Genomic DNA, 144179 nt, shown 5'->3' with positions numbered 1-144179 from the left:
AGAATTGCCCAGGAAATTTGGACCTCCGATGAACAATTCCTCTACTCCCAGGGATACTCTTTGAATATCTCCAACTTGTGAGTTAGAGTCTTGACTGCCAGAAGAGATACATGTGCAGGGGAAAGTAGTGGCAGCCAACTTCATGGCACCATGATTGGATCTGCTGCACAAGAGGGGAGAAGAAGGAATGTCAGGGCTATAGTGGCAGGAGATTCAATTGTAGGGGGAACAGACAGGCGTTTCTGTTACCTCAAAAGAGACTCCGGGTGGTATATTGCCTTCCTGGTGCCAGGGTCAGGGACATCACTGAATGGCTGCAGGGCATACTGAAGGGGAGGGTAAACAGACAAATATAGTGGTAACATATTAGTTGCAATGATATAGCAGAAAAAGGGATGAGGTTCTGAAAGCATAATTTAGGGAGCTAGGAAGTAGGTTAAAAAACAGGATCTAGAAAGTAGCCACTTCTGGATTACTCTGGTGCCACATGCTAGTGAATATAAAAATAGATGGTTAGTCCAGATAAATGTGTGGCTGGAGAAGTGATGCAGAAGAGAGTGCATTGGGACCGTTTTGGAAGATGGGGTGACCTGAACAAGGCGGACAGTTTGCACCTGAACCGAAATGGGATGAGTGTTCTTGCAGGGAGGTTTGTTAGTGCTGTTGTAGAGGGTATAAACTAACTTGGCACGGTCTGTGATCCTGTGAGAAGGTTCAGCAGGGATAGATGCACAGCCAAAATTAGAGAAGACATCAAGTGAGTCACGAAGACAAAGAGTGTCTCGACCAGTTAAGTCACAAGGGAGTTTGGCAAGATTGGATGGTATTTATTTTAATGCGAGGAGTCTGACGATTAAGGTAGATGAATTGAGGGCACAAATTAAAACATGGGGAGTTTGATGTCATTGCTGTCACTGAGACATGGTTGAGAGAGGGGCAAGATTGGCAGCTCAATATTCCAGGATACCGAATCTTCAGGCAAGATAGGGAAGGAGATAAAAGAGGAGTGGATATCATCATTTTGATCAGGGAATCAATTGCAGCAGTAAGGAGGGCCAACATATGGAAGGCTCGTCAATTGAGGACATATGGGTAAAAATTAAAAAACAAAAAGGAGCAATCACATTGCTAGGAGTGTTCATAGAACATAGAACAGTACAGCACAGTACTGGCCCTTCGGCCCACAATGTTGTACCGACCATTTATCCCAATCTAAGATCAGCCTAACCTACACCCCTTCAATTTACTGCTATTCATGTGCCTGTCCAAGAGTCGCTTAAATGTCTCTAATGACTCTGACTCCACCACCTCTGCTGGCAGTGCATTCCACGCACCCACATTCCACGCATCCACCACTCTCTGTGTAAAGAACCGATCTCTGACATCTCCCCGATACCTTCCTCCAATCACATTAAAATGATGTCCCCTTGTGACAGCCATTTCTGCCCTGGGGAAAAGTCTCTGGCTATCCAATTCAATAGGCCCCCTAACAGTCCGAGAGACTAACAGTCATTTGAATCTCCTGACACAACAGCAGAAGTGTTGCCTGCCTCCCGTTCTGCCATAGGGAAAGCAGAACAAAATGAGCTGGACAAACTCAGCAGGTCTGGCAGCATCTGTGGTGAGAAAAACAGAGTTAACATGTCGAAGCCATGTGACCCTGCTACAGTTCTGCAGGAAAGTCATATTGGACTTGAAACGTTAACTCTTGTTCTCTCTCCACAGATGTCGCCAGATCTTCTGCGTTTACCCAGCATTTTGAGTCTTTATTTCAGATTTCCGCCATTAGAATGCCAATAGGAGTCGAGCATCGAAGACAAAATACTGCACTACATCTTTTTAAATTTGCCTTCATATGATTAGTCATTGTGGTATCAAATAGTGGTACAAGATTCCAAATTAGAATTAAGATTCAGCTTTCCTTATTTCTCTTTTGTTTGCATTCAGAATCTCAAGGACAATTCTAACCAACTTGAACATTCACTGTGAAAAAAATACAGCATAAAACAAATTCCACACACCACTTATGTAACCTTTAATCCAATTAAATAATTCTATTCAATATTTAATTACAAAAATAAAATTTTAATAGCTCTCCTTCCAAAATTTTATTTAACAAAGAATTGACCTATTGTGACATTGCCCAAGGACAAAAAAATGTTACAAATCACGTTCTTCCCATAATGGTTATTCTACTTGTTTTCTATTCTTTAATTTTTATTGGAGTTTAGTTCTTGCTCTCATTTTTTAAAAATCTGTCTCCTTTTTTTGTTCTAATACCTCTCATGTCATTGTCCATTTCTCTCTGGCTGCTTTGCTCACTCTCCTACTTTCTATATGGTTCTACTTCATGTGCCCATTGTGTATTTCTCCTGCTTCCTCTCTCTCAAAATGCCACTCATCTTAATTTCTATTCAATTCTCTTTCTATGCCTCTACTCTCCGTCCTCAGAGACTTGAAGCCGGCCCCGAGTCTCTGACCTACGCTGGCCACATAAATGATGCTGTGTCACCTTAGGTTGGAAGGGACGGAGTGATTGGGACTGAGAGAGAGTGAGGCAAAGGAACCAGGGCACTCAAAAATTGGCATCGACAGTTATTCGGGAACCGACAAACTCACTTCATTACAGAATTATGCAATCTTTGGTTGTTTGTGCTAGTTAGAATCATAAAATATAATCATTGAATTCCTGCAGTGCCGAAGGAGGCCATTCAGCCCATCGATTCTGCACCGACCCTCTGAAAGAGCACTCCATCCTGGCCCAATCCCCCACTCTGTCCCTGTACCCCACCTAGAGGCAATTTAGCGCCGCCGATTCATCTAACCGGCACATCTTTGGACTGTGGGAGAAAACCCGGGCACCCGGGGGAAACCCACGCAGACACGGGGAGAATGTGCAAACTCCACACAGAGTCACCCGAGGTTGGCATTGAACCCGGGCCTCTGGCGCTCTGAGGCAGCAGTGCTACCCACTGTGCCACCGTGCCACCCCCTTAAATTCCACCAGCTGGCGTGGTGGGATCTGAACAGTGTCCCCAGAGAATTCGCCTTGGCCTCCGAATTGATGGTCCAGTGACATCACCACTCTGCTGTTGTTTCCATTGTTAAGCTCTTCCCTTCAATTGGTTAACCGTTGCTTCTTTCTCCTCTTCCCTAAATCTTGAGTAGAAACTTCCATGCCAGTTATTGTCACATTCCTCAGAATTGGAAATATAGAAACAGGCAAGTTAAAAATTAACATAGAAAAAATGGTTATATTCTCATCGGGATTTGTTTGATTAATGGTGTTAGGTTGTGAGCATGGACTAATCAACAAAAGTGTGATCACAAAACTGTTCATAAATTGTCACAAATTGATGCTAAATTAGCAAGCACACTGAGAGATGACTTAACATTATTAGCCAGTGTTGGGACTCAGGTAATGCACAGCAGTGCAGTAAGTAGTTCTATTTTGAGGTAAATGTCATGGGATCATTGTTGGAACTGTGTAGAGAGAACTTCATTTTGCATTTAACCTGTACATTACCTGTACAGCTAGTTGATGCTATGAAAGGGAAAAAAAAAGCAAGAAGGTGTTTCATTCTCTCTTTATTGAAAGACGCAAAGAATTTACAAAGTGGAAAAGGAAGTATAAAACAAGTGCTTGAGAGGAGGTCATGTTGATGTTCATAGGAAAAAGGAAACTGCAACAACCATTAAAGAATGGTTTTCATCCTCCACCTATAGAATTGTTCCTTGGCATCAGCCCTGACAAACTAATGGGATTTCTCCATTAAAACTGTTAGGATCCTAGTTGATGCTGTAATTGGACGGGAAGATCCGAGAATCGAATCCTGGCTCAAAAGGCATTGGGCTTGATTCTCCGTTTCAGAGACTAAATGCTGACGTTGGGGCTGAATCGGTAGTGTTCTACAACCACCGAATCGGCGCCGGTCCTGTGCAATTCAGAATCTGTTAATGGGCTGGCCCCAGCGCCACATGGAAATAGAGCAATCCCAATGAAAAACAGTGTCCGATTCTCCGGGGTCAGGACTGGTACTCAAGAGGCTGACAAGCTGCAGGCACATATAGGCATTCCACTCCCCACACACACTCATTCCACCCAACAAGATAGCACCTGAGGACGGCGCGGTGGCGCAGCGGTTGGCACTGCTGCCTACAGTTCTGAGGACCGGGTTCGATCCCGGCCCTGGGTCACTGTCCGTGCGGAGTTTGCACATTCTTCCCGGGTCTGCGTGGGTCTCACCTCCACAACCCAAAGATGTGCAGGTGAGGTGGATTGGCCACGCTAAATTAACCCTTAATTGGAAAAAATGATAATTGGGTACTCTAAATTTATTTTTAAAATGATGGCACCATGAAGTGGGTCCCCGCGGTTCACAGATGCGGAGCTCGGGACCCTGCTGGACGCCATAGAGGAGAAGCAGGGCACCATATTCTCTGAGGTGGGAAGGATGCTGCAACCTGTCACCATACACCTGCCCTGGGCGCAGGTGGCAGAGGCCGTGAGCATGTGGGCCCCACCGCCAAGACCGGCCAGCAGTGTCACAAGAAGCTGCACTACCCCCTCAGGACGACCAGGGTGAATAGCTGGCACCATGCCCCTGGTATCGAACCCCGTCTCACACACCCGTAAATGCTCCCCCCCACCTGACAATCCAGAAGGCGACCGACACAGTCTGCTGTTGCCCCATCCTCTGCCACATGCCAGCACCTATAGTGCCAGCCATGGCCGGATGCCCTGTTCACAAACGGCACCAACTGCCCATCCCCGTGCTTCCCACGTCCGACTGCCTAACACTGTACATTTTCTGCTTCTGTCAGCTCCATCGCCACTTGTGCCTTGCAGGATCACCTGGCATTGAGGCGGGCCTTTCTGGTATACCCTGCTCCCGATCACAACCCCAGGACATATCCAGCGAGGCAGCGGCAATGAATAGCGATGCTTGCCCCCAAACGCCAACCCACGACACCTTGGAGAACCAGCCCGGGGATGACACCGACCTCCCGGCACAGCTGTCTCCAACACCCTCCACCATCCCAGAGACGCTCACTTTGGTTGGACATGCTAGCGAAGAGGCTCTGGGGGCACTCTCTGGTGTGCCAACACACGTGCAGCGATACATCAGGTGTAGGTAGGAACCCCTGAGGGGCGGACGGTCGGAGGGCGGCCCGACCCCAGAAACTAGTGTAGCCATCTAAGATGGCCACCTGCAAAGGACCATGGGAATTATGGCCAACCCAGGACTCAGACAGATACAATGCCTATCTGTATTTGATACACAGGTAACTAGACCTGATCGAAACTCCCGACTCGTTTGCATTTCAATGGTCCATTTTCCCAGGACAACAGAACTCCAATCAAGCAACCGGTACAGCGACAGACTGATCGGTGCCACTCCCTTTACTCAGAAAGCCCAACTGCCAAGGTCAATGACCTCTAAGGACCCGCCCAGCTACTAAGGCACCCGCCCCTTTATTGGCCGAAATCGAAGACTGTGATCAGAGCCCTGTCGAACTATTGGGTCCAAGGTTAAGGAATCCCAGAGGGATAAAAGAGGACACAGCCATGTGTTCTGTCTCTTTTGGATCCAGCCTGTGCCAGCCCAACTGTACAGGAACAGCCAGGTAAGTTCAAGACCAACGATCGCTACCTGACGGATAAGCCCAGCGGAGACAGAACCCCTTTCTTCGAACCAGCCAAGTGAAATCCAGATAAAGGCCTTATCCATTTACACAGTGCCGGTCGCCCTGAAGTGAAGTATAGGTTATTGTAGCTGATAGGTATAGTTTAACTCGTAGTAGATATTGTGTTTGCATGTCGAGGTCACTCTTGTGTATGTAAATAAACCATCTTTTGAACTAACTAACTGGTTGTGTGGTCATTTGATCGATATAAGGGAAGGCTTGTGGTTCACCAACATTATCATTAATATTAGCAACAGTATTGGCGACGCTGTTGGGATCGAAAACGAGCAACACTAGCTATCGTCCAGATGGGTCTTGAGCTCCTGGAAACGGTGCTCTCATCAATGCTGGAGATGCAGACACAGAGCCAGGGACGACATGAGGGGTTCACAGCACCATCCAGTGCCTGCATGTGCAGTTTGAGGAGTCCAACTGCCTGCAGGGGCAGGCGGTGGTGCGAACCATGCATGCCACCAATGCCAACACCGCACGGGTGACATCCGATGTCCAAAGCCTGGGGCTCTCTGTGGAGGTGCTGGCTGAGGCATAGGAAAGGGCTGCTCTGTCACAGGCAGCTATGTACCAGGGCCACCTGGACATTTCAGCGGTGCTCCTCAGCTTGGCCCAGTCACAATGGGTCATGGCTGCGGGCGTTGACAGCAATGTCCGGCCATTGGCTGACCTGAGCGAGTCACAGAGGGATATCGCACATTCCCAGAGGGAATGGTTGCACCCCTGTCCCAAGGAGCAACCCTGCGGCCATCGGGCTCCCCAAGGGAGGAGGAGGTGATAGGGCCGATACCAGTGGCCCCCGCAGCGGAGGTGCTGGAATAACGCAGTGCCTTGGATTCCCCCCCCCCTCCTGTCCCTGGTGCATTCAATGGGCAATGGGCAGAACAGGGTGGCACCACACTTCGTGGGATGCTCAAGTGACAGCCGGGCCCATCCAGGCCCGATTGCTCCAGCAGACGACTGCCAAAGGAGACCCAGATCACAGGGCGGGAATCGCAGCAGGCCGCCACCACCTCTGATGTACTGCCTGGGGATCCACCTAGACGTAGCATGAGGGCCCGTAAGGCCAGATAGTTAGACGTGTTAAGTTGGCATGGATGCAGCACACAGGAGAGTGTTGGGGGCTAGGGCACAAATCTGTTCATACATGTTCACCTGTTCGTAAACGTTTCATAGTGCCTCGGGGATCCGTCACAAGGATGTGAGGGAAGGGCTGGGCTGTGCGGCCGTTGGAGGGGGCAGGGGCCAGGGCCCAAGGTCAGCCACCACTCAGCACCCGGGTGTCGGGCCCCACCCCACCCCTCTCCACAGCATCTTACCTGCCACCCCAGCCACCCTGGTACCCCGTCCCCATCTCCATCACCCCAAGGGTTCGATGGCTCGTATGATGGAATGGGCAACTCACGTTCAGGGATCACCCAGGTGGATGGTGGAAGGTGCTACCATGGGCAGGAGTCAGACTTGTCAATCGATGCGGAGCACTAGAGCTCTTCCCAAAGTGGGTCGTCATCCTCCATCCCATGGCCCATCACTGTTACTGCAACCCCAGGGCCCACATCCTGTAGTGAGGCAGGTAGGAGTCACAGAGGGGGTATCAGTTGCGGGGGAGGGGGTTGTGGCAGTGGGATGGGATGTTCATGCTGTCATAAGCCAGGCCCTCTAGTCAGTGAAACTGGAGGCGATTAGAACGTCCCGTGCGCACCGGCTCTGGCACCCGTGTTGTTCCTGCCCAGGCCCCATGCCCTGCCCATCCTGGCCCTTCCCCGCATCCTCCTCATCAGACGAGACCTGGCGCTTATCCCCAGCTCCAGCATGTCAGAAAGTGCGAAACTCTCTTAGCACTATACTAGAAGGCCCCTCCTGAGCAGTGCAGGCACCTGAACCGCATCTTCAGGACGCCGATGCACCGCTCAATCACAGCCGTGATTTCTGCATGGGCATCATTGTAGTGGGTCTCTGTATCGGTCTGTGGTCTCCGGATAGGCATCATCAGCCACAACCACAGTGGATAATTCCTGTCGCCCAGGAGCCAACCCTTCACCTGGGGGAGTGCCTCAAAGGTGTTGGGAACCGTCGAGTGTTCCAAGCTGAAGGCATTGTGCACACTGCACGGGTATCGGCCGCAGGCATGCATGATGTGCATTTCGTGGTTACACACCTCCTGCACATTCATGGAGTGGAACCCGTTTTGGTTTGTGAAGACCAACCCCTCATGCGACGGTGCTCGTAGGAGGACATGCGTCTCATTGATCATCCCCTGGTACCTGGGCCATCTCGGCCATGCTGGTGACCTCGTTGTACAGGGATCCTGGTGGGCTCGGTCCAATTGAAGCTGATATATTATTGTGCCAACCGGGCATAAACGGTCACTATTACCGCATGGATACACCTGTGCACCAAAGTCTGCAAAATCCCGGACAGATCCCAACTCAATGCCTGGGCAATGCTGGGCAGCACAGTAGCACAGTAGGTAGCACTGTAGCTTCACAGCGCCAGGGTCCCAGGTTCGTTTCCTGGCTTGCTTCACTGTCTGTGTGGAGTCTGCACGTTCTCCTTGTGTCTGTCTGGGTTTCCTCCGGGTGCTCTGGTTTCATCCCACAAGTCCTGAAAGATGTGCTGTTAGGTGAATTGGACATTCTGAATTCTCCCTCTGTGTACCTGAACAGGCGCCAGAATGTGGAGACTAGGGGCTTTTCACAGTAACTTCATTGCAGTGTTAATGGAAGCCTACTTGTGACAATAAAGATTATTATTTTTAAAAAACCCATGGTGAATAAGTTCAGCATGACTGTTACCTTGATGGCCACCGGGAGGGAGGGTCCTCTTCCATACTCCCATGGTTGCAGATGCGCCATAGTACGGCAGGCGGTCCCCCTGCTCAGCCGGAGTCGTTGGCGGCATGCCTGGTCCGGCACATCCTCTAATGACAGGCGCTGCCGGTAGACATGAGGATTAATACGGTGCCTCCTTCCCATCTCCTCCTCAGCCTATTGGGCAATTGGCTCTCCATTCTCACCGGCTGGCTCCTGTTCCTCTGGGGCAAGCCCCACTGCTGCAGGACCCTCCCCGACAGCTCCTGCTGGTACAGCCTCAGTACAACCCCCAGTGCTGCGGCAGCTAGGAAGATGTCAACCTTTCCTAGCTGCATTCCAAAACCAATTGCCTGCAGGAAATGAAAGGCAGACATGGTAGCATGGTGCGTAGCTCGTGCCCAACCTGGTCCAAAGGGCTACATGGTGGCCCCGACCTGCACTGAAGTCCCTCCCTCTCAGTCCCATCACCCCTCCCTCTTCTCCCCTATCCCCACTCCCAGCCATCCCCCTGATACTCTGCCCTCCGCACCACACCCCTGGTCCCATCGGTGGCCGGCACCATGGGGGCATCTGGCCCCGGCACCCTTCCCTGCTGCAGGGCTACTGGTGGCCGGTGCCATCCATGCCAGAGGTACGTTCTACTGCCACCATCCGGCACCCTCCAGTCGAGGCCACCAACGGCGTCGTTCTTGGATGGGCCGCGCGATACCCCACAGGCGGGTGGCGCCCGGTTGTGGCTGGGGGCAGGGATCGGTGGGGTGGAGGTGGGGTGCAAAGGGTGGTTGCTGGTGGGGTGGAGGGACGGGTAAGGGTGGGGGTGGTTGGGTAAGTGCACTCAGTGTCGCGCAGCAAGGTGGGCTGCCTTGCAGGCCGCAACAATAGTATTCCGTGCCTGGACACCCCGGTCCCAAGGATCACCCCAATGCATGTTAGCAGCAGGACTGACAGCTCATGGTTGCACCTCTGGGAACATGTCCTACCTGCTCTCTCTGCCTCAGCAGCCACTGCACCTGTTTCCCAATTTTTAAAACCACAAGTGAACCTCGCCACCAGTAATTCCTCCTGGTGCAGGCGGAGCACTGCGGGAGCCCCGTAAAACACCAGGACAAGCCTGTTAATGATATGCCAACGGCGCTTACCGTACTTGCAGCATAGAATGCATTGATGCCGTTGTCGAGACTCGGGAGCATGGCATTCCATTGGGTGCCAATCTCGATTTTCGGCTGACGTCAAATTTTCCACGCAATCGTGTATCCCGATTCACGCATCGGCCGACGGAGAATCTCGCCCCGTAACTTTTACTTTTTTGAGAAATAGTGGACAAATAGAGTAACAAGATTGCTAATTAGTTTCAACAACAAAAAAAAATTATTAAACATGAAGCATTGGATTATGATACAACACTCTCTTACTCCCCCTTAGCTTCAGAATTATACACAGATTTTAAGGTTAACACAGATTACAAAGCACATCCTAAACTACAATGGTCTCACTAACACTTTGACTGGGGTTAAATACAGATGGCGCTCTGAACCCAAGTTAGTGTCTGCGGATTTCTGCTCAGAAGTCCCCAGATGATTGTCACATGAGTTTCCAAACTCCACTCCAAGCTCCACGTTCCACCAGTGGTTTGTTGTCTCAAATCCAGTCCAGGTTTTCCCAATGACTCTTTAAAACAAAGCTTCCACTCCACTTTTAACAGTGGATCTGGTATCCAGGATTTACATCACCCCCTTTAGGATTTCTTTGTTTTGACTGCTACACAAATTATTCACAATTGCTTTAACTCTCGATTCCCAGACACTATTAAAATGGCATCAAGCTTTTGATTTATCTCTGAACTCGTCTTTCGCGCTTTAAATCTGGTTACTGCAAGTATCTCTTTAACTCAGAATACCTTGCCTACTCTTCCTTGAGTTCTTCTGAATAATACCTTGGTTTCCGTTCTCTTAACTTCAATCATCTTAAAACATTCTTTCTGTCCCAATACCCTGGTTATCTGAACAGTAACTGGTTCTTTAGGAAGCCTGCCTTTTTGCAGCTGGACTCCTGTCCAGTTTTTCTCTTAGAAGAGTTAAGAGATGTTTATTCCCTGGTGTCTTTCGTCACCTACCAACACATTCATCTAAATAAAGAACAAAAAACATTCCACTTTAAAAGGGCCTCCAGTTGCTGGGCAACACCCGCATACTTCTGATTGCCTAGTTGCTCTACAAGGCAGTCCTCTCTCAGTACAATAGAATCACAGTTGAAACTTAACCAACCCCACACATACAAACACCTTTGTCCAGCATCGCGGACAGGTACATTAAATTCTCCGAGGACCGAGCACAGCAGGAAGCACGGGCACGTGGATTCGCCAAGGTGGCCAGGACACCGATGGTCCAGGGTGTCATCGATGGTGTGCACGTCCCCATGCGCCCACCTGCAGACAACAGGGAAGTGTTCATGAACAGGAAGGGTGCATACTCCATGAACATTCAGATGGTGTGCGACCCCCACATGAAGATCATGCACGTGTGTGCAAGGTACCCCGGGAGTGTGCATGACGCCTACATTCTGGCGCAGTCGTCCATCCCCGCAATGTTCGATGGATGCCCCCCCCCGGCTGAGGGGCTGGTTGCTGGGCGACAGGGGCTATCCGTTGAGGTCATGGCTGATGACGCCAATACGGAGGCCTCAGACCAACGCGGAGAGCCTATACAACGAGGCCCATGCAGCAACCAGGGGTGTGGTGGGGCAATGCTTCGGCCTGCTGAAAATGCGATTCAGGTGCCTGGACCGCTCCGGAGGGGCCTTGCAGTACTGGCCCGACAGTGTCGGTCGCATATTTGTGGTCTGCTGTGCGCTGCACAACATTGCCATGTAGAGGGGAGATGCCCTGGTGGAGAAGTCGGAGGGAGGACCCGACGGCACCGGAGCTAATGCAAGTGAAGGGGAGGAGGAAGGGGAGGAGGAGGAGGATGGCATGCATCAGGGTGGCGGGAGGGGCGCAGCACACAGACACTGCCCGGGTGCTGGTTACGTCCAGGAGGCTGCACAACGGCACCGTCGGGGACAGCGGTTCACGCACCGTGGGGGAGGGATTCGCTCAACACTGCCACTTGCATTGCCAGTCCTGCACACGGGCACCACACTGGTGCAGTGGCATGAGTGTGAGGGAGGAGGGGATCGAGGGTGCAGTGGCCAGTGTGAGGGGGGAGGGGATTGAGGGTGCAGTGGCCAATGTGAGGGGGGAGGGGATCGAGGGTGCAGTGGCATGAGTGTGAGGGGGGAGGTGTTCGAGGGTGCAGTGGCCAGAGTGTGAGGGGGCCGATGATGGGTTGAGGGTGAGGGGGGGAGGACATGCAGGGTTGTCTCACTTGCTTCTGTGCCTCCGACCTGGTATGTCGCGACCTCCCGGGTGGCGGATCCCCCAGCGAGGTCCAGGGCCCTCTGCTCGTGAACATTTAGGGGGTGCAGCACAGGAGAACCCCCTCTGGTTCTCATACGCTCACGTTGGTTGTGAGCAGTTTTGTCCTGGGGGGTGGGTTTGGATAAAGCATCACAATTAGGCGGGTATCATCAGGGCGTGCAGATATAAGCTATATTAATGCTGGGTGAGGAGACAGTTGGAGCCGCGCCATGGCATCTCTCCGGGGGGGGGGGGGGGGGTCCCGGTGCTCATGTGGGTCGAGTACAACATTGTCATAGCTCTGGAGCTTCAACATTAGGTGTTGTATTCTCAGGGACATTTGACACAGATTCTTCCACACAATGGAAACAAGTGGCCTGTGGTCAGTCTCTAACAGAAACGTCAGCAGCCCAACACGTTATCATGGAACTTTTCTAGCCTGTGACAAGCTGAAGGCATTCTTTTTCAATCTGCGCGTATTGTTTTGGACATAGAGCCATCATGCTGTGTAACTCGGCCTTCAATTTGTCCCTCAGCGGAGCAGGTACACGTCTGGGTGCGTGCACTACTGGCTTTGCATTCTCCTTCAGCTGGATGCAAAATATGTAAAAGGCAGAGTGTCAAATCCTTCAAACACCTCCTGATAGAATCATAGAATTTACAGTGCAGAAGAAGGCCATTCGACCCATCGAGGATGCACCAGCCTTTACAAAGAGCACCCTACTCAAATCCTATCCTCCAAACCCAGTCACCCCCACTTAACCTTTTTGGACACTCTGGCCAATCCACCTAACCTGCACATCTTTGGACTGTGGGAGGAAACCGGAGCACCCGGAGGAAACCCACGCAGACACGGGGAAAACGTGTAGACTCCACACAGACAGTGACCCAAGCCGGGAATCGAACCTGGGACCCTAGACCTGTGAAGCAACTGTGCTAGCCACTATGCTACCGTGCTGCCCCATGATTGAGTCAACGGATATATACCAGCGGGGTTCCATTCTTTCTGCAGTGTACACCCGCTTCACAAGCCCAAGCTCTTCACACACCTCCACTCCAATGAGCGATTCGCACTCTGTCTCCACGATGGAGAATATTATCCTGCATGTTCTGCCCTTGACAGTGACGTCGAGCTCGCATGCTCCTAAGGTCGTGACCTGATGACCGTTGTAATCCTTCAGGAGCACTGCTCTTGGGAGCATTTTTAGCTTGGTTTTTAGACGTCCCACCGCTGACATTGGGATAAGATTGGCCATCGCTCCCGTGTCGAGCTTACAGTTGATTGGCATGCCATTAACCATTAGCAGGATTGTCCATCTGCCCTCTATGGTCCCCCGGAATCAAGTCAAGTCAGCAAATCCACAATTATAAAAGAAACGTGTGTGGGGCGGGGGGGAAAAGTGATGCCCACCCACTCACATAACTTATTGGCAGTTAAGTGTCAGTCACCTTAAGCTACTTTGATCTAAAAGCAGGTGGGGGGGGGGGGGTCAACTCAGGCCAATTTAAAAAGAGCAACTTTAACTCACTCCCAGTTCTCCCAGTGAGCCAGAGAAGACACAGCCAGAGTGAGGCACAGTGAAGAGTGAGTTTGGGAATTTGAAGCTAAGTGGGAATTCAAAGGTAGGTGGGAATTCAAAGCTTGGGGGGGAGGAGGTGCTTTTTATCCTTGGTAAGTGACTGGTGAGTAGTTTTTCTTTTCATTTGTCTATTCATTTATTTATTTATTTTTCCTTTTGTTTTTTGGAATTGTAGTGGTATAGGTTAACCTAAGGTTTAAGACATGGCAGGAGATCCCAGACCCGTGTCATGCTCCTCGTGTGCGATGTGGGAGCTCAGGGACACGTCCACTGTCCCTGGCTCCTTCAGTGCAAGAAGTGTGTCCAGTTGCAGCTCCTGTTAGACCGCTTGACGGCTCTGGGGCTGCAGATGGACTCACTTTGGAGCATCCGCAATGCTGAGGACGTCGTGGATAGCACATTTAGAAAGTTGGTCACACCGCAGGTGAAAGTTACTGAGAGAGATAGAAAATGCGTGACCAAAAGACAGAGCAAGAGTAGGAAGGCAGTGCAGGTGTCCCCTGCAGTCATCTCCCTACAAATCAGATATACCGCTTTGGATACTGTTGAGGGAGATGGCTCACCAGGGGAAAGCAGCAGCAGCCAGGTTCATGGCACAGTGGCTGGCTCTGCTGCGCAGGAGGGCAGGAAGAAGAATGGCAGGGCTATAGTGATAGGGGACTCAATCGTAAGGGGAATAGACAGGCGGTTCTGCGGACGCAATCGAGACTCCAGGATGGTATGTTGCCATCAAGGGTCAAGGATGTCTCGGAGAGGCTGCAGGACATTCTGGGGGGGGAGGGTGAACAGCCAGCTGTCGTGGTGCACATAGGCACCAACGATATCGGTAAAAAAAACAGGACGAGGTCCTACAAGCTGAATTCAGCGAGTTAAGAGTTAAACTAAAAAGTAGGACCTCAAAGGTAGTAATCTCAGGATTGCTACCAGTGCCACGAGCTAGTCAGAGTAGGAATGTCAGGATAGATAGGATGAATGCGTGGCTCGAGAGACGGTGCAAGAGGAAGGGATTCAAATTCCTGGGGCATTGGAACCGGTTCTGGGGGAGGTGGGACCAGTACAAACTGGACGGTCTGCACCTGGGCAGGTCTGGAACCGATGTCCTAGGGGGAGTGTTTGCTAGAACTGTTGGGGAGGGTTTAAACTAATGTGGCAGGGGGATGGGATCCAATGTATGAAGTCGGTAGAAGTAAAACGGGGCCAGAAACAAAAAGCAGTAAGGGGTAAAGTGTAAGCCAGAGAAGCCATAGTCAAAAATCAAAAAGAGCCACAGAACAGGGTACAGTGACTCACGAGAGTGTGAAAAGGGAGGTGGCCAATGCAGGATTGAGGGTGTTGTACCTAAATGCGCGCAGTATATGGAACAAGGTAAATGAGCTTGTTGCGCACATTGGAATTGACCAGTACAATGTTGTGGGCATCACAGAGACACGGCTGCAAGGGGATCAGGGCTGGGATCTAAATATCCAAGGATATGTGTCCTATCAAAAGGACAGGCAGGTGGGCAAAGGTGGCAGGGTTGCATTGTTAGTAAGGAAATAAGTTAAATCGATAGCAAGGAGCGAAATAGGATCAGAAGGCACAGAATCTCTGTGGGTAGAGTTGAGGAATCGCAAAGATATAAAGACCCTGATGGGAAATATGTACAGGCGCCCTAGCAGTAGTCAGGATATGGGGCAGAAAATAAATCAGGAGATAGAAAAGGCATGTAAAAAAGGCAATATTACAATAATCATGGGAGATTTCAATATGCAGGTGGACTGGGAAAATCAGATTGGTAGTGGATCCCAAGAAATGGAATTTGTGGAATGTCTAAGAGATGTTTTTTTGGCAGAGCTTGTGACAGAGCATACTAGGGAAGAGGCAATTCTGGATTTGATGATGTGTAATGAGGCAGACTTGATTAGGGAACTTAAGGTGAAGGAACCCTTAGGGAGCAGTGACCGCAATATGATAGAATTTACCCTGCAGTTTGAGAGGGAGAAGCTGCAATCAGATGTAACGGTATTACAATTAAATCAGGGTAACTACAAAGACATGAGGGAGGAGCTGGCCAGAGTTGATTGGAGAAGGAGCCTATGAGGAAAGACAGTGGAACAGCAATGACAGGAGTTTTTGGGGGTTATTAGGGAGGCACAACAGAAATTCATCCCAAGGAGGAGGAAACATGCTAAGGGGAGGACACGGCATCCATGGCTGACGAGGGGTGTCAAGGACAGCAGAAAGGCTAAAGAGAAAGCGTACAAAGTGGCGAGGATTAGTGGGAAACCAGAGGATCGGGAAGCCTTTAAAAGCGAGCAGAGGACAACTAAAAAAGCAATGAGGGGGGAGAAGATGAAGTACGAGTGCAAGCTAGCTAGTAATATAAAAGAAGATAGGAAGAGATTTTTTCAATATATAAAGGTAAGAGAGAGGCAAAAATAGACATTGGACCACTGGAAAATGTGGCTGGAGAAGTAATAATAGGAAACAAAGAAATGGCAGACGAACTGAATAGTTACTTTGCATCAGTCTTCACGGTGGAAGACACCAGTGGGATGCCAGAGCTCCAGGACAACCAGGGGGCAGAGGTGAGTGCAGTGACCATTACTAAAGTTCTGAGGAAACTGAAAGGTCTGAAGGTGGATAAGTCACCTGGACCAGATGGACTACAGCCCAGGGTCCTAAAAGAGATGGCTGAGGAAGTTGTGGAGGCATTAGTGATGATCTTTCAGGAATCACTGGAGGCAGGAAGGGTCCCAGAGGACTGGAAGGTGGCGAATGTAACACCACTGTTTAAGAAGGGAGGGAAGCAGAAGACGGGAAATTATAGGCCGGTTAGCCTGACTTCGGTCATTGGTAAGATTTTAGAGTCTGTTATTAAATTTGAGATCGCGAAGCTTTTGGAAGTGCATGGTAAAATAGGACTGAGTCAGCACGGCTTTGTCAAAGGGAGGTCGTGTCTGACAAATCTGTTAGAGTTCTTTGAGGAGGTAACAAGCAAGTTAGACAAAGGAGAACCAGTGGACGTGATTTATTTAGATTTCCAGAAGGCCTTTCACAAGGTGCTGCATAGGAGACTGTTAAGGAAGTTAAGAGCTCATGGTGTTCAGGGTAAGATCCTGGCATGGATAGAGGATTGGCTGACTGGCAGAAGGCAAAGAGTGGGGTTAAAGGGGTCTTTTTCAGGTTGGCAGCCGGTGACTAGTGGTGTGCCTCAGGGGTCTGTGCTGGGACCACAACTTTTTACAGTATACATTAATGATCTGGAAGAAGGTACTGAAGTCACTGTTGCTAAGTCTGCAGATGATACAAAGATCTGTAGAGGGACAGGGAGTATTGAGAAAGCAAGGGGGCTGCAGAAGGACTGAGAACAAAGAACATTACAGCGCAGTACAGGCCCTTCGGCACTCGATGTTGCGCTGGCCTGTGAAATCAATCTAAAGCCCATCTACATTATTCTCTTATCATCCATTTAAATGCCCTTAATGTTGGTGAGTCCACTAGTGTTGCAAGCAGGGCATTCCACGCCCTTACTACTCTGTGAGTAAAGAACCTACCTGACATCTGTCCTATATCTATCTCCCTTCAATTTAAAGCTACGTCCCCTCGTGCTAGCCATCATCATCCGAGGAAAAAGGCTCTCACTGTTCATCCTATCTAATCCTCTGATCATCTTGTATGCCTCAATTAAGTCACCTCTTAACCTTCTTCTCTCTAAGGAAAACAGCCTTAAGGCCCTCAGCCTTTCCTCATAAGATCTTCCCTCCGTAAAAGGCAACATCCTTGTCAATCTCCTCTGCACCCTTTCCAATGCTTCCACATCCTTCCTATAATGTGGTGACCAGAACTGCACATAATACTCCAAATGCGGCCGCACCAGAGTTTTGTACATCTGCAACATGACCTCATGGCTCCGAAACTCAATCCCTCTACCAATAAAAGCTAACACAGGCAGCACAGTAGCAATGTGGATAGCAAAATTACTTCACAGCTCCAGGGTCCCAGGTTCGATTCCGGCTTGGGTCACTGTCTGTGCGGAGTCTGCACATCCTCCCCGTGTGTGCGTGGGTTTCCTCCAGGTGCTCCGGTATCCTCCCACAGTCCAAAGATGTGCAGGTTAGGTGGATTGGCCATGCTAAATTGCCCTTAGTGTCCAAAATTGCCCATAGTGTTGGGTGGGGTTGATGGGATGTGGGGATAGGGTGGAGTTGTGGACCTTGGGTAGGTTGCTCTTTGCAAGAGCCGGTGCAGACCCGATGGGCCGAATGGCCTCCTTCTGCACTGTAAATTCTATGAAATCCATGTAAATTCTATGAAACACACCGTACTCCTTCATAACAACCCTATCAATCTGGGTGACAATTTTCAGGGATCTATGTACATGGACAATGAGATCTCTCTGCTCATCCACACTACCAAGAATCTTACCATTAGCCCAGTACTCTGTATTCCTGTTACTCCTTCCAAAATGAATCACCTCACACTTTTCTGCATTAAACTCCATTTGCCACCTCTCAGCCCAGCTTTGCAGCTTATCTATAGAACATAGAACATAGGACATTACAGCGCAGAACAGGCCCTTCGTCCCTCAATATTGCGCCGACCTGTGAAACCACTCTAAAGCCAATCTACACTATTCCCTTATCGTAGAGCTATGTCTCCTCGTGCTAGACATCACCATCCGAGGAAAAAGGCTCTCACTGTCCACCCTATCCAATCCTCTGATCATCTTGTATGCTTCAATTAAGTCACCTCTTAACCTTCTTCTCTCTAACGAAAACAGCCTCAAGTCCCTCAGCCTTTCCTCATAAGATCTTCCCTCCATACCAGGCAACATTCTGGTAAATCTCCTCTGCACCCGCTCCAAAGCCTCCACGTCCTTCCTATAATGCGGTGACCAGAACTGTACGCAATACTCCAAATGCGGCCGTACCAGAGTTTTGTACAGCTGCAACATGACCTCCTGACTCCGGAACTCAATCCCTCTACCAATAAAGGCCAACACTCCATAGGCCTTCTTCACAACCCTATCAACCTGGGTGGCAACTTTCAGGGATCTATGTACATGGACACCTAGATCCCTCTGCTCATCCACACTTTCAAGAACTTTACCATTAGCCAAATATTCCACATTCCTGTTATTCCTTCCAAAGTGAATCACCTCACACTTCTCTACATTAAACTCCATTTGCCACCTCTCAGCCCAGCTCTGCAGCTTATCTATGTCCCTCTGTAACCTGCTACATCCTTCCACACTGTTGACAACACCACCGACTTTAGTGTCGTCTGCAAATTTACTCACCCACCCTTCTGCGCCTTCCTCTAGGTCATTGATAAAAATGACAAACAGCAACGGCCCCAGAACAGATCCTTGTGGTACGCCACTTGTAACTGAACTCCATTCTGAACATTTCCCATCAACCACCACCCGCTGTCTTCTTTCAGCTAGCCAATTTCTGATCCACATCTCTAAATCACCCTCAATCCCCAGCCTCCGTATTTTCTGCAATAGCCTACCGTGGGGAACCTTATCAAACGCTTTACTGAAATCCATATACACTACATCAACTGCTCTACCCTCGTCTACCTGTTCAGTCACCTTCTCAAAGAACTCGATAAGGTTTGTGAGGCATGACCTACCCTTTACAAAGCCATGCTGAGTATCCCTGATCATATTATTCCTATCTAGATGATTATAAATCTTGTCTCTTATAATCCCCTCCAAGACTTTACCCACTACAGACGTGAGGCTCACCGGCCTATAGTTGCCGGGGTTGTCTCTGCTCCCCTTTTTGAACAAAGGGACCACATTTGCTATCCTCCAGTCCTCTGGCACTATTCCTGTAGCCAATGATGACATAAAAATCAAAGTCAAAGGTCCAGCAATCTCTTCCCTGGCCTCCCAGAGAATCCTAGGATAAATCCCATCAGGCCCCGTGGACTTATCTATTTTCAGCCTGTCCAGAATTGCCAACACCACTTCCCTACGTACCTCAATGCCATCTATTCTAATAGCCTGGGTCTCAGCATTATCCTCCAAAACATTCTCTTTTTCCTGAGTGAATACTGACGAAAAATATTCATTTAGTATCTCGCCTATCTCTTCAGACTCCACACACAACTTCCCATCCCTGTCCTTGACTGGTCCTACTCTTACCCTAGTCATTCGCTTATTCCTGACATACCTATAGAAAACTTTTGGGTTTTCCTTGATCCTACCTGCCAAATACTTCTCATGTCCCCATCTTGCTTGTCTTAGCTCTCTCTTTAGATCCTTCCTCGCTACCTTGTAACTATCCATCGCCCCAACTGAAACTTCACACCTCATCTTCACATAGGCCTCCTTCTTCCTCTTAACAAGAGATTCCACTTCTTTGGTAAACCACGGTTCCCTCGCTCTACGCCTTCCTCCCTGCCTGACCGGTACGTACTTATCAAGAACACGCAGTAGCTGATCCTTGAACAAGCTCCACTTATCCAGTGTGCCCAACACTTGCAGCCTACTTCTCCAACCTATCCCCCCCAAGTCACGTCTAATGGCATCATAATTGCCCTTCCCCCAGCTATAACTCTTGCCCTGCGGTGTATACTTATCCCTTTCCATCACTAACGTAAACGTCACCGAATTGTGGTCACTGTCCCCAAAGTGCTCTCCTACCTCCAAATCCAACACCTGGCCTGGTTCATTACCCAAAACCAAATCCAACGTGGCCTCGCCTCTTGTTGGCCTGTCAACATATTGCACACACTGTACAAAAAACGACCCATCTAATGTACTCAAACTATCTCTTTTCCAGTCAATATTTGGAAAGTTAAAGTCTCCCATAATAACTACCCTGTTACTTTCGCTTTTATCCAGGATCATCCTCGCCATCCTTTCCTCTACATCCCTAGAACTATTTGGAGGCCTATAGAAAACTCCCAACAGGGTGACCTCTCCTTTCCTGTTTCTAACCTCAGCCCATACTACCTCGGAAGATGAGTCCCCATCTAGCATCCTCTCCGCCACCGTAATACTGCTCTTGACTAGCAGCGCCACACCTCCCCCTCTTTTGCCTCCTTCTCTGAGCTTACTAAAACACCTAAACCCCGGAACCTGCAACATCCATTCCTGTCCCTGCTCTATCAATGTCTCCGAAATGGCCACAACATCGAAGTCCCAGGTACCAACCCATGCTGCCAGTTCCCCTACCTTATTTCGTATCCTCCTGGCATTGAAGTAGACACACTTCAAACCACCTACCTGAACACTGGCCCCCTCCTGTGACATCAAATCTGTGCTCCTGACCTCTCTACTCTCATTCCCCCGTACCCTAAAACTACAATCCAGGTTCCCATGCCCCTGCTGCATTAGTTTAAACCCCCCCAAAGAGCACTAACAAATCTCCCCCCCAGGATATTTGTGCCCCTCAGGTTCAGATGTAGATCATCCTGTCTGTAGAGGTCCCACCTTCCCCAGAAAGAGCCCCAGTTATCCAGAAATCTGAATCCCTCCCGCCTGCACCATCCCTGTAGCCACGTGTTTAATTGCTCTCTCTTATTCCTTATTCCGGACGTTCCTGGCGTTGAAGTAGACACACTTTAAACCACCTTCCTGCCTGCCGGTACACTCCTGCAACCTTGAAACCTTACTCATGACCTCACTGCTCTCATCCTCCTGTGTACTGGAGCTACAATTCAGGTTCCCAGCCCCCTGCTGAATTAGTTTAAACCCTCCCGAAGAGCATTAGCAAATTTCCCCCCCAGGATATTGGTACCCCTCTGGTCCAGGTGTAGACCATCCCGTTTGTAGAGGTCCCACCTACCCCAGAATGAGCCCTAATTATCCAGGTATTTGAAACCCTCCCTCCTGCACCATCCCTGTAGCCACATGTTCAACTGCTCTCTCTCCCTATTCCTCGTCTCGCTAGCACGTGGCACAGGTAACAACCCAGAGATAATAACTCTGTTTGTTCTAGCTCTAAGATTCCACCCTCGCTCCCTGAATTCCTGCCTTTCATCCCTATCCCTTTTCCTACCTGTGTCGTTGGTGCCTATGTGGACCACGACTTGGGGCTGCTCCTCCTCCCCCTTAAGGATCCCGAAAACACGATCCGAGACATCACGCACCCTGGCACTGGGAGGCAACACACCAACTGCGAGCCTCTCTCGTTCCCACAGAATCTCCTATCTATCCCCCTAACTATGGAGTCTCCAATGACTAATGCTCTACTCCTCTCCCCCCTTCCCTTCTGAGCAACAGGGACAGACTCTGCGCCGGAGACCTGTACCCACCCCCCCCCCCCAACCCCCCAAACGGTATCCAAAGCAGCATACTTGTTACTGAGGGGGATGACCGCATGGGATCCTTGTACTGACGGCTTCCTCCCAGCCCCTCTCACCGTCACCCATCTATCTTCATTTTTCGGAGTAACTACATCCCTGATGCTTCTATCTATGACCACCTCTGCCTCCCGAATGATCCGAAGTTCATCCAACACCAGCTCCAGTTCCCTAACGCGGTTTCTGAGTAGCTGGAGATGGGTGCACTTCCTACAGATGAAATCAGCAGGGACACTGACGGCGTCCCTCACCTCAAACATTCTGCAGGAGGAACATTGCACTGCCTTCCCTGCCATCCCCCCTTGATAACTTGCGGATAAAACAAGAAAAAGGAAGGAAGAGCTTACCTGATATTCAGTCTACCCCTTAGGTTAGTGGAGGTGGGAGGGTGGGGGACACGACAAGTGTAGTCTCTCGGGTTTAGCAACCGCCCAACTTATATACTGCTCTGAAACAAAAACAACTCCGAAAAAAAAGTTAGTTAAAAACAAAAATTCAGCTTACCCTCTGCTCTCTTTACCAAAAACTCACTCCCCTCTCTGCCTGCTCCGCTGGAAGAATGAGGTGGACAATGAAGTGGAAAATGAAATACAATGTGGAAAAGTGTGAGGTTATGCACTTTGGAAGGAGGAATCTAGGCATAGACTATTTTCTAAATGGGGAAATGCTTCAGAAAGCAGAAGCACAAAGGGACTTGGGAGTCCTTGTTCACGATTCTCTTAAAGTTAATGTGGAGGTTCAGACGGCAGTTAAGAAGGCAAATGCAATGTTAGCATTCATGTCAAGAGGGCCAGAATACAGGACCAGGGATGTACTTGGATAGTCAGAGGCTTTTCCCCAGGGTAGAGGGGTCAATTACTAGGGGGCATAGGTTTAAGGTGCGAGGGGCAAGGTTTAGAGTAGATGTACGAGACAATTTTTTTACACAGAGGGTAGTGGGTGCCTAGAACTTGCTGCCGGATGAGGTGGTGGAAGCAAGGACAATAGTGACATTTAAGGGGCATCTTGACAAATACATGAATAGGATGGGAATAGAGGGATACGGACCCAGAAAGTGTAGAAGATTGTAGTTTAGTCGGGCAGCATGGTCGGCACGGGCCTGGAGGGCCGAAGGGCCTGTTCCTGTGCTGTACTTTTCTTTGTTCTTTGTTCTTTGTACTTCTGAGGCTGTATAAGGCTCTGGTCAGACCCCATTTGGAGTGTTGTGAACAGTTTTGGACCCCATATCTAAGGAAGGATGTGCTGGCCTTGGAAAGGGTCCAGTGGAGGTTCACAAGAATGATCCCTGGAATGAGGAACTTGCCGTATGAGGAACGTTTGAGGACTCGGGGTCTGTACTCATTGGAGTTTAGAAGGATGAGAGGGGATCTTATTGAAACGTACAAGATACTGCGAGGCCTGGATAGAGTGGACGTGGAGAGGATGTTTCCACTTGTAGGATAAACTAGAACCAGAGGACACCATCTCAGATTAAAGGGACGATCCTTTAAAACAGAAATGAGGAGGAATTTCTTCAGCCAGAGGGTGGTGAATCTGTGGAACTCTTTGCCGCAGAAGGCTGTGGAGGCCAATTCACTGAGTGTCTTTAAGACAGAGATAGATAGGTTCTTGATTAATAAGGGGATCAGGGGTTATGGGGAGAAGGCAGGAGAATGGGGATGAGAAAACATCAGCCATGATTGAATGGCGGAGCAGACTCGATGGGCCGAGTGGCCTAATTCTGCTCCTATGTCTTATGGTCTTATTTAATTCGGAAGAGTTCAGCCAGTTCAGCATTACTCAAACAACTTGCAGCCCACGCATGATTAGCTGATTTCTGCACACCTGTCTCGCTTTTTGTTCAATTTTTTAGTCACAATGAGCTGCAGTCAGATACAAACTAGAGCGTATTATACCGGTGGCTGAAATTTTCAGTTTACTGGGAATCCTGGCAGGTTTATGGCTGAACAAACTTTTCTGCCCCCGACCCAGTGAACATTGACAGTGCATCTTTCAGCTTGAAGCAAATGTTCCTGACAGTGGTTGTGGCACCTCCCACTTCTCTAGGATGGTCAGTGGCACCAGCTGAAGATACCTTTGAATCCTTGATCTTTTGCCTTGCCCAATTAAAGTAATAACTTGGTTGTAATAGGCAAGTTAGGTCTTTAGATTTAAATTCCCTCCATCATGACCTTTGGAATGCTAAATACCAGAAGACTGTTGTTGAAATGATGATAGAAAATCTTTTATTCCTGCCATCAATGTCTGATTTGAATATACCCAATCATCGCTGGATGCCTGCTATTGAGTGGTAATCTGAGAAACTCTACCTCTAAAAGATCAGGGGCGGGATTCTCCGACCCCCCGCTGGGTCGGAGAATCGCCGGGGGGCGGCGTGAATCCCGCCCCAGCCGGCCGCCAAATTCTCCGGCACTGAAAATTCGGCGAGGGCGGGAATCGCGGCGCGCTCGTCGGCGGGCCCCCCCGGAGATTCTACGGCCCGCGATGGGCCGAAGTCCCGCTGCTGTCATGCCAGTCCCGCCGGCGTGAATCAAACCACCTACCTTACCAGCGGGACTGGTGGCACGGGTGGGCTCCGGGGTCCTGGGGGGGGCGCGGGACGATCTGGCCCCGGGGGGTGCCCCCATGGTGGCCTGGCCTGCGATCGGGGCCCACCGATCCACGGGCGGGCCGGTGCCGTGGGGGCATTCTTTTCCTCCTGCCTCGGCCATAGCCTCCGCGATGGCCGATGCGGAAGTGACCCCACGCCTGCAAATGCGCGGGGATGACGTCAGCAGCCGCTGACGCTCCCACGCATGCGCGGACTTCTGCCGACCGGCGGAGTCCCTTCGGCTCTGGCTGGCGTGGCGCCAAAGCCCTTTCCCGCCGGCTGGCAGCGCGCCAACCACTCCGGCGCGGGCCTAGCCCCTCAAGGTAAGGGCTTGGCCCCTAAAGGTGCAGAGAAATCCGCACCTTTGGGGTGGCCCGACGCCGGAGTGGTTCACGCCACTCCATCCCACCGGGACTCCCCACCCCGCCGGGCAGGGGAGAATCCCGGCCCAGGTGTCACTCATAGAATACACCAGTATACTACTCAGCAATACTAGGTGGGGTTCTTTACTCAGAAAAAGAGAAATTCCCACCTGAGGTTAAATGTTTCGTCAAATATTCTGCCCACCCATGACAGGGGACAGGATCGGAAACTTTGGCCCACTGAATTACTTTTTTCAAGGATGTGGGCATCACTTGCAAGGCCGGCATTTGTTGCCCATCCCGAGTTATCCTTGCTCGGCTTACCAGTTCAGAGTCAACTGTGGGTCTGGAGTCACATGTAGGCCAGACCAGGTAAGGATGGCAGATTTCATTCCCTAATGTGCATTAGTGAACCAGATGGGTTTTTACATCAATTGGTGATAGTTTCATGGTCATCGTTATCGAGATTAGCTTTCAGGTCCAGATGAATGAATTGAATATAACCAGCTGCAACAGTGGTATTTGGACCCATCTCCTCACAGCATTAGACCAGGTCTCTAGATTACTAGTCCAGTGACATTATCACCATTCTGTCACCTCCCCTTGCATGGGGTGGAATCGGGACTGCACCATTAAAATATCCGTGGCCTGGATTGATGCATTAATGCTGATCTTCCCTATTCAAATTGTTCACAGTAACTTTTAGCCGGGGGGGGGGGGGGGGGGTAAGAAAAGGATACGCACCTTTCCAGACTGAGGGAGGAAATTGGAGATATGCATCCATGTGGCCAGTGTGAGCAGCATTTGTGAGGGGCAGGCAGCAGGTAGTTCAAATGCTCGCCTGATCGCTGATGGTGTGTGGTCTGGAGAGACGAAGGAAAGGGAAGAGAAAGCACATCAGCAAAAAGATTAAAATAAATGCTCATGTCTCGAAGCCCAGTTTCGATGGCAACAGGCAATGAGCCCAGTTTCTCTCAGTTGGGAGAATATGAAGGGTCAGGAAGCAAGTCGAAGACAGATGCCAGGGTAAGTCACCTGCACGTTCATCATAGAATCATAGAATCATAGAATCATAGAATCATAGAATCATAGAATCATAGAATCATAGAATTTACATTGAAGAAGGAGACCATTTGGCCCATCGAGTCTTCACTGGCCCTTGGAAAGAGCACCCTACCGATGCCCACACCTCCACCCTATCCCCGTAACCCAATAACCCCACCGAACCTATTGACACTAAGGGGAATTTAGCATGGCCAATCCACCTAAGCTGCCCATCTTTGGACTGTGGGAGGAAACCGGAGCACCCGGAGAAAACCCACGCAGACACAGGGAGAACGTACAGACTGCGCACAGACAGTGACACAAGCCGGGAATCGCACCTGGGAACCTGGAGCTGTGAAGCAACTGTGCTAGCCATGGTGCTACAATGCTGCAGCTAAGCAGTGGTTATCTCGCCTCCAAGGAGGCTTTCTGGTAGCTATTTTCCAACAACATGCAGAAGCCAGTGTAAGTTCCTGAGATGCATGCAACTGTGCTTTTCCTCCCATCTCATTTCTGTGGCAGGTGATGGGTCTGCTTCTCGGTGCGACTAGGTTCAGCAAATGTGGGCGTACATCGTTTGGACACATGCAGCTCACCTCATGCATCCTGAACTCTTCCAGACACATGGACACATGGGGCTGGATACTCCGCCTGCAGGATGCTCCATTTTGCCGGCAGCCCAGGGGTTCCCCGACGGCGTGGGGCTGCCCCACAATGGGAAACCCCATTGACTGGCCGGCATAACAGAGCATCCCACCAGCGTGTTGAAACAGAAATGTGGCGCAGCGGGGCGGAGAATCCAGCCCATGGTCCTGGGAAAAAACATCCCTTTCTTCAGTCTTCGAGGTTTTCACACAAGCTCAGCAGAGCGAATATTGCTTGTGCTAAAATGTTTGCAAACTGAGCATTACGCCAAGTGCACTAATAGAACATACAGTGCAGCAGGAGGCCATTCGGCCCATCGACCCACTTAAGCCCTCACTTCCACCCTATCCCTGTAATACATTAACCCCAACTCACGTTTTTTGGTCACTAAGGGCAATTTGTCATGGCCAATCCACCTAACCTGCACATCTTTGGACTGTGGGAGGAAACCGGAGCACCCGGAGGAAACCCACGCACACACGGGGAGAACGTGCAGACTCCACACAGACAGTTACCCAGCGGGGAATCGAACCTGGGACCCTGGCGCTGTGAAGCCACAATGCTATCCACTTGTGCTACCGTGCTGCCCAAATCTCCAGCATGGAGCTATTTCGGGTCACTGATTAACTCCAAAACACGAGATGTAATTTTATCAATGATTTAGACCACAGCATGAAGGCATGGTAGCTAAATTTACAGGCGGCACAAAGATAGGTAGGACAGTATGTTATGATTAAGGTGGTTTCAGGCAGATATAGATAGGTTGGGTGGAGGGGGGTTGCAAATATCTGGCAGGTGGAGCATAATGTGGGAAAATACGAAGTTGTTCACTTTGGCAGGAGGAATGAAAAAAGCAGAGTATTGCTTAAATGGAGGATGACGGCAGAATTCTGAGCTTCAGAGAGATTTAGTGTATGAGTCACAAAAGATTAGTGTGCAGGTACAACAAGTAATTAAGAAGGCTCATGAAATACTATCCGTTATTACGAGAGGAATTGAACATAAAAGTAAGGAAGTTATGCTTCAGTTATACAGGTCATTGGTCAGACCGCATCTTGAACACTGTGTACAGGTTTGGTCTCCTTATTTAAGGAAGGATGTAAATGTGTTGGAGGAGGTTCAGAGGAGGTTTACTCCATTGATTCCTGGAATGAGCGGGTTGTCTTATGAGGATATGTTAGACAGGCTGAGCTTGTTTCCACTGGAGTTTAGAAGAATGAGGGGTGACTTGATTGAAGTGTATAAAATCTCAAATGGTCTTGACAAAGTGGATGCGGAAAGGATTGTGAGTCAGTCCAGATCTAGGGCACACTATTTTAAAATAAGGAATCGCCCTAAAAGGACAGATAAGGAGAATTTTTTCCTCCCATAGGGTTTTGTGATTTTGGAACTCTCTACCTCAGAAGGTATTTTTACGGTGGAAGGGTTTAGATTTTTGATAGGCAAGGGAATCCAAGGTTTTGCGGGGTAGATGTGAGTATGGAATTCAAAACACAAACAGATAGGGCAGCACAGTGGTATAGTGGTTAGCACTGCTGCCTCACGCGCCAAGGTCCCAGGTGCGATCCCGGCCCTGGGTCACTGTCCGTGTGGAGTTTACACGTTCTCCCCATGTTTGCGTGGGTTTCACCCCCACAACCCAAAGATGTGCAGGGTAGGTGGATTGGCCTCGCTAAATTGACCCTTTTTTGGAAAAATTGAATTGGGTACTCTAAATTTATGAAATAAAACACAAAACAGATCAACCATAATCTTAATGAATGGCAGAACAGGCTCGAGGGGTCGAATGGCCTACTGCTGCTCCTATTGTGTACGTTCGTATGTGCGTTTAAAAAAAAAGCAAACGTGGAAAAATCATTTACCATTTGTGCCTCAACCCAAAGTGTTGAACCATCTTTTCTGAAGTTGATGAATGTATTGCAACCTGTGATCTGCTGTTTTGAATTCAAAAACGTTAAGGGGCAGCCACTGTATTACACAAGAGGTGAGGTTGATTTGGTTTTCTTTGCATTCATTATATTGTGCAGATGCAAAAGACTATCGGTTAGCACAATATTCAGGCAAATCAGCCCGCTCCCTCACCGTCCCACCAAAATGAATTTAGTTTATATCTTCTCATATTAATGTTCAAAGAGTTAAAGGAGCTGTTAGAATCCAACTGTGACAGATAAATATTATAGATGGTACATATATATCTGCTAAATCACACAAAGAACAAGGCAGCTTGAGTCACTTCAACATAGTGTCAATTTACTTCTACCTTTGCAAACAGAACATCCAATTAGTTTCTCCGTGTCCAAGAATCCTGCTACCAGTGGATGCCTCTATGTGAGAAATGATGATTACAAGCTTTGCGGGAGGTGGCTTACAATGCTGGTTGGAAGGGTAATATAACAGGCTGGCAGCCCACTTTCCAAGGTTCCGAGTCAAGGCTAATAAGCTGACAAGAAATTATCTGCGCGTCAGCAAGACATTATCACATATAAGTCATTCTGCAGAGCATCAGGGATTTTTACAGCAGTATTCATTAAAGAACTGCACAAATCCTTCAAAGAGGCAGCCCACTGTCAGGCTGCCTAGTTTTTGCACAGTTAACCAACCTATGTCGAATTAGTTTGCACTTGTCAAAACTGGAGAAGATTCAGGTCTGCTCCGCTCAAAATTATGGGTAAGGCTTTGGTTTGTAGCCAGAGGATAAAGTAGTGGCAAGTCTCTCTGTCTCACAGGCCATGCTGCAATTTGTGATGCACCAAAATGGGCAGCACAGGATACAATGCTTTTAACAAAGGCAAGTACAAAAAGGAAGGAGCAACAAATTATTTATGATGACACTTGGTTATGTTTTGCATGGAAGAGACCTGTCACCACCAAAACAGCAGGGATTAACAGAGCATATCCATGACCACCTTCTCAGAGCAAAGGTAATTCAGCCTTGCCAGCAACAAAAAATGTCTCATCCAAAAATCAGGGCTATTATTAATGCAGTAGTCCCTAAACATAGCACTGATGTGTCAGCTAACTTATTAGCCTTGTTTCAGTTCATCAATTCCTGAAACCCTCATGTTATCTCTAAACTTGTCTGTTCCAATGCTCTTCTGGTCAGTGTAGTGCTGTAGTGTGTTTGAAATTGGATTGGAAGGTGTTACATGTAATTCTCATGTAAACCCTAATGTGCGTGTAAGCTGCAATGTATCCAGTACATCAGTGGAATACCATTTCATGTCATGGAGCAGCCATATTATTTAAATGAAGGGAGATTGCAAAACTCTGGGATACAGAGGGATCTGAGTGTCCTCATGCATGAACCACAAAAGGAATCCTAGGATTCTCTGGGAGGCCAGGGAAGAGATTGCTGGACCTTTGGCTTTGATTTTTATGTCATCATTGGCTACAGGAATAGTGCCAGAGGACTGGAGGACAGCAAATGTGGTCCCTTTGTTCAAAAAGGGGAGCAGAGACAACCCTGGCAACTATAGACCGGTGAGCCTCACGTCTGTAGTGGGTAAAGTCTTGGAGGGGATTATAAGAGACAAGATTTATAATCATCTAGATAGGAATAATATGATCAGGGATAGTCAGAATGGCTTTGTGAAGGATAGGTCATGCCTCACAAACCTTATTGAGTTCTTTGAGAAGGTGACTGAACAGGTAGACGAGGGTAGAGCAGTTGATGTAGTGTATATGGATTTCAGCAAAGCGTTTGATAAGGTTCCCCACGGTAGGCTATTGCAAAAAATACGGAGGCTGGGGATTGAGGGTGATTTAGAGATGTGGATCAGAAATTGGCTAGCTGAAAGAAGACAGAGGGTGGTGGTTGATGGGAAATGTTCAGAATGGAGTACAGTGACAAGTGGAGTACCACAAGGAGCTGTTTGTCATTTTTATCAATGACCTAGAGGAAGGCGCAGAAGGGTGGGTGAGTAAATTTGCAGACGATAATAAAGTCGGTGGTGTTGTCGATAGTGTGGAAGGATGTAGCAGGTTACAGAGGGATATAGATAAGCTGCAGAGCTGGGCTGAGAGGTGGCAAATGGAGTTTAATGTAGAGAAGTGTGAGGTGATTCACTTTGGAAGGAATAACAGGAATGCGGAATATTTGGCTAATGGTAAAGTTCTTGAAAGTATGGATGAGCAGAGGGATCTAGGTGTCCATGTACATAGATCCCTGAAAGTTGCCACCCAGGTTGATAGGGTTGTGAAGAAGGCCTATGGAGTGTTGGCCTTTATTGGTAGAGGGATTGAGTTCCGGAGTCGGGAGGTCATGTTGCAGCTGTACAGAACTCTGGTACGGCCGCATTTGGAGTATTGTGTACAGTTCTGGTCACCGCATTATAGGAAGGACGGGGAGGCTTTGGAGCGGGTGCAGAGGAGATTTACCAGGATGTTGCCTTGTATGGAGGGAAAATCTTATGAGGAAAGGCTGATGGACTTGAGGTTGTTTTCATTGGAGAGAAGAAGGTTAAGAGGAGACTTAATAGAGGCATACAAAATGATCAGGGGGTTGGATAGGGTGGACAGTGAGAGCCTTCTCCCGCGGATGGATATGGCTGGCACGAGGGGACATAACTTTAAACTGAGGGGTAATAGATATAGGACAGAGGTCAGAGGTAGGTACTTTACGCAAAGAGTAGTGAGGCCGTGGAATGCCCTACCTGCTACAGTAGTGAACTCGCCAACATTGAGGGCATTTAAAAGTTTATTGGATAAACATATGGATGATAATGGCATAGTGTAGGTTAGATGGCTTTTGTTTCGGTGCAACATCGTGGGCCGAAGGGCCTGTACTGCACTGTATTGTTCTATGTTCTATGTTCTATGTTAGTATACAGGGACAGCAAGTGATTAGGGAGACAAATGGTATGTTGTTTATTGCTAGAGGAATGGAATATACAAGTCGGAAAGTTTTACTGCAGCTGTACAAAGTCTTTCCACCATATCTGGAGTATTGTGTACAATTTTGGTCTCCTTATTCAAGAAAGGATATAAACACAGCAGCTCAAAGAGGATTCAGGAAAGCTTGGAAAGGCTAGGCCTGTATCCATTGAAGTTTAGAAGAATGAGAGGTGATCTTATTGAAACATGTAAGATCCTGAAGGGACTTGACAGCGTGGATACTAAAAGGATGTTTCCCCTTGTGGGAGAGACTAAAACTAGGAGACACAATTTAAAAATAAGGGGTCTCCCATTTTAGGTGGAGATTGAGAAAGTTTCCCGCTGAGGGTCATGAATCTTTGGATTCCCTTTCCCAGCAGATCGGTGGAACCAAGATCATTGAGCCTTTTTAAGGCAGAGGTAGATAGATTTTTGACTAACAAGGCAGTTAAAGGTTGTCAGGGGGTAGGCAGGAAAGTGGAGATCAGGCACAATCAGATCAGCCAAGATCTTATTGAATGCCGCAGCATGTTCGCGGGCTCAATGGCCTACTCCTTCCTGCTGCTAATCCTTATGTTTGGAAGCAGACTGAAAAGAAACATCAGTGTCTAGTTGTCCTTGATATTACTGAGAAATTTGAGGATGAGCCTACCCCTTGGGTCTCACCCATACAAGTCCCCAAAGAAATCAAGAGCGAGAACCATATTAGAATTTGCGGTGATATGCGGTCACCAAATCAAGTCATCCAACGAGAAAGGTCAACAATCAATTAAATCATAGAGATAGTGCATGGTGCTAAACATTTCACTAAACTTGACCTCAATGCAAGCTACCATCAATTCAAACTTGAGGAAGAATCGAGTTATCATACATTATTTTCCACTCAAATTGGACTTCTTGGGCGTCATTCTCCGAACCCCCGCCGAGTCGGAGACTGGCCGTTGGCCGCAGAGAATCCCGCCCCCGCCGAAGTCTCCGGTACCGGAGATTGGGCGGGGGCGGGAATCGGGCTGCGCCGGTTGGCGGGACCCCCCGCTCAATTCTCCGGCCCGGATGGGCCGAAGTTCCGCCCAGAAATTGCCTGTCCCGCCGGCGTAAATCAAAACTGGTATTTACCGGCGGGACCAGGCGGCGTGGGCGGGCTCCGGGGTCCTAGGGGGGAGCGCGGGGCGATCTGACCCCGGGGGGTGTCCCCACGGTGGCCTGGCCCGCGATCGGGGCCCACCGATCCGCGGGCGGGTCTGTGCCGTGGGTGCACTCTTTCCCTTCCGCCTCCGCCACGGCCTCCACCATGGCGGAGGCGGAAGAGACGCTCCCCACTGCGCATGCGCGGGAAACTGTCGGCGGCCGCTGATGCTCCCGTGCATGCGCCGCATTTCCGCGCCAGCTGGTGGGGCAACAAACGCCATTTCCGCCAGCTGGCGGGGCAACAAACGCCATTTCCGCCAGCTGGCGGGGCGGAAATCCCTCCGGCGCCGGCCTAGCCCCTCAATGTTGGGGCTCGGCCCCCAAAGATGCGGAGCATTCCGCACCTTTGGGTCGGCGCGATGCCCGTCTGATTGGCGCCGTTTTTGGCGCCAGTCGGCAGACATCGCGCCGTTGGGGGAGAATTTCGCCCCTTAATTGCAGCACGGCGGCGCAGTGGTTAGCACTGCTGCCTCACGGCGCCGAGGTCCCAGGTTCAATCCCGGCTCTGGGTTACTGCCCGTGTGGAGTTTGGACATTCTCCCCGTGTTTGCTTGGGTTTCGCCCCCACAACCCAAAGATGTACAGGTTAGGTGGATTGGCCACGCTAAATTGCCCCTTAATTGGAAAAAAAGGAATTGGGCACTCTAAATTTAAAAAAAATATTGGACTTCTTCGAGACAAGAGGCTCAGCTTTGGTACCAATTCAGCAGCTGAGGTATTTCAACACAGGATTCAATCTGCACTTGTAGAACTTGAAGTCACATTGACAACTGTGATGATTATCTCATCTACAATCTTACCAAAAGTGAACTTGTGTCATGCCGACAGACAATCCTCCATCATCTTAGAGAATGTCACCTTACCTTGAACAAAGGCAATGAAAGCATAATCACATTTGTCGGCCTTGTGTTCAGGGGTGAAGGGCTCACTGAATCCACAGGAAGCTTAAGTCACTGCAAAGGCTGCGGACCTGACAAACGTGTAGGAAATCCATAGTCTGCCAAGACTCATCACATATCGTGAGGAAGAATCGAGTTATCGTACATTATTTTCCACTCATATTGGACTTCTTTATTGCAGCACGGCGGTGCAGTGGTTCGCACTGCTGCCTCACAGCGCCGAGGTCCCAGGTTCGATCCTGGCTCTGGGTCACTCCCATGTGGAGTTTGCACATTCTCCCCGTGTTTGCGTGGGTTTCGCCCCATTCGCCTCGCTTCATTCCTGACCTTACTATGCTATCTGCCCCTCGAGTGATATGACAGAAGAGACCACAATGTGGGAGTAGACTAGGTCACACAAGCAGGCTGTACACCAGATCAAATAGCGTTTGTCAGTAAGTTGTACAAATGACTGTCTCAACCATGAGAAAACAACCTAGCCATTGAAGGATGCAGGGCTCTCAAGGTGCGGCTCTCATGCAAAAAGACAAGGAAGGGAACCATCAGTTTTTGTAATGGCAGGCAGGTTGCTAACCATGAGATCATAGAATTGCTACAGTGCAGAAGGAGGCCATTTGGCCCATCAAGTCTGCACTGACCCTCTGAAAGAGCACTGTACCTCGGCACACTCCCCTGCCCTATTCCTGTAACCCTAACTAACCGGCACATGTTTGGACACTAAGGGGCAATTTTAGCATGGCCAATCCACTTAACTGCACATCTTTGGACTGTGGGAGGAAACTGGAGCACCCGGAGGAAACCCACGCAGACACGGGGAGAACTGCAAACTCAAGACAGTCACCCAAAGCTGGAATTGTACACGTGTCCCTGGTGTTGTGAGGCAGCAGTGCTAACCACTGTGCCAGTGTGCCACCCCTATGGACTAACACTCATAGAGCAACATTATTCACAAACAGAGAGAAACATTCACATCTTCCATTTTTATGTCCATTTGTGTGCAAGTGAGTTTTAAGTTATAACTAATTGTAGACCACTTGTAAATTTGTTTCAACAATTTACATAGCAAATTATGCACTCTAATAAAGCGCTGGATAATCAAACTACAAAAGTATGAGCTCCATGTTGAGTAACATGAAGGCAAGCTCAACCCAGCGAATTACTTTTCGTGAGATCCATTACTGGCAGTCAGTCTTAGCAGTTATGAGGAAAAGATCTGAACAACATCGTAACTACGTAAGCCAAAATATGGGACCAAAGTCGAGAAAACTAGCTGACATCAAATTAGCAACAGAACAAGTTGAGGTGTTACGACTATGTAGGACAGCTTTGTAATCAAAAACTGGAAAGACATGTTCAAGAGAGTCTCTGCAAATTAAATCCCGCACACATTACAAAGTCTTCACAATGTTCAAAATGACCTTACGATTATAATCACATCTAATCTTATGTTACACAGCAGCTGTATTATCAATTCCAATGCTCTTCTGGCCAGCTTCCCATCTTCCATTACATAAACTTGAGCTCATCCATAACTCTGCTTCCTTAATATAACTCGGACCAAATCCCATTCATCCCTGTACTCATTGAACAACATTGCTCCCAGCCTGGATTAACTCACTTCGAAACTCTCCATTTCCAAATGCTTAACTATTCCCTACCTCTGTAACCACCACCAGCCCTACGATCCTTAGCCTCTCTATAGGGCTTTGGCATAGCAATAACGTTACTGGACTAGTGACCCACATACCAAGGCTAATGCACTGGAGGCATGAGTTCAATTTCCACCTCAGTAGCTGGTGGAATTAAAATTTGATTAATTTATGTATCTGGAGTTAAAAGCTAATATCAGTAACGGTGACCATGAAACCATTGAGTTGAAGTGAAAAATCTATCTGTTTCACTAAAGCCATTTTCAAAATGAAATCCACTATCATAGAATCATAGAATTTACAGTGCAGAAGGAGGCCATTCAGCCCATCGAGTATGCACCGGCTCTTGAAAAGAGCATCCTACTTGAGCCCATGCCTTCACCCTATCCCTGTAACCCAGTAACCCCACCTCACCTTTATTTTTTGGGCACTAAGGGCAATTTCTCATGGCCAATCGACCTAACCTGCATATCTTTGGACTGTGGGAGGAAACTGGAGCACCCGGAGGAAACCCACTCAGACACGGGGAGAATGTGCAGACTCCGCACGGACAGTGACCTAAGCTGTGAATCGAACCTGGGACGCTGGAGCTGTGAAGCATCTGTGCTAACCACTATGCTACCGTGCTGCTATGTTGGGTGGTAAGACTCCTATCTTTTTTTATTCTTCATTCATTGCATGTGGGTGACACTGGCAAGGCCAACATTTATCGTTGATTCCTTAATGCCCTTGATCAGGTGTGGGGAGCTTCTTTCTTGAACCACTGCAGTCCATATGGTGTGGATACATCCAGAGTGCTGTTAGAAAAGCAATTCCAGGATTCTGGCCCAGTGACAGTGAAGGAACAGCGATATAATTCCAAGTCAGAATGGTGTGTGGCTTGGACGGGAGCCTCTAGGCGGTTGTGTTCCATCGTGCCTGCTGCACTTGTCCAAGATTGAGCCATTATGGGTTTGGAAGGTGCGCCCCAAGGAGCCTTGGTGAGTTCCTGCAACGATTCTTGTGGATGGTGCACACTACTACCATTGAGAGACAGTGGTGGAGGGAGTGGATGTTTGCAGATGGGTTGCCAATCAAGCGAGGTGCTTTGGCCTGTATGGTGTTGAGCTTCTTGAGTGTTGTTGAAGCTGTACTCATCCAGGCAAGTGGAGAGTAGTCTACAGACTCCCGACTTGCACCTTGTATATCGTGGACAGGCTTGAGTGAGTAATTTGAGCACCTTGCCACCGGGCTCCTAGCCTCTGACCTGCTCATGGAGCCATACTATTTATATGGCTAGTCCATTTCAGTTTCTGGTCAATGATAACCCCCAGGATGTTAATAGTGGGAGATTTGGCGATGGTAATGTCATTGAATGTCAAGGGGTGAAGGTTAGATTCTCTATTGTTGGAGATGGCCATTGCCTAGCACTTGAGTCATGAATTTACCTGTAACAGCAGTTAATGCGACCTTCCCAGCAAAAGGTAGAAATCTGCCTGGAGACAGAAGTAGCCAGCATTAAAAAGGTCGGATGAGATGCATCTCTCCTAGTAATGTGATCAGAAGGCATTTTAGATAAGAATCAGGTGCAAATCGATCATGAGTAAAAAAAGTTTACCTGGATGATTGGGAAGATCAACGAGGTGATGTCTAGAGGTAAAGAAATGTGATAGGGGCATTTATACAGAAGGCAGAATCAAAGTGAAACACAGGTATAATTGCTATGAGCCTTAGAAGCAAGAGATCCCAGTTAACACCTAGCAGGCTCAGAAGCAGACAAGTCAGTTTCCAGCCACCAAGCCTGAAGGCCAAGATTTACATCTAACAGCCTCAAAGTCTGAGAGCCAAAGCAGTGCAGAGCACCTTCATAAAGACAGTTTAAATATCTTCTCCTGGACCAAGACAAGGGGCTGGATTTCATCGTAAAAAGGGATTCTCCTCCCGATCGGCAATTACAAAATGTGTTTCCGAGACTTGAATTTCATCCCTGTATTGTGTGGTACCGATAATCATGTTTCAATTCATGGATTTATTTCACTTGGATGTTGTTTAGCTAAATGGCAATTTTTTAAGGAGTTCAGGGATTGTAGATAAATTTTAGAACAAGGGTTACGTTCTACATAAACTATATGTGTGTTTAGTAACTCATATATCTTAATTGTCATGGAGTAGTCCTGTTTGTGTGTCTTTTCTTTTCTTTCATAAATAGTCATTAATGATTGTTACACGATGATTGGGCATATCTATTCTGACTGGGGGTTCACCATGACATGAAAATAAAACTAATATAACACCAGCCATCAGATTAAATGGATCATCCTCTGCCATTTTCACCCACTCCACCCTGAACACATCTTCCCCTCACTCACCTTGTCAACATTCTGCAGGGACCACTTCCTCCATGACATCTTGTTCCGTTCTTCCATTGCCCCAAACCCTGAACCCTCTTCCCACGGCAATCGCAGAAGGTGTAACTTTTACCTCCTCACTGTCCAAGGGCTCAAACAATCCTTTCACATTAAGCAGCGTTACAATTACACCTCCTTCAACTTGGCCTATTGTATTCATTGCTCCCAACACGGTCTCCTTCACATAGTGGAGACTAAAGACAGACTGGGTGACCGCTTTGCAGGACACCTTCGTTCCATCCACAAGTATGACCTCAGCCTTCCTGTCACTTGCCATTTCAACTCAGCACCTTGCTCTCATAAGAACATAAGAACTAGAAGCAGAAGTAGGCCATCTGGCCCCTCGAGCCTGCTCCACCATTCAATGAGATCACGGCTGATCTTTTGTGTACTCAGCTCCACTTTCCGGCCCGAACACCATAACCCTTAATCCCTTTATTCTTCAAAAAACTATCTATCTTTATCTTAAAAACATTGAATGAAGGAGCCTCTACTGCTTCACTGGGCAAGGAATTCCATAGATTCACAACCCTCTGGGTGAAGACGTTCCTCCTAAACTCAGTCCTAAATCTACTTCCTCTTATTTTGAGGCTATGCCCCCTAGTTCTGCTTTCACCCGCCAGTGGAAACAACCTGCCCGCATCTATCCTGTCTATTCCTTTCATAATCTTATATGTTTCTATAAGATCCCCCCTCATCCTTCTAAATTCCAACGAGTACAGTCCCAGTCTACTCAACCTCTCCTCGTAATCCAACCCCTTCAGCTCTGGGATTAACCTAGTGAATCTCCTCTGCACACCCTCCAGTGCCAGTACGTCCTTTCTCAAGTAAGGAGACCAAAACTGAACACAATACTCCAGGTGTGGCCTCACTAACACCTTATTCAATTGCAGCAGAACCTCCCTAGTCTTAAACTCCATCCCTCTAGCAATGAAGGACAAAATTCCATTTGCCTTCTTAATCACCTGTTGCACCTGTAAACCAACCTTTTGCGACTCATGCACGAGCACACCCAGGTCTCTCTGCACAGCAGCATGTTTTAATATTTTATCATTTAAATAATAATCCCTTTTGCTGTTATTCCTACCAAAATGGATAACCTCACATTTGTCAACATTGTATTCCATCTGCCAGACCCTAGCCCATTCACTTAGCCTATCCAAATCCCTCTGCAGACTTCCAGTATCCTCTGCACTTTTTGCTTTACCACTTATCTTAGTGTCGTCTGCAAACTTGGACACATTGCCCTTGGTCCCCAACTCCAAATCATCTATGTAAATTGTGAACAGTTGTGGGCCCAACACTGAACCCCAGAGGGACACCACTAGCTACTTATTGCCAACCAGAGAAACACCCTTTGCTTTCTATTAATTAATCAATCCTCTATCCATGCTACTACTTCCCCCTTAATGCCATGCATCTTTATCTTATGCAGCAACCTTTTGTGTGGCACCTTGTCAAAGGCTTTCTGAAAATCCAGATATACCACATCCATTGGCTCCCCGTTATCTACCGCACTGGTAATGTCCTCAAAAAATTCCACTAAATTAGTTAGGCACGACCTGCCCTTTATGAACCCATGCTGCGTCTGCCCAATGGGACAATTTCTATCCAGATGCCTCGCTATTTCTTCCTTGATGTGATAGATTCCAGCATCTTCCATACTACCGAAGTTAAGCTCACTGGCCTATAATTACCTGCTTTCTGCCTACCTCCTTTTTTAAACAGTGGTGTCACGTTTGCTAATTTCCAATCCGCCAGGACCACCCCAGAGTCTAGTGAATTTTGGTAAATTATCACCAGTGCATTTGCAATTTCCCTAGCCATCTCTTTTAGAACTCTAGGATGCATTCCATCAGGGCCAGGAGACTTGTCTACCTTTAGCCCCATTAGCTTACCCATCATTACCTCCTTGGTGATAACAATCCTCTCAAGATCCTCACCTGTCATAGCCTCATTTCCATCAGTCACTGGCATGTTATTTGTGTCTTCCACTGTGAAGACCGACCCAAAACACCTGTTCAGTTCCTCAGCCATTTCCTCATCTCCCATTATTAAATCTCCCTTCTCAGCCTCTAAGGGACCAATATTTACCTTAGCCACTCTTTTTTGTTTTATATATTTGTAGAAACTTTTACTATCTGTTTTTATATTCTGAGCAAGTTTACTCTCATAATCTATCTTACTCTTCTTTATAGCTTTTTTAGTAGCTTTCTGTTGCCCCCTAAAAATTTCCCAGTCCTCTAGTCTCCCACTAATCTTTGCTACTTTGTATGCATTGTATGCTCTCATGTCCACGTGTCCACTTTAGTCCTGCTGCAACACTCCAGTGATGCCCAACGCAAACTGGAAGAACACCTCATCTTCTGATTCAGCATGTGATAGCCTTCTGGACTCAACACTGAGTTCAACAACTTTAGACTGTCACCTTTCTCCTTCACCTTTTGTAGTTTGTTGTTCTTCAGTTCCCTTGGCCTGCTACAACATACTCACCCTTCCCTCACACGGCCACTTGTGTCTTGCTTTTTAGTTTTGCTCCCATTATCACATTCTGCTATCTCACCTTTTGCCACTATTAGCACTCTTCATCCCTTAATTGCCCCATTAACACTCCCCTTTGTCTTATGTCCATGGCACCTTTGTCAATCTCTCCTTTGCCTTGACCTATCCCTGATCTGCGGCTGGTTTAGCACACTGGGTTAAATCACTGGCTTTTAAAGCAAACCCAGGCAGGCCAGCAGCACGGTTCAATTCCTGTATCAGCCTCCCCGAACAGGCACTGGAATGTGGCGACTAGGGGCTTTTCACAATAACTTCATTTGAAGCCGACTTGTGACAATAAGCAAATTTCATTTTCATCTTCTATTCTGCCCCACTTCTCCTATGACATAATTAATTATATTTCTACTTTTCCTCAGTTCTGAAGAAGGGTGATTTGGACTCGAAACGTTACCTCTCTGTTTCTCGCTCCACAGATGCTGGCACACCTGCTGGGGTTATCCAGCATTTTCTGTTTTCAGTTAAGGTAAGAATGTTGTTTTTTCTTCCCTGAAGGACATTAGCGAACCGACTGAGAGAATTTTCAGGGTCACTCGTCATGATTTATTGAATTCTACCGTGCAACTTGCTATGGTGGGATTTGAACTGGCAGCGTTGGGTTGTTACTCCTGCGCCGTAACCATTACAGTACCATACCTCTGCAATGTTACAGTAATTACAATTTATCATACATCAAGGTAATGTGGTGCACCTCGGAGGGGAAAGCCTCATTTTAATCACTGCAAAATCGTCCTGCAAAATATGAACTCCTTTTTCCGAAGGCTTGCATTTCATACATTCAATATGAGCTACTGCAGCATCTTTAGCAAATGTAGTCATTTCCCATGAATCTTACTACATTGCACTTCTAAAGGTCAGAACAGTCCCTGTGATATATGATAATATAACACCGTATAGCACTGCACCTGCATAATTTTATAAGAGCAATGATTGAATCAGCACAAGAATTTGCTTACATTTATTATTCAGATGGATTCATTTTTCATGTTTCTGTCTCCACTCATGGTTCCAGGTTCTCTTTGCAAAGGCTGCAAGCCTCAATGTTTCTTTCGTCGCTCTAACGTTCTGACCCAGAACAAGCGTGAAGCGTGCATTTCGTGCCTTTTTTTTATGGCTGCATATTGAAGGGCAGCTAAGACAGAATTTTAAAGATTGGGTGGTCAGAGAGGTCACTTCTCATTGTGGTCATTTCCTGTTGCCAATGATGTTGTCTCACAAGAAACAAGGCTGATACTCCAGTGCATTCCTGAGGGAGTGCTGCACTGTGGGAGGCGCCATCTTTCCATTGAGACGTCCTGTTTAGGTGAATGTAAAAGATCGCCCCATGGCACTATTTTGAAGAAGAGTAGGGGAGTTGTCCCCAGTGTCCACAGGAAGTAGTAGATGCTAAAGCACTGAATATATTCGAGAGGTGGCTAGATATAGCACTTGGGGAGAATGGGATCAAAGGCTATGGGGGAGAAAGCAGGATTAGGCTATTGAGTTGGATGATCAGCCATGATCGTGATAAATGGCGGAGCAGGCTTGAAGGGCCAAAAGGCCTCCTCCTTCTCCTATCTTCCATGTATCGATGTATCTATGTCCTCATAGAACCATAGCATCCCTACAGTGCCGAAGGAGGCCATTCGGCCCATCGAGCCTACACTGGCAGTCTGAAAGAGCACCATACCAGGCCCCCTGGAACCCTGAGTCCCCACCTAACCTTTGGACACTAAAGGGCAATTTAACGTGACCAATCCACTTAACCTGCACACCTTTAGACTGTGGGAGGAAACCGGAGTACCCTGAGGAAACCCACGCTGACACGAGGAGAATGTGCAGACTCCACACAGGGTAATATTTATTCCTCCAGTCAACATCACATGGAGTTCATTGTGCACCAAACAGAAGTACATTGGTTGCAAAATACTTTGAGGCATGGAAAGCACCATGGAAATGTGAGTCGTTCATTTACACCTGTGTGGTGGTTCAATTGAGGTGGAAGCTTCCAGTAGCTAACAAAGAGGTATAAAGACGAAAGGCAAAGGTAGTTAAGTAACAGGTACAGGACACTATACAATATGTCTCAACATTTTGTCTCCCTGGTCCACACTTCCAGGGTCCCGTGCAAACTCACTATTTATCAGGTTGCACACACTCCTGCACAACTGGACCCGAGCTGGACATGTGGTCCCTGGAGCGCACCCCCTTAAAAGGGCCATGCTATCACACCCTTCCCCTCTTAAGTCCCTTATTTTAACTACCCTAAAAACAATATACAGAAGTTACAAGAGACAACAGGGGAAAGAACATCAGAAAATCACTTGATCCATAAATCTCCAGGTCCATCTGCCACAGGTTAGGCACCCTTTTGGAGGAACGAGTGGTCAACAGTCAGTGCCACCTCAGGAGGCACCACCTCAGCAACAGGCAAACTGCTCTCACTGGCCTTTACAAGTGCAGCTGCTTGAGCAGAATCAGGAACCCCTGGCTCCCCTTGGCTGGACAGAGTTACAGGAGTATTCATGATGTGAGCTGTACTTGTCAACTCCAGGTTGGGAGTCGCCACTCCTCAAATGATGCCAATGTTGTGGCTCTGCTCAAAATGAATCTTCCACAGTAATTGACAATACCGAGGAAGGATTTAAGCTCCCTGACATTTTTGGGTGCAGGGAAGTTTCTTATGTCCTTGGCCTTTTCTTCCACTGGGTGCACCCCTGTCCCATCAAACTAACTTTGCTAATGGTAAAGTTCTTGAAAGTGTGGATGAGCAGAGGGATCTAGGTGTCCATGTACATAGATCCCTGAAAGTTGCCACCCAGGTTGATAGGGTTGTGAAGAAGGCCTATGGAGTGTTGGCCTTTATTGGTAGAGGGATTGAGTTCCGGAGTCGGGAGGTCATGTTGCAGCTGTACAGAACTCTGGTACGGCCGCATTTGGAGTATTGCGTACAGTTCTGGTCACCGCATTATAGGAAGGACGTGGAGGCTTTGGAGCGGGTGCAGAGGAGATTTACCAGGATGTTGCCTGGTATGGAGGGAAAATCTTATGAGGAAAGGCTGATGGACTTGAGGTTGTTTTCGTTGGAGAGAAGAAGGTTAAGAGGAGACTTAATAGAGGCATACAAAATGATCAGGGGGTTGGATAGGGTGGACAGTGAGAGCCTTCTCCCGCAGATGGATATGGCTGGCACGAGGGGACATAACTTTAAACTGAGGGGTAATAGATATAGGACAAAGGTCAGAGGTAGGTTCTTTACGCAAAGAGTAGTGAGGCCGTGGAATGCCCTACCTGCTACAGTAGTGAACTCGCCAACATTGAGGGCATTTAAAAGTTTATTGGATAAACATATGGATGATAATGGCATAGTGTAGGTTAGATGGCTTTTGTTTTGGTGCAACATCGTGGGCCGAAGGGCCTGTACTGCGCTGTATTGTTCTATGTTCTAAAGTGAAACCCTTTGTACGTCACTTCTGAGGCCAGAAAAGTACATTTTCCACATTTTCAGCAGACCTCTGCATCATGAAACATCTTTGATACCTCCTCTAGGCTGGTCATGTGTTCTTCTGGTGTTGTGCCAATGTCTGGCATATAATCAAGGTAAACCATCATCTTGGGATTTCCCTGGAGGAGAGTTTCCATCATGCGCTGGACGATAGCGCAGATTGAAACAATACCAAACAGCTGTTTGGTGTACTGGAAGAGGCCTTTATGAGTGTTGATTTTAGAAAACCTCTGGGATTCTTCATCCAACTCTAGTTGCAGGTAGCTGTGACTGAGGTCCAATTTTGAATAGGTATGGCCCCACACCAGCTTAGCATAGAGGTCCTCAATTTAGGGAATTGGATACCAATCAATCTGGGCAGCCTGATTTATGGTTAATGTACCATCAATTCACTACAAGACGATGAGAGCGAGTGAACATAGGCTTTATTATCCAAGAACTTGCCTGCCTGTGACTGCTGTACAAATGAGCGCCGCCCCCAGGCGGCTGGTCTATATACCGTCTGAGGGGGCGGAGCCCACCAGGGTTCCAGTACAATACCTGGAAGGCGATCATATTATCATTGGGCCACAGTGCTATACAGACAGCTTATATTATGGTGAATACATTCACCACATTCACCCCCTGTTAAAAAATGAAGTCCAGCGGGAGTGAAGTGGGATCGTTATATGTTCAGTCTGTCTGGAGGCCAGATTGTTCTTTTGGACCTCCTCAGCTCTGGCGGTGCGGTGGGTACGGGCGTTGTAGTTGTTGACTCTGAGAGCGTGTTGTCTGGAGTTTCGGTCCGGTGTGTCGGCGACGGTTGAGGAGTGGGGGTAGGAAGGTGGATGGCGGCAGGGGGGCAGGTGTAGGCTCGGGACAGTACAGGAGCCCTGGGGGGGCCTAAGGGAATTCGGGGGGTGTCGATAGGTGTTGTGGGGGGGGGGGCGCGTTGACATGGAAACCAGCGGGCGCCAGGTCCCGGAGGGAGACCGTATCTTGCCGTCCGTCTTGGTGCGTGACGAAGGCATATTGGGGGTTGGCATGCAGCAGCTGGACCCTCTCAACCAGGGGATCGGTCTTATGGCTCCTTGTATGCTTCCGGAGAAGGACAGGTCCCGGAGTCGTCAGCCAGGATGGAAGCGAAACCCCGGGGATGGACTTCCTAGGGAAGACAAACAAATGGTCGTGAGGGGTCTCGTTTGTGGCTGTGCAGAGAAGCGATCTAATGGAGTGGAACGCGTGGGGGAGGACCTCCTGCCAGCGGGGAATCTGGAGACTTCTCGACCGAAGGGCAAGAAGGACAGCCTTCCATACCGTCACGTTCTCCCTCTCCACTTGCCCGTTTCCCTGCGGGTTGTAGTCCTGCTCGAGGCGATGCCCTTATTGAGCAGGTACTGACACAGCTCATCGCTCATGAAAGAGGTGCCCCGGTCACTGTGGACATATGCAGGGAAACCAAACAGGGTGAAGATGCTGTGCAGTGCCTTTATAACGGAGGCCAAGGTCATGTCGGGCAGACATGGTATTTAGACCAGTCGCCTGGGGGTGGCGCTCATTTGTACAGCAGTCACAGGCAGAGGGTAGCACGGTAGCATGGTGGTTAGCACAATTGCTTCACATCTCCAGGGTCCCAGGTTCGATTCCCGGCGTGGGTCACTGTCTGTGCGGAGTCTGCACGTTCTCCCCGTGTGTGCGTGGGTTTCCTCCGGGTGCTCCAGTTTCCTCCCACAGTCCAAAGATGTGCAGGTTAGGTGGGTTGGCCATGCTAAATTGCCCTTAGTGTCTAAAATTGCCCTTAGTGTTGGGTGGGGTTACTGGGTTATGGGGATGGGGTGGAAGTGTGGGCTTGGGTACAGTGCTCTTTCAAAGAGCCGGTGCAGACTCGATGGGCCAAGTGGCCTCCTGCTGAACTGTAAATTCTATGAAAAAAATATATATCGGGACATGAGATAGCGAAGGGGAAGCGGGAGTACTCGTCAATGATGGTCAGGAAGTATACATTACGGTTGGTGGAAGGGAGGGGTCCTTTGAAGTTGCTAAAGGGCCGGGAGACCTTTACCAGGTGGGCCTTGTCTGGCCGGTAGAAGTGCGGTTTGCACTCTGCGCAGACTTGGCAATCCCTGGTCATAGCCCTGACCTCTTCGGTGGAGTAGGGCAGGTTGCGGGCCTCAATAAAGTGGATGAGCCGGGTGATCCCCGGGTGACAGAGGTCATTGTGGATGGCCCGAAGTCTGTCATCTTGCGCGCTGGCGTACGTGCCGTGGGACAGGGCATCTGGGGGCTCACTGAGCTTCCCAGGACGATACTTGATATCGTAAGTATAGGTGGAGAGATTGATTCCCCACCTCAAGATTTTGTTGTTTTTATTTTGCCCCGTTGTGCGTTGTCGAGCATAAAGGCTACTGACCGTTGGTGGGTGATGAGGGTGAACCTCCTACGGGCTAGGTAGTGCCTCCTGTGCCGCACAGCTTCCACAATGGCTTGTGCTTCCTTCTCGACAGTGGAGTGTTGAATCTCGGAGGCGTGGAGGGTTCTAGAAAAGAAGGCTACTGGCCTGCCCGCCTGATTGAGGGTGACGGCCAGGGCGACGTCTAACGCATCGCTCTCTACCTGAAAAGGGATGGACTCGTCCACCGCGTGCATTGCGGCTTTGGCAATATCTGCCTTGATGCGGCTGAAGGCCGAGCGGGCCTCAGCCGGCAGGGGGAACATCATGGTTTTAATAGGTGGGCGGGCTTTGTCCGCATAGTTGGGAACCCACTGGTCGTAATAGGAGAATAGCCCTAAGCAGCGTTTGTGGGCCATGGGGCTGTGGGGAAGTGGAAGTTCGATGAGGGGGCGCATGCAGTCGGGGTCGGGCCCTAGAACACCGTTTTCGACGACATAGCTGAGGATGGCGAGCCGGGTAGTGCGGAAAACGTACTTCTCTTTGGTATATGTGAGGTTGAGGGATTGGGCGGCTTGGAGGAACCTCTGAAGGTTGGCGTCATGGTCCTGCTGATCATGGCTGCAGATGGTAACATTGCCCAAATACGGGTACATAGCCTGCAACCTGTACTGGTCCACCATTCGGTCCATCGTTCTCTGAAAAACCGAGACCCCATTAGTGACGTCGAAAGTGACCCAGAGGAAGTGGAAGAGTCGGCCGGCTGCTTCAAAAGCAGTGTAGTGGCAATCTTCCAGGCGGATCTGGAGCTGGTGGTAGGCAGACTTCAGATCGATTGTGGAGAACACCCGGTACTGTGCGATCTGGTTGACCATCTCCGCTATGCGGGGGAGGGGGTACGCATCCAGTTGCCTGAGCCGGTTAATGGTCTGGCTGCAGTCCACAACCATCCGATTCTTTTCCCCGGTCCGGACAACCACCATTTGTGCTCTCCAGGGGCTGTTGCTGGCCTATATGACCCCCTCCCTCAAGAGTCGCTGGACCTCCGACTTGATAAAAGCCATGTCTTGTGAACTGTACCGCCTGCTCCTGGTGGCGACGGGCTTACAGTCGGGGGTGAGGTTCGCAAAGAGCGAAGGGGGGGGGGTGACCTTAAGGGTTGCGAGGCTACATACAGTGAGGGGGGTAGGGGTCCTCGAACTTTAGGGTCAGGCTTCGGTGACTGCATTGGAAGTTGAGTCCAAGCAGTAGGGGTGCGCAGAGATGAGGGAGGAAGTACAGTTTAAAATGGGCGTACTCAGCACCCTGTATCACGAGGTTCGCGACACAGTACCCCTGGATCTGTACCGAATGGGATCCAGAGGCATGGCAGATTGTCTGGGACGCAGAGTAGATGTGGAGGGAGCAGCGCCTTACCATGGCGGGGTGGACGAAGCTCTCTGTGCTCCCGGAGTCGAAAAGACAGGGGGTCTCGTGCCCATTGACCCGGACGGCCATCATCAAATTCCTCAGATGTTTTGGCCGCGACTGGTCGAGGGTTACTGCGCCGAGCTGCGGGTAGCCTGCATGGTCTGAGGTATCAAGGTCACAAGATGGCGGCCCCCACGGGTCGCACGTGTCGGGCTGAGTTGAAGATGGCACGAGCTGCACGAGGCGGGTGGCGCGTCTGAAGGGGGCGGTACCGGCAGGCACACAGCCACCTTGTGGGGTCTGTGGGCCTGTGAGTCCATGGATCGGGCCTGGTGAGCTTTCGACTTCGGGGCTTTGGGTCGGGCCAGACAGACTCTGGCAAAATGTCCCTTTTTGCCGCAGTCGCTGCATGTCGCAGTGCGGGCTGGGCAACATTGCCGGGGGTGTTGGCCCTTCCCGCAGAAGTAGCACGACGGTCCCCCGGGCTGCACGGGCTGCTGTGTGGCACAGGCCTGAGGCGTAGTCGGGCCTGGTGAAGGCCGTGTCTGTGGTACCCACGAGGGGTTCGCTGGGTCTGCCGTGAATGGGCTGAGGCACTTGTAGGCCACCTCTAATGAGGTGGCTAGTTTTACTGTGTCCTGTAGGTCAGTGGCCCCGTTTTCCAGCAGTCACTGACGGATGCAGTTAGACCGCACCCTAGCCACGTAGGTGTCCCGGATCATCAGTTTCATCGGCCGTCACGTCCTTGCAGTTGCAGTTACGGGCGAGTAGCGGCAGGTTCTCTAGGTACTCATCCAGCGATTCCCCGGCGCGTTGACAGCGGGTAGTGAGGAGGTGCCGTGCGAACACTTCGTCCACGGGCTCCACGAACTGCCTCTTTAGAATTGCGACCGCCGCTTCGTACGTGGCTGTGTCCTGGATCATACCCGAGATTCGGTGGCTCACCCGGCCATGGAGGATGCGCAGCTTGAGGGCATCGGAGAGAGGTGCTTCGAAGGAGTCGAGGTAGGCCTCAAAACAGCGGAGCCAGTGGGAGAAGATTTCCTTAGCTTCTGCTGCTGGTGCGTCGCATTCCAGTTTATCAGGCTTTAGAGCAGCTTCCATGGTGATGTCTTTGGATAATAAATTGATGTACCATCAATTCACTACAAGACGATGAGAGCGAGTGAACATGCACGGTAGCATTGTGGTTAACACAATTGCTTCACAGCTCCAGGGTCCAGCTTCGATTCCCCGATGGGTCACTGGCTGTGCGGAGTCTGCATGTTCTCCCCGTGTGTGCGTGGGTTTCCTCCGGGTGCTCCGGTTTCCTCCCACAATCCAAAGATGTGCAGGTTAGGTGGATTGACCATGCTAAATTGCCCTTAGTGTTCAAAATTGCCCTTCTTGTTGGGTGGGGTTACTGGGTTATGGGAATAGGGTGGAGGTGTGGGTTTAGGTAGGGTGCTCTTTCCAAGAGCCAGTGCAGACTCGATCGGCCGAATGGCCTCCTTCTGCACTGTAAATTCTATGAAATTCTATGAAATTCTATTATCCAAGAACTTGCCTGCCTGTGACTGCTGTACAAATGAATGCCGCCCCCAGGCGGCCGGTCTATATACCGTCTGAGGGGGGCAGAGCCAGGGGCGGAGCCCACCAGGGTTCCAGTACAATACCTGGAAGGAGATCATATTACCATTGGGCCACAGTGCTATACAGACAGCTTATATTATGGTGAATACATTCACCACAATGGCCAACTTCCATTTGAAGGGGTTTACAATTTACCCTTAAGACAAATTCAATCAGAGCCATTTAATTCAATTGGACGGTATTCAACCAATACATTGCATGCTCTCCTTCAGAGCTCTCCGCCACTATTTTCAGTGGCGCTGTGGACTGCTGTTGCAGCAGTTGTTTAGTTTTGCATTGACGCGCTTTACCTCATGCAGCAATGTGCTGGAATGTGCCCCTTCGGTACCACCGGACGCACGCAAACCTCCAAACATGACAGGTCTCCTGGGAATTGTCTCCCCCACAATGATAGCAGTCCACCTGAGAGTCAGGCTGACGTCCCGGCTTCTTTCCACTCCAAGGTTCCAGTTTGGTCTGCTTCAGAGCTGTGTCTGATGATCCTGGCGCAGACCTTGTGGCCATACCGCCCCATAATTAGTTAACCCCCCCTTCAGCCATGCTCTGTTTTCAACATACTCCATCACCTGATCAATCTTGATTGTTCTTTGCAACATAAGTGTGGTCTCCTTCAAAAGCTTCTTCTAGATATTAAGGTTATGAATCCCTCAAACCAGCCAATCACACTAAGTGTGGGCCTGAACTCACAGTTCTCAGCAAGCTGACAAAACCTGGCTATGAAGGCTGAGACATACTCCCATCCTGCAGAGATAAACTTATAACTTTGGAGGATAATCAAGAGCCTTTGGTTGAACTTTGACCAATTTCACTATCTGGTCAAAGGTCTTCAAGTCGTGGCAGCCCGGTGGCGCAGTGGTTAGAACATAGAACATAGAACATTACTGCGCAGTACAGGCCCTTTGGCCCTTGATGTTGCGCTGACCTGTGAAACCACTCTAAAGCTCATCTACACTATTCCCTTATCATCCATATGTCTATCCAATGCCCTTAGTGTTGGCGAGTCCACTACTGTTGCAGGCAGGGCATTCCACGCCCTTACTACTCTCTGAGTAAAGACCCTACCTCTGACATCTGTCCTATATCTACCTCCCCTCAATTTAAAGCTATGTCCCCTCGTGCTAGATCCGAGGAAAAAGGCTCTCACTGTCCATCCTATCCAATCCTCTGATCTTCTTGTATGCCCCAATTAAGTCACCTCTTAACGTTCTTCTCTCTAACGAAAACAGCCTCAAGTCCCTCAGCCTTCCCTCATAAGATCTTCCCTACATACCAGGCAACATTCTGGTAAGTCTCCTCTGCATCCTTTCCAATGCTTCCACATCCTTCCTATAATGCAGCGACCAGAATTGCACGCAATACTCCAAATGCGCCTGCACCAGAGTTTTGTACAGCTGCAACATGACCTCATGGCTCTGACACTCAATCCCTCTACCAATAAAAGCTAAGTTGTGGAGATGCCGGCGTTGGACTGGTTTTTCCCAACTTGGCGGGGAAGGTGGTGTCTAAACAGAAGAGTCAAAAGCTAAATTATGATACCATGAGGCCCAAGAGAGCGTTTAAGACAGAGGACACTGTATACACATGCAAATCTTTGGGGACAACTCCAGTTGGGTCTCTGAACCTTCGGAAAGACGGGACCAATCTCCTCCAAAGTTAAGGTCCTTAAAAAGTCCTTAAAAAGCACATGGACCACCTTAGGAGTCGGGAGCCTGCTCCAGTTGAATCCAAGTCTCCGACCCCAATCGCAGCTGTCTCTGGCACCGGGTGACAGTCCATGGGAGATCGTAGAGCCGTCTCCCCTGACAGTGAAGACTCAGGGTCTGATTTGGAGGCTGAAGAAACTGGTCTACCCCCGGTGGCCGGTGCTGATGACAAACCTGCATCGGTGACCCTCAGGCATTCCTTGAGAAAGCAAAGGTCACCTGTTCGCTTCACACCCCCACGATTCAGCTCCATCTGCCCCGGACTCGAGGCCAAGCGGTAAAAGGCAAAAGAGGTCTCATCATCCCGGTAGCGACGGAGATGAAATGAACTTAAGTGGGGGAGGGCTGTTATAACCCCCATAAGACAACAGTGGATCATCGATTGATCTCCCCATGGGTATCGTGGAGTACAAGTTCCCAAATTGAGCAGACAGTGGCCTGCCCACTCGGGGCTCACCAGCGGGACCTTAATACTGTGACCAAACCCAAACTGGAATTTCTGATGGTCCCCGGCTGGGGTAATAGTGTTGAACATCACAGCTGGGCCTTCTGTTCAGTTCAGGAATAAATCTTTTATTTGCCTTGCTTGGCCTCCACTGGAGTTATTGCGGCCGGAGTTTTTGCATTCCTGCGTGATTGGCCTGAGGCGGTCACATGGTCCGTGGAGCAAGCTGCCTTAAAGAGCCTGCGCTGCCTCAATCTAAATAATCCTGTGGTCACCAGAAACGATCAGAATTGTACTGGCCAACATTCATCCCTGAACCAGCATCACTGAAATAGATTATGTAGTCATTTACTCAGTTATACTTTCTGGGATCATGCTGTGTGCAAATTGGCTGCCACGTTTCCTACATTACAACAGTGACCCCATTTTAAAAGTTCTTAATTGCCTAAAAATCACTTTGCAACCTCGTGAGGTTGTGAAAGGCAATTTTTCCTTCCTTTGAACAAGACCATCATTTTGTCCTCAAATAATGATAAAAACCTTCTTGATGGAGTTACGCATCTCAGCCTAAAGTTCTTCCACTCAGTCCAAAAGGGGTGAAAGTGGTCCCGGGAAATTGGAGGCACTTGAGGTTGAGTCTCCAGCAAAGCACCTGGTTGACCAGGTATCATGCCTACCTCTCGGGTGAGAAGACAAGTTTCCCGTAGCTGTGATCCAAACCTTCCAAAAACCCGTGCCTGCTGGTTCGTCCAACAATCTCACAAGCTTCAGCAAGGTAAGCGGTGAAGTTCTGTTATGAGGATAATCTGCGGTGTAGCATCTCGGCTCACATCCCCACAGGTGCTCAAGGTCATTAACCAGCCATTACTGTTTGTTGGACCTATTTTATGCTCTTGTCGTAGCATAAGCAGCTTCCTTGATGTGCACTCTGACAAAGGAAGGTTCAGACTTGGAGATAGCTTTAACACGTTTATTAAACGATTAACAATTATCCTACTTGGATTCGATGCTACGTTTAATCCTGCTATAGCTACTCAGACTGACGAACCAGTCTGCTACAATCCATGTGGTGGGAGTGATGTTCAATCAACCCTGTGTCTGTACTCACTGAGAGTTGTTGCTAACTTTTGGTTGGTTCAATTGGCTCTGTTTTATAACCTTTGCTCTAGAGTCACCAGGTATCTTTATGATACCGCCACGAGGTTCAAGTTCAAATAATGATCAATAACTCAACACACCAATTAGTAAGATTCAAATCAAAACACATTTATTATACACAGTAAATCACCACTCATGCATAAACTCTACTTTCTAGGCTATTCCTATCACTAAAAGGCCTATACTTAGCTTCGGACTGGCCCACCAGGTCAGGGGAAAAAATGGCCTTTCGTTCAGGTCCTGAGTCTGCAGGATTCAAAAGCTGGTATGGACTTTTAGCTAGGAGCGCCTATCTCGTAGCGAGCGTTGACTTCAGACTTACTTGCTTGGCGGCAGCCGAGACAGGTCACTCTCACGGGTTGATTCAAGTTGCTGAGTGACCCTGCCAAAGAAGGACGATTTGAACTTGGGGGCTTTACTTTATAGTCCCCAGGGGCTTCCCACCCTTCGGGGCAGACCCCGTACCCGGTTCCAAGTGATTGGACTACTTTCCGATCACTTGGATCGATTTCTCCAATGCTGGAGCGGTTCCCTGATCGCTAGGCGGTCCCTAAATGTTCGTTGGCCTTCCTTTGTCTTGGCTCCTGCTGGCGCCGAGGAGTCTGGCTTGGCTTTATTTACCTTAACTGTTGCCATTGTGCCTGGGAATCACACATTACTATGTAGATGGCTGTTGCATTAATATGCAAATGGCTGCTGGTTTCAGTGCTGTCTGGTTCCTTACAGGTTTCAATACACATGATTTCTGTATTTGCTAGTCTTTGCCTGTGTTGGCTGAATTTCCCTTCAGCCTTTGCGGTTCTCCATTTTAAGTCGGGAAGTGGCCAACTCAGGTGGCTACAGAGTCTCCACTGGAAAGAGACTGAGCATGTGTGATGTGTCCTTTTATATGGGTTGGTGTAATGCCCTCCTGTGGTAGTGTCACCTCTGTGTGTATTGTGACTGCCCATTGGTCGTGTCCTATCTTACTGACCTATTGGTTGACTGCCTGTGAGTCATGTCTCTCGTGTTCCCTCTAGTGTCTAGCTAGGTGTAGTGTATGTACATTAACCCTTTGTGTACTTACAGTGATGTATATCACCACAGGACCTCGCTGTACACAAGCTTCCTTCTGTATTTGCCTACATAAAAACTTTGACAGAATTTCAAAGCGATTTATTGGCTCAGTGCTTTCGGACATCCTGAGGACAAGAAGGGTGGTATAAATGTGAGCTCTTCCATTACTACTGAACACATTCATATAAAATTCATATTCTAACAATAGTGCTAACACATTTATTTTTAAACGTATCTGTGCTTCTTTTAAAATGCCTCTTTGAAAAGGAATTTCATTCTGATTCAATAATTTATGGCACACAAAGCAATCGTACCACAAGTGTGATATTTAATGGGCTGGAAAAAGGAAAGGTCAGGAGAGAGAAAAAGTTCACATTTTAAGTCCAATATGGCTCTATTCAGAAGAGACATAAATGACTAAAATCGGTCGCTTTTTTGGCCGAATTCAGTTACAAAACCTTTGAAGTTAATAAGGAAGCTGAGATTTTAAAAGTAAATTAGCAAGGCATGATAAAAGTTAGAATACAAAGTAATGCAATAAAAGTTTTTTTTTCATAAATTAAGTGCACCCAATTCATTTGTTTCCAATTCAGGGCCAATTTAGCCGTGTTCAATTCACCTATCCTGCACATCTTTGGGTTGTGAGGGCGAAACCCACGCAAACACGGGGAGAATGTGCAAACTTCACACAGACAGTGACCCAGAGCCGGGATCGAACCTGGGACCTCAGCGCTGTGAGGCAACAGGGCTATTAATGCAATAAAGTTAATGCATTAGAATTTATGGATAGAATTTATATTTACATAACACCTTGTCATATCTCAGAAATATCTTGTTCTACACATATGATACATTGCATTGAAATGACTTCTGTCCTTTCAGCCATGGCTCAGTTAGTCTCACTCTCGCCCCTGATTTGGAAGGTTGAGCCCAACAATCTAGGTTGATACTTCAGCAATCAAACGTGTGTCCTTTGGATAAAATGTGAAAGCAAGGCCCTGTCTATTGTCATTGGCAGCGGAAATGATCTCATGGCAGTAATTGGAGAGCAGGGGAATTAACCCTGCTGCCCTAGCCAATGTTTATCACTAAATTAACATTAAAATAACAGATTATCTGACCATGACTGCTGGCTAGATTTTACAGTCACCCTCTGATGCACAATCAATTACACTCAAGACGAAGTGATTTCATAACTGAAGGCTTTAATCGACTAGAACTTGTTCCCCAGCAGCTTCGGTACAGAAAGTGAAGGTTGCTGGGATGGCACCATCTCTTATACTCCGCCTGTCAGGGCGGAGCTACGTAACAACAGCCAATGGTAGACTCCTGGGTCTAACCAATGGTCATCAGCCTCTTAGGTACCGCAATACCTGGTACTACCACACCCTCCCCACTGGCCTGTTTGAAGGAGGAATAATAGCATGTAAAATAATGCAAATGGCTTTCCCATTGCTTTTCTACCCACCCTGACTTGTCTCCCTCATTATGGTGATTAGAGAAGGCATCAGGCAGCCCACCCGCCCTTAGGCCTATTCTCAACCTTAAGTGGACAATTAATGGTCATTTCTAAGCCTCACGCTGTCTCTGCTGCTATTTTAAGTGCAGTAGGGGAAGGCTGAGGCAGGTCGGAGAGCTTGACATCTTTCACTGCGCAGGCTGCTGTCAGGCTGGAAGAGGGGCATTACTTCCTTTGGGGGATTCCCATGCCCATCAGAGGCATCCCCTCCTAAAGGTTGTACACCCCCACTTCAACCTCCTCCCACCCTCGGCCTCTCAAACCCGGTCCCTAATCCTCCTCATTGGGGCCTGCCATGCAGGTCCACCCATGTCTTACCTATGAGTCTTTGTTCCACCACCTCTTCATCATCAAGACCCCCTTTAGTCCCAACAGTGTCCTCTGTATGAGCCTGGTGCTGCTGGAACTGCAGGTCTGCCAGCCAACTAGATTATAGAATCATAGAATCATAGAATTTACAATGCAGAACAGAGTCTACACCAGCCCTTGAATGAGCACCCTACTTAAACCCACACCTCCACCCTATCCCCATGACCAGTAACCCACCTAACGTTTGGACACTAAGGGCAATTTAGCATGGCCATTCCACCTAACCCGCACGTCTTTGGACTGTGGGACGAAATCGGAGCACCTAGAGGAAACCCACGCAGACACGGGGAGAACATACAGACTCCGCACAGACAGTGACCCAAGACGGGAATCGAACCCACGTCCCTGGTGCTCTGAAGCAACAATGCTAACCACTGTGCTACCATGCCACCCATATTGTCACAATTAGGCTTACATTAACACTGCAATGAAGGTATTGGCGCCACACTCTGGCACCTGTTCGGGTACACAGAAGGAGAATACAGAATGTCCAATTCACCTAACAGCACGTCTTTTTGGGACATCTGTGGGAGGAAACCGGAGCACCCGGAGGAAACCCACGCAGACACAGGGAGAACGTGCAGACTCCACATAGACAGTGACCCAAGCTGGGAGTCGAAGCCGGGTCACTGGCTCTCCAGCACATTCAGGTTGCATCCTATTACCACCACATTGTGCCATTAACATAGTCCCTTCCAATACTTTGGCAACTGCGGCAAGCAGCTCGTTGGTAACTTTTATTAGATAAGAATATAAGGTGTTAAAATTACATGTGCCTGATCTTCAGTAATACAGTACAAACTCTGAGTGAATTTACAGGAATAAAAGCTCAATCACAAAAATGCCTCTTTGATCTCTGGTACAGTTCGCAGGAATCTGCAGTAAGTAGAAATTAAAATCAGGCTGGAAGTCACCATCTCCGGTAACCTAAAATAACTTGGTCCAGTCTCTGGTTTAAAAAAAACTCCTTGCTTATCACTTGTGGTTGAATAAAATAAGTTGGTGTCAGTTGAGAGCTGGAAGGTAATTGTATATTCAGAATTAACTTGTCTGGCTCTGAGAGATAGAGCATTGTAACTTGACCAACTGTATTTAATGAATATCTTGGCTACTTGAGTTTCAGCAAGATGCCAATTGCTTTTGCTGGTATTTTTCAACAAGAAGCTAAAATGTAATTTGCTTGAAAGGTACAAGCGATAACATTTTGTTTTTAAACTGGCACCGTGTTGAAGCATTGTAAATATTTATCCATTCAAATACGGTAAAACCCTTCATATTTAAATTTGCTGTATCGTATTGTACCAGGCAGCATTAATAAAAACTCCAATGTGAACGGAAGATTTAAAAGTTATTTAAAATTCAAAAGGCTTTGAAATTCCTTGACAATCATAATTTTGTTGGTTTATATCTGGCTGCTTACCACATTTTATTGCGGATTGCGTAATATACTACAACTAAACTTCCTCTAGTTCATGAAAAAATGCAATATTACTGTTTGCAAAGCGAAGAGAAGGAGATTATGCAGACCATTGACTCCGAGATGGCCGTTAAAGATGAAAAAGAATGTTATGCTCTTGATTTATCATCAGGGAAAAAAGGAAAATGATCTAAGTGTTAATCAAAAACGAGATGGAGCAATTAACACAAAAGACTTGATGGTCTGTTGGAAAGATCAGGAGCTGGAATTTCATCAACCTTCAAGGTGATGGTCTGAAGGAGCCGACAATACTGTACTGCATTGTCAGAAATGGCCAGTATTTGGCAACAATGAGGCACTTTTTTGCCTGTTCCAGTTCTTCGGCTGAACTTTTAAGCACGCTTCATGGCATAATTACTAATTTCAAAAATGAGCAGCCAGGAGAATGAAGTGGTAACCATGTGTTCAAGCACAAATTATAAGAGTTGTCTTGGCTTTGTATCTCAATGTTGTTTAAACATGGATCAATCTGCAGCAGAATAACAAGGGATTGCTAATGTTAATCCTGTGGAAGCCAGTCACAGAATGGTAATTCCAGTCTATGATACATAGCTCACAAGTATCCATTTGCTCATTATTTTTTTAAAAATATAAATTTAGAGTATCCAATTCTTTCGTTTCCAGTAAAGGGGCAATTTAGCGTGGCCAATCCACCTAGCCTGCACATCTTTGAGTTGTGGGGGTGAGACCCACGCAAACACGGGGAGAATGTGCACACTCCACACAGGCAGTGACCGGGGGCTGGGATCGAACCCGGGTCCTCAGCGCTGTGAGGCAGCAGTGCTAACCACTGTGCCACCGTGCCACCCCTTGCTCATTATTTGTGACACAGTGTAAAGAGTCATATACTTTATGTTTTAAATGAGTTCCATCAGCATAACATTTGGCATTTTCAATTATATTAAATTTCTTCTTTAACATTTAATTCACAGTTATCAAAATGTCAAAAGTACATCACTTTTGATAAAGCTATATACATTTTGAGGCATTCAGTAATTACTGTTCAGGTAATCTATTGCTGGTTATTTTTTATGGGCACATTCTTTTTTAAGTTAAGCTTGTAATTCATTTAATTAAACTTACTCTATGCTGCCATGTTTGACAGTGACAATGTTGCTGTCGTATGTAAAGCAGCACTTCCTCTATTCGACAACAAAAGGGGTGCCTTGACTAGGACATAAGTTTAATCATGGAAGTAGTATTTAAAAGGCCCATCGCGATTGTACTTTAGTCATCAAAAATGGCAATACATTTAGTATTTTCAATTAATTCTTAGTACGGAACACCTGTTGCAGCTCTCCTGACAGTGCTGCCATTATGAATGTAAAAAGCCTGTGCAGCATGAAGTAACACCAATGATGAGATTTGTCACCTCTCTTAATGTTTTTTGTTATTCATTTTTACAGGGTGTCCTTAATTTCCCTTGAAAAGGTTTTTTTAATATTCATTTACGTGATGTGGGCGTCATTGGTTAGGCCAGTATTTACTGCCCATCCCTAGTTGCCCTTCAGAAGGTGGTGGTGAGCTGCCTTCGTGAACCACTGTTGTCCATGTGGTGTAGGTACATCCACAGGGCAGTTAGGGAGGGAGTTCCAGGATTTTGACCCAGCGCCAATGAAGAAACGGAAATATATTTCCAGCTCAGCATGTTGGGTGGCTTGGTGGTGGTGTTTCTATGTGTTTGCTGCCCTTGTCCTTCGAGATGGTAGAGGTCATGGGTTTGGAAGGTATTGTTGAAGGGGCATTGGTGAGTTCTTGCAGTGTATTTTATAAATGGTACACAAGGCTGCTACTGTGCATTAGTGGTGGAGGGAGTCAATGTTTTTGTTTGGCGTGCCAATCAAGTGGGCTGCTTTGTCCTGTATGTTTTTTTATTCAACGTCGCTGGCAAGGACAGCATTTGTTGCCCATCCCTAAGTATCCTTGACCTGAGCGACTTGCTGGGCCATTTCAGAGTCATCCACATTGCTGGGGAGTCACATGTAGGCCATATCAGGTAAGGATGGCGAATTTCCTTCCATCAAGGACATTAGTGAACCAGCTGGGATATTATGACAATCAACAATGGTTTTGTGATCATCATTAGGCTTTTAATTCCATATTTTAATTGAATTCAATTTCCACCATCTACTATCAAGGGATTCGAACTCAGGTCACCCAGAGCATTACCCTGGTGTCAATCTTTGTGAGTGTTGTTGGGATTGCACTCTTCCAGGCAAGGGGAGAGTATTCCATCACAATCCTGACTTGTACCTTGTAGATGGTGGACAGGCTTTGGGAAGTCCCTAGAATCCTTAGAGTGCAGAAGGAAACCATTCATCCCATTGAATCTGCACCAAACCTGCGAAAGAGCAATTTACCTCGACCCACTCCCATGCCATTTCCCTGTAACTCTGCACATTGAGCATGACACTAAGGGGCAATTTAGCATGGGCCAATCCACCTAACTCGCTCAACTTTGGACTATGGGAAGGAACTGGTGCACCTGGAGGAAGCACACCTAGAATCAGGGAGAATGTACAAACTCCACACAGGCAGTCATCCAAAGTTAAAGACACCAGATTTATAAGTAAAACATTACAAACTGTTTATTTATAGCAAGAGTAAAAGATGAACGTTAATAGAAAATAATTGGTGCTATGGTCTACTAGTCTACCTATCCCCAATTCCCTGTCCCACCATCAACCCAGACACACACAAAAGACACACGAGGAAGAGATTGAAAAAGGGTTAGAATAACGGGAATGGAAAAAAAAGGTTTGAGCTGAACCTCCACTGCTGCAGTTTTGACCTGTGTAGGCCCCGGTCTTCTCCAAATGCGACCTTCTGGGGAATTGGTTTATATAAGAGATTCAGGTCGGTGCAATTATGTTCTTCACCCACCAGATGGAGCTTTAAACAGGAGCTTCAGATCGGTGTAATTCTGATCTCTGACCACTGGATGGAGCCTCCATCTCCCTGAGATATTACTGGAGTTTTATATCTGAAAATTACAATTTTTTCCGTTTGCCTGATCTCTGTACCGAGACTCCAGCTGTATTATGAAGAGAGTTCTCAGTTTGGGTTTTCCCCAACCATTCTGACAGAGGATTAAAGAATCACAGACCTAGTGAGAAACTGCTTGCAGCCTTCCACTCCAGAAGACCCCTTCACAGATTTGACAATTGTCTGTCTTTTAAACAGGTGCACTTTCACAGGTCTGAATAGCAGTCTTTTAAATCTCCTGGCAGAGAGAGTGTCTTCCAACTGCTTCCTGGCTGAATGTCTTCTCAAATAACTCAGGACAAAATGGTGCTCGTCACATGACCTACCTTTCTTCAGGAAGATTCTAAATGGCTCCAGCAATCGCAGGCAACAGCAGTAGATGGATCATAATTTCAGATTGACAAATTGGCTGCTTGCCAAGTCTATCAAAGTGACATAATGGGCTCTGCCGCAGAACCTAAAGGGGAAGCCTTGGCTAGCCAATTAGACCAGGGGTGTTTTCAGTTTGCGGCATCTAGCAAGAAGATTGTAGATTAAAGGCAGTGGAATCAAAAAGGAAACACAGAACAGACAAAGGTTTTGTCACAGTATCCTACCACTGGCAGAAACTAAACTGAGCGACCGTGAGCAGGTTATTGTGAAGCAAGTGCTGCTTGATAGCACTGTTGATGACTCCTTCCATGACTTAGCTGATGATTGAGAGTAAACTGATGGGTCAGTAATTAGCCAGGTTCGGTGTGTCCTGTTTTCTGTGTACAAAACATACCTGGGCAATTTTCCTTGACCGATACTAATTTTGGAGCAGCTTGGCTAGGGGTGCAACAAAGTCTGAAGCACAAGTTTTAGTACTATTGCCAGAATATTGTCAGGACCCATAGCCTTTGCAGTATACAATACCTTCAGCCGTTTCTTGATATGATGTGGAGGTAATATAATTAGCTGATGACTGACATGTGTGATGCTGGAGTCCTCCGGAGGGAGCAGAGATGACTCAACCGCTCTGCATTTCCAGCTGAAGATTGCTGCAAATTCTTCAGCCTTATCCTTTGCACTGATGTGCTGGGCTCTTTTGTCATTGAGGATGGGGATATTTGTGGAGCCTCCTCCTCCAGTGAGTTACTGAATTAACCACCATCATTCATGTTAGCGGGAATGAATCCAGAAGAATCACTCGACACTCGGCTCTGCTCCAAACATCAAACAGTTTAGTGTATCACACCGGTGGGGAACAGGCTGCTGGGAAATCCAGATACCTCTCCACTGAACAAAGAAAATTACCATCAATTATACAATTACAAATAGTTAGTTTGCCCTCCTCGGCCGAGCACACTCCAATCATAACTGACTTTTTTAGAACCATGAAATTGATTGCCGGGCAGCTGGGAACGACATGATCATCTCGTGGACAACTGGAGGGTTTCACATGGTCTCCAGTCGCTATTATTGACTGCCCTTTGACCTCATGAGTACGTGGCTCTCCTTATCTTAATTTCGTTACAGGTTAGTATTGTTGTCAGCATTCCACTAGAGCATGTGTCCAGAGGCTGCTGATTAGGATATAACTTTTCTCTGTGTGTCGGATGACTGCCCTTTCGTGGAATGTGGCCAAGTTAGTTACCTAAGTCCTATGATGATTCACAAACATTTCACTGCTAATTATGGTTATATTTTTTGATATACAGTATATTGTGCTTTTAAAAACAATGTTGTTTATAGAATGTTTATTGCAGGTGCCTCTGCACAAGGGCTGTGTGGTGGTCAGGAATTTCATGGACAGATGCATCTGCGGCAGGCAGTTTGGTTCCCTCACCATCTACCGCAGATCCAGTATGACTCTGTGAGTCGGGCTGTTGTTCGACTAGTCTGTGAGACAGCTCTCCAAATGCTGGCACAAACCCCCATATGTTAGTAAGGGGGACTTTGCAGAGTAGGCAGGCTGGGTTTGCTGTTGTAGTTTCTGGTGCTTGGGGGGTGCCCTGTCAAATGTTGTTTCATTTCACTCCTGTGATGTTTGCACATTCTCCCCTGTCTGCTGGATTTCACCCCCACAACCCAAAGACGTGCAGAGTAGGTGAATTGGCCACACAAAATTGCCCTTAATTCGGGAAAAAAAAGAATTGGGTATTCTAAATTTATTTTTAAAATTTCACTCCTGTGATACACCTTGACATATTCGACCCATATTGAAGACATTTCACAAAAGTAAGATATTGTGGGTATTATTTAATAAAATGAGGACAGAATTTCAGGAACCATCAACACTACAAGGGTTAAAAGAGAAATATTTAATATTTCTCTTTTTTCTCTCCCCCACCCAAACGATGCTGAGTTTACTGAACTTAATTCGGAAACTTCGATATCAGCCAATCTCTAGAAGCAACTTTGTAAAGTTTAAACCTCCCAGAAAGGAACATTTCTGTGCTCCTGTGCAGAAGAGTAGAAAATTGCCTCAGACTGGGTGACGGGCCAAGTACAATTTGGGGAGGAGAAATACATTTGCAACGAATTTGTTGATTTGGTACAGGGACTGGGGTGAGAGGGAATGAGAGGTGGGGAGGAGCAAATTGCAGTTAAATGCTGGCTGAGCAGCCAGTTTGATTTTTACAGAGAGCAGTTTCCTTCACCGTCCGTTTGCAGCCACCGTACGTGACTGTAATGGGAAGTCCCTGAGCAGTAAAAAGGCGTGGGCTTTGCTGTGAACGGGCTTGGCGGTGCGATGGGATTCCCGGGCTCCGTTCCACTGGTCCTGTTGCTCAGCGCCTGTTGCATCCTGGCGGCCGCCCAGCTGCCCCTGGTCATCAATACCTGGCCCTTTAAAGGGGCAACGCAGCGAGGTAAGTGCATTGTGAACAAATGCGGAACGGGTTTGTGTCAACCTGTGGGTGACCTGCATTTGCACAGGGAGAGCTATTGCAAACTCCTGCACTGGCTGCTTCTGTTAGTCTTTAAACTAATTCTGTTCCAGATCTAATTCCAGTGCAGCCAGGGCGTGACTGGCATCTACCCGGCAAAAATGAAAAATGCCCAGGTTTATCATCATTGAATCATAGAATTTACAGTGCAGAAGGAGGCCATTCGGCCCATCGAGTCTGCACCGGCTCTTGGAAAGAGCACTCTACCCAAGGTCAACACCTCCACCCTACCCCCATAACCTAGCAACCCCACCCAACACTAAGGGCAATTCTGGACACTAAGGGCAATTTATCATGGCCAATCCACCTAACCTGCACATCTTTGGACTGTGGGAGGAAACCGGAGCACCCGGAGGAAACCCACGCACACACGGGAAGGATGTGCAGACTCTGCACAGACAGTGACCCAAGCCGGAATCGAACCTGGGACCCTGGAGCTGTGAAGCAATTCTGCTATCCACAATGCTACCGTGCTGCCCTGTGTACAGGTTATGTCCTGTACACAAAAAGCAGGACAAATTAGGGCTGGCACAATGACACAGTGGTCAGCACCACTGCCTCACAGCGCCAGAGCACAGCGCCAGTGACCCGGGTTCGATTCTGGCCTTGGGTGACCTGTCTGCGAGGGGTTTCCACATTCTCCCCGTATCTGCGTGGGTTTCCTCCGGTTTGCAACTAAGAGTCTCCTGTGGGGCCCTGATGCAAATTTGGGTTGTACTGAAGATGACAAGCGCCAAGCTGGCTGAGTTCCGGAAACGTAGGTGCCAGATTTTCATTATCCGAATAGGGACTGAAATGTAGATGGGATCGTGGAGAATTGGCAGCCGGGTCGCAGATCTGAACTTCCCACCTCCATTCCCAGCGGCAACTATTCGAACCAGAATGGCAAAGAAGAAGGATTGTAATCCCGGGACGCCTGTTGTTTAGAGTTGCCGGGAAGGGTATGGGGGGTGAAGGAGGTGAGGGTGGGGATGGGAGGGTAAAGAGGCGAGGGTGGGTATCGGGGGTGAAGGAGGTTAGGATGGTATGGGGCGGATGAAGGAGGCGAGGTAGGTAAGGGGGGTGAAGGAGGAAAAGGTGGGTCTGGGGGTATGAAAAGACGCAGCTGGGTATGGGGGGATGAAGGAGGCCAGGTGGGTATGGAGGGTGATGGTGTTTATGGGGGTATGGGAGTCCATTTGGGAAGTATATGGGTGATGAAGGGGGTACGACGGGATGAGTATGGGTATGGTGCATAAGTGGGTGGCCATAAAACGGATCTGCATTGCTTTCTGCATTGTTTCATGCCCTTAATGTGCTGATCCACATAGACGGGCCTCAAAAGCATGGGCTCACCCACATATATATCTGGGCTGTGCCTGCCTATGGAAATGAATGGCCCGTCTTCAGACTAAGCCCCCCCCTCCGACAAGAAGATAGGGTGGACAGCCTGTAGGTCGGGAAAATGCTTGACTCCGAATACCCGTCTCAGTCATGAAAATTACGTCCAGGTTTACATGCATCCTCACTAGTGGTCCTTAAAGAAACTACGGCAGACTACACACTAGAAATGTAAGTTAAAAAATATTTGAATATAGAGCTAAAGTTGCAGGAATATTTTATGGAATCACTGCTGGTCACTGCACATCCACCTCACAATTAGCAGCTCAACCCACCCGATCACCTCTCTCAATTACGCAGATGCACACTTCCCAAATCACCATTCCTTTCCCCATTCATTTTTTTAAAACTTTGTTCATGGGATGCGGGTGTCACTGGCTGGGCCAGCATTTATATGGCTCTGGAGTCGCATGTATGTACTGGGTAAGGACGGCAGATTTCCTTCCCTAAAGATGGATTTTATGTCAATGGTTTCATTGTCACCATTAGAGTTATATTTCCAGATTTCTTTTATTGAATTCAAATTTTGCCATCTGCCGTGGTGGGATTCGAACCCGGGTCCCCAGAGCAATAGCCTGGGTCTCTCGATTACTAGTCCAGTGACAATACCACTACGCCATTGCCTACCCATGACTCGCCCTGGGGCAGCTTCTGGTGACTCAGCAGCTCAAGGTGCCAAGTTTCTTCCCGCAGTGAGCTGCCTTCCGACACCGAGTAGGTGCCCACAGCTTTGACAAAGAGTCAAGACTCGAAACGTGAGCTCCATTCGCTCTCCATTGATGCTGTCAGACCTGCTGAGATTGTTCAGTGTTTCCTGTTTTCGTTATTAATGAAGTGAATGTTCCTGCAATGTTCAGTAAGGAGTTTGGACTATTTAAGTAAAACAAGTAAAGGAATAAAAACAGAAAGTACTGGATGAACTCAGCAGGTCTGACTGCGTCTGTGGAGAGAGAAATAAGAGTTACCTTATCAGATTTAAATGATCCAAAGCAGTATTGCAAGGGTTTTGTACAGGGCAAGGATCAGAAATATGAGGGGGTGCACTTTATATTTTTCTGAAAAAAATACTCTCGCTATTGACAGTAATCAGACATTTCAGGCTAGATTCTCCACTTCGCAACACCAGAAATGAAAATTGCGATTGGGCAGAGTATCGCGCTTATTGGAAAAGTCAAGATTGGCGCCCGGCGCCATGCTCCGGAGTCCCTCCCTGGCAGCGAAATCGATGTTTGTGCCCCTCATCGGCAATCCATTCAAAACCGTCATTTGCATGGATTTTAATATTGTTAGTGGGTTGGACACGATATGCTCCGCCCCCTGCGGTACTTCGATTTCTTAGGCAGAAGTCACGCGGGCAGTCTCCCTCTGAGAATGTGCCATGTCCCTCTGCACCTCTGACCTGTCCCACTGTGACTGACCAAGGTCTGTCAGCGCTCAGCCAATGCTCTCGATGCCCTCAGCCATGACCTTTTGTGACTGTCATGTGGAGATGCCGGCGTTGGACGGGAGTGAGCACAGTAAGAAGTCTTACAACACCAGGTTAAAGTCCAACAGGTTTGTTTCAAATCACTAGCTTTTGGAGCACTGCTCCTTCCTCAGGTGAATGAAGAGGTATGTTCCAGAAACATATATATAGACAAAGTCAAAGATGCAAGACAATGCTTTGAATGCGAGCATTTGCAGGTAATTAAGTCTTTACAGATCCAGAGATAGGCGGTAACCCCAGGTTAAAGAGGTGTGAATTGTCTCAAGCCAGGCCAGTTTGTAGGATTTTGCAAGCCCAGGCCAGATGGTGGGGGGTGAATGTAATGCGACATGAATCCAAGGTCCCGGTAAACCTGTTGGACTTTAACCTGGTGTTGTAAGACTTCTTACTTTTGTGACTGGACCAAGCTGTGGAGTGCCGCAGCAATGTCCATGTGGACCTGGGACATGTCCATCGGTGACAGGGTCCTCTGTCCTATGGCTCAGCCACCGACTCCACAGATAGCCCCAAGCCTTGGATATCTTGACCCAAGGCTCTGGCTTCTTGGCCCAAGCCTGCCACCCATTCAGTGTTGGACTCGGTACCACGTATTGTCATCAAAATCTCCAGCGCCTGAAGGCAGTTGGATTCTTCCAGCTGCACCTTCAGGCACTGGAAAGCCGCTGACACCCTCTGCTGTATATCCTAGCACGACTCTGAGTCAGCCTCCGGAACAGGGTGGCACGGCAAGGCATGTGGCGCTAGCAAGTGGGCCGGCGCTCTCTTGCAGAACAAGATGTCTGTCACCTTCTCGAAAAACCAGCTACACCTGTACACCTTGGATCGTCGCCGGCCTCCTGCTCTGGGTCCCTCCCTGGCCTGATGGGCGACTGGGTCCTCGGGTGGGGCGGGGCCCTGCACATGGGCCGCTGCCTCGAGGCTTTCTCGACGCTGCTGCCATTGTCTTCTCCAGTGTCTGGCCGCCTGTCCTGCCACCAGCATTGCGAGGGAAGCTTCCACGGGATCCAAGATATCATCTATCTCATGTGATATCTGTAAGGAATTGGAGAGGGTGGGAGACTGACAACTAACGATGGCTCCCAACCCGGGACCCTCCAATCCCACATATCCCTGCCATCCCTTTGGGTGAAATCGGACCCACCCTGCCTAGGCACCCCCAGCCACAGCTGGGGCCCCTGGGCACTGGTCCCCAGACCCGGTACCCCAGACACCCGCTGGTAACGTTACCTGCACCGGGTGCCGGATCCCATCATACTCTGAGGTATCTTCATATTCGCCCTTCACCACCCCCCTCTTCATAACCCCATTCAGCCCCTTTTCAATGGCATGGGCCACTCACGCCCACACCCTTGGTAGTGCCCCTGCCAGCAGGCAGTGCCACCTGGGCAATGCCAGAGTGGCAGCGCCAAGGTGCCGTTTGTGTGGACTGGTACTAAATGCCGCCTGGTCCAGGCCTTGCTGGCGAGGCAATTGATTCCAGGGCCCCAGGAGAATCTGGCGCGTCATATTTAAATGAGCCTCAAAGCAAGGGTGTGATCCAGATCGTGATGTCTCGCAAGGTTTGAATGAAGTTCGCTCGATGTCGCAAGCATCGCGAATATCACGAGATTCTCTCCCGGGATTCAACGGCCTCATTGTGATGCCAAGTTGGACGTGACACGCCCATCTTGCACCCCAATGCACACTTCCTAGATCCTCATAGCTGTGGAACCTCCTAACTGTATCTTCCTTGATTCCTGTCCAATAGTCCCAGAGTTAGGAAACTGATGCTTGGTGTCAATTTATCTGATTCTGATTTAGTTGATCTGTTCTTTGGCAAGTTACATTGATGGTGTTTGCATTATGAGGTTTGAGCTATTACCGTTCTATCTCCATTAATGTCAATCAGGTCATGGGAAACTTAGTTTTGATCTTTGACCATCAAGTGTAGTTCTTGGCTCGATCTGACTGCACCTTCACCCAATTGCTGCTGGATGTAATGCAGCAATTTATTTATTCTTAAGAGGTACAGCTCATATTGTCAAAACTGTAGAAATGTGTCTTCCCTTCTGAAACTGGATCTTAACTGCTTTTCTGATTGTAGAAGTGCAAGTGTGAAAAATATGACATGGGGCGGGATTTTCCCCACCGGTCCCCAGACCCGGTACCCCAGTTCTTTTTTTTGTGGAGGCGGCCCGCCATTGGCTGGCGACAGGGCCCTCCGGTCCCACTGAAGTTAATGGGTTTTCCCATTGATCGCACCCTCGGCCGCCGGGGAGCGCGCAACGAGGGGGCCGACGTTGGCAGCACCAAAAGATTCTGCCGGTGGGAACGGCATGAAAATGTCAGTGTATTCTTCCCAGTTAACCTGTCGAAATGTATATAACGCGTGACCTGCTTTCTATCTTTTTTTTGGATTAAATTGGATTTGTGCTTCTTTTAGCATGGGACACTCTTCAGTCTGGGGGTTCCGCAGTCGATGCCGTGGAGAAAGGTTGCAGTCAGTGTGAGGTTGATCAGTGTGATGGCACTGTGGGGTATGGAGGCAGCCCAGATGAACACGGAGAGACAACGTTGGATGCTATGATTATGAACGGGTAGGTCAGATACTTATTGCCCCAAAGCCTGTCCACCACTACCAGGCACGAGTCAGGAGTGTGATGGAATACTCTCCACTTGCCTGGATGAGTGCAGCTCCAACAACACTCCAGACGCTCAACACCATCCAGGACAAAGCACAACCCGCTTGATTGGCACCCCTTCCACAAGCATTCACGACCTCCACCACCGACTCACAAGTGGCAGCCGTGTGTACCATCTACAAAATGCACTGCGGAAACTCACCTTTGACAGCTCCTTCCAAACCCACGACCTCTGCCATCTAGTAGAACAAGGGCAGTAGTTGCATGAGTATGCCACCACCTGCAAACCCCCCTCCAAGCTACTCACCAATCCTGACTTGGAACTATATCGTCACTGGGCCAAAATCCTAGAACCCACCCCCGCTGCCACAAATCTGCACTGTGAGTGTAACTTAACAACATGGATTACAGCGGTTCCAGAAGGCAGCTCACCACCACCTCCAGGGCAGTTGGGACCGGCAGTAAATGCTGGCCTAACCGTCGAAGCCCATATCCTGTAAATGAATTAAAGGATACACTTGGAGCTTTGCCTATTTACAAATTGTCCCTTAGGATCAAGTAACCAATGAAATATGTTTTGTGATAACACACCAATCTGCCATAAATAGTTTTGGGGAAAGTAAAATCAAGTTTTCATATTCTTTGTTTTGCTCCCCCATGTTTTAATGCAGGTTTTCAATGTAGATACAATTACCAGGCCGTGTGAGGGGGATGTGTTTCCGCGTTTATCCACATACCCAGATTATTTTGGAATGGGTTGTGTCTCCCCTCTCCAAATTCCAGAATACCGTATACTTCATTTTTTGTCTGTGTCAAGGGCTTGTGGCTGCCTCCGCACTGCTTCCAGAGGCAGCGGGCCAGACCCTGTTGCAGGCTGTTGCTCTGGGCCAGACCCTGTTGCAGGCTGATTAAAGGTCCACGTTGGTGCTCTGGGCCAGACCCTGTTGCAGGCTGCTTAAAGGTCCACTTTGGTACTCTGGGATCTTGCCCCAATTGCAATAAAAATTGTAAGGCTCTCTAACCTTCATCCCCTACATCGCTTAACCCCCCCCCCCCACCCACACACACACACACACTGCAAACTCCCTATTATGCATCCATGCCAACTCATGCACCCCTTGGCCTTCACTCATACCTTCACTGCCAACCTATGTGGCTCTACCTACCCCATGACCTGTTGTACACTCCATGCCAACCACATAACCCTTTATAGCTCCTGTACCAACTCATGCTAACCAACGGGTCCCACTCCTCCCCATAGACATTTGTACCCCCTACCTTAACTTAGTGCATCTTCATGCCAACCCTTAAGCCTTTGCCTTACACTTACCATCCAACCTCACCTAGTATCCACCATGGGAAGACCTCAGAAGCCATGCTGAGATGAAATAAAATAAAGTTCCAAGTATCAATTGCAGACTTCACAACATTGAAAAACCCTCATCGATCAATGCCCACTGAATATATTTAAATCCCTTCAAGTATGTAATTCTTTATAAAACAAACATTTCTTTCAAGCACTGCTATAAAAAAAAACATATGAATCCATACATCAAAGATAGCTAATGCCTTTATTAACTCTATGAGCTATAATACTAATAATAATAATCGCTTATTGTCACAAGCAGGCTTCAATGAAGTTACTGTGAAAAGCCCCTAGTCGCCACATTCCGGCGCCTTTTCGGAAGGCCGGTACGAGAATTGAACCCGCGCTGCTGGAATTGTTCTGCATTACAAGCCAGCTGTTTAGCCCAGGCAGAACAATGCCAGCAGCGCGGGATCAATTCCCGTACAAGCCTCCCCGAACAAGCACCGGAATGTGGTGACTAGGGGCTTTTCACAGTTAACTTCATTGAAGCCTACTTGTGACAATAAACAATTATTATTATAGCTCATAGAGGTAATAAAGGGATTAGCTATCTTTGATGTATGGATTCATGTTGTTTTTTTATAGCTGTCAATCAGACTGTGAACTGACACACTCCTCTGTTGTAATAAGTTGTTAAAGCTCCTTTGCAGTGCTAATTCTACAAGGAAATCTCTCAGGCTTATGTCCCACGTATCTATTGAAATTGGAAGTTTTTCAACTGCAGGGTCGTTGTTTACTTTTTTCAAAACTTAAAGAGCAGGGTTTTTAACTAACAGTTTGACAGTGTTAAAGACCAAATTCAATTTTATACACGTGAATGTATGCTCTTAACAATCCTAAAGGGTTACATTACCTCTCCAAAAGGGCAAAAGTGAACATTACCTCTTCAAAGAACTCCGGTAGATTTAGACCTTTTTCCTCAAATGTCTAGACCTCAGGAGTCCTATTTCAGAAACCTGGGTGACCAAAATTGCTGTAGCTTGCCGAAAAAGGTGAGTGCCGTTCTCGAGGGAGGGACTCCAGATATCGGGCTCCTGCACCATTTTGACTAAGGCATGCAGCCCTTCCAATCTGATGGAAATTCTGACCTAGATTTCAATTTGCAACGTAACATTTAATACTTTTAAAGGAAACACGGGGAACGTAAATATTGAATTTAATTGAAAATGTAGGAGAAATGAAAGCTCACAACATATATTTAAAAGATAGATTGGCATCCCTCAGAGTTATATAATTTTTGAAAAATCTCTTTAGTAACACAATCGAACTTGGAGCAGTCGGCGACCTTCGAAGAATTAAAAGTGCGATCAGTGTTGCTCGCGCAGTGATGGAACACAGCAGTCATTCTCTGTTAGTGGGGCAGTCAGGTAATCCCTGTGGCTTTCCTGTTGTTCATTGAAGAAGAAAAAACTTGCATCAATATGATACTGTTTACAATCTCTGAATGTTTCAAAGTGTTTGCAGTGAACGTCATTTTTAAAGTGTCACCACTACTGTAATTGAGGAAACATGTCATGTGACAATGACCAGGCCTAGTTGTTTGTGATTTTGTTAGCAATGGAATAAACATTGGCAAGAGAGCAGGACGAACACCCCTGCTTAAAATAGTGCCATGGGATCTGTTATGTCCACATTTCCTTTAAAATCTCACCTGCACGTAATATTGTAGTGTCCGCTCTGGCGCAGTTGCCAGTGGCACGGTAGCACAGTGATTAGTGCTGTTAGCTTCAGAGCGCCAGGGACCCGGGTCCTATTCCCGGCTTGGGTCACTGTCTGTGCGGAATCTGCACGTTCTCCCCGTGTCTGCGTGGGTTTGATCCAGGTGCGCCTGTTTCCTCCCACAAGTCCCAAAAGACGTGCTGTTAGGTAATTTGGATATTCTAAATTCTCCCTCCATGTACCTGAACAGGCGCCGGAGTGTGGCAACTCGGGGATTTTCACAGTAACTTCATTGCAGTGTAAGCCTACTTGTGACACTAATAAAGATTATTATTATTTATTAAAAGCTTGCACAGGGCCTATGGGGTGGCAATGATTACTTCCCCTGTGGTCCTTGCGGAGTATGAGCACCCCCGCTAGGGGCAGGGGATTTCTATTCATCTTTGCTTATAAGGTCGGCCGAAACAGGAACCCAGTCAGGATCTACCTGGTCATGTATATATCATGTGTAAATAAAACTAACTTTCTTTATTTTACTTGGTGTGGACTCTTCGTGTCCTTAATAAAACCAGCACTTGCACCTCTGAGTCACAAAGTTTCAGATTCAAGTCCAGCTCCAGCATTTGATTGCAAAAATCAATTCTGATGCTGCAGTGGAGTGCTGCACTGTCGGATGTGCTGTATTTTGAGTGAAATGTTAAACTAAGGCCCCGTCTGCCCTCTTGGGTGGATGTAAACAATCCCATGGTGCTAGACTGAAGAAGAGCAGGAGAGACATCCCCAATACCATGCAAACTATTTATCCCTCAATCAACATCACAAGTTGGCTGTTATGTTTCTTATTACAGCATTGACTAGGCTTTAAAGGTACTTTATTGGCTGTAAAGCATTTGGAGATGGCCACTGTTTGTGAAAACCACAAAACAAATGCAAGATGTTACTTGTTTGGAAGTCAGCCCTTCCAATAGAACTGCATTAGTGGCAGCCGATATGTTGTATTCTGGTCTTCAGTGAGCGACTTGAGCCTGCCACCTTCTGACTGGGAGGTGAAAGTGCTACTCACTGAGCCATGACTAAATCCTGTGCAGCAGCTAAGTAAATAATGGGGGGATTCTCCGGTCCTCCAACCACATGTTTCTCAGCTGCATTGATGGTCAATGCTCCTGTATCCTTGGGGAATGGCCAATCTCGAACATCCCAAATCCAGGAAGTCCCAATGCAATCTAGATAATTTGCAGGTCTGAATTGGCTCATGTGGGCCCGTATGATTTCATACCCCTCCCACATCTAATGCTAATACGCAGGGAAATTCACTGGGGACATGGCAGACAGCCAAAGCTCTACCCAGGATTTCCTTGAAGGTAAGAAAATTGCCATGTTTAGAAAGAAGTTACATTTTTTAGAGAAAAATCTTGAGTAAAGGGGGTGGTGGGGATGGTGGTGGTGGTTGGAGTGGGAGGGGAGCAGAAGTTTGACTACATCAAACAAAGAGTAGTCTGCCCAAGGAAAAACTTTTATTTCCAAAGGAATTTTAAAAACCTATGAATTAGAAGAGTCATTGTAACAATAATATTTGCTGAGCATTTAACAATATTTAACAAGGAGATGTGCTGTCAAAGCTTTTTGCCTTGCATTCATCAAGAATAAGAATGCCAAATTTCAAGGGGAAGGGAACAACAATTTTTACTGCTTGAGAAAAGAGTGGTGATTAGTTAACAAGTTAACTCCGATTGGTCGAGGCGGTGCCATAGGGAATATTCCTAGGAACTATTTTCATCCATGCTTTTGTGTATTTTCGTCCATGGTTTTGTGTAATTCAAAAGAATTTTGATCACAACCAATGACACAGCATCTCTTTGGATACTCGCAATAGGCAGAGAGCTGACTCTACTCAGCCAGTCCATGATTGCAAAACTCAGAACACAATGTTGAATGGTAGATGCTGTACATTCATCACAAACAACCAATTTAAGATTCAGTCAAGCACACAATGTGGTTCATTTATGCTTGTTAGAAGCTGCATATATTCAAATGCCCTCTGAAGGTAAAAGGAACATGTCCAGGCATTGTGCCTCTTTTTTTGAATTAAACAAACTTTGGACGGGGGAGAGACAGTAGTTCCCCGGTGCATTCTTCTTGGCAACACCCTGACTAGTCAGTTAAGCACACAATGTGGTTCATTTATGCTTGTTAGAAGCTGTATATATTCAAATACCCTCTGCAGGTAAAAGGAACATGTCCAAGCATTGTGCCTCTTTTTTTGAATTAAACAAAAAGTTTTGGGCGGGAGAGAGACAATAGTTCCCTGGTGCATTCTCCATGGCAACACCTTCACTAATCAGAGTCTGTTTGCCGACCAATCTGCACCCTTTTTGCACAATTTAGTATAAATTATTGTTCCCTTCGGAATTTGTATTCTTGTGTCTGATGAGTCCAAGAAGAAAAAGCTTTGACAGCATGTCTCTTTTTTATGCAATACTCAAGTTCTGTACTTTTAAGTGACTTCTACGAACATTCATGCCTCCAGATGTTTTTAAACCTCTCACATAAATATAATATTTTTCCAACAGCATCAATGTTTGCTCAGAATATGGGTTTCCTAAGTGAAGATTTAATGACAAATAAATCCCTGTCCATGCATGCAGAATGGCTGAGCAAAAACTGCCAACCCAATTTCTGGAAGGTGAGTATCGCCACTGCAAAGGACAAATGTTACTAAACATTTTTAATTATTTTCAAACAGGATGCCAGGTCTGAAATTAAAATGAGTACGAGTTTTACATTGCTGCTAGTGTGAGAATTTGAATTTGGATTTTCACAGAATGTCATACCAAATGCTCGAAAGTCTTGTGGCCCGTACAAAAGAATGAAAGGGCCATGGTCAAAAAAACATAGAATGCCAGTAAAGGTGGCCAATGTTCATAACCATGACACCATTGGTAAGTTTTTTTCCTTAGTTCGATAGATGTGGTTACCTCTTGTATAGAATGTAGATAATTAAGGCGCAGCACGGTGGCGCAGTGGGTTAGCCCTGCAGCCTCACGGCGCCGAGGTCCCAGGTTCGATCCTGGCTCTGGGTCACTGTCTGTGTGGAGTTTGCACATTCTCCCCATGTTTGCGTGGGTTTCGCCCCCACAACCCAAAGATGAGCAGGTTAGGTGGATTGGCCATGCTAAATTGCCGCTTAATTGGAAAAAACGAATTGGGTACTCTAACTTTATTTTTTTTAAATTTAAAAATTTTTAAAAATGTAGATAATTGGTTTATTGAAAAATCATCAGAGTGGCAGTGGCCATTCGCCATGGCAACACCTTGACTAATCAGAGTCTTATAATGATGATACAAATAAAACTAGTTATTGTAGTTCACTACATAGATATAGACCACCATTACAATAAAAATGAAGTAAAAAATAATAGGTGTACAACATTACAATAAACTGCAGATCTCCTTGATATACAGAATAAAAATGAAACGTCTACTGCGATTTATGTTAAGTCCATAGAGCATATGTTATCCAGTTGAGTTTATTAAATTCTCATAGTCCATATTATTTGTGAGTTTTATTAAGTCAGAGATTGGGATCTCTCGTAGCCTATTCAGTCCATATCTTTATTTGAGCAATGGTGTCTCTTCTCTTTAAATTCTATCGGACATTCAGGTGGGGTTACGGGGTGGGGATGTGGGCCGATGGTTGGTGCTCTTTCGGAGGGTTGATGCAGACCCGAATGGCCTCCTTCTGCACTGTACGGATTCTATGATTTACTTAGTGAGTAAGTCAAGGAGTAGTAGCATCAAGGTAAACAGGACGATTAGTATGAAGGCACTTTGTGCAGATGTAAATAGTTGGAAATTCATGTATGACTTTACTTATTTGAATTCTTGAACTTAGGTATGATTGTGATTGATAAGAGTTCAACTGTAGTGGCTGGAACAACTACGAATGGAGCAAGTCATAAAATCCCAGGGTATGTATTCTTATCTTCTTAAGCTGCTAGTGAACAATATCTCCCTTTTTCTTCTTGCAAATGAGCACAAACACTGTTCGAACATTGGGCCAGCCTGATCTTTTTTCAAGTTCTTCCGTCTAAGACAGCACCCTCATCAATCTTATTAACAAATTTGAATGAAGCTCCAGTAATATTTGGAGCTGACAATTGTTATTGTCAAATATCATTCAATATTGGACTATGAGTTACAGTGAGATTAATTTGTTTTGTTATCTTAAGTGTGTTACTTCTATCATGTATTTTCTTTTACTTTGTACTCCAATTTACTTTTGTCACAGCTGGTATAAGCTGCGCTTAAGTGTAAATTTTAAGATTAAATCAATAGCGCAATTAAATCTGGTGGACAATACTCTCCACTACATTGCTACCCAGGCAGTGAAGTTGAAAATTACCACCAATATGTAAAATTTAGACTGTTTAACAGATGACTGTTTATTGGTCTCAACATATGTTTTTAAACATATTTCTAACAGTTCAATAAATAATACTGCACCTCCTAAAATTGATTTGAAAGCAACCCAGCATTAATTGTATATCGCAGCATCTGTAGCATAGTAATTGAGGATTTTTTGGTTTAGAACTGTGTTAATATCTCCTGACAGCTTGCTAACAACAGCAACTTGCATTTATCAGGGGCTTGAATGCAAAGTGCTTCAAGGGAACATTATCAAACAAAGTTTAACACCAAGCCACATGAGGTATTAAAGCAGGGTTTGGTTTTAAGGAGGAAGTTAGGTGTGGGAAAGGAATTCCAGAAGTTCAGCCCTTGGCAGCTGAAGGCAGGGTCTCCAGTATTGAAAGGGTGTGGGGCTGGTGAGATCACAGGATTAGGGAAGGGCAAGGCCATGGAAAGATCTGGAAACAGGGATGAATATTTTAAAATCAAGGCATTGCTTATTAAATATGACGCCAGTTCTGGTAAAACCCTGAGACAATCACTGGGGAAGGAGTTTGTGACTAGGCAACAGAGGTTATGGCGGGAAGAAGACAATATTTAGTTGGACCTAATTTCTGCTTATCCAGTACAGATGTCTGGCAAACAGTCTAATAATTTTGAGACTGGAGATACTAAGGGAGGTGGTGGTAGGATAGAGCCTAGAGTAACATGTGAAAAGTGATACTGCTCCTAAATGGTGGTGTGCTGCTGAATGTTGCAAAGAGGCAGGAAGTAGGTAAGAAATAGGAGGTTGCCAAGGATTCTTGCGGGTTACCAGAGGTAGTGATGTGAGAGAAGCCATTTTGGGTGATTCACTGGCTCTGAATGGAGCCAGAAGAATTCCATCCCACCCAACTGGAAGATGGTGGAGAGGTGTTGGAGGAGGACAGTGTGATCAAATGTGTTCAAACTTGAGAAGGACAACAAGGGATAGTTTACTTTGAACACGGTGGCATAGGGTGTCATTTATGTCTTTTCTAAGCGCTGCTGTTGTACCATAGAAATTTGATTGGCAGGATTCATCCATGGAGCTGTGGGAAAGATGGGTGGGTAATGAGGAGGCCACAGCGTCATCAAGAACCTTGTAGAGGAAAGGCGGGGTGGCGATAGGGCACAAATAGGGAAAAGGTCAAGGGTTGTTTATTTGAGGCGAAGGCAGATGTCGACCGAATTGAAAGAGACGGGGGATGGTATCGAGGAAGAACCAGTAACAATATAAGTAAATATGAGAACCAGGTAGGCTAAGTTGGACGGCTAGCAGTTAAGTGAAAATAGGGTCCAGGGATCGAGGGAGTATCTAGGGACAGGGAGTGAAGTAGCATAAATAGCTGATTGGATAGATTCAATCTCCATGACAAAGAAATCCATAAAACTTCATACGTTTTGTTGAAGGTGAGTTTGGGGGAAACAGGAGAGTGATTTGCAAAGACTATTTACTGTAGAGATGTTAGGAGCCACCTTCACATCCCAGGATGATCCTGAAATAGTGAGCAGTATTGACAGACAAGTGCAGGACCTGATCGTGCGTCATGTTGCTCAGCCAGTTCTAGTGGTAAATAACTAAAACAGTTCTTCATCAAATCTCTTTGGTTCTGCATTCCTTGCACTTAAAGGAGTGGAGTTGAGGGCCATACCAGGAGGACGGGCTCGGGTAAGAGTCATGGAATCATAGAATTTACAGTGCAGAAGGAGGCCATTCGGCCCATCAAGTCTACACCGGCACCTGAAAGAGCACCCTACCTAAGCCCACACTTGCATCCTATCCCCCTAACTCAGCAACCCCACCTAATGTTTGGACACTACGGGGCAATTTAGCGTGACCAATCCACCTAACCTGCACATCTTTGGACTGTGGGAGGAAACCGGAGCACCCGGGGGGAAACCACGCAGACACGGGGAGAATGTGCAGACTCCTCACAGACAGTGACCCAAACTGGGAATCGAACCCGGGTCCCTGGTGCTGTGAAGCAACCGTGCTAGCCACTGTGCTACCGTGCCGCCCTGTCATTGTTTTAACGGGGACTGAAGCATCAAAAGGTGGAGGTGAAGTAGGGTATTGAATTGCTAAGTGAGGGAAAGGCCCAGGTTCAAAACCTAAATTCTGTTTACTTAACTTCTATTTTCTGTAGTCCATGCCCATTTTTCCATTGCACCATTGGCAACTTTACCTTCAGTCCCCTCTATTCATCTCTGGAATCTCCCTCCTAAATCTCCCTGTCTCTGCTCGCCTTCTCTCTGTTTAGGATACTCTCATAAAACTCACCTTTTTGACCAAGCTTTTTGTCACCTGTTCTAACATCTCCTCCTTTATTTGTTCATTGTCAATTTTTCTTTTCTTTCGATAATTGCTCCTGAGGCGATTTATAAATGCATGTTGTTTTTGTGATGCTTTCACTGCCTGCCTGCAAGTCTTCCGACTATTTCTGAGGCGGAATGTGAGAGAAATTGCCCTGCTATATAAAAAGAATTCCAGTCCCTCCATCACTCACTCTAATACAATAATGTATCTTGGGATAATGAAAGAGAACTCATCCCAAAAGATTCAATAATGATGGCAGGGCAATATATTGCAAGAGAGCATGAAAATAAAATAACTTTATTAAACAATAAATACAAACAATTGTATAATGCATCAAAACATTAGGTGCTGAAATTTGCTGATATTTGACATCCCATTTACTGTGCAACACTGCCCCATATGCAGCCAAACCCATCTCCCTGAGTAACTATTTTTATAACAATTCCGTTGGGGTACAGCAACTGCTTGATGAATCCTTGCATCCATTTGATGCTTTGTCATTTAGTCCAGCACATATCAGAGGTAGTCCCTCTCTGGTTTGTGTAATGTAAGGGTCTGACACAAATAAGGTCAATATGGGACTGAGTACAGTACTGCCCACACTGTGATGTGAGAGAACATATGACCCAATAAGGGTCTGACACATATATACGGTCAATATGGGACTGAGTACAGTACTGCCCACACCATGATGTGAGAGAACATATGATAAGCGCCTAGGAATCAGTCTAGCGTTGGACAGAACCATGAACGGAAGCAAGCAAAGCAGCTCCGAGCTTGAACCCTTTACTATTTATATGACCATAGTTCTTTGTAATTAATAAAGACATACAGTTCACCTACTAAAGACCACAATGACTTTCATTCAGACCTACTGAGCAGTATCCAACACCCTACAACAGTTAGCTAATGAGACAGTGGGCTGTTAGAAACCTGTTCACTGCTGAATCCATTGTTTTTGCATAATATTTTCAACAGTGAACTCTTAATTTCTAGGGGCGATCTAGATGTATATTTGTTCAATATGATAACCATAGTTTTGTTTGTATTTCTCCCAGCCGCGTGGGAGATTCACCGATTGCTGGAGCAGGTGCTTATGCTGATAGCACAGTTGGAGCTGCAGCTGCTACAGGAATGGGAGACATCATGATGCGGTTCCTTCCGAGGTACGCCATTCTCACCAAATGTGTTTTTATTGGAGGATTTAGGTCAGAAATAGGAAGGACCTGACATGATAGTGGTGGGTTCATGGAATGCACTGCCAGCGGAGGTGGTGGAGTCAGAGTCATTAGGGACATTTAAGCGACTCTTGGAGAGGCACATGGACAGCAGTAAGTTGAAGGGGTGTAGGTTAGGTTGATCTTAGATTTGGATAAATGGTCGGCACAACAACGTGGGCCAAAGGGCCTGTACTGTGCTGTACTGTTCTATGTTCTATGAGGTTGTCTGAGTTAGGTTTGAAGCACATATACGTAAATGTGCATCACATGATAAAAATAGTTGCTGAGTTATGCCTGCGCATGGGACAATGGTTCGTATTTTACGACCAGCAATAAAAGAATGGCCCTTGCAGCACAAAAGGATCTTGACGTCCACTTCGTCAAGTGTTGGGCCCACAACTGTTCACAATTTACATAGATGATTTGGAGTTGGGGACCAAGGGCAATGTGTCCAAGTTTGCAGACGACACTAAGATAAGTGGTAAAGCAAAAAGTGCAGAGGATACTGGAAGTCTGCAGAGGGATTTGGATAGGCTAAGTGAATGGGCTAGGGTCTGGCAGATGGAATACAATGTTGACAAATGTGAGGTTATCCATTTTGGTAGGAATAACAGCAAAAGGGATTATTATTTAAATGGTAAAATATTAAAACATGCTGCTGTGCAGAGAGACCTGGGTGTGCTAGTGCATGAGTCGCAAAAAGTTGGTTTACAGGTGCAACAGGTGATTAAGAAGGCAAATGGAATTTTGTCCTTCATTGCTAGAGGGATGGAGTGTAAGACTAGGGAGGTTCTGCTGCAATTGTATAAGGTGTTAGTGAGGCCACACCTGGAGTATTGTGTTCAGTTTTGGTCTCCTTACTTGAGAAAGGACGTACTGGCACTGGAGGGTGTGCAGAGGAGATTCACTAGGTTAATCCCAGAGCTGAAGGGGTTGGATTACGAGGAGAGGTTGAGTAGACTGGGACTGTACTCGTTGGAATTTAGAAGGATGAGGGGGGATCTTATAGAAACATATAAGATTATGAAAGGAATAGACAGGATAGATGCGGGCAGGTTGTTTCCACTGGCGGGTGAAAGCAGAACTAGGGGGCATAGCCTCAAAATAAGGGGAAGTAGATTTAGGACTGAGTTTAGGAGAAACGTCTTCACCCAAAGGGTTGTGAATCTATGGAATTCCTTGCCCAGTGAAGCAGTAGAGGCTCCTTCATTCAATGTTTTTAAGATAAAGATAGATAGTTTTTTGAAGAATAAAGGGATTAAGGGTAATGGTGTTAGGGCTGGAAAGTAGAGCTGAGTTCACAAAAGATCAGCCATGATCTCATTGAATGGTGGAGCAGGCTCGAGGGGCCAGATGGCCTACTCCTGCTCCTAGTTCTTCTGTTCAGTGACTGTAGCCTGTAAAGCTTTAAAGTGCAGGCTTCCACTAAGTCAATGTTTATTTCAGCACGGAACCTTCTACAAGGCATGTTCGTCTCTGAAAAGAGGGAAATAAACAGTGAGGTTACTCAAAAAAAAACTCCAGTGCTATCTTCTTTGAAGGAACGAGATACCAAACTTGTAAAATTATATTTCCTGAGCCAGGAAGGTTGTTCAGTCGGAATTATCATTGACCATTTGTTTTAAAACTCACTACTTTTTGAATGCACAAGCTCTAACTTTTCAAACAGCTCTAGTATGGCACTCGTTGGCAAGCAGATCAGATTTATACTGTTGCATTCATTTCACTCAGATTCAGTGGGTGAGGTCTATAATAGTGCTCCCCATGGGGCATCAGGGTATCTCTGACAGCAACTTCTGGATTTTTGTGTTTTCATCCTCCTGGGCAGAGATCAGAAATTGCAGTCCAATTTACCCCACAATAATGGTGATAACTCAACCATAATTATCATAGCAAAGTTCAGTCCTGTGATAATGTGGTAATTCCACAAACCTGGTTTAAAGAAGGGAAATAGTGGGAACTTATTATTCCTGGCTACATAGAATAGTTACAGCATAGAGGCGACCATTCAGCCCATCGTGTTTGTGCCAACTCTGCAGGATCAATTCATCTGGTGCCACTCCCTCGCCTTTTTCCCTTAGCTATGCAATCTTTTCCACTTCAGATAATGTTCTAAATCTGTTCTGGGAGCGGGAATAGCTTTCAATCACTTGCTGTGTAAAGGAGATTTTCCTCAAGTCACCATTGCTCCTTTTGTCAAACACCTTAAATTGGTATCCACTGCTTCTTGATCCTTCCATCAATGAGAACAGTCTCTCCCGATCTACTCTGTCCAGACCCCTCATGATTTTTAACACGTATATGTGGAGCTTGTTCAAGGAACAGCTACTGCGTGTCCATGATAAGTATGTGCCTGTCAGGCAGGGAGGAAGTGGTCGAGCAAGGGAACCATGGTTTACTAAGGCAGTCAAAACACTTGTCAAGAGGAAGAAGGAGGCTTATGTAAAGATGAGACATGAAGGTTCAGTAAGGGCGCTCGAGAGTTACAAGTTAGCTAGGAAGGACTTAAAGAGAGAGCTAAGAAGAGCCAGGAGGGGACATGAGAAGTCTTTGGCAGGTAGGATCAAGGATAACCCTAAAGCTTTCTGTAGATATGTCAGGAATAAAAGAATGACTAGGGTAAGAGTAGGGCCAGTCAAGGACAGTAGTGGGAAGTTGTGCTTGGAGTCCGAGGAGATAGGAGAGGTGCTAAATGCAATATTTTTCGTCAGTATTCACACAGGAAAAAGACAATGTTGTCGAGGAGAATACTGAGATTCAGGCTACTAGACTAGAAGGGCTTGAGGATCATAAGGAGGAGGTGTTAACAATTCTGGAAAGGGTGAAAATAGATAAGTCCCCTGTGCCAGATGGGATTTGTCCGAGGATTCTTTGGGAAGCTAGGGAGGAGATTGCTGAGCCTTTGGCTTTGATCTTTAAGTCATCTTTGTCAACAGGAATGCCAGAAGACTGGAGGATAGCAAATGTTGTCCCCTTGTTCAAGAAGGGGAGTAGAGACAACCCCGGTAACTATAGACCAGTGAGCCTTACTTCTGTTGTGGGCAAAGTCTTGGAAAGGTTTATAAGAGATAGGATGTATAATCATCTGGAAAGGAATAATTTGATTCGAGATAGTCAACACGGTTTTGTGAAGGGTAGGTCATGCCTCACAAACCTGATTGAGTTCTTTGAGAAGGTGACCAAACAAGTGGATAAGGGTAAAGCAGTTGATGTGGTGTATATGGATTTCAGTAAAGCGTTTGATAAGATTCCCCACGGTAGGCTACTGCAGAAAATACGGAAGCAAGGGATTCAGGGAGATTTAGCAGTTTGGATCAGAAATTGGCTAGCTGGAAGAAGACAAAGGGTGGTGGTTGATGGGAAGTAGTCAGACTGGAGTCCAGTTACTAGTGGTGTACCACAAGGATCTGTTTTGGGGCCACTGCTGTTTGTCATTTTTATAAATGACCTGGAGGAGGGCGTAAAAGGATGGCTGAGTAAATTTGCAGATGACACTAAAGTCGGTGGAGTTGTGGACAGTGCGGAAGGATGTTACAAGTTACAAAGGGACATAGATAAGCTTCAGCGCTGGGCTGAGAGGTGGCAAATGGAGTCTAATGCAGAAAAGTGTGAAGTGATTTGTTTTGGAAGGAATAACAGGAAGACAGAGTACTGGGCTAATGGTAAGATTCTTGTCAGTGTGGATGAGCAGAAAGATCTCGGTGTCCATGTACATAGATCCCTGAAAATTGCCATTCAGGTTGAGAGGGTTGTTAAGAAGGCGTACGGTGTGTTAGCTTTTATTGGTAGAGGGATTGAGTTTCGGAGCCATGAGGTCATGTTGCAGCTGTACAAAACTCTGGTGCGGCCGCATTTGGAGTATTGCGTGCAATTCTGATCATGCATTATAGGAAGGATGTGGAAGCATTGGAAAGGGTGCAGAGGAGATTTACCAGAATGTTGTCTGGTATGGAGGGAAGATCTTATGAGGAAAGGCTGAGGGACTTCAGGCTGTTTTCGTTGGAGAGAAGAAGGTTAAGAGGTGACTTAATTGAGACATACAAGATGATCAGAGGATTGGATAGGGTGGACAGTGAGAGCCTATTTCCTCGGATGGTGATGTCTAGCACGAGGGGACGTAGCTTTAAATTGAGGGGAGATAGATATATGACAGATGTCTGAGGTAGGTTCTTTACTTAGAGAGTAGTAAGGGCGTGGAATGCACTGCCTGCAACAGTAGTGGACTCGCCAACACTAAGGGTATTCAAATGGTCATTGGATAGACATATGGACGATAAGGGAATAGTGTAAATGGGCTTTAGAGTGGTTTCACAGGTCGGCGCAACATCGAGGGCCGAAGGTCCTGTACTGCGCTGCAATGTTCTATGTTCTATGTCATATCTCTTCTCAACCTTCTCTTCTCCAACCTCCATTTGGATTAATTTACTTCTCTAATCTATCCATGTCACTGAAGTTCCTCATCCCTGGGACTATTCTTCTGAATCTTTTCTAATGCTTTCACATCCTTCCTAAGGTATGGGGCTGGATACTCGTTTGTGAGGCTAGGTCCCCACGCCGGCGTGAAAAAGGCGATGTTTAACGCCAGGAAAACTGGTGCACAACGGCCACTGCTCCGAGGGTGGAGGGGTCGGGCTGGCTAGCAGCCAGGCAGCGTAGAGCTTCCAGCTCTCGCTGTCAATACGGCCTGGAGCTTTGCCGGGTCCATGGATGTGCATGCGCACGCCGGCGGTCTGCAGCAGCCACGCCGTGCTTCATGGCAGACGCAGCCCGCAGATTCGGCCCACAAAAATTGTTCCCCCCTTCGGTCGGCTCGCATGCACCAGACCACCCTCCACAGTGCCCCCAGCCCCGAATAATGCCCTCCCCCGCTCGCGGATCAGCCCTCCTCCGACTGGTGGTGCTGGACTGAGTCCGCAGCCGCCACACTGAGTTCTTGACGGGTGAGACCACACGCGACCCACGCCGTTGGGAACTCGGCCGGTCGGGGAGAGAATTGCGGGGCGCGCCTCAGCCAACGTGAGGATGGTGTGGATACGCTTTTCAGGGGGCGGTGCATCGCGAAAGCGGCGCCGCCCCCCGATTCCGTCTTTATCAGGGGTTCTCTCCCCCGTCGCTGAACGCGATTTTGACGCTGGGGATCAGAGAATCCAGCCCGTGGTGCCCAGAACTGCCCAGGGCTTTGACAAAGAGTCATCAGACTCGAAACGTTAGCTCTTTTCTCTCCCTACAGATGCTGCCAGAGCTGCTGAGATTTTCCAGCATTTTCTTTTTCATGCCCAGAACTAGATGCAATGCTCCAGTTGTGACTGACCCAGTATTATCATAACTTCCTTGCTTTTGCATTCTGAGTGCCTATTCATAAAACCCAAATGCTTTAATAACTACACTGTCAACCTGCCCTATCACTCCAGAGAGGTATGCACACAACCCTCTGGGACCCTCTGCTCTTTTACCCCATCTAAAATAATACCTTATATGGCAAACCTTCTCCCCCTGTTCTTCCTACCAACGTTAATCACTTGACACCTCTATGCATTTGTTTCATTTGCCAGTTTTCTGCCCATTTTACCAAGCTATCCATGTCCTTTTTGAAGTTCTAAACTGTCCTCCTCGCAGTTCACAATATTTCCTAATTGTGTGTTATCCGCAAATTACATAATGAAATGAAATGAAAATTGCTTATTGTCACAAGTAGACTTCAAATGAAGATACTGTGAAAAGCCCCTAGTTGCCACATTCCAGCGCCTGTTCGGGGAGGCTGGTACGGGAATTGAAACGTGCTGCTGGCCTGCCTTGGTCTGCTTTAAAAGCCAGCTATTTAGCCCTGTGCTAAACCAGCCCCTTGTCTATGTCTGTACATAGACATCTAGGTCATTAATATATATCAGGAAGAGCAGGGGGTCCTGATACAAACGTCTGGGGAGCCCCATTAGAAATCCTCCTCCAGGCAGAAAAATAGCCATTCATTTAAAAATATATATTTTTATTCTCCATTTTCACATTTTCCTCAGAGTTTACACCCCACCAACAAACAGTGAACGGTAACAAATACAACGTCAATCCCCTTATCAGCAACAGCAATCCCATCCTCCCACCGTCCCAAACAGCGGCCCACCTGACAATATAAGCGTCAAATAAAACAAACCCCCCACAAGGTGGAAAAAAGAAGAAAAAAAAGGAATCAGGAATCGCCTATGGTCACCATTGACATATGGAGTCCACACTACAACCCCTCCCCCTAATATTCAATGCCATCCAATCCTCGAAAGAGTACTGTGAATGACACCCATGAATTGTAGACACCACCCCCACCACCCCCAGACTCCTCCCCCCCCCCACTTCCTCTTGTAAACTCCTCTCCCCAACCTCGGTTCTTCCCCCAATTTTTCACCCCGGCTAGACTCGCCGGAACCTGTTCTGCCAGGCTCTGATGGCCACAGCCCCTCCCCCCACCTCGCTCCCGTTCATTGCCCGGCTCATACCGGCCAGCGTGGAGACCCCCGCCCGGGTCTCCTTCCCCCTTGCCCGGTCCCAGGAAAACCAAGAAATCCCCATTTGCACACAACCCACGCACACACAGCCAAGCCCAAAGAACCATCATTGCAAATGAAAGTCCCATCTCTTCCCTTGTCCAAATATATACAGCGTCGACTCATTGAGTACATACACCAACATGCAGTGAAAAACTAAAGTTACATGAGGCTACATCGGTACACTTCCATTTCTCAATTCTGCCACAGCTCTTCTGCCTTTGCAAACTCCTCTGCTGCTTCCGCCGTCCCAAAATAAAAGTCCTTGGATTTGTAGGTCACCCTCAACTTAGCTGGATATACTATGCCGCACTGCACCTTGCTGATGTACAGAGCCTTCTTCACCCGGCTGAAGGCAGCCCGCCTCCTCGCCAGCTCCACTGTAAATTCCTGGTATATGCGTATACCAGCTCCAGCCCACTGCACCACCCACTTCTGCTTTGTCCAGCACAGGACCATCTCCTTCATGCTGTACCTACGGAAATACTCTTGGCAGCGCACTCACCTTTGGTATAGGCCTCCACGACCGATGAACCCGATCCAGTTCATATCGGGAGGGATCGTGCCCCTCCCCCAATAGCTTCGCCAACATCGTGGCAAAATACTCCGTCGGCCTCAGGCCTTCCACTCCTTCGGGCAGACCCACAATCCTCAGATTCTGCCACCTGGATCGGTTTTACAGGTCTTCCATTTTGGCTTGCAGACCCTTGTTGGTCTCTATCACATTCCTCATCGAGGTGAGTTGATCACTGTGCTGCGATAATGCCTCTTCCACTTCCTTCAGTATCTCACCTTGCTCCCACACCTCCGCCACTGCACTCGATATCCCCGCCCTCACCGGGGCAATCGCCTCCTCCACCAGCACTTTCAATACCGCCCTATTTCCTTCTTCATAGTTTCCATGTGCTTTGTGAACTGTTTTTCAAGTTCCACGGCTATCACCTAGGTCATTTCTTCTGCCGTGAGCAATGCATCCTCCCCTGGTGCCCCAGCCTCCGCTTTCCACTCTCCGGTGGACTCATTCACCACTTTATTCACGGCCTTTTTTTTCCCCAACTTGGACATTTCACCTCACTGTGCCTTCTTACTGCTTTTGCAGCCGCCATTAGAACATAGAACATTACAGCGCAGTACAGGCCCTTCAGCCCTCGATGTTGCGCCGACCTGTGAAACCACTCTAAAGCCCATCTACACTATTCCCTTATTGTCCATATATCTTTCCAATGACCATTTGAATGTCCTTAGTGTTGGCGAGTCCACTACTGTTGCAAGCAGGGCATTCCACGCCCTTACTACTCTCTGAGTAAAGAACCTACCTGTGACATCTGTCTTATATCTATCTCCCCTCAATTTAAAGGTATGTCCCCTTGTGCTAGACATCACTATCCGAGTAAAAAAGCTCTCACTGTCCACCCTATCCAATCCTCTGATCATCTTGTATGCCTCAATTAAGTCACCTCTTAACCTTCTTCTCTCTAACGAAAACAGCCTCAAGTCCCTCAGCATTTCCTCATAAGATCTTCCCTCCATACCAGGCAACATTCTGGTAAATCTCCTCTGCACCCTTTCCAATGCTTCCACATGCTTCCTATAATGCGGCGACCAGAATTGCACGCAATACTCCAAATGCGGCCGCACCAGAGTGTTGTATAGCTGCAACATGACCTCATGGCTCCTAAACTCAATCCCTCTACCAATAAAAGCTAACACACAGTACGCCTTCTTAACAACCCTCTCAACCTGGGTGGCAACTTTCAGGGATCTATGTACATGTCACACGGGATCAGGGGTGAGCTGGCAAGGTGGATACAGAACTTGCTAGGCCATAGAAGGCAGAGAGTAGCAATGGAGGGATGCTTTTCTAATTGGAGGGCTGTGACCAGTGGTGTTCCACAGGGATCAGTGCTGGGACCGTTGCTCTTTGTAGTATATATAAATGATTTGGAGGAAAATGTAACTGGTCTGATTAGTAAGTTTGCAGATGACACAAAGGTTGGTGGAATTGCGGATAGCGATGAGGACTGTCGGAGGATACAGCAGGATTTAGATTGTCTGGCGACTTGGGCGGAGAGATGGCAGATGGAGTTTAATCCGGACAAATGTGAGGTAATGCATTTTGGAAGGTCTAATGCAGGTAGAGAATATACAGTGAATGGTAGAACCCTCAAGAGTATTGAAAGTCAAAGAGATCTAGGAGTACAGGTCCACAGGTCATTGAAAGGGGCAACACAGGTGGAGAAGGTAGTCAAGAAGGCATACGGCATGCTTGCCTTCATTGGCCGGGGCATTGAGTATAAGAATTGGCAAGTCATGTTGCAGCTGTATAGAACCTTAGTTAGGCCACACTTGGAGTATAGTCTTCAATTCTCGTCGCCACACTACCAGAAGGATGTGGAGGCTTTAGAGAGGGTGCAGAAGAGATTTACCAGAATGTTGCCTGGTATGGAGGGCAGTAGCTATGAGGAGCGGTTGAATAAACTCGGTTTGTTCTCACTGGAACGAAGGAGGTTGAGGGGAGACCTGATAGAGGTATACAAAATTATGAGGGGCATAGACAGAGTGGATAGTCAGAGGCTTTTCCCCAGGGTAGAGGGGTCAATTACTAGGGGGCATAGGTTTAAGGTGAGAGGGGCAAGGTTTAGAGTAGATGTACGAGGCAAGTTTTTTACGCAGAGGGTAGAGGGTGCCTGGAACTCGCTACCGGAGGAGGTAGTGGAAGCAGGGACGATAGGGACATTTAAGGGGCATCTTGACAAATATATGAATAGGATGGGAATAGAAGGATACGGCCCCAGGTAGTGTAGAAGATTGTAGTTTAGTCGGGCAGCATGGTCGGCACGGGCTTGGAGGGCCGAAGGGCCTGTTCCTGTGCTGTACATTTCTTTGTTCTTTGTTCTTTTGACACTGAGATCTCTCTGCTCATCCGCACTGCAAGAATCCTATCATTAGCCCAGTACTCAGTCTTCCTGTTATTCCTTCCAAAATGAATCACCTCACACTTTTCTGCATTAAACTCCATTTGCCACCTCTCAGCCCAGCGCTGCAGCTTATCTATGTCCCTCTGTAACTTGTAACATCCTTCCGCACTGTCCACAACTCCACCGACTTTAGTGTCATCTGCAAATTTACTCACCCATCCTTCTACGCCCTCCTCCATGTCATTTATAAAAATGACAAACAGCAGTGGCCCCAAAACAGATCCTTGTGGTACACCACTAGTAACTGGACTCCAGTCTGAACATTTCCCATCAACCACCACCCTTTGTCTTCTTCCAGCTATCCAATTTCTGATCCAAACTGCTAAATCACTCTGAATCCCATGCCTCCATATTTTCTGCAGTAGCCTACCATGGGGAACCTTATCAAACGCTTTACTGAAATCCATATACACCACATCAACTGCTTTACCCTCATCCACCTGTTTGGTCACCTTCTCAAAGAACTCAATCAGGTTTGTGAGGCACGACCTACCCTTCACAAAACCGTGTTGACTATCTCTAATCAAATTATTCCTTTCCAGATGATTATACATCCTATCTCTTATAAACCTTTCCAAGATTTTGCCCACAACAGAAGTAAGGCTCACTGGTCTATAGTTACCGGGGTTATCTCTACTCTTCTTCTTGAACAAGGGGACAACATTTGCTATCCTCCAGTCTTCTGGCACTATTCCTGTCGACAAAGATGACTTAAAGATCAAGGCCAAAGGCTCAGCAATCTCCTCCCTAGCTTCCCAGAGAATCCTAGGATAAATCCCATCCGGCCCAGGTGACTTATCTATTTTCACCCTTTCCAGAATTGTTAACACCTCCTCCTTATGAACCTCAAGCCCTTCTAGTCTAGTAGCCTGAATCTCAGTATTCTCCTCGACAACATTGTCTTTTTCCTGTGTGAATACTGACGAAAAATATTCATTTAGTACCACTCCTATCTCCTCGGACTGCAAGCACAACTTCCCACTACTGTCCTTGACTGGCCCTACTCTTACCCTAGTCATTCTTTTATTCCTGACATATCTATAGAAAGCTTTAGGGTTATCCTTGATCCTGCCTGCCAAAGACTTCTCATGACCCCTCCTGGCTCTTCTTAGCTATCTCTTTAGGTCCTTCCTAGCTAACTTGTAACTCTCGAGCGCCCTAACTGAACCTTCATGTCTCATCTTTACATAAGTCTCCTTCTTCCTCTTGACAAGTGTTTCGACTGTTTTAGTAAACCACGGTTCCCTCACTCGACCACTTCCTCCCTGCCTGACAGGTACATACTTATCAAGGACACGCAGTAGCTGTTCCTTGAACAAGCTCCACATTCCCATTGTGCCCATCCCCTGCAGTTTTCCTCTCCATCCGATGTATCCTAAGTCTTGCCTCATCGCATCATAATTGCCTTTCCCCCAGATATAACTCTTGCCCTGCGGTACATACCTATCCCTTTCCATCACTAAAGTAAACGTAATCGAATTGTAGTCACTATCACCAAAGTGCTCACCTACCTCCAAGTCTAACACCTGTCCTGGTTCATCACCCAGTACCAAATCCAATATGGCCTCGCCTCTCGTTGGCCTATCTACATACTGTGTCAGGAAACCCTCCTGCACACATTGGACAAAAATGGACCCATCTAATGTACTCGAACTATAGCGTTTCCAGTCAATATTTGGAAAGTTAAAGTCCCCCATAACAACTACCCTGTTGCTTTCGCTCCTATCCAGAATCATCTTTGCAATCCTCTCCTCTACATCTCTGGAACTTGTCAGAGGCCTATAGAAAACCCCTAACTGGGTGAATTCTCCTTTCCTGTTTCTAACCTCAGCCCATACTACCTCAGTAGACGGGTCCTCATCAAACGTCCTTTCTGCCACCGTAACACTGTCCTTGACTAACAATGCCACCCCTCCCCCTCTTTTACCACCTTCCCTGAGCTTACTGAAATATCTAAATCCCGGCACCTGCAACAACCATTCCTGTCCCTGCTCTATCCATGTCTCCGAAATGGCCACAACATCGAAGTCCCAGGTACCAACCCATGCCGCAAGTTCACTCACCTTATTCCGGATGCTCCTGGCATTGAAGAAGACACACTTTAAACCACCTTCCTACCTGCCGGTACACTCCTGCAATTTTGAAACCCTACTCATGGCCTCACTACTCTCAACCTCCTGTATACTGGCGCTATATTTCAGGTTCCCAAGCCCCTGCTGAACTAGTTTAAACCCTCCCGAAGAGCATTAGCAAATTTCCCCCCCCCAGAATATTGGTACTCCTCTGGTCCAGGTGCAGACCATCCCGTCTCTAGAGGTCCCACCGACCCCAGAATAAGCCCCAATTATCCAGAAATCTGAAACCCTCCCTCCTGCACCATCCCTGTAGCCACGTGTTCAACTCCTCTCTCTCCCTATTCCTCGTCTCGCTATCACGTGGCACAGGTAACAACCCAGAGATCATAACTCTGTTTGTCCTAGATCTAAGTTTCCACCCTAGCTCCCTGAATTCCTGCCTTACATCGCCATCGCTTTTCCTACCTATGTCGTTGGTACCTATGTGGACCACGACTTGGGACTGCTCCCCCAACCCCCTTAAGGATCCCGAAAACACGATCCGAGACATCATGCACCCTGGCACCTCGGAGGCAACACACCAACCGCGAGTCTCTCTCGTTCCCACAGAATCTCCTATCTATCCCCCTAACTATGGAGTCTCCAATGACTAATGCTCTACTCCTCTCCCCCCTTCCCTTCTGAGCAACAGGGACAGACTCTGTGCCAGAGACCTGTACCCCATGGCTTAAGCCTGGTAAGTCGTCGTCCCCAACAGTATCCAAAGCGGTATACTTGATACTAAGGGGAATGGCCACAGGGGATCCCTGTACTGACTGCTTCCTCCCAGCCCCTCTCACCGTCACCCATCTATCTTTATTCTTCGGAGTAACTACATCCCTGAAGCTTCTATCTATGACCACCTCTGCCTCCCGAATGATCCGAAGTTCATCCAACTCCAGCTCCCTAACGCGGTTTCTGAGGAGCTGGAGATGGGTGCACTTCCCACAGATGAAATCAGCAGGGACACTGACGGCAGCCCTCACCTCAAACATTCTGCAGGAGGAACATTGCGTTACCTTCCCTGTCATCCCCTCCAGATAAAAAAAAAAGAAAGAGCTTACCTGTTATTCACTCCCCTTCTCAGCAAGCACTCACATAGCAACCTCTGCACCCCGCACGATAACACCTGAGGGAAAATAAATAAAAACTACTTACCAGTCACCAGCCAATCCCTTACCTGCAGGCTGTGACGTCACGATTCAACTTTCCACTTCTACCTGCCCTCGAGCCTTCCTCTTGATCCTTACAGCGGTTGGTTCGGGGTTAAGTGTCACTTGACAAGAGCTCCTCCACAAACCACCTCCAAGTTAGGGTGAGCACACAGACGTATGTAAATTTCCCCTGCAACGGCCTATCAGCAGCTCTGCTCTACTGCCCTCTGCTGGATGCTTGTCTTCACTTGAACAGCTACGGTCTCTTGTTCAGATACGCCTCCAAGTTAGGGTGAGCACACGGACGTATGCAAATTTCCCCTGCAACGGCCAATCAGCAGCTCTGCTCTACTGCCCTCTGCTGGATGCTGTCCCTGGGACCGGGCGTTAAGACCCTGAAGATTCCGTTCCCGAATGGGAGTCCTCCAGTGTGCGGCTGCCTCTTGCCCGCCGTCACTGGAAGTCTCCAGAAAAATAGCCATTCTTAACGACTCTCTGTTTCCTGTCACTCGGTCAGTTTTGTATTGATGTTGGTGCTGAGCCTTTTATTCCAGATGAAGCATATTTCAGTGGAAGAGCATTTCAGAAATATGGATCATCAGATTTAGAATATAGTCATGAAATTTTGCTCCTTCTGCTGGCCTGTAGAATGCACGCCCGATTACAATAACACGACAATTATTCCTTCATTATAAGGAAAGGTCCTTGGCCTTTCAACTAAAGGTGGTCCTCGACTTTACAATGTTCGAATTACATTGTTTACACTTTACGATGTTCGAATTACATCGTTTACACGTACAGTCATAAATTGCCACCCAATTTCAACATTACAACGTCCGTTTTGATTCTCACAGTGCCACACTAGCATGTTGATAGGTACGATTGCTGTTCCGACCCACTAATCTGTATGACTGGTTAAACCATCTTTGGAAATGAGTGTTTTATTCTGTTCAATATTTTTGGCACAACTATCATAATTTTAATGCATTTATAATCGTATGTTGTATTTAATATGTGCTCAGTGTCGGAGAAGTTCAAGATTAAACAGGCAACTGACAGTAGGCCTGGGTAGGTTGCTCTTTCAGAGGGTCAGTGCGGACTCAATGGGCCGAATGGCCTCCTTTTGCACTGTTGGGATTCCATGGATTGTATGGATATGGAGCCTTGGTGAGTTCCTGCAGTGCATCTTGTAGACGATGCGCATTGCTGCTACTGTGCATCGTAGGTGGAGGGTGTGAAAGTTTGTGGAAGGGGTAAATGTTTGTGGAAGGGCTAGTGATCAAGTGGGCTGCTCCTTGTTGAAGCTATACTCATCCAGGCAAGGGGAACGTATTCCAGCACACTCATGACATGTGCCTTGTAGGTTGTGGACTACCTAATATTCGTGCCCCTGGATTCTCCCAAAATGAGACTATGTTCCCACGGCGGCGTAAAAACAGTGGGGTCTTACTCCCGAAATTCAAATAAAAAAATTGAACTAATTCAATGCCCTGCAGGGGGCTAGCAGGGACCCGGAGAAAACAGCTTTAGCTGCGGATACGGGCCCTCGCACTTCCGATTTGGAGTTTGCGCATGCGCATGGTGGCGGCCTCCAGCGGCCGCGTTGAGCTCCATGGCGGGCTCAGACTACGGAGCCACACAGAGAAAAGAGAGTCCCCCACCCGTCCCCCCGATCGGCCACGCGCCTGAGGCTGAAACCGCGCAGATTAAATCCCCGGCCGCCTATTAGGCCCCCCCTGGCCTCCGATCCCCCCCGCCCCCGACTAGGGCGGCCACAGACTGAGTCCGCAGCCGCCACGCCAGCATCCCGACCGACAATAGGTGGTTTCATACCATCGGGAACTCGGCCGGTCGGGAGCGGAGGATTGCTGTGCGGGCCTCTGGCAATGACCTCCCGACGGCGTGGCATACTCCGTGGTCACACTGATTTTCGGGGCCCAGAGAATCGGTGGACCGGCCCCAGGCCCAATTAACGGCGTGAAAGTGGATTTCCACCCCTGCGCCGGCCACGGGTTTGGCGTGTGGCTGCGGAGAATCCGGCCCCTGGTCTGCCCACGAATAGAAACATCTTCTGGGCCTTTCCTATCAAACCCTTTCATAGTCATGAAGACCTCCCTAAGTTTACCTCTGTCTTCTCTTTCCTGATGGGTATAACCTCGATGTTCTTTATGCTGCATATATTGCGGTGGTTCAGAAATGAACAATGCCTGATGTGTGTTTATTAAAATCATTTAGCATTTGAAAAACGATTTCACCGATAAACAGGGATTGAACTGCCGACAAAAATGCTTGATAAGATTGTTGTAGAAAATGAATGATTTTGCTTTTGACTTTTTTTAATGTGGACATTTTGGTGTTTTTGTCTCAATTTAGTTACCAAGCAGTGGAATATATGAGAATGGGGATTGAACCAACCGCAGCTTGTCAGAATGCTATCAAAAGAATTCAGAAGTATTACCCAAAGCTTTTTGGTGCCATGATCTGTGCTAACAGAACTGGGGGTTATGGTAAGTGTTCAAAACAAACCCTCTCAGATGAATAAATATTGCTTAAAAAAGACATAAATTGTCAAAGCTTCTCACCTGACAGTCCGAAAGATAATTCACAAGAATACCAAATGTAAAGGGAGCAACAATTTATACTTCATGAGAATAGATTGCTGATTGGTTGGCAAATGGACTCTGATTGGTCGAGGCATTGCCATGGAAAATGCAGCAGAGAACAGTTAACTGCCAAATTCAAACCATGCAGATCCACCCTGATCAAGTCATTGCTGTGGGGAATGAACCAGGGAATGGCTGTCTCCCAAGCTTGTGTTAAATTGGAAAAGGTGGAATGCATGGTGACATTTGTATGTAGATATCCTGATAAGTACAAGACAAAAAGTGTTGATGTCCCTATTTAGCAGTGTTCAATTCAATTCTACCAAACTATAAGCTAATTGAGTAAGATATTACCTAATGGCTAGCTAATAGGAAGGAATTCAGTGAAATAATCTCTTAATTCAGCAATTTGAAGCTTCAAGACTCAACATTTCAATTCCGTGATTTCTGTCCATTATTTTTGCGCTCATTTTGTTTCCTTTTCTTTGTACGTTATACGATGTAATCATGCTTTTTTTTTTGCTTTTAAGACAGCAGTTCTTCTTCATGTAGCCATTCACACCTCCTTTAGACACATCTTTTGTTTCTTTACTGGTCCCAATTACCACTCTGGCCCTACAACGTCAATTCCTTTCTCGTTTAATTTCTCCAGTCCTCTACCCCATCACAAATCTTCATTACCCCTCACCCCCATTTGACCTGGAAACTTACTACAATTCCAACTTCTTCCAGTCTGATGAAAGATCATCCTCCAGAAACATTGGGCGGGATTCTCCAATCGATGACTCTGAAATCGCGTTTGCCAATTGGCCAGAGAATCCCCGTTTACATCAAAATCAGTGGCGGCGTTGTTTTTGCGATGCTCCGCCCCTTCAAAAATGGCGTACTCGGGAAATATGCCGCATGCCGTACGGACGGCCTCGGGACGTTACCTGAGGCCCTCCCCCGATGCTCCGCTCCTGATGGGTCAAGTACCCAACGGCGTGGGACACGTGTGCTCATACTGGTCGGGGACCTCGCTTGGTGGCTGAGGACTGATTCCAGCGCCGCCACAGTTGGGAGGGAAGCCGTTCCAACGGCTGGGGGGGACTTTGGCGGATGCTGGGGGGACTGGTGGGGGTGGTCCTGGGGTGGCGAGGCTGGCTACAGGGGAGCTGTTTTTGGCAGGCTGGGTCTGAGCACGGCCGCTGCAGGCCGCCGCCGTGCGCAAGCGCGACCATGGACCTGGCCATTCCCCAGCCGTATCCGCAGGTAAAGCTTTACGCTGCGCAGCTGCTAGCCCCACACCGGTGCGGTGGCGGTGCCGACTTTCTGGTCATAAGACCCGACGGATCCTGCGGACATAGCTGTCGGATCGGAGAATCCAGCCCATTAATTCTGTTTCTCTCCGCAGATGCTGGCCGACCAAGCTGTTGATTAACAAGGGGTGAAAGGTTAGCGAGGGTAGGCCAAGTTACTGTCAGATCATCCGTGCTCTTATTGAATGGTGGAACAGGCTCGAAGGGACGAATGGCCTACTCATGCTCCTAACTCAAATGTTTTTATGTATCTGTAATGCAGGAACAGTCTATCGGTTTGTAATTTTCAGACAAGACAGAGACATGAATCCAAGGATTCTCTGGGAGGCCAGGGAAGAGATTGCTGGACCTTTGGCTTTGATTTTTATGTCATCATTGGCTACAGGAATAGTGCCAGAGGACTGGAGGATAGCAAATGTGGTCCCTTTGTTCAAAAAGGGGAGCAGAGACAACCCCGGCAACTATAGACCGGTGAGCCTCACGTCTGTAGTGGGTAAAGTCTTGGAGGGGATTATAAGAGACAAGATTTATAATCATCTAGATAGGAATAATATGATCAGGGATAGTCAGCATGGCTTTGTGAAGGGTAGGTCATGCCTCACAAACCTTATCGAGTTCTTTGAGAAGGTGACTGAACAGGTAGACGAGGGTAGAGCAGTTGATGTGGTGTATATGGATTTCAGCAAAGCGTTTGATAAGGTTCCCCACGGTAGGCTCTTGCAGAAAATACGGAGGCTGGGGATTGAGGGTGATTTAGAGATATGAATCAGAAATTGGCTAGCTGAAAGAAGACAGAGGGTGGTGGTTGATGGGAAATGTTCAGAATGGAGTTCAGTTACAAGTGGAGTACCACAAGGATCTGTTCTGGGGCCGTTGCTGTTTGTCATTTTTATCAATGACCTAGAGGAAGGCGCAGAAGGGTGGGTGAGTAAATTTGCAGACGATACTAAATTCGGTGGTGTTGTCGACAGTGTGGAAGGATGTAGCAGGTTACAGAGGGATATAGATAAGCTGCAGAGCTGGGCTGAGAGGTGGCAAATGGAGTTTAATATAGAGAAGTGTGAGGTGATTCACTTTGGAAGGAATAACAGGAATGCGGAATATTTGGCTAATGGTAAAGTTCTTGGAAGTGTGGATGAGCAGAGGGATCTAGGTGTCCATGTACATAGATCCCTGAAAGTTGCCACCCAGGTTGATAGGGTTGTGAAGAAGGCCTATGGAGTGTTGGCCTTTATTGGTAGAGGGATTGAGTTCCGGAGTCAGGAGGTCATGTTGCAGCTGTACAAAACTCTGGTACGGCCGCATTTGGAGTATTGCGTACAGTTCTGGTCACCGCATTATAGGAAGGATGTGGAGGCTTTGGAGCGGGTGCAGAGGAGATTTACCAGGATGTTGCCTGGTATGGAGGGAAAATCTTATGAGGAAAGGCTGATGGACTTGAGGTTGTTTTCGTTAGAGAGAAGAAGGTTAAGAGGAGACTTAATAGAGGCATACAAAATGATCAGGGGGTTAGATAGGGTGGACAGTGAGAGCCTTCTCCCGCGGATGGAAATGGCTGGCACGAGGGGACATAGCTTTAAACTGAGGAGTAATAGATATAGGACAGAGGTCAGAGGTAGGTTCTTTACGCAAAGAGTAGTGAGGCCGTGGAATGCCCTACCTGCAACGGTAGTGAACTCGCCAACATTGAGGGCATTTAAAAGTTTATTGGATAAGCATATGGATGATAATGGCATAATGTAGGTTAGATGGGTTTTGTTTCGGTGCAACATCGTGGGCCGAAGGGCCTGTACTGCGCTGTATCGTTCTATGTTCTATGCTGCCAACGTTTTTAGTCTTGCACTCATCAGGGTAATGTAAGAATGACTAATTTCAAACAATGCGCAGGATCTAGTACTTGGGCTCTGAATATCAAAACAAATGGATTGTTGGTTCTTTTCCCTGTCTAGGGCACATTTTGTAACTAGTAGCTTTTGTCAAAAGAATGACATAGATGTCAGGCTCAGGTGGGTTGTCAAAAATAGTAATTTTGATGGCATGATTGGATTGGATTTGTTTATTGTCACGTGTACCGAGGTACAGTGAAAAGTATTTTTCTGCGAGCAGCTCAGCAGATCATTAAGTACATGAGAAAAAAAGGGAATAAAAGAAAATACATAATAGGGCAACACAACATAGACAATGTAACTACATAAGCACTGGCATCGGATGAAGCATACAGGGTGTAGTGTTAATAAAGGCAGTCCATAAGAGGGTCATTTAGGAGTCTGGTGACAGTGGGGATGAAGCTGTTTTTGAGTCTGTTCGTGCGTGTTCTCAGACTTCTGTATCTCCTACCCGATGGAAGAAGTTGGAAGAGTGAGTAAGCCGGGTGGGAGGGATCTTTGATTATACTGCCCACTTTCCCCAGGCAGCGGGAGGTGTAGATGGAGTCAATGGATGGGAGGCAGGTTCGTGTGATGGACTGGGCGGTGTTTACGACTCTCTGAAGTTTCTTGCGGTCCTGGGCTGAGCAGTTGCCATACCAGGCTGTGATGCAGCCCGGTAGGATGCTTTCTATGGTGCATCTGTAAAAGTTGGTAAGAGTCAATGTGGACATGCCGAATTTCCTAAGTTTCCTTAGGAAGTATAGGTGCTGTTGTGCTTTCTTGGTGGTAGCGTCGACGTGGGTGGACCAGGACAGATTTTTGGAGATGTGCATCCCTAGGAATTTGAAACTGCTAACCATCTCCACCTCGGCCCTGTTGATGCTGACAGGGGTGTGTACAGTACTTTGCTTCCTGAAGTCAATTACCAGCTCTTTAGTTTAAGTTTTAATGAGCTTTGGATTAAACTTTTCTCTGGGACTTTTTCCCACTATTTCTATTTAGCCAGTTTGCTTAATAGGTAAAGGGACAATTATTCCATACGTGATTCTAGAACCCTGGGTTTTTTGGGAAACAAAATAACTCCTTTTTAAAAAAAAAAAGCACACAAAACTCTTCTGCACAACTAATGATGTTTTACAGAGTTCGGTATTCATTAGAACCGTTTTTTATGAAATGTAATTTTACAAGGGCTGGGAGGGCTCCTATCTCTCTGCACTAATTTTCAAAAGTATAATAAGTTAAGCAAGTTATGATTTAGAGGTTAGGGGAGTGACCCAAGACATATCTGCTCAAGAAGAATGCTGTGCTCCGGAACAAAGCTCGAATTGGCGGCAGGCGCAAGCCTCGATTTTGGCCGGAGGCCTGATTCTCCACCTGAACGCAGTTCACGTTTGTGACTTCGCGAGGTGGAGAATTGAGATTTGGAAAATGTGCAAGATTTAAGAATAACCAAATCCACCTGTTCCGTGGCAAGAAATTGAAGTAGGTGTGCACAAGGAGGTGTTGTTGACGAATTAAATACTGCAGAGTTTCAGACTGAATATTGAGATATTTATTCAAGTAATTCCTAATCATTCCAGACAGTAACTGCACAATTGCATTCTCCTCCCTTTGTTGTAAGATTACTGCGGCTGCTTTGCAGATTCACACAGATCAACTGAATCGGAATCACAATTGTTACTGCACAGAAGGAGGACATTCGGCCCGCCATGTCTGCACTAGCTCTCCAAATGAGCAGTTTGACTTTGTTCCATTCTCCGGCCTTTCCCTGTGTCCTTGCACGTTATTTCCATTCAAATAACAGTACTAAGATCTGGGAATTACCCACACTTGTGAATCAGGCAGGCCAGGCTACAATCTGTGAATATCTTCTTCTCGAGTTCAGGGTTCCTCTTCTGCAGTGGTTGCTCCCGGAGTTCACAGGTTGTCACTGATTATGTATCCCAATGTCCCTTCTTTTATCCAGATTCTGCTAGTGCTGTGACATGATATACACACTGCCCTGGCCTGAGGTTTGTCATCTCATCAAGACTTAAACAGTCTGAAAACAGCGCGAGTGGAGAGACAGCCGGGACATTGAAAACAGCGCGAGTGGAGAGACAGCCGGGACATTGAAAACAGCGCGAGTGGAGAGACAGCCGGGACATTGAAAACAGCGCGAGAGGAGAGACAGCCGGGACATTGAAAACAGCGCGGGAGGAGAGAAAGCCGGGACATTGAAAACAGCGCGAGTGGAGAGAAAGCCGGGACATTGAAAACAGCGCGAGTGGAGAGTGAGCCGGGACATTGAAAACAGCGCGAGTGGAGAGACAGCCGGGACATTGAAAACAGCGCGAGAGGAGAGACAGCCGGGACATTGAAAACAGCGCGAGTGGAGAGACAGCCAGGACATTGAAAACAGCGCGAGTGGAGAGAAAGCCGGGACATTGAAAACAGCGCGAGAGGAGAGAAAGCCGGGACATTGAAAACAGCGCGAGTGGAGAGACAGCCGGGACATTGAAAACAACGCGAGAGGAGAGAAAGCCGGTACATTGAAAACAGCGCGAGTGGAGAGACAGCCGGGACATTGAAAACAGCGCGATAGGAGAGAAAGCCGGGACATTGAAAACAGCGCGAGTGGAGAGAAAGCTGGGACATTGAAAACAGCGCGAGAGGAGAGAAAGCCGGGACATTGAAAACAGCGCGAGAGGAGAGAAAGCCGGGACATTGAAAACAGCGCGAGTGGAGAGTGAGCCGGGACATTGAAAACAGCGCGAGTGGAGAGTGAGCCGGGACATTGAAAACAGCGCGAGTGGAGAGTGAGCCGGGACATTGAAAACAGCGCGAGAGGAGAGAACGTCGGGACATTGAAAACAGCGCGAGAGGGGAGAAAGCCAGGACATTGACAACAGCGCGAGAGGAGAGAAAGCCGGGACATTGAAAACAGCGCGAGTGGAGAGTGAGCTGGGACATTGAAAACAGCGCGAGTGGAGAGAAAGCCGGGACATTGAAAACAGCGCGGGAGGAGAGTGAGCCGGGACATTGAAAACAGCGCGGGAGGACAGTGAGCCGGGACATTGAAAACAGCGCGAGTGGAGAGTGAGCCGGGACATTGAAAACAGCGCGGGAGGAGAGAAAGCCGGGACATTGAAAACAGCGCGAGTGGAGAGACAGCCGGGACATTGAAAACAGCGCGAGTGGAGAGAAAGCCGGGACATTGAAAACAGCGCGAGAGGAGAGACAGCCGGGACATTGAAAACAGCGCGAGTGGAGAGACAGCCAGGACATTGAAAACAGCGCGAGTGGAGAGAAAGCCGGGACATTGAAAACAGCGCGAGAGGAGAGAAAGCCGGGACATTGAAAACAGCGCGAGTGGAGAGACAGCCGGGACATTGAAAACAGCGCGAGAGGAGAGAAAGCCGGTACATTGAAAACAGCGCGAGTGGAGAGACAGCCGGGACATTGAAAACAGCGCGATAGGAGAGAAAGCCGGGACATTGAAAACAGCGCGAGTGGAGAGAAAGCTGGGACATTGAAAACAGCGCGAGAGGAGAGAAAGCCGGGACATTGAAAACAGCGCGAGAGGAGAGAAAGCCGGGACATTGAAAACAGCGCGAGTGGAGAGTGAGCCGGGACATTGAAAACAGCGCGAGTGGAGAGTGAGCCGGGACATTGAAAACAGCGCGAGTGGAGAGTGAGCCGGGACATTGAAAACAGCGCGAGAGGAGAGAACGTCGGGACATTGAAAACAGCGCGAGAGGGGAGAAAGCCAGGACATTGACAACAGCGCGAGAGGAGAGAAAGCCGGGACATTGAAAACAGCGCGAGTGGAGAGTGAGCCGGGACATTGAAAACAGCGCGAGTGGAGAGAAAGCCGGGACATTGAAAACAGCGCGGGAGGAGAGTGAGCCGGGACATTGAAAACAGCGCGGGAGGAGAGTGAGCCGGGACATTGAAAACAGCGCGAGTGGAGAGTGAGCCGGGACATTGAAAACAGCGCGAGTGGAGAGTGAGCCAGGACATTGAAAACAGCGCGAGAGGAGAGACAGCCGGGACATTGAAAACAGCGCGAGAGGAGAGTGAGCCGGGACATTGAAAACAGCGCGAGAGGAGAGTGAGCCGGGACATTGAAAACAGCGCGGGAGGAGAGTGAGCCGGGACATTGAAAACAGCGCGAGTGGAGAGACAGCCGGGACATTGAAAACAGCGCGAGTGGAGAGTGAGCCGGGACATTGAAAACAGCGCGAGTGGAGAGAAAGCCGGGACATTGAAAACAGCGCGAGAGGAGAGAAAGCCGGGAGATTTAAAAAGCGCGGGAGGAGAGAGAGCTGGGACATTGAAAACAGCGCGAGTGGAGAGTGAGCCAGGACATTGAAAACAGCGCGAGAGGTGAGTGAGCCGGGACATTGAAAACAGCGCGGGAGGAGAGTGAGCCGGGACATTGAAAACAGCGCGAGAGGAGAGTGAGCCGGGACATTGAAAACAGCGCGAGTAGAGAGAAAGCCGGGACATTGAAAACAGCGCGAGTGGAGAGACAGCCGGGACATTGAAAACCGCGCGAGTGGAGAGTGAGCCGGGACATTGAAAACAGCGCGAGTGGAGAGAGAGCCGGGACATTGAAAACAGCGCGAGTGGAGAGACAGCCGGGACATTGAAAACAGCACGAGTGGAGAGACAGCCGGGACATTGAAAACAGCGCGAGTGGAGAGAGAGCCGGGACATTGAAAACAGCGCCAGTGGAGAGAGAGCCGGGACATTGAAAACAGCGCGAGTGGAGAGACAGCCGGGACATTGAAAACAGCGCGAGTGGAGAGAGAGCCGGGACATTGAAAACAGCACGAGTGGAGAGACAGCCGGGACATTGAAAACAGCGCGAGTGGAGAGTGAGCCGGGACATTGAAAACAGCGCGAGTGGAGAGAGAGCCGGGACATTGAAAACAGCGCGAGTGGAGAGACAGCCGGGACATTGAAAACAGCGCGAGTGGAGAGACAGCCGGGACATTGAAAACAGCGCGAGTGGAGAGACAGCCGGGACATTGAAAACAGCGCGAGAGGAGAGAAAGCCGGGACATTGAAAACAGCGCGTGTGGAGAGTGAGCCGGGACATTGAAAACAGCGCGAGAGGAGAGACAGCCGGGACATTGAAAACGGCGCGAGTGGAGAGAAAGCCGGGACATTGAAAACAGCGCGAGTGGAGAGACAGCCGGGACATTGAAAACCGCGCGAGTGGAGAGAAAGCCGGGACATTGAAAACAGCGCGAGTGGAGAGTGAGCCGGGACATTGAAAACAGCGCGGGAGGAGAGAAAGCCGGGACATTGAAAACAGCGCGAGTGGAGAGTGAGCCGGGACATTGAAAACAGCGCGAGTGGAGAGTGAGCCGGGACATTGAAAACAGCGCGAGAGGAGAGTGAGCCGGGACATTGAAAACAGCGCGAGTGGAGAGACAGCCGGGACATTGAAAACAGCGCGAGAGGAGAGTGAGCCGGGACATTGAAAACAGCGCGAGTGGATAGAGAGAGCCGGGACATTGAAAACAGCGCGAGTGGAGAGAAAGCCGGGACATTGAAAACAGCGCGAGTGGAGAGAGAGAGCCGGGACAGTGAAAACAGCGCGAGTGGAGAGACAGCCGGGACATTGAAAACAGCGCGAGTGGAGAGAAAGCCGGGACATTGAAAACAGCGCGAGTGGAGAGTGAGCCGGGACATTGAAAACAGCGCGAGTGGAGAGTGAGCCGGGACATTGAAAACAGCGCGAGTGGAGAGAAAGCCGGGACATTGAAAACAGCGCGGGAGGAGAGAAAGCCGGGACATTGAAAACAGCGCGAGTGGAGAGTGAGCCGGGACATTGAAAACAGCGCGAGTGGAGAGAAAGCCGGGACATTGAAAACAGCGCGAGAGGAGAGTGAGCCGGGACATTGAAAACAGCGCGAGAGGAGAGTGAGCCGGGACATTGAAAACAGCGCGAGAGGAGAGTGAGCCGGGACATTGAAAACAGCGCGGGAGGAGAGTGAGCCGGGACATTGAAAACAGCGCGAGTGGAGAGAAAGCCGGGACATTGAAAACAGCGCGAGTGGAGAGAGAGCCGGGACATTGAAAACAGAGTGAGAGGAGAGAAAGCCGGGACATTGAAAACAGCGCGAGAGGAGAGTGAGCCGGGACATTGAAAACAGCGCGAGTGGAGAGAAAGCCGGGACATTGAAAACAGCGCGAGTGGAGAGTGAGCCGGGACATTGAAAACAGCGCGAGTGGAGAGAAAGCCGGGACATTGAAAACAGCGCGAGTGGAGAGTGAGCCGGGACATTGAAAACAGCGCGAGTGGAGAGAAAGCCGGGACATTGAAAACAGCGCGAGTGGAGAGTGAGCCGGGACATTGAAAACAGCGCGGGAGGAGAGAAAGCCGGGACATTGAAAACAGCGCGAGTGGAGAGTGAGCCAGGACATTGAAAACAGCGCGGGAGGAGAGTGAGCCGGGACATTGAAAACAGCGCGAGAGGAGAGTGAGCCGGGACATTGAAAACAGCGCGGGAGGAGAGTGAGCCGGGACATTGAAAACAGCGCGGGAGGAGAGTGAGCCGGGACATTGAAAACAGCGCGAGTGGAGAGTGAGCCGGGACATTGAAAACAGCGCGAGTGGAGAGTGAGCCAGGACATTGAAAACAGCGCGAGAGGAGAGACAGCCGGGACATTGAAAACAGCGCGAGAGGAGAGTGAGCCGGGACATTGAAAACAGCGCGAGAGGAGAGTGAGCCGGGACATTGAAAACAGCGCGGGAGGAGAGTGAGCCGGGACATTGAAAACAGCGCGAGAGGAGAGTGAGCCGGGACATTGAAAACAGCGCGAGTGGAGAGACAGCCGGGACATTGAAAACAGCGCGAGTGGAGAGTGAGCCGGGACATTGAAAACAGCGCGAGTGGAGAGAAAGCCGGGACATTGAAAACAGCGCGGGAGGAGAGAAAGCCGGGAGATTTAAAAAGCGCGGGAGGAGAGAGAGCTGGGACATTGAAAACAGCGCGAGTGGAGAGTGAGCCAGGACATTGAAAACAGCGCGAGAGGTGAGTGAGCCGGGACATTGAAAACAGCGCGGGAGGAGAGTGAGCCGGGACATTGAAAACAGCGCGAGAGGAGAGTGAGCCGGGACATTGAAAACAGCGCGAGTAGAGAGAAAGCCGGGACATTGAAAACAGCGCGAGTGGAGAGACAGCCGGGACATTGAAAACCGCGCGAGTGGAGAGTGAGCCGGGACATTGAAAACAGCGCGAGTGGAGAGAGAGCCGGGACATTGAAAACAGCGCGAGTGGAGAGACAGCCGGGACATTGAAAACAGCACGAGTGGAGAGACAGCCGGGACATTGAAAACAGCGCGAGTGGAGAGAGAGCCGGGACATTGAAAACAGCGCGAGTGGAGAGAAAGCCGGGACATTGAAAACAGCGCGAGTGGAGAGAAAGCCGGGACATTGAAAACAGCGCGAGAGGAGAGTGAGCCGGGACATTGAAAACAGCGCGAGTGGAGAGAAAGCCGGGACATTGAAAACAGCGCGAGTGGAGAGTGAGCCGGGACATTGAAAACAGCGCGAGTGGAGAGAAAGCCGGGACATTGAAAACAGCGCGAGTGGAGAGTGAGCCGGGACATTGAAAACAGCGCGAGTGGAGAGAAAGCCGGGACATTGAAAACAGCGCGAGTGGAGAGTGAGCCGGGACATTGAAAACAGCGCGGGAGGAGAGAAAGCCGGGACATTGAAAACAGCGCGAGTGGAGAGTGAGCCAGGACATTGAAAACAGCGCGGGAGGAGAGTGAGCCGGGACATTGAAAACAGCGCGAGAGGAGAGTGAGCCGGGACATTGAAAACAGCGCGGGAGGAGAGTGAGCCGGGACATTGAAAACAGCGCGGGAGGAGAGTGAGCCGGGACATTGAAAACAGCGCGAGTGGAGAGTGAGCCGGGACATTGAAAACAGCGCGAGTGGAGAGTGAGCCAGGACATTGAAAACAGCGCGAGAGGAGAGACAGCCGGGACATTGAAAACAGCGCGAGAGGAGAGTGAGCCGGGACATTGAAAACAGCGCGAGAGGAGAGTGAGCCGGGACATTGAAAACAGCGCGGGAGGAGAGTGAGCCGGGACATTGAAAACAGCGCGAGAGGAGAGTGAGCCGGGACATTGAAAACAGCGCGAGTGGAGAGACAGCCGGGACATTGAAAACAGCGCAAGTGGAGAGTGAGCCGGGACATTGAAAACAGCGCGAGTGGAGAGAAAGCCGGGACATTGAAAACAGCGCGAGAGGAGAGAAAGCCGGGAGATTTAAAAAGCGCGGGAGGAGAGAGAGCTGGGACATTGAAAACAGCGCGAGTGGAGAGTGAGCCAGGACATTGAAAACAGCGCGAGAGGTGAGTGAGCCGGGACATTGAAAACAGCGCGGGAGGAGAGTGAGCCGGGACATTGAAAACAGCGCGAGAGGAGAGTGAGCCGGGACATTGAAAACAGCGCGAGTAGAGAGAAAGCCGGGACATTGAAAACAGCGCGAGTGGAGAGACAGCCGGGACATTGAAAACCGCGCGAGTGGAGAGTGAGCCGGGACATTGAAAACAGCGCGAGTGGAGAGAGAGCCGGGACATTGAAAACAGCGCGAGTGGAGAGACAGCCGGGACATTGAAAACAGCACGAGTGGAGAGACAGCCGGGACATTGAAAACAGCGCGAGTGGAGAGAGAGCCGGGACATTGAAAACAGCGCGAGTGGAGAGAGAGCCGGGACATTGAAAACAGCGCGAGTGGAGAGACAGCCGGGACATTGAAAACAGCGCGAGTGGAGAGAGAGCCGGGACATTGAAAACAGCACGAGTGGAGAGACAGCCGGGACATTGAAAACAGCGCGAGTGGAGAGTGAGCCGGGACATTGAAAACAGCGCGAGTGGAGAGAGAGCCGGGACATTGAAAACAGCGCGAGTGGAGAGACAGCCGGGACATTGAAAACAGCGCGAGTGGAGAGAGAGCCGGGACATTGAAAACAGCGCGAGTGGAGAGACAGCCGGGACATTGAAAACAGCGCGAGTGGAGAGACAGCCGGGACATTGAAAACAGCGCGAGTGGAGAGACAGCCGGGACATTGAAAACAGCGCGAGAGGAGAGAAAGCCGGGACATTGAAAACAGCGCGAGTGGAGAGTGAGCCGGGACATTGAAAACAGCGCGAGAGGAGAGACAGCCGGGACATTGAAAACGGCGCGAGTGGAGAGAAAGCCGGGACATTGAAAACAGCGCGAGTGGAGAGACAGCCGGGACATTGAAAACCGCGCGAGTGGAGAGAAAGCCGGGACATTGAAAACAGCGCGAGTGGAGAGTGAGCCGGGACATTGAAAACAGCGCGGGAGGAGAGAAAGCCGGGACATTGAAAACAGCGCGAGTGGAGAGACAGCCGGGACATTGAAAACCGCGCGAGTGGAGAGAAAGCCGGGACATTGAAAACAGCGCGAGTGGAGAGTGAGCCAGGACATTGAAAACAGCGCGAGTGGAGAGTGAGCCGGGACATTGAAAACAGCGCGAGAGGAGAGTGAGCCGGGACATTGAAAACAGCGCGAGTGGATAGAGAGAGCCGGGACATTGAAAACAGCGCGAGAGGAGAGAAAGCCGGGTCATTGAAAACAGCGCGAGAGGAGAGTGAGCCGGGACATTGAAAACAGCGCGAGTGGAGAGACAGCCGGGACATTGAAAACAGCGCGAGTGGAGAATGAGCCGGGACATTGAAAACAGCGCGAGTGGAGAGTGAGCCGGGACATTGAAAACAGCGCGAGTGGATAGAGAGAGCCGGGACATTGAAAACAGCGCGAGTGGGGAGAAAGCCGGGACATTGAAAACAGCGCGAGTGGAGAGAGAGAGCCGGGACAGTGAAAACAGCGCGAGTGGAGAGACAGCCGGGACATTGAAAACAGCGCGAGTGGAGAGAAAGCCGGGACATTGAAAACAGCGCGAGTGGAGAGTGAGCCGGGACATTGAAAACAGCGCGAGTGGAGAGTGAGCCGGGACATTGAAAACAGCGCGAGTGGAGAGAAAGCCGGGACATTGAAAACAGCGCGGGAGGAGAGAAAGCCGGGACATTGAAAACAGCGCGAGTGGAGAGTGAGCCGGGACATTGAAAACAGCGCGAGTGGAGAGTGAGCCGGGACATTGAAAACAGCGCGAGTGGAGAGTGAGCCGGGACATTGAAAACAGCGCGAGTGGAGAGACAGCCGGGACATTGAAAACAGCGCGGGAGGAGAGAAAGCCGGGACATTGAAAACAGCGCGAGTGGAGAGAAAGCCGGGAGATTTAAAAAGCGGGGGAGGAGAGAGAGCTGGGAGATTTTAAAAGCGCTGGAGATTTAAAAAGCGCGGGAGGAAAGAGAGCCGGGACATTGAAAACAGCGCGAGAGGAGAGAGAGCCGGGAGATTTAAAAAGCGCGGGAGCTGCGAGTCGGAGCGGAGATTTTAAAAGATCGCGGCCTAGTTTCAGGAGCCGTTCGGAGGAGGAGGAGCAGTCTCTGTCAGGGAGAGAACCTGAGAACATCTAAGACACTCAGAAGGTAATAAGTGATTTTTACTCATTTTTACTTTTATACCTTTTTCAAATTGTGTGTGTCGGGGGGAAACTGAAGTGACATCACAGAAAAGCTGTGACCTGAGTGGCTGGTTGGGAATCTACACTAAATTAAAAAAATTAAGCATTGGTAACTAATTAAACATAATTACTTAATTATAATTTAGAGGGGTATCTAAGCCAGAGATCGGAGAGTACTATATTTAGCTTTCGCATTTATATTAGAAATCTAGCGCTAGGAAACAGATAGTTAACAGTAACTTTAAAAAAAAATATATATATATAATATTTTTTTCAAATTTAAACTTTTAAGTTTAATTAATTGACGCAGTGTCAGTTAGAGGGGTGCAGTGCTCTGACTGAGATGTGGCAGGTCCGGGAGGCTTCCAGCGTCCCGGATGGCTTCATCTGCAGAAAGTGCACCCAACTGGAGCTCCTCACAGACCGCATAGTACGGTTGGAGCAGCAATTGGATGCACTTAGGAGCATGCAGGTGGTGGAAAGCGTCATAGATCGCGGTAATATAAATGTGGTCACACCCAAGGTGCAGGCAGAGAAATGGGTGACCACCAGAAAGGGCAGGCAGTCAGTGCAGGAATCCCCTGTGGTTATCCCCCTCTCGAACAGGTATACCCCTTTGGATACTGTCGGGGGGGATAGCCTATCAGGGGAAAACAGCAGCAGCCAGACCAGTGGCACCACGGCTGGCTCTGATGTTCAGAAGGGAGGGTCAAAGCACAGAAGAGCAATAGGAATAGGGGACTCTATAGTCAGGGGCACAGATAGGCGCTTCTGTGGACGTGAAAGAGACTCCAGGATGGTATGTTACCTCCCTGGTGCCAGGGTCCAGGATGTCTCCGAACGGGTAGAGGGCATCCTGAAGGGGGAGGGCAAACAGGCAGAGGTCGTTGTACATATTGGTACTAACGACATAGGCAGGAAGGGGCATGAGGTCCTGCAGCAGGAGTTCAGGGAGCTAGGCAGAAAGTTAAAAGACAGGACCTCTAGGGTTGTAATCTCGGGATTACTCCCTGTGCCACATGCCAGTGAGTCTAGAAATAGGAAGATAGAGCAGCTAAACACGTGGCTAAACGGCTGGTGTAGGATGGAGGGTTTCCGTTATCTGGACCACTGGGAGCTCATCCGGGGCAGGTGTGACCTATATAAGAAGGACGGGTTGCATCTAAACTGGATAGGCATAAATATCCTGGCCGCGAGGTTTGCTAGTGTCACATGGGAGGGTTTAAACTAGTATGGCAGGGGGGTGGGCATGGGAGCAATAGGTCAGAAGGTGAGAGCATTGAGGGAGAACTAGGGAATAGGGACAGTGGGGCTCTGAGGCAGAGCAGACAGGGAGAAGTTGCTGAACACAGCGGGTCTGGTGGCCTGAAGTGCATATGTTTTAATGCAAGAAGTATTACGGGTAAGGCAGATGAACTTAGAGCTTGGATTAGTACTTGGAACTATGATGTTGTTGCCATTACAGAGACCTGGTTGAGGGAAGGGCAGGATTGGCAGCTAAACGTTCCAGGATTTAGATGTTTCAGGCAGGATAGAGGGGGATGTAAAAGGGGTGGCGGAGTTGCGCTACTGGTTAGGGAGAATATCACAGCTGTACTGCGGGAGGACACCTCAGAGGACAGTGAGGCTATATAGGTAGAGATCAGGAATAAGAAGGGTGCAGTCACAATGTTGGGGGTTTACTACAGGCCTCCCAACAGCCAGCGGGAGATAGAGGAGCAGATAGGTAGACAGATTTTGGAAAAGAGTAAAAACAACAGGGTTGTGGTGATGGGAGACTTCAACTTCCCCAATATTGACTGGGACTCACTTAGTGCCAGGGGCTTAGATGGGGCGGAGTTTGTAAGGAGCATCCAGGAGGGCTTCTTAAAACAATATGTGGACAGTCCAACTAGGGAAGGGGCGGTACTGGACCTGGTATTGGGGAATGAGCCCGGCCAGGTGGTAGATGTTTCAGTAGGGGAGCATTTCGGGAACAGTGACCACAATTCAGTAAGTTTTAAAGTGCTGGTGGACAAGGATAAGAGTGGTCCTAGGATGAATGTGCTAAATTGGGGGAAGGCTAATTATATCAATATTAGGCGGGAACTGAAGAACATAGATTGGGGGCGGATGTTTGAGGGCAAATCAACATCTGACATGTGGGAGGCTTTCAAGTGTCAGTTGAAAGGAATTCAGGACCGGCATGTTCCTGTGAGGAAGAAGGATGAATACGGCAATTTTCGGGAACCTTGGATAACGAGAGATATTTTAGGCCTCGTCAAAAAGAAAAAGAAGGCATTTGTCAGGGCTAAAAGGCTGGGAACAGATGAAGCCTGTGTGGAATATAAGGAAAGTAGGAAGGAACTTAAGCAAGGAGTCAGGAGAGCTAGAAGGGGTCACGAAAAGTCATTGGCAAATAGGGTTAAGGGAAATCCCAAGGCTTTTTACACGTACATAAAAAGCAAGAGGGTAGCCAGGGAAAGGGTTGGCCCACTGAAGAATAGGCAAGGGAATCTATGTGTGGAGCCAGAGGAAATGGGCGAGGTACTAAATGAATACTTTGCATCAGTATTCACCAAAGAGAAGAAATTGGTAGATGTCGAGTCTGGAGAAGGGTTTGTAGATAGCCTGGGTCACATTGAGATCCAAAAAGACGAGGTGTTGGGTGTCTTAAAAAATATTAAGGTAGATAAGTCCCCAGGGCCTGATGGAATCTACCCCAGAATACTGAAGGAGGCTGGAGAGGAAATTGCTGAGGCCTTGACAGAAATCTTTGGATCCTCACTGTCTTCAGGTGATGTCCCGGAGGACTGGAGAATAGCCAATGTTGTTCCTCTGTTTATGAAGGGTAGCAAGGATAATCCAGGGAACTACAGGCCAGTGAGTCTTACTTCAGTGGTAGGGAAATTACTGGAGAGAATTCTTCGAGACAGGATCTACTCCCATTTGGAAGCAAATGGACGTATTAGTGAGAGGCAGCATGGTTTTGTGAAGGGGAGGTCGTGTCTCACTAACTTGATAAGAGATTTTCGAGGAGATCACTAAGTTGATTGATGCAGGTAGGGCAGTGGATGTTGTCTATATGGACTTCAGTAAGGCCTTTTACAAGGTCTCTCATGGTAGACTAGTACAAAAGGTGAAGTCACACGGGATCAGGGGTGAGCTGGCAAGGTGGATACAGAACTGGCTAGGTCATAGAAGGCATAGAGTAGCAATGGAAGGATGCTTTTCTAATTGGAGGGCTGTGACCAGTGGTGTTCCGCAGGGATCAGTGCTGGGACCTTTGCTCTTTGTAGTATATATAAATGATTTGGAGGAAAATGTAACTGGTCTGATTAGTAAGTTTGCAGACGACACAAAGGTTGGTGGAATTGCGGATAGCGATGAGGACTGTCAGAGGATACAGCAGGATTTAGATTGTTTGGAGACTTGGGCGGAGAGATGGCAGATGGAGTTTAATCCGGACAAATGTGAGGTAATGCATTTTGGAAGGTCTAATGCAGGTAGGGAATATACAGTGAATGGTAGAACCCTCAAGAGTATTGAAAGTCAAAGAGATCTAGGAGTACAGGTCCACAGGTCACTGAAAGGGGCAACACAGGTGGAGAAGGTAGTCAAGAAGGCATACGGCATGCTTGCCTTCATTGGCCGGGGCATTGAGTATAAGAATTGGCAAGTCATGTTGCAGCTGTATAGAACCTTAGTTAGGCCACACTTGGAGTATAGTGTTCAATTCTGGTCGCCACACTACCAGAAGGATGTGGAGGCTTTAGAGAGGGTGCAGAAGAGATTTACCAGAATGTTGCCTGGTATGGAGGGCATTAGGTATGAGGAGCGGTTGAATATACTCGGTTTGTTCTCACTGGAACGAAGGAGGTTGAGGGGCGACCTGATAGAGGTCTACAAAATTATGAGGGGCATAGACAGAGTGGATAGTCAGAGGCTTTTCCCCGGGGTAGAGGGGTCAATTACTAGGGGGCATAGGTTTAAGGTGAGAGGGGCAAGGTTTAGAGTAGATGTACGAGGCAAGTTTTTTACGCAGAGGGTAGTGGGTGCCTGGAACTCGCTACCGGAGGAGGTGGTGGAAGCAGGGACGATAGTGACATTTAAGGGGCATCTTGACAAATACATGAATAGGATGGGAATAGAGGGATACGGACCCAGGAAGTGTAGAAGATTGTAGTTTAGTCGGGCAGCATGGTTGGCACGGGCTTGGAGGGCCGAAGGGCCTGTTCCTGTGCTGTACATTTCTTTGTTCTTTGTTAAACTCATTAATAGAAATGAACAAGATGCTCCTGTTTTAGCCAGGGTGATTTAATCAGGATCCATTGTCCTCTGAAACACTCATGTTTGATCAGCTATTCGTCAATTATGGAGCCTGATGGCCTCTTTGTTTACCGTTCTTCCTATTGCAAAGTTGATCTCTACTGTCTCGAAGTTAGTTACATATTCATAGCATTTTTTTTGCCTATTTGTGTTAATGTGATAAATACTGTAATTGGGTGATCATAAAGTTCTGTTTAGTGATAATGAGTTTCTGTGCTGACTTGAGTGGTCTGGTAGACAGGCAGTATCGATTCCTGCCAAGGCCTTATTTCGTAGTTCCTGTTTTCAGGTCAAAATGCCTTTCTCTCTCTGCCAGCCTGTCCTAGTACCACAAAATGTTTTAAATTGGGGTGAAATTATGCTCTGGTCTATTCACTTGTGCAATTGAAAATTCCCTGTAACCCTTTTTGAAAAAAAAGTTTCACATTTTTTCTGAGACATAAAACTAATTCACTTTGAAGTGGATATCATCCAAAACCATGAGAATTTTTTTTGAGATGCGGGCAGGTTGTTTCCACTGGAGGGTGAAAGCAGAACTAGGGGCCATAGCCTCAAAATAAGGGGAAGTAGATTGAGGACTGAGCTAAGGAGGAATGTCTTCACCCAAAGGGTTGTGAATCTATGGAATTCCCTGCCCAGTGAAGCAGTGGAGGCTCCTTCATTAAATGTTTTCAAGATAAAGATAGATAGTTTTTTGAAGAATAAAGGGTTATGGTGTTCGGGCGGGAAAGTGGAGCTGAGTCAAGATCAGCCATGATCTCATTGAATGGCGGAGCAGGCTCAAAGGGCCAGATGGCCTATTCCTGCTCCTAGTTCTTATGTAAATAAGTACCACGCAAGATAATAAGCCTACGCCTGATGAGCTGCATTACCAATAACTGGGTTTTCCTGAATTTGTTCTCCTTTTCGTTTAGGTGCTGCATGCAGTAAATGTCCAGGACTTGACAAGTTTCATTTTATGGTTTACAATTCATTGAACATCTCCGAACAGATCGTAGACTGCATTTAAAGCTGCTGAGATGCATCACTTTCAAAGACCTTGAAGGGCTTGTGACTGTTTACACTCGGCATTCTGAACCTAAATGTCAACTCTCGACTCCAGCTGCAATCTGCTGAATTTAGTTTGGACCATTATCAACAATGTGAAATGGAACTTGAGCCATATTGATTTGCCAATTAAGTGAATGCATATTCAGTTTCAGAGATGTACTGTAAATTAAATTAATGAATTTTACATTTTGTGTGTGCACATGGAAACAAGTGGCCCCTTCAGGCCCCCAGGCTTCTGCTACTGTTATATCATGATTGATCTGTACCGTAACTCCATTTACTGATATTTTTGACCTTCAGTAAGTTATTTTGAACCTTGAAGAAGACTGTGAATAATTGGAGAACCCAGAATTTTAATAGAATTAGCTATTCGTGGGTATGTTTGAAGATCCAGGAAAACAGGTTTTCCAGCCCCTCAAGCCTGTTGTGCTATTCAATCAGAAATAACTGCTACCTCACAGCGCCAGGGACTCGGGTTCGATTCTGGTCTTGGGGGACTGTGTGGAGTCTGCATGTTCTCGCCTTGTCTGCAAGGGTTTCCTCCAGGTTCTCCGGTTTCCTCCCACAGTCCAAAGATGTACAATTCAGCTAGGCTTTCAGGGATAGGGTGGGAGAGTGGTCCTTCTTTCGGCAGGTCGGTGCAGACTTGATGGGCCGAATGGCCTCCTTCTGCGTTGTAGGGATTTTTTTTTTTTTAATTCATTCACTTGCTTTTGATCTATAACTCAGACTCTTGGGTGGCAAGTTGGTAGTCTGTTGAACCGCAATGTCGTTAATGTCGGACCTGCATGAATATAGTGGTGATAATGTAACTCCAAATAGCCTCTGCTTCTTGAGTGCCTATACTGAGATGCAAGACTGTCCCCTGATGAAAAAACCTGACACTGAGTTGTACCGGGTACACCATCACTTCGGCCTGGTGAAAAGCTACATCTTTCAAATGTTGACTTGAAGGAATGATTTTAAAATGTTTAAAAAGAAAGGCACTCTATTACAATGGTTCTAGCGTTAAAAACTAACTGCCTGTGAGCAGGACTCTGGATACATGCACAAATCAGTCGAGAGAGAATGATTTGAAGAAGTGCCCCCAAGTGTGATTTTTATTTGCACTTTGCATTATCGATGCAGGCTGAGATGAATAGTAACATCATCTCCCACAAACGGTTTTGTGCTTTGTCGTCGTGAGAAAGAGTTTAGGTAGCAAGGATTGAGAGGTTGCTGACGTGGTGTTGCAGCTGTGGCTATTACACTGCCCTTTTGGAACTTATTTTGCCATTGTTCTACTTAACTGATGCACTGCCAACTGTTGCCAATTGTTGAGCTGCAATTAAGCAGCTCTCCATTTACAGTGTCTGACTAATCTCTGTTATTTTGCCATGTCAGTATAACCTCTGCCCTCGCAAGTTGAGCAACAGGTTCAGGAGTTAGAAGTACAGCCGCTCGAGCTGCTCTGTTATTCAATAAGATTATAGCTGATCATCCACATCAATTTCAGAATTAAAATGATTACCAATTAGCAGAAAAAAAGATGGATCAAAACGATTTATGCAGCAACTGATATTAAAGAGTTGACACTACATTTTTGTGGAGGATAGCTTTACTTTTATGAACATTTCTACAAGTCAAAAATAATATTCAATAAGTTCAACGTCGTAAAAATGTCCCACGGTACTTCATTGGAGATTTAGTGAACAAAATTTAACACCGAGCCACGAGGAGCTATGAGGACAAATGACCATAACTCGGCCAAAGAATTCCAAGGAGTATTTAAACGGAGGCGGAGAGGGGTAGCGAGGTGGAGAGGTTTAGGGAAGGGAGTCCAGAGCTCTGTTAACTGGTGGAGTGAATAATATTGAGAACACAGAGGTAAGAATTGGATGAGTGTTGAAATCTCAGAGGTTACATAAAAACATACATTTCCTACAGTGCAGAAGGAGACTATTCGGCCCATCAAGAAATTCAAAGATCTCTTTTTCAGGTGCGAAATGGTTGTCGCAAGTCTCCAATATGGTGCTGGGAAGCATGCACCCATTGTGAGCCACCCAACTTAGTGTAAGTAATAAGGTAGTTAGTACCTGTGTGCACTACTCAACCACTTTGTGACAGCCTGAAGTAACAGACTTGGAAATGTATCGCCGTTCCTTCACTGTTGCTGGGGCAAAATACACATTGGTCCACTGATTCCCAAATCAAGAGTTCTCCTTCCCTCATGGCTCACATATGTTCCATGGCATAATAAATATTAGCGCAGGGTATAGAATTATTTTCAGTTCTAACTCCCTCCCTAATAGCACTGTGGGTGTACCTATACCTCAGGGGCTGCAGTGGTTCAAGAAGGCAGCTCATCACCACCTTCTGAAGGGGAACTAGGGAAGGGCAATAAATGCTGGCCTAACCAATCCGACCTATCACTGAGATACAGCAATCCATTTTATTAACTTGCAAGTTTATCACCCAACATATCGCACGCAGAACCTGAGATAAAGGTGCAATAAACTGCAACATTGATGATATGAGACAAGAAACTTTGGTCGCAAACTTGCAAAATAGAGTGGACTAAGCCATCCTAATTGCCCGGTCCTCTTCCTAATGCATTCTCAATTTCTCAAAAATACATTTTTGATTTTAAAGTTAGCGAATTGGTTGGTTAATGAGTAAAAGTTAGGGATTATGGCACAGTGGAGGCCATTCTGCCTATCGTGCCACTGTTGACTCATTGAAAGAGCAGTTGTGCTTAGCCCCAGCTTTTCATCTACATTCCTGTAAGTTCAACAACCTTAACTAGCAATCCAACTCTCTTTTAAAATTATTTTTCAATCGGCTTCCACCACTTTTTCAGGTGAGCTAGTTCCAGATTCTGGTACCAATGACTTGTGCCTGTTCCCCTGCACTCATTTCATGGTATCATTCACCTGATACAAGACAGGCAACAAACCGTTCCAGTGTGTGGTTACAGGAACATCTGTCTATGCCCCCAACTATCGATTTTCACGTGACTATTGCACTTCTATTCCCTTTGCTTCTCATCTGCAGTTAAATGCCCCATGGGGGTTTGATCCTTACTGCATTCCTCCAAAGAGTCATCACCCAGTTATCACAGTTGAAATCTTGTTTTGCAAAAGGCATTAGCTTAGGGGATTCCTGCATTACCAGCGCCTTCTTGTCTGCTGGTCACCTGTTCCCTCACCTCCTGCACCTTCTGTAGTAGCAGGGTTCATCTCAGACTCGCAGATGCACAGCTATGCCTCTAGATGCTCCTCAGGCTCAGAAACTCAGACATATACAGGATGTTCGGGTTTTCTTGAATTCCCACACCAAACAGGATGCATATTTAGCAGATTCCTGTTTGCCTGTGTTGCTCGTTTTAGCCTTAGTTTAATTGCTCTTGTTCTATCACCTTTGCTCTTGAGTCGCCAGGTATCTTTCTGATCCCGCCACGTGGTTCAAGTCCGAGTAATGATCAATAATCCAACACACTGCTTAGTAAGAGTTAAATCAACGCACATTTATTATATACAGTAATCAATACTTTTACATTAATTCTACTTCTAAGCTACTTCCTACAACTAACAGGCCAATACTTAACTTTGGGAATGGCCCACCAGGTCAAGGAAACAAATGGCCTTTCGTATGGGTTCTGAGCCTGCGGGATTCAAAGCTGGTACAGGTTGATAGCCAGGAGCGCCCATCTCGTAGCGAGCATTGAAGTAAGACTTAAGATTCTAGCGGCTGTTGCAGCTGGATGAAGATGTGGGGGTGTGGGGATGACCTTGGCAAGGTCATTGATGACGATGAACATCTTGCCAAGGTCATCCCCACTACTTGCCTTCAAACAACCGCGCAACCTCAAACAAACCATTGTTTGCAGCAAACTACCCAGTCTTCAGAACAGTGACCACAACACCACACAACCCTGCCATGGCAATCTCTGCAAGACGTGCCAGATCATCGACATGGATACCACTATTACACGTGAGAACACCACCCACCAGGTACGCGGTACATACTCGTGTGACTCGGCCAACGTTGTCTACCTCATACGCTGCAGGAAAGTATGTCCCGAAGCGTGGTACATTGGCGAGACCATGCAGACGCTGCGACAACGAATGAACGGACATCGCGCAACAATCACCAGGCAGGAATGTTCCCTTCCAGTCGGGGAACACTTCAGCAGTCAAGGGCATTCAGCCTCTGATCTCCGGGTAAGCGTTCTCCAAGGCGGCCTTCAGGACGCGCGACAACGCAGAATCCCCGAGCAGAAACTTATAGCCAAGATCCGCACACGTGAGTGCGGCCTCAACCGGGACCTGGGATTCATGTCGCATTACATTCATCCCCCACCATCTGGCCTGCGAAATCCAACCAACTGTCCTGGCTTGACACAATTCACACCTTTTTAACCTGGGGTTACCTCATCTCTGGATCTGTAAAGATTTAATCACCTGCTAATGGTCGCATTCCAAGCATTGTTTGGCATCTTTGAATCTGGCTATATATGTGTTTCTGGAACATACCTCTTCATTCACCTGAGGAAGGAGCAGCGCTCCGAAAGCTAGTGACATCGAAACAAACCTGTTGGACTTTAACCTGGTGTTGTAAGACTTCGTACTGTGCTCACCCCGGCATCTCCACATCATGGCTACCATCGACACCGCAAACTGCCGGCTCAAAGTGGAGAGGATCTCCAGGAAGATCGCGCATATAGACACTGACATTAAGTTTCTACAAAGATGCAAGAAAGCAGACAAGATCCCGAAAGGGCTACAGATCACAAACCCACTCAAGTCGACCTACAACACAGACTACGCTGAGAGACTCTGCCGTCGCACCTCTCTCACACTCCTCAACCACCTCGTCTGCCAGCTCTACAGCAGACGACGCAACCTTGAACCCAAGGTAGAGGCCATATTCTCAACTTGCGCTCAGGATGCAGCAGACCAGCTGCGGAACACCGCCAAACAGATGAGACAACAATACTATGCCACCTATATGCATACCAAGAACAGGAAGCTTGAGAAACTCGGCATCACCACCAGCAGCAACCAAGCCACCCCCGGTGCCACAGTAGAAAATAATACAGGGAAATCTATTGTCAACTTGTCAGACTACACCCTTCAACCAGACGAAATCGAAGTCCTCAGCAGAGGGCTCAATTTCTGCACCACCACCAAAATGGACCCCATCAGTCTTGCGGCAGACACGGAGGAATTCATCAGGCGAATGAGGCTCCGGGAATTCTTCCACAGACCCCAAGAGGCCAACAGCAAACCCCAGCAGACTATCAATGAACCGGAACAGCAAACCGAGAGATCTGCGGTGCAGCAACCGAAGAGGAAAGAGTCGAATTGGACCCCTCCGGAAGGCCGCTGCCTTAGACTCGGCATGTATGCTCAAGCTGTCAGGAGTCGCGTCAATGCCAGATTCATCAGTCGCATTCACAAGACAGCCCCGAACGTCACCCAAGCACAACGCAATGCCATCCGCGCTCTCAAGACCAACCGCAGCATCGTCATCAAACCAGCAAGCAAAGGAGGGGCCACTGTCGTACTGAACAGAACGGACTACTGCAAAGAAGTATACCGACAACTGAACAACCAAGAACACTACAGACAGTTACCCGCAGATCCGACCAAGGAACACATCCGCCAACTTAACAGACTGATCAAGACCTTGGATCCAGATCTTCAGAGCACCCTACGTGCTCTCATCCCACGCACTCCCCGCATCGGAGATCTCTACTGCCTCCCGAAAATACATAAGGCCAACACACCTGGCCGCCCTATCGTTTCAGGCAATGGGACCTTGTGTGAGAACCTCTCTGGCTACATCGAGGGCATCTTGAAACCCATCGTACAAGGTACGCCCAGCTTCTGTCGCGACACTACGGACTTCCTGCAGAAACTCAGCACCCATGGACCAGTTGAACCAGGAACATTCCTCGTCACAATGGACGTCTCGGCACTCTACACCAGCATCCCCCATGACGACGGCATTGCTGCAACAGCCTCAGTACTCAACACCGACAACTGCCAATCTCCAGACGCAATTCTGCAACTCATCCGCTTCATTCTGGATCACAATGTCTTCACCTTCGACAACAAGTTCTTCATCCAGACGCACGGAACAGCCATGGGGACCAAATTCGCACCCCAATACGCCAACATCTTCATGCACAAGTTTGAACAGGACCTACTCACCGCACAGGACCTTCAACCGACGTTATACACCAGATACATTGATGACATTTTTTTCCTTTGGACCCACGGCGAAGAATCACTGAAACGACTACACGATGACATTAATAAGTTCCATCCAACCATCAGGCTCACCATGGACTACTCTCCAAAATCAGTTGCATTCTTGGACACACTCGTCTCCATCAAGGACGGTCACCTCAGCACTTTGCTTTACCGCAAACCCACGGATAACCTCACGATGCTCCACTTCTCCAGCTTCCACCCTAAACACATTAAAGAAGCCATCCCCTATGGACAAGCGCTCCGTATACACAGGATTTGCTCAGACGAGGAGGAGCGTAACAGACATCTACAGACGTTGAAAGATGCCCTCGTACGAACGGGATATGACACTCGACTCATCGATCGACAGTTCCAACGCGCCACAGCGAAAAACTGCACCAACCTCCTCAGAAGACAAACATGGGACACAACTGACAGAATACCCTTCGTCGTCCAGTACTTCCCCGGAGCGGAGAAACTACGTCATCTTCTTCACAGCCTTCAACACGTCATTGATGACGATGAACATCTTGCCAAGGTCATCCCCACACCCCCACTACTTGCCTTCAAACAACCGCGCAACCTCAAACGAACCATTGTTTGCAGCAAACTACCCAGTCTTCAGAACAGTGACCACGACACCACACAACCCTGCCATGGCAATCTCTGCAAGACGTGCCAGATCATCGACATGGATACCACTATTACACGTGAGAACACCACCCACCAGGTACGCGGTACATACTCGTGCGACTCGGCCAACGTTGTCTACCTCATACGCTGCAGGAAAGGATGTCCCGAAGCATGGTACATTGGCGAGACCATGCAGACGCTGCGACAACGAATGAACGGACATCGCGCAACAATCACCAGGCAGGAATGTTCCCTTCCAGTCGGGGAACACTTCAGCAGTCAAGGGCATTCAGCCTCTGATCTCCGGGTAAGCGTTCTCCAAGGCGGCCTTCAGGACGCGCGACAACGCAGAATTGCCGAGCAGAAACTTATAGCCAAGTTCCGTACACATGAGTGCGGCCTCAACCGGGACCTGGGATTCATGTTGCATTACATTCATCCCCCACCATCTGGCCTGCAAAATCCTACCAACTGTCCTGGCTTGACACAATTCACACCTCTTTAACCTGGGGTTACCCCATCTCTGGATCTGTAAAGATTTAATCACCTGCTAATGGTCGCATTCCAAGCATTGTTTGGCATCTTTGAATCTGGCTATATATGTGTTTCTGGAACATACCTCTTCATTCACCTGAGGAAGGAGCAGCGCTCCGAAAGCTAGTGACATCGAAACAAACCTGTTGGACTTTAACCTGGCATTTAAATATAGCACCTTTAATTCTCTATTGACCGTCCCTTTTTGTTTTCTTAGTGTGGTGGACCTTGGTTTACTGAGCCTTTCCATACATTGTGTCATATTTTGTGGGATGGGGACTATCGTAACCTTTCCTGAGTTCTGTCTTTTCGTGCTTTTTTGTATTCCTAAGCAGCTATGCTTGCCACTGATTACTTCACCTCTTGGTTCCCTGACTTTCCCTTCCCACCCAATCTCTAGTTTAAAGTCCTATTGACCACCCTATTTACTCTTTTCACCAGAACACTGGTCCCAGCTCGGTTCAGGTGGCGACCATCCCAACGGTATAGGTCCCCCCTGTCCCAAAACTGATGCCAGTGTCCCATGAAAAGGAACCCCTCTTTCCCACACCACTCTTTCAGCCACGTGTTAACTTCCTTTATTCTTGCCTCCCTGTGCCAATTTGCACGTGGCTCAGGCAGTAATCCGGAGATTATGACCCTTGAGGACCTGTTTTTTAATTTGAATCCTAGCTCTTTATAATCTCTAAACAGGTCCTCTTTCCTAGACTTGCCTATGTTGTTGGTACCGACATGGACCACAACAACTGGATCCTCCCCCTCACTCTCCAGTATTCTTTCAAACCGGTCAGAGATGTCCCGCGCCCTAGCACCGGGCAGGCAACATACCATGCGGGACTCTTTATCCTGCTCACAAAGGGTACTATCTATCCCCCTGATAATAGAATCCCCTACAACTACAACTTGCCTATTTACTCCCTCCCCTTGAATGGCCTGCTGAACCATGGTGCTTTGGTCAGCTGACTCATCCTTCCTGCAGCCCTGTTCACCATTCACATAGGGAGCAAGTGCCTCGTACCTGTTGGACAGGGTCAAGGGCTGAGGCTCCTGAGTTCCTGACTGCTGGTTCCCTTTACCTGCCTGACTTGCACTCACACCCTGCTGTCCCTGGCCACTGGCAGGATTTAAACTACTTACACTGACAGGTGTGACTGCCTCCTGAAACACAGTGTCCAGGTAAGTCTCCCCCTCCCGGATGTGCCTCAGTGTTTGAAGCTCAGACTCCAGCTCATGAACTCTGAGCCGGAGCTCTTCGAGCAGCCAACACTTACTGCAGATGTGGTCGCTGCAGCTCGCAATGGGATCTGCCAGCTCCCACATCAAGCAGCTCAAGCACATCACCTGACCAGCCAACACTAATTAATTAATTAGTTTAATTTAAGTTTACGAGTTTAGCTGTGTTTTTTTTAAAATTTGGGGCAGATTTGCTATCAACCAATCAGATCACGGGCTTCCGGTTTCGGTGATGCACTGCTAAGCCGCACGTTTCGGCAGCTCCCGTTCTAACGGACTTTTGGGCTCTTATCGGGAGCCCCAACGGAATTTATTTTCGACCTAACCCGTGGGGTGACGAAGGAAGGAGTCCCCCCCGGGTGTGTATGGAAAGGAGCGGCGGGAGTGGCCAGATTGCGAAGGATCCTTTGGAGCAGCGGCAGAGATGAGAAGGGAGAAGCAAGATGGCGGCGGATGGAGCCCAGATGGTATGGGGCCCGGACCAGCAGGAGTTTCTCCGACGATGTGTGGAGGAGCTTAAGAAAGAGATGCTGGCGCCGATGCTACTGGCAATCGAGGGACTGAAGGAAACACAAAAGGTCCAGGCGATGGAGCTCCGTGGAGTGAAGGCAAAGGCAGCCGAGAATGAAGATGAGATACAGGGCCTGGTGGTAAAAACGGAGACACACGAGGCACTACACAAGAGTTGCATAGAAAGGCTGGAAGCCCTGGAGAACAGCTCGAGGAGGAAAAACCTACGGATTCTAGGTCTCCCCGAAGGAGCAGAGGGAGCTGATGTTGGGGCTTATGTGAGCACGATGCTCCACACGCTAATGGGAGCTGAGGCCCCAACGGGCCCCCTGGAAGTGGAGGGAGCGTACCGGGTCCTCGTGAGAAGACCAAAGGCAGGTGAAACACCAAGAGCAATAGTGGTGAAGTTCCATCGCTACATGGACAGAGAGATGGTCCTGAGCTGGGACAAGAAGGCATGGAGTAGCAAATGGGAGAATGCGGTGATACGTGTGTATCAGGACTGGAGTGCGGAGGTGGTGAGAAGGAGGGAGAGCTTTAACCGGGCCAAGGCGGTGCTCCATGGGAAGAAAATAAAATTTGGGATGCTGCAGCCGGCGCGATTGTGGGTCACGCATCAGGGCAAGCACCACTACTTCGAGACGGCGGATGAGGCATGGACATTCATCCAAGAAGAGAAACTGGACTAGATTTGAGAGTTTGATGTTTGGAGAGAAGCAGCGAGGTGGTGGTACAGGAATGTAAAGTGGGGAAAGGGAAGGGCTATTGTACAGCAATGTTGGACAGGGAATTTCTCTCCCCTCGATGGGGGGGACACGAAGAAATGTGGGCGCCGGTGGAAAAAGGGTCAGGGAAGGGGAATGAGGGAACTGCGCCATAGGGGGCGGAGCCGAGAGGAAAGCGCGGGTATTTTCCCACGCTATGGAAATTATAGCGGGAAAACGGGCGCAGGAAGGAAGGGAGCACCACATGCAGGGAGGTCAAAGAGTGAACGGGGGGTAGCTGAGGTCAGCCAGAGTTAGCTGACTTCCGGAAGCAATATGGGGGGAGTAACCAAGCTAGAGGGGAATCTAGCGGGGGGGGGGGGGGGGGGGGGGGGGGGAATTGACTGGGTTGCTGCTGCTGAGTGCAAGGGGGAGCTGGTAAGAGATGAGGTGATCGGGGCGGGATGGCGCTGCCTGGGGGACAGACTGGTGCGCGGGACCTGGATGGGGAGATGGCCTAAAAAAGGGGATGGCTAGTCGACGAGGGGGGGGTGGGGGGTGGGGGTGAATGGCCCCCCAATCCGGCTGATCACGTGGAATGTGAGAGGCTTAAATGGGCTGATTAAGAGGGCACGGGTGTTTGCGCACTTAAAGAGTCTGAAGGCGGACGTAGTCATGTTCCAGGAGACGCACCTGAAGGTGGCGGATCAGGTTAGATTAAGATTAGATTAAGGGTGGGACAGGTATTCCACTCAGGGTTGGGCGCGAAAAACAGAGGGGTGGCAACATTGGTGGGGAAACGTGTATCATTCGAGGCTAAGAATATAGTGGTGGACAGTGGGGGCAGATATGTGATGGCGAGTGGCAGACTGCAGGGAGAGGCGGTTGTGCTGGTGAATGTATATGCCCCGAACTGGGATGACGCGGGATTCATGAAGCGAATGCTGGGACGTATCCCGGACCTGGAGGTGGGAAGCTTGGTAATGGGGGGGGGGGATTTTAACACAGTGCTGGATCCAGGGCTAGACCAGTCCAGATGCAGGACCGGGAGAAGGGCGGCAGCGGCCAAGGTGCTTAAGGGCTTTATGGATCAAATGGGGGGAGTGGATCCGTGGAGATTCGCCAGGCCGATGGCTAAAGAGTTCTCTTTCTTCTCCCACGTCCATAAAGTATACTCCCGGGTAGACTTTTTCGTTTTGGGAAGGGCACTGATCCCGAAAGAGGCAGGAACGGAGTACTCGGCCATAGCCGTTTCAGACCACGCCCCGCATTGGGTGGATTTGGAACTAGGAGAGGAAAGGGAGCAGCGCCCACTCTGGCGACTAGATATGGGACTACTGGCGGACGAGGGGGTCTGCGGAAGGGTGAGGGGGTGTATTGAGCGATACCTGGAGGTCGACGACAATGGAGAGGTTCAGGTGGGGGTAGTATGGGAAGCGCTGAAGGCGGTGGTTAGAGGAGGTGGCAGGTCTGGGGGCGCCAATCGAGGTGGATGAGTTGATTAAAGGACTGGGGAACATGCAGGCAGGGAAGGCCCTGGGACCAGACGGGTTTCCGGTGGAATTCTACAAGAAGTATGTGGCTCTGTTGGCCCCGCTCTTGGCGAGAACCTTTAATGAGGCTAAGGAAAGGGGGATGCTACCCCCGACAATGTCGGAGGCGAACGATATCGCTAATCCTGAAACGAGATAAAGACCCGCTGCAATGCGGGTCATACAGGCCCATCTCACTCCTAAATGTAAATGCCAAACTGCTGGCAAAAGTGATGGCGACAAGGATAGAGGATTGCGTCCCAGGGGTGGTGCATGACGACCAGACAGGGTTTGTAAAGGGGAGACAACTGAATGTTAATGTACGAAGGTTGCTGGGGATGATGATGACGCCCCCACCGGAGGGGGAGGCAGAGATAGTGGCGGCGATGGATGCAGAGAAGGCATTCGATAGGGTGGAGTGGGACTATCTGTGGGAGGTGCTGAAGAGGCTTGGGTTCGGTGAGGGGTTTATTAGATGGGTCAGACTCTTATATGGGGCCCCGGTGGCAAGCGTAGTCACAAACCGGCAAAGATCGGGGTATTTTCGGCTACATAGGGGTACAAGACAAGGTTGTCCCCTGTCCCCGTTACTGTTCGCGTTGGCAATTGAACCACTGGCCATAGCGCTGAGGGATTCTAAGAAGTGGAGGGGGGTGCTTAGAGGGGGAGAGGAGCACCGAGTGTCGCTCTACGCAGATGATCTACTGCTATACGTTGCGGACCCGGTAGAGGGGATGCCAGAAGTAATGCAGATACTTAGGGAGTTTGGAGAGTTCTCGGGATACAAACTAAATATGGTGAAGAGCGATCTTTTTGTAATGCACCCCGGGGAACAGGGAAGGGGGATAGATGCTCTGCCGCTGAGGAGAGTGGAAAGGAACTTCCGATACCTGGGGATCCAGGTGGCCGGGAACTGGGGAACCCTGCATAGACTTAACTTCTGCACTGTAAATTCTATGATAATCTATGATTAACCTGACGCGACTGGTGGAGCAGATGGAGGAGGACTTTAAGAGGTGGGATATGGTGCCGCTATCGCTGGCGGCCTGAGTGCAGGCAGTTAAAATGGTGGTCCTCCCAAGGTTTCTTTTCGTGTTTCAGTGCCTCCCCATTCTGATCACAAAGGCCTTTCTTTAAAAAATAGACAGGAGCATTACGAGCTTTGTGTGGGCAGGAAAGACCCCGAGAGTAAAGAGGGGGTTCCTGCAGCGCAGTCGGGACAGAGGGGGACTGGCGCTGCCGAGTTTGAGCGACTACTACTGGGCCGCCAATGTGGCGATGGTCTGTAAGTGGATGAGGGAGGAAGAGGGAGCAGCGTGGAAGAAGCTGGAGATGGCGTCCTGTAAGGGAACGAGCCTAAAAGCATTGGTGACAGCGCCGCTGCCGTTCTCCCCGAAAAGGTACACCACAAACCCAGTGGTGGTGGCAACCTTGAGGATCTGGGGGCAGTGGAGTCGACACAGGGGAGTGACGGGTGCCTCGGTGCGGTCCCCGATAAGGAATAACCACAGGTTTGTCCCAGGGAGGATGGATGGGGGGTTCCAGTGTTGGCAACTAGCAGGAATTAGGAAGCTGAGGGACCTGTTTATAGACGGGACGTTTGCAAGTCTGGGAGCGCTAGAAGAAAAATATAAGTTGCCCCCGGGGAACGCCTTCCGGTATATGCAAGTGAGGGCATTTGCGAGGCAACAGGTGAGGGAATCTCCGCAGCTCCCGACGCAGGGGATCCAAGATAGAGTGATTTCTGGGGTATGCGTCGGAGAGGACAAAGTGTCCGAAATATACCGGGAGATGAGGGACGAGGGGGAGGCGATGATAGAGGAGCTGAAGGGAAAATGGGAAGAAGAGCTGGGGGAAGAGATTGAGGAGGGGCTATGGGCTGATGCCCTAAGTAGGGTAAATTCCTCGTCCTCGTGTGCCAGGCTTAGCGTGATTCAATTTAAGGTTCTACATAGAGCACATATGATGGGAGCAAGACTGAGCAGGTTTTTCGGGGTGGAGGACAGGTGTGGGAGGTGTTCGGGAAGCTCGGCGAACCACACACACATGTTCTGGTCGTGTCCGGCACTGCAAGAGTTCTGGGGGGGCGTGGCAAGGGTAATTTCAAAGGTGGTGAAGGTCCGGGTCAAGCCAGGCTGGGGGTTAGCTATATTTGGGGTTGCGGAAGAGCCGGGAGTGCAGGAGGCGAAAGAGGCTGATATTTTGGCCTTTGCGTCCCTAGCAGCTCGGTGTAGGATTCTACTCATGTGGAAGGAAGCGAAACCCCCAGGCGTGGAGGCCTGGATAAACGACATGGCAGGGTTCATAAGATTGGAACGAATAAAATTTGCGTTGAGAGGATCGGCTCAGGGGTTCTCCAAGCGGTGGCAACCGTTCCTTGACTATCTCGCGGAACGATAATGAAAAGATAGAAATGACAGCAGCAGCAAACCAGGGGGGAGGGGGGGGGAGGGGGAGGGGGAGCACTATTTTGTGTTTTTGCTATTTTTTTAATTTTTATTTTTTCTCTTCTTTTGTTTTCTTTTTTAGTTGTTGTTGTTAATTCACTATATTATTTAAATAATGTTATTTACCAGTTAATGTATAATCCCTTGTTCAGTTGTAAAAACGGAAACATTTTTGTTTGAAAATTTTAATAAAATATACATTTTTAAAAAACCAATCAGATCACAGCTTCCCTCTGACATCACTTTTGGAGAAAAAAAACTGGAAAACAGGAAGTTACAGTTAGGTTTTTACACTCACAGAGACTGCTCCTCCTCCTCCGAACGGCTCCCAAAATTAGGTCCGAAGAAAGAGAGGGAACAAAACAGTCGGGAAAAAGCACCTTCTCCCACTCTTCACTGAATTACCTCACTGCACCAAATTACCAAATTCTCACTCTGTCTGTGTCTCACTCACTCAGGCTGTGTCTCCTTGACCAGCGCAACACTTCAAAGGGGTTGGCGGTTTGGGAGTCAGACCCAAGGTCGTCCTCTTCTCCCGGGTGCCAAACTCTGGAGTGGATTAGGGCTGACAGGGCTGCATGGTGTGAGTTGGGGTTGCTCTCGTCGTTGCGGACGAGTCGGTATGAGTTGTCACGGTGCCAGTTGTGGTGGGGAGTTGTGTGGGGACAAAATCGGGGTCATCAGTGTAGTTCGGTGGTCGGTGGTGGGGTTTGTTCAGAAAAGTGATCAGGAAGGGATCACTTGGATCGTAGTCGGAGTCGCTGGGTGTGGGTCCGGTTGCATGGGGATAGTAGGGAGGCGTGCTGTGGCTATCGTCCGAGTCACAGTCGCTGTCTCTGCTGCTGCAGTCTGTGGGCGTTCCGGGGTGGAGTGTATATTTCGGGGGTGGAGTCGAGGTCGAGTCCGTGGCTGGGCTGGACGTGGTGGGGGTTGGTAGGGTTACGTTGGCTGTGGGCGGGGTGTGGTGTGCTGCGTCAAGCATGACGTGGTGTGCGTGGTTCGACTGTGTTCCATAAACCTTCAGCTGGTTTATATGAAACCATGCAGTCTTACCATTGGGGTACTTTATTTTGTAAACGGAAGGGCTTACTTTATCCGCAATGGAATACAGACCCGAGTATTTAGGTGACAGGAATGTGCTGGGGTTATATACAGAGAGCATCACTTGCTGTCCGATATTGTACTCAGTCGCATGCACTGTCTTGTCGAAACAAGCCTTGCTCTGTTTCTTTCTGGTGCCCAATTTTACTGCGGCTGCTAACTGCGCCGTTTTAACATTTGCAACTAATTGCTCCACGGCTTTCTCGTGTGTGAGGGCCATTACTTCGGGGCTGGTCAGGTCTAAACCTAACAAGTATTCTGTGCCTTTCATGGGGCGTCCGGTCATGAGAGTGTGTGGGGTGTAACCTGTGGATGTAGAAATAGTGTTACGCAAAAATATCAGTGCAAAAGGGAGGACTGAGTCCCAAGTGGTGTTGTTCTGCTGGACCATTTTTCTGATGGTGGTTTTTAGGGTCCAATTCATGCGCTCCACGATACCACTTGACTGGGGGTGGTGTGCTATGTGGACTTTTTGGGTGATGCCAAAGATCGTGAGGACGTTCTGCATAACACGTCCCGTAAAATGGGAACCTTGGTCCGATTCAATGCTGCGGGGAGTCCCCATCTTGTAAAGATGTGGTGGGTTAGAATCTTGGCTGTGGTTTTTGCAGTGTTTGTGCGGGCTGGAAAGGCTTCCACCCATTTTGTAAATGTGTCTATGACCACAAGTACATATTTATAGCCATTCCTGCAAGGGAGCAATGGTCCTATAAAATCAATCTGGAGGTTAGTCCAGGGGCCATTAACGGGTCGGGTGTGGCTGAGTTGGGCCTTTTTGGCATATCTGTCGGGGTTATTCTGCGCACAGATAAGACAATTTTCTATGTAATGGCTTACATCTTCCTTTAAATTTGGCCACCAACAAAGCTGTTTGAGATGGGCTGTAGTGGGATCGATTCCCTGATGTCCATGACCGTCATGAAACAAACAAATCAATTGGTTCCTGTCCTGTTCAGGAACCACATAAAGGGTGTCCTTTAACACCACACCATCATGTGTGGTCAGTGTATTTCTAAACCTCTCGTAGGAGGCGGGATACCTTCCCTTTACAATCTCCTTGAGATTGGTGTCCTACTTCTGGGCCTCTAGTAGATCCTCGATCTTTGTCTGTGAGACCTGAACGGCACTCACAGGTGTGCTTTTGGGGGGTTTCCAAAAATACCCATGTCTGGAACCTGCTTTAGCCAGTGCGTTGGCTTTTACATTTCCAGGGGGGGAGGAACGATGGTGGCTGCGGACTTTGATGATCCCAAAAGTCCTGTTCTGAGCTTTTTCTAAAATATGGCGGAGCAATGGGGCTGAGGGGAGGGGTTTTCCGTCTGCAGAAACAAATCCTCTTGCTTCCCACAGGGGCAGAAATTCCGTAAGGCTGTTACAGACATAGAGGCTGTCCGAGTATATGTCTGCTGGGCTGGGGAAGGAATCTGGGTGGTCCACTATATACGCGATGGCCGCGAGCTCTGCTGCCTGCGCGCCTAAGTGTCCGGGTAGTTTCAACGATATTTCCTCGAGGGCGCGCCCCTGCGCGTCCTCGACATAGATCCTGCCACCTGTTATGCGCTTCCCATCCAAGACTGTGGAAGATCCATCCACATAAATCTTAATGGGCTCACACGTGTCCGTATGCGGGGGGCCTCTGAGTTGAATTACCTATCTTTCTGGGGGGTGTTTTAGCGATAAAGGGGCCTGTGTTGTGGTGTGGAGAGATAATCTCACATTCATGGGGGGTTCCGGGGTACTGTAAATTGTCGGCTAAGTAGGTGTGTGTCTTTGTCCTTTTCACAGTGATGTCCTGTCCCTGCAAGAGAAGGGTCCATCTGGCTGCTCTTATTTGGCTTACTGTACCGTCCTTGAGTCATCCGTCCAGTAAAAGTTGGGTGGGGGTGTGTTTGGTCAGAATTGTGATGGGGTTCAGTCCAGTAATATATGAAAAGTACTGGACTGCCCAGAAAACTGCGAGCAGGTGCCTCTCACAGGCTGAAAATCCCTGCTCCACAGCATCTAAAATTCTGGAGGCGTAAGCTATGGGCCTTAACTGGTCATGCCGTTCCTGGAGGAGCACTGCTGAAAGGGTGCGGTCTGTGGTCACTACCTCTATGTCGTAAGGGGAAAGCGGGCCTGGAACTTGTAGTGCGGGGGCTGCTATGAGTGCCTGTTTTAAAGAGTCCACAGCATCCGTATGCTGCGGAAACCATTCCCAGGGGGCTCCCTTCTTTAGGAGGTCTGAGAGGGGCGCTGCCTTGCTGGCGAAACCGTCAATGTGGTTTCGGCAGTAGCCAACCAGTCCTAAAAATGACCGGAGGGCTGAAACGTTCTGGGGAAGGGGCAATTTAGCGATCGAGTCAATCCTTTTATGCTCGATCTCGCGTTTGCCGTGTGTGATAATAGTAACCAAATATACCACTTTTTCTTCCAAAATCTGGGCCTTTTTAGGGTTTACTTTACAACCAATTGAATGTAATAGTTCCAGGAGTTCGGACAGAAGCTCAATGTGCTCTTCCTTGGTGTCTGTCTGCAGTAGTAGGTCGTCTACGTACTGTACCAGACATTCGGGACGAGAAAACTTTGCGAAACCATTTACCAGCTGTCGGTGGAAAATGGAGGGGGGAGTTGTGGAATCCTTGTGGCAGGTATGTCCACGTGTACTGCTGTGCTTTAAAGGTGTAGGCAAATTTGTACTGGCACGCCTTTGCCAATGGAATGGACCAGAATCCATTACTGATGTCCAAAACCGTGAAGTAGCGGGAATTGAGTCCCTGCTTGAGCATGGTCTCGGGACTTGTTGCTATGGTGGGGGCTGCTGTGGGGGTGACTTTGTTGAGTTCCCGATAATCAATGGTCAGTCGCCATGATTCATCGGGCTTTCTCACTGGCCAAATCGGGGCATTATTAGTGGAGGCTACTGATCTAAGTACGCCCTGCTCTAATAAGTTCTCTATTACTTTTAAGATTTCTCCCTCTGCCTCTAGGGGAAATTGGTACTGTTTCTGGGGTCTAGGGTCAGGTCTTGTTATTTGTACGGAGCCAGTCATCCGTCCACAGTCGTGCTTGTGGGTCGCGAATGCTGCCCTGTTCTTTTGCAGAACTGCCCTAACCTGCTTGTCCGTACTAAGCGTGGTCGAGTTGAACCAAAATTCGCCTACGGCGCTAATTTTGTTCATATATTCGCCTATGTTGAGCGTTGCAGGGGCTCTTGCGGATTTCGCCATCTTCCAGACACACTGGTTGACTGGATCGAATGAAAGGTGGTGGGAATTGATGAAATCAATTCCCAGAATGTGTTCTGCTGTGTGGGGCAGGTCAACTAAAACCACGGGGTGTTTGGTGGTGATGGTTCCGATTTGAATGGGTACAGGGGCTGTGATGTGTCCCTGCTGTGAGTGGCCTGTAAAGCCGCTGAGGGTGATAGTGGCTGTAGTAGGCCACGTGTCTTTTTGAAATAGGGTGGAGGAATTTATGGTGGTGCGGGACCCTCCTGTGTCCCAGAGAAATTCGATAGGCTGTCCCCGAATTTTCGCTGCAACTACTGGTCGTCCTGACCTATCCCAAAGGGTGTCGCAGACCCAACTGGAGGAGCCTGTACACCGATGGTCCGTTCCGGTCAAGTCCGTCTGATCCGAACGGGTGCTAACGCTATGAATGGGCTCAGTCTTTTTCTTACTCAGAGTGCCCGTCTGCTGGGCTCTCTGTGGCTTTTTAGGGGCATTGCACTCTTTGGCGAAGTGTCCCAACTGTCCGCAGTTGTAACACTCTCGTGACTTGGGTGGGGGGCTGTTCTTTCCCTCATTTACCCATGCGGGGTTCGGGTGTGTTGTTTTTACTGCCTGCATGGCTGCGGCGGCCTGCTTTTCCTCGCTATTTTTAACGGTGGGTTTGCTCTGAACAGATTGCTCCCAAATGCGGGACAATCTTTTCACCACCCACTTCTCGTTATGGGCCTCCTCTGAGGGATCATAACTCGTACAGGCTTTCTGTGATGCATCTGTGGCATGGGAGATAAGGGTGCGGGTCCATTTGGCCATGTTGTCTGGGGACAAATGGGCACGGTCTACATCTCCAAAGACTGCTGCGAAGTGAATCCACAGGCGTCCAGCGAACGCTGTGGGGTGCTCAGATTTCTTCTGCATACATTTGTTGAGGCCTTCTACGGGGTCACCCCGGTTATACCCGATCGCATCCAGGATCGCGGTATGCGTTTCTGCAAGGGTGCCTCCTCCTACGTTCTGTGGGTTGGGAAGGGCTGCTGCTACCGATGGATCGAAACTTAAAACCATGAGCTTTACATGCTCTCTCTCGTCCAGGCCGTACATGTTCGCCTGATGTCTAACTGTGGCAAAGAAATGGTGGGTGTCTGAGGCTGGGAGGAACGGTGTGATTTTCTCGCACTTGTCCCGTAATTGGGTCACTGTTAAGGGGGTGGAATATAGATATTCCGCATCTCCGGTGTGGCTGTGCGGAGGGTGGTTACAGGGTTCATTGGAGCCTGAACTATCTGCTGTGTGGGGGGTTGGGGTGCTTTTCTCTTTTGGGGCTTTCCCTGCGCACATGTTCCCTGAACATATCTCTGCGCTGTTTCGTGTAACTCTTCCCAATCAGGGCCGTCTTCCTGGTCCAACTTTTCCCCAGAGGTTTCCTGAAAACCTTTTTGAACAGAAAGCAGTGATTGCAGCTCTGCAATGTGCTTCCGGCACTTTGCGTGATCTAAGGTGCTCTGTCTTTGTTCTGTGCTGGCAGCATGGAGTGCTCTTAATGCTGCCTTGAGATCACTACACTGTTTTTGTAATGTCCCTACCTGTTTTTCTGTCTCTTCTCTTACCAGGACTGCACGTTGCGTGTCCTGATAGGCCTTTTCATATTGTGACTGGAAACTGCTTAAATGCGCCAGCCAAGACTGGTGAGCCCGTTTGGCGTCAGCCACCTCTCCATCTTTTGCTGCCAATTTCTTCCTTAATTCTAAATTCTCTATTTCAACTTCGCTTACATCGACCTTACTCATCAGATGTATGCCCTCAACATCTTTGCGGAGCGTCTTGACGACTTCCTCTGTGCCTCGCAATTGTGCCAAACAGGACACGATTGCCATCAGCTTGCGAGCTTTTCCCAAGCTCTTTTTGTGTATCACGCTCAGGTTCTCCCACCAAGTATGCCCTATACTTCCGGGACCTGATTCCTCATTATCGCAGAAATCATTCCACAGGGACCATCCTTTCCCCTTGAGATATTTCCGGATTTCCTCCTCCCAAATGGGACACTGTCCCACTCTACTGCTGCTGGTCGCTGCGACTGCAAATTCCTCAGGGTTCATGAGGCGCTGCATTGCCATCTTTCCTATCCGACTGCTTCTTCTTTAAAATTTGGAACGGGGCTAAGGCGGTGATGTAAATACGGGTACGGCTTTCACTACTTTCTGATATACAAACTTCCGACAGTTTTGACGCAACAAAAATCTATCAGTTTTACCTTATAGCCCTGTTAGTTACGCATGCATACACACACTTCCGAATTATGAGTATTGATCTGAACTGCTTGAACACTTGCGGTTTTCTGTTTCCAATTGGATTTCTAATTCAAAGTCTTGGGTTCTCCCGGAGTGGTTTTCCACTTCTAGATCGGGTCCCATCAGGATGTCGCCAAAATGTTGCCCGTTTTAGCCTTAGTTTAATTGCTCTTGTTCTATCACCTTTGCTCTTGAGTCGCCAGGTATCTTTCTGATACCGCCACGTGGTTCAAGTCCGAGTAATGATCAATAATCCAACACACCGCTTAGTAAGAGTTAAATCAACGCACATTTATTATATACAGTAATCAATACTTTTACATTAATTCTACTTCTAAGCTACTTCCTACAACTAACAGGCCAATACTTAACTTTGGGAATGGCCCACCAGGTCAGGGAAATGAATGGCCTTTCGTATGGGTTCTGAGCCTGCGGGATTCAAAGCTGGTAGAGGTCGATAGCCAGGAGCGCCTATCTCGTAGCGAGCGTTGAAGTAAGACTTACGATTCTAGCGGCTGTTGCAGAAGGTCAGCAGAAGGCAGCAGGGGTTGCAGCAGGGTGAAGAAGGGTTGATTTGAACTTGGACTCTATTCTTATAGTCCCCAGGGGCTTCCCACCTTTCGGGGCGGACCCTGTACCTGGTTCCAAGTGATTGGACTTCGTCCCAATCACTTGGTTCGATATTCTCCAATGCTGGAGCTATTCCTTGATCGATGGGTGGTTTTGGGGTGGTCGTTCACCTCTCATTGTGTAGGCTCCTGCTGGCGCCGAAAAGTCTGGGTTGGCTTTGTGTGTCTAATTTGTTGCACATTGTTCCCGGGGATTGCTACTTAATATTCAGATGGCTGGTGTGTTGTTATGCTGATGGCTGCAGGTATCGATTCTGTCTGGCATCCCCAGAGGCGAATAGACAGTTTTGCCTGCAGCTGCCTGTTTGAGTCCTGTTGGCTGATTTTCCCATCAGCCTCTTCCATTTGCCATTTTAAATCGGGGTTTGGCCATTCTAATCGGGAGTTAGCCATTTTAACTGGCTACACCTGCCATGGTAATTAATTTACTGACATCTAAATCCCTTGATCATGAAAACTCATCGTCACAATGGACATCTCGGCACTCTACACCAGCATCCCCCATGACGACGGCATTGCTGCAACAGCCTCAGTACTCAACACCGACAACTGCCAATCTCCAGACGCAATTCTGCAACTCATTCGCTTCATGCTGGATCACAACGTCTTCACCTTCGCCAACAAGTTCTTCATCCAGACGCACGGAACAGCCATGGGGACCAAATTCGCACCCCAATACGCCAACATCTTCATGCACAAGTTTGAACAGGACCTACTCACCGCACAGGACCTTCAACCGACGTTATACACCAGATACATCGATGACATTTTTTTCCTTTGGACCCACGGCGAAGAATCACTGAAACGACTACACGATGACATTAATAAGTTCCATCCAACCATCAGACTCACCATGGACTATTCTCCAAAATCAGTTGCGTTCTTGGACACACTCGTCTCCATCAAGGACGGTCACCTCAGCACTTCGCTTTACCGCAAACCCACGGATAACCTCACGATGCTCCACTTCTCCAGCTTCCACCCTAAACACATTAAAGAAGCCATCCCCTATGGACAAGCGGTCCGTATACACAGGATCTGCTCAGCCGAGGAGGAGCGTAACAGACATCTACAGACGTTGAAAGATGCCCTCGTACGAACGGGATATGACACTCGACTCATCGATCTACAGTTCCAACGCGCCACAGCGAAAAACTGCACCAACCTCCTCAGAAGACAAACATGGGACACAACCGACAGAATACCCTTCGTCGTCCAGTACTTCCCCGGAGCGGAGAAACTACGTCATCTTCTTCACAGCCTTCAACACGTCATTGATGACAATGAACATCTTGCCAAGGTCATCCCCACACCCCCACTACTTGCCTTCAAACAACCGCGCAACCTCAAACGAACCATTGTTTGCAGCAAACTACCCAGTCTTCAGAACAGTGACCATGACACCACACAACCCTGCCATGGCAATCTCTGCAAGACGTGCCAGATCATCGACATGGATACCACTATTACACGTGAGAACACCACCCACCAGGTACGCGGTACATACTCGTGCGGCTCGGCCAACGTTGTCTACCTCATACGCTGCAGGAAAGGATGTCCCGAAGCGTGGTACATTGGCGAGACCATGCGGACGCTGCGACAACGAATGAACGGACATCGCACAGCAATCACCAGGCAGGAATGTTCCCTTCCAGTCGGGGAACACTTCAGCAGTCAAGGGCATTCAGCCTCTGATCTCCGGGTAAGCGTTCTCCAAGGCGGCCTTCAGGACGCGCGACAACGCAGAATCCCCGAGCAGAAACTTATAGCCAAGTTCCGCACACATGAGTGCGGCCTCAACCGGGACCTGGGATTCATGTCGCATTACATTCATCCCCCACCATCTGGCCTGCGAAATCCTACCAACTGTCCTGGCTTGACACAATTCACACCTCTTTAACCTGGGGTTACCTCATCTCTGGATCTGTAAAGATTTAATCACCTGCTAATGGTCGCATTCCAAGCATTGTTTGGCATCTTTGAATCTGGCTATATATGTGTTTCTGGAACATACCTCTTCATTCACCTGAGGAAGGAGCAGCGCTCCGAAAGCTAGTGACATCGAAACAAACCTGTTGGACTTTAACCTGGTGTTGTAAGACTTCGTACGATGAAAACTCTTGGCACTGAATTCTAAAAATCTAACAAATTAAAACCTACAGCACTGTTCTATAAAATTCTAAGACAGACCGGCCTCTTAAAAAAAATTGACCTCCAAAAGGCTGAGGGACTAAATGGTAAATAAAATAAAATGATTAGATATTATACTTATGAATCTAAAATACAATGGAAAGTATCACTGAGTGCATTTCAACAGTGAAAAATAATTTAATTTTAAAAAGTCACAGTGGGGGGGGGTTTCCCATCCACCCTCTCCCCCATGGCATGTTTCTTGGTGGCAGCGGGATCTTACCACCCCCCTCCCCCCCACCTCCACTGTCAATGGCATTTCCCATTTAATGCAACCCCCCCCAAGCCATCAGGAAACTTGCAGCAGGGGGTTAATCATTGGCGGGTCTGGACGAGCCTGGAAATGGAAGATCAGTCTCTGACTAAACTGCTGCCAGCAATTCTGTGAGGAGGGGAGATTAGATTTCAGGTTTGTGCCTGTGTTTCGTGGCAGAGCACCTTCTTCACCGGTTTACAACCTGGTTCAATGGGTTTCTCATACAATAGGTGCTGGTATAAAACCATGAGCAGAGATACTCATTTCCCAGGGCACCAAACCACCAGAAGAAAAATACAATCACATTTGTAAACATCACATGATCAGATTCTGCATTCAATCCTCCAGGAATACCTGACATCAGAGTAGGCAACCTTACTGGAAAAGACTTGCATTTATGCAGTGCTTTCAAGGATCTGAAACAGCTAGGTGATAATGGCCATAGTGAAAAAGGAGACATAGAATCATTATAGCACAGAAGGCCATTTACCCCACCTAGTCCATGCCAGCTCTCTGCAGAGCCATCTAGTCAGTCCCACTTCTCTGCTCTATCCCGTATCCCTGTACATTTATTTCCCTCAAATGCCTGCCCAATTTCCTACTGAAATCATTCATCGTCTGTGCTTCTACCACCCTTGTGGCAGCAAGCTCCAGCTCATGACCACTAACAATATTCTTCTTCACTTCCCCCTGAATCTCTTGCCCAAAACTTTAAATCTGTGTCTCCCTAGTCCTTGTACCATCAAATAATTATAGTTGTTCTTCATTCTAACGAGAGTTTCTTGACCTGAAACATCAGCCAGAATGTTCTGCCTGCCCCGTACGGAGGATGAAGGTGGAGGACACTGTGGTGAACGTATTGTATTAACTATTCACCATGTATCACGCTGTTGCCCATGTGGGCTCCACCTATGGACCATTGTACGATATTACATAGAATGTATGATGTTGGTGCCCTTGTGGGCTCTGCCCCGGCTCCGCCCCTTGAGGGGAGGTATAAAGAGCAGCAGCCCTGTTGGCGGCTCTCACTAGCAGAGCAGTCGCAGGCAGGCACTGTTCTTGTCGATTAAAGCCACTGTTCACTTCAACTCTCTGCCTCGCGGGAATTGATGTTCGCATCAATTTAATCGACGACAACACCACAATGGAATTGACCCTCAAACCTGACCGACGGGAACTCGACCCACGGGCTGCGGAGGCCAAAGGGATTGTTTTGCACTCACTCCGCTGTTTCGATGCCTACCTCGCCGCCCCCTCCTCGCCTTCCGTCACCGACGATCGGAAGCTGAGCCTCCTCCACTCCCGGGTGAGCCATCGAATCTCTGTACAACTCGAGGAAGCCTCCACATACACGGACGCCCTCGCGATGCTGAAGCGCCTATACGTAAGGCCGGTGAACGAGGTGTACGCGCGGCATCGCCTCACCATGCGCCGTCAATGCCCCGGGGAATCGCTGGAGGAGTACCTACGCGACCTCAAAGTCCTCGCGCGAAGTTGCAACTACTAGGCCGTTACGGCCTCTCAACATATGGAACTCGCCGTCCGGGACACACGTGGCTGGAGTCCGGTCCAACTACGTGAGACAGCGCCTGCTCGAGAAAGGTGCCCTCGACCTAGAAGAGACGGTAAAACTAGCCACCTCCCTAGAAGTAGCGTTCCAAAGCCTCAACGCGTTCCTGTCTGATCACGCGACCCCCTCGTGGACCCCGACCAGAGAGTACCCCAGCCCTGTGCCGCGTGGCTGCCCGCCCAACCCGGGGGCTACCCTCCTAGTTCTGCGGCCAGCACCAGTACCCCCGGCAGCGCTGTCCGGCTCGGAACGCGAACTGCAGCGACTGCGGCAAAAAGCGACACTTCGCCAAAGTTTGCCTGGCCAGGTCCAAATCCTCCAAGTCGCAGGCCTGACTCTCAGACTCACAGGCCTGCAGACCCCGCAGTGTGGCTGCGTGCCTGTCGGCTCCGCCCCTTCTGTACGCGTCATCCGCCTCGTGTAGTCCGTGGGGGCAGCCAGCTTCAACCCCGCACAACATGTGCGACTCATGGGGGCCGCCATTTTGGATGCCATCTTCCTCGCCGCCCGACACGTGCGACCGACGGGGGCAGCCATCTTGGGACCACCCCATCACCTCCGACCACGCCGACTACCCGCAACTCGACGCGGTCACCCTCGACCAGACACGACTAAAACACCTCCGGAGCTCCATGATGACTGTCTGGGTCAATGGACACAAAACGCCTTGCCTGTTCGACTCCGGGAACACGGAGAGCTTCATTCACCCAGACATGGTAAGGCACTGCTCGCTCCAAATCTTCCCTGCACTTCAAACAATCTCCCTCACTTCTGATCGCACTCAGTGCAGATCTGGGGGTATACTGCCTCAAACCTTGCAATACAGGGCGCCGAGTACGCCAATTTTAAACTATATGTACTCCCCGGCCTCTGCGCTCCTCTCCTGTTGCGACTGGACTTCCAATGTAACCTCAGGAGCCTAACCCTGAAGTTCGGCGGGCCCCTACCCCCACTCACCGTATGTAGCTTCACAACCCTGAAGATCGCCCCTCCCCCGCTCTTCGCAAATCTCACCGCTGACTGTAAGCCAGGAGCAGGCAGTACAGCATCTAGGCCAGGACGTTTATCAGGTCCGAGGTCCAGCGACTCTTGCGGGAGGGGATCATCGAGGCCAGCAATAGCCCTGGAGAGCTCAGGTGGTGGTCATCAGGACCGGGGAAAAGAACCGGATGGTTGTAGACTACAGCCCAACCATAAACCGGTACACGCACCTCGATGCGTACCCCCTTCCCCGGATTGCAGACATGGTTAATCAGATCGCGCACTACCGAGTGTTCTCCATGGTGGATCTGAAGTCTGCGTACCACCAGCTCCCGATCCGCCCGGAGGACCGCCACTACACGGCCTTTGAGGCAGACGGCCGTCTATTCCACTTCCTCCGGGTTCCCTTCAGCGTCACAAACGGGGTTTTGGTCTTCCCAAGAACAATGGACCGAATGGTGGACCAGTACGGGCTGCGGGCCACATTTCCGTACTTGGACAACGTCACCATCTGCGGCCACGACCAGCAAGACCACAACGCCAACCTCCAGAAATTTCTCCAAACTGCCCAAGCCCTCAACCTCACCTATAACAAGGAGAAATATGGACGATAAGGGAATAGTGTAGATGGGCTTTAGAGTGGTTTCACAGGTCGGCGCAACATCGAGGGCCGAAGGGCCTGTACTGCGCTGTAATGTTCTATGTTCTATGTTCTATGAAATGCGTTTTCCGCACAACCAGACTAGCCACCCTATGCTATGTCGTGGAAAACGGAGTTCTAGGACCCAACCCCGACCGTATGCAACTCCTGCAACTCCCCGTCCCCCACAGCTCCAAGGCCCTGAAAAGGTGCCTCGGGTTCTTTTCCTATTATGCCCAGTGGGTCCCCAACTATGCGGACAAAGCCCGCCCACTGATCAAGGCTACCATCTTCCCACTGGCAGCTGAGACCCGCCAGGCCTTCAGCCGTATCAAAGCAGATATTGCCAAAGCCGCAAAGCGCGCCCTGGATGAGTCCGTCCCCTTCCAGATGGAGAGCGATGCGTCAGAAGTCGCCGTCCCCGCCACCCTTAACCAGGCGGGCAGGCCAGTAGCATTTTTTTCCCGTACCCTCAACGCCTCCGAGATTCGACACTCCTCAGTCGAAAAAGCTCAAGCCATCGTGGAAGCTGTGCAGCACTGGAGGCACTACCTCGCTGGTAGGAGGTTTACCTTCGTCGCCGACCAATGGTCGGTAGCCTTCATGTTTGCTAATACACAGTGGGGCAAGATCAAGAACGATAAGATCTTGAGGTCGAGGATCGAACTCTCCACCTACAACTAGGATATAATGTATCGTCCTGGGAAGCTCAACGAGCCCCCAGATGCCCTGTCCCGCTGCACGTGCGCCAGCGCGCAAGATTCATAGAATTTACAGTGCAGAAGGAGGCCATTCAGCCCATCGAGTCTGCACCGGCTCTTGGAAAGAGCACCCCACCCAAGGTCAACACCGCCACCCCATCCCCATAACCCAGTAACCCCACCCAACTCTAAGGGCAATTTTTGGACACTAAGGACAATTTAGCATGGCCAATCCACCTAACCCGCACATCTTTGGATTGTGGGAGGAAACCGGAGCACCCGGAGGAAACCCACGCACACACGGGGAGGATGTGCAGACTCCGCACAGACAGTGACCCAAGCCAGAATCGAACCTGGGACCCTGGAGCTGTGAAGCAATTGTGCTATCCACAAGGCTACCGTGCTGCCCCCGATGACCGACTCCGGGCCATCCACGATGACCTCTGCCACCCGTGGTCACCCGGCTTGTCCACTACATCAAGGCCCGCAACCTGCCTGTGGTGAGCCACGTATGGCTACGTAAGGCTGTTGTATATATGTTTACTATTGTTCTACTGTTCTAGTACGATCATTATCTCCACTGTTGTATGTACTTACTGTTATTGCTGTTCTGTTATTAGTTGTTGCTGTTGTTGTGGTGTTGGGCGTTACTGCCCACCAGGTGTCGCGTTTGTCCTTTTATCCCGTCCCTGTCTTTGTCTGTGATTGGTTGTGGTGTTGTGTTCTGATTTGTCTGTTGGTGTGTCTATCATGATGTGTGTGTTTGAATATCATGACAGTTGTACTGTTGGAATGTTGTTATTGGTGCTGCTGTTGGCTCCGCCCCTCTGAGGAGATATAAAGCCCGTCGATCTGGGGCAGTCTTGCAGTGCGGGAGGAGCTACAGGTTGGCACACGTTTAGTCTATTAAAGCATCGGTTCACTACTACTCAGCGTCTCGACTGGATTGATGTCCATCACTGCCCTACTCCACCGTGGAGATCAGGCCCGGATAAGGCCCACCTTTGAGCGCCTCAGTATCGACTTCAAAGGGCCTCTCCCCTCTACCAACCGCAACACACATTTCCTCAATGTCGTTGACGAGTTCTCCCGCTTCCCCTTTGCAATCCCCTGCCCCGACATGACCGCAGCCACCATCATTAAGGCCCTGCATAGTATCTTTACCTTGTTCAGTTTCCCCACTTACGTCCACAGTGACCGGGGCTCCTCGTTTATGAGTGACGAACTGCGTCAGTACCTGATCGGTAAGGGCATCGCCTCGAGCAAGCCTACCAGTTATAACCCCCGGGGAAACGGGCAGGTGGAGAGGGAGAACGCGGCGGTCTGGAAGGCCATCCTCCTGGCCCTACGGTCTAGGAATCTCCCAATTTCCCACTGGCAGGTCCTCCCCGACGCGCTCCACTCCATTAGGTCCCTCCTTTGCACGGCCACGAACGAGACCCCTCGTGACCGCCTGTTTGTTTTCCCCAGGAACTCCACCTCCGGGGTCTCGCTTCCGTCCTAGCTGAAGACACCGGGGCCCATCCAACTCCGCAAACACGTCAGGAGCCATAAGTCCGACGCCCTGGTCGCGAGGGTCCAGCTCCTTCACACCAACCCCCAGTACGCATACGTAGAACACCCCAACGGCCGACAGTATACGGTTTCCCTCCGGAACCTGGCACCCGCAGGTTCCACTACCACCGCCACCCCAACCTACCCCCCCCAATCTACGCCGACCAGCGCCCCCACCCCTACAGGGCCTCCGCACCCCCTCCTATACTCCCTCCCCCCTTCACCGACCCACAGGAACGAAGCTCCAGAAGACACGCTCCCGGAGTCCACGTCGGTGCCCGCACCGGCGACTTCACCACCCATGCCCGCACGGATGAGTTCGACACCCGGGCCAGCTGTGATAGCAGAGCTCCGGCGATCACAGCGCACGATCAGGGCGCCGGACAGACTGAACCTGTGAACTCTTCAATTTTTTAACAGGGTGTGAATGTGGTGAACATATTGTATTAACCATTTACCATGTATCACGCCGTTGCCCCTGTGGGCTCCACCTATGGACCATTGTACGATATTACACAGAATGTATCATGTTGGTGCCCATGTGGGCTCCGCCCCTTGAGGGGAGGTATAAAGAGCAGCAGCCCTGTAGGCGGCTCTCACTAGCAGAGCAGTCGCAGGCAGGCACTGTTCTAGTCGATTAAAGCCACTGTTCACTTCAACTCTCTCTCTCGTGTGAATTGATGGTTGCACCATCACTTAATCAGGTGGGTGGGTCATTGGTGGGCAAAGTGCCACCTTCCCGCCTCCACAGAATTAAGTTCAGGCTTAAGAACAGGCTTCACGCTCCACGGCCAATTGTGGTCATCTAATGCCGAATTAAGGGCCTCATCTATTGCCAGGGGTTTACCTTGTCTTCTTTCCCTGGGTCCTCATTCTGAGGGGAATGTTTGCAGCTGGCCTGTTAAGTGCCTGAATGGCACATGATGTGTGAGGCCGATAGATGAGCCCCTCTGTCACCTCCTCAAGATTGCATCCATTAACTTTGTTTCACTCTCTGCAGTTGCTGCCAGAACTGCTGAATATTTCCAGCATTTTTTATTTCTATTTCAGATTTCCAGAATCTGCTGTATTTTACCTCTCTTTTATTCACCTACCTTACCTAAATCTGTTGTCATCTTGTACATCTCTAGAATATCTCCCCTCATATTCCTTTGCTCCAAGGAGACCAACACCAGCTTCTCCAACCTAAACTTGTTACTAAATCTTCCCATCCCTGGAACCATTCTGGTAAATCTCCTCTGCAACCTCCCAACGACCCACCCGTTCTTCCTATAGTGTGGTCATCTGAACTGAATGCAGTGTGTTAGCTGTGGCCTAACCAGGGCTTGATAAAGCTTTAGCATAATTTCTTGTTTTTGTTCTCCACACACGTATGAAGCCCAAGAGTCCATATGGTTTTTCTAGCCACTGACAAATTTGATTGAATTTTTCTGAGGAGGCAACTAGATGAGGGCAGTGTAGTTGATGCAGTCTACGTGGACTTCAGTAAGGCTTTTGACAAATTCCCACATGGGAGAATGAACAAGAAGGTAAGAGCTCATGGGGTCGAGGTCAATTTGGATCCAAAATTGGCTTCGTGGCAGGAGGCAGAGAGTGATTGTTAAAGGTAATTTTTGTGACTGGAGGTCTGTGTCCAATGGTGTACCACAGAGATCGGTGCTGGGTCCTTTGCTGTTTGCAGTGTACATTAATGATCTGGATGTGAATGTGGGGGCATGATCATTAATTTGCAGATATCATGGAAATTGGTGGTGTGGTAAACAGCGTGGAGGAAGGTCTTAG

At 48.5% G+C, this 144179-nt stretch overlaps 1 protein-coding gene and 1 long non-coding RNA gene across 2 annotated transcripts; one reads left to right on the top strand and one right to left on the bottom strand.

Moving 5' to 3' along the window:
• The first annotated feature begins 62216 nt into the window (after positions 1–62216).
• On the top strand, positions 62217–115023 carry LOC140429164 (N(4)-(Beta-N-acetylglucosaminyl)-L-asparaginase-like). The gene is made up of 9 exons (XM_072515805.1): positions 62217–62423; positions 67790–67943; positions 70612–70724; positions 73587–73699; positions 73838–73955; positions 74909–74984; positions 78820–78927; positions 94131–94264; positions 113311–115023. Exons 1-9 carry the CDS (start codon positions 62306–62308, stop codon positions 113403–113405), a joined length of 1029 nt encoding a protein of 342 aa, XP_072371906.1. The 5' UTR covers positions 62217–62305; the 3' UTR covers positions 113406–115023.
• LOC140429165 (uncharacterized) lies at positions 70497–141493 on the bottom strand. Its single transcript, XR_011949003.1, has 2 exons — positions 141441–141493; positions 70497–70742 (listed from the first exon to the last, which is right to left on the bottom strand). It is a non-coding gene; the product is annotated as an uncharacterized lncRNA (long non-coding RNA).
• Between the last annotated feature and the right edge of the window lie 2686 nt (positions 141494–144179).

Source organism: Scyliorhinus torazame, chromosome 9 (genome assembly GCF_047496885.1).
Source record: "Scyliorhinus torazame isolate Kashiwa2021f chromosome 9, sScyTor2.1, whole genome shotgun sequence".
Taxonomy (NCBI): Eukaryota; Metazoa; Chordata; class Chondrichthyes; order Carcharhiniformes; family Scyliorhinidae; genus Scyliorhinus; species Scyliorhinus torazame.
This window is presented reverse-complemented; position numbering and strand designations above follow the sequence as displayed.

What these genes read in the sequence shown, in the direction of transcription:
- LOC140429164 (XM_072515805.1), top strand. Translation starts at nt 62,306, where the DNA reads ATGGGATTCCCGGGCTCCGTTCCACTGGTCCTGTTGCTCAGCGCCTGT. An exon ending in GCCAACCCAATTTCTGGAAG is followed by an intron (nt 73,700 to 73,837) that starts GTGAGTATCGCC and finishes GGATTTTCACAG; the next exon opens with AATGTCATACCAAATGCTCG. An exon ending in TCATAACCATGACACCATTG is followed by an intron (nt 73,956 to 74,908) that starts GTAAGTTTTTTT and finishes TCTTGAACTTAG; the next exon opens with GTATGATTGTGATTGATAAG.